The sequence below is a fragment of the Capra hircus genome, chromosome 14, assembly GCF_001704415.2.
Source record: "Capra hircus breed San Clemente chromosome 14, ASM170441v1, whole genome shotgun sequence".
NCBI classification, from domain to species: domain Eukaryota; kingdom Metazoa; phylum Chordata; class Mammalia; order Artiodactyla; family Bovidae; genus Capra; species Capra hircus.
This window is the reverse complement of record NC_030821.1, coordinates 60,012,191-60,152,737: the sequence shown is the minus strand read 5'-3', so window position 1 is coordinate 60,152,737 and position 140,547 is coordinate 60,012,191. Positions and strand designations below refer to the sequence as shown.

The window sequence follows — 140,547 nt, the reverse complement described above, 5'->3', positions numbered from 1 at the left end:
AGTACATATCAGTACTTCATTCCTTTTTACAGCTGAATAAATGTTCCATTGTGCGAGTATACCTTTGTCTATCTTTCACTAGTTGATGGGCATGTAGGTTGATTTACAGTACTGGACACTTGCATGCAAGTGTTTGGTAAACATGTTTCACTTCTCTGGCTTCAGCGGATATCTACAAGGGAACTGCTTGCTACATTGAATGAACCCTGTTTTCCAAAGGGAAGGTATCACTTTACATTCACCCCAGCAGTGTGTGAGGGTGCCAGTGCTTGACATCCTCACTAAAGTTTGTCATTGTCTGTCTTTTTGATTAAAGCCTATCTACTGGTATCTCCGTGGTGATTTTGACTTGGAAGTCAAAGATGCTGAGCATCTTTTCATATGCTTTTTGGCCATTTGCCTGTCTTCTTCTGAGAAACATCTGTTTACGTAATTCACCCATTTCTAGTTTTTTTTTTAAGAGCTCTTTATATATTCTGGATATAAGTCCCTTATTATGTATTTATGATTTGCCATATTTTACCCTATTTTGTGGGTGTCTTTTCACTCTTTTGATGATGTCCTTTGAAAAACAAAAGGTTTTCATTTTGATGAAATCCAGTTTGCCTGGTTTTTTTTTGTCACTTGTACTTTTTGGTATCATGTCTAAGAAGGCTTTGCCTCATCTGAGATCACAAATATTTTCTCCTAAGTTTCCTTTTAAAAGTTTTATAATCTTAACTCTTAAACTTGGGTCTATGATTGATTTCGAGTTAATTTTTTAACATGATGTGTGGTCCAACTTATGTTAGTTTTATATATCCATTTTGGGGGCCTGGGACTATGTTATGAAAGGAAGTTTCTTCAGTTCATAGTCCCCAGCAATGCATACCTGGGGTCCTTACCTCTGTACTCCTCCAGACCCAGCAGAAGCTAGCTGGGCCTTAGATACCTTTGACCAAGGATCAGACCCAGGCCCCCTGCAGTGGAAGCGCAGAGACTTAACCACTGGACCACCAGGAAAAGTCCAATAATCTGATATTTATTAAGCACTTTACAAAAAGGAAGTATGATGTAGAAGCCAAGTTTTGACTTCATGGTTAGATGACTATCGCACAAGGAAATTACTTCAATTAATTCTGTGCTGTGCTGTGCTTAGTCACTCAGTCATGTCCAACTCTTTGTGACCCCATGGACAGTGGCCCACTAGGTTCCTCTGTCCATGGGGATTCTCCAGAAAGAACACTGGAGTGGTTTTCCATGACCACCTCCAGGGGGTCTTCCCAACCTAGAAATCAAACCCAGGTCTCCTGCACTGCAGGTGGATTCTTTACCATCTGAGCCACCAAGGAAGTCCTCAATTAATCCTACAAGACATAAATAAAAAGTAATAATCCTTGAAGTGAAGTGTGGTTATGAGTTTAGCAAGCATTTCCAGCCACAAAGCTGACTGCTGCTAGAAGGACCTTTTAAGAGACTGAGATAAAAAGGCTCCTCTGCCTCTCGAGAGTATAGTCCAAATTTTTCGCATATCACACACTACAAATGCAGAATATTACCACATGATTTATTTCCTTTATCACGATATACTAAGCAATATATCACTTGAATCATTTCTTTCAGTTTTGATTTAGCATTAAATTTGAATTAGGAGTACATTGCTACCTGTAGAGCTGAGGAGCCTGGTAGGCTACAGTCCATGGAGTCACAGAGTCTGACACAACCAAGCAACTTCACTTTCACTTCACTTGCAACCTGTAGAGGGCAGTCAGAACACACCGAGACTCTCATCCTGGAATAGAGCCCACGGACTGTGGATAAACTGCTGACCCACAACACAGATAATCCTCTTGCTTCAAGGGATGCGACTTTTCAGGGAGGCCCCCAGCAGACGAAGCGATGGCCCAGCACCAGCCAAAGGAAGAGAAATAGAGTGGACCCTGGGCTGGTACCATTAAAATCAAGCTACAGGATTTGATTGAGGCTTTATTGTAAAAACATGCCCAGGCTTTCCCAAGACAACCAACAGGGCCACCAGAAACATTTCTCCAGACCATCGAGGCGGATACGATTTCTGCCTCTGCCGTGGGCTGAGGCATATAATGTGAATGTTCACCAAACCGTGGAAAATGAAGGATGTGCCACAGCCACGCACAATGTCAAGGTAAGACCATCTCCCCAGTCCGTGACCGTTCTTGGCAAGGAAAGGGTTTATCCAGAAAGAATACAAAACCATAGGAAAGCTTTAGTGTCCGCGCTCACTTTACCTTATTGAAGATTTATCAAAAAGGCTTCCAAACTAAACCCAAGAGAAAAACTAGAACTTGATTACTAATCAAGTTCTAATAACTAATAACCTGATTCTTCCAGTTTTCTCCAACCTAAACAGCTTCCCTTTACAACAGCAAATGACTTACCTTTTGTTTGTTTCAGGAAGTAATGTCTTAAAAAGCAGAAAACCTAGCCATAGATTTCTATGGCTACTATCAATGCTTAGATATTCTGACATAAAAGTTGTATCCCATATAGTAATGAAAAAAAAATGGGCTTCCCTTGTGGCTCAGTCAGTAAAGGATCCACCTGCAATGCAGGAGATATAAGATATCCGGGTTCAGTCCCTGGGTTGGGGAGATCCCCTGGAGAAAGAACCCGCAACCCACTCCAGTATTCTTGCCTGGAAAATCCCATCGACAGAGGAGCCTGGCAGGCTATAGTCCGTGGGGTTGCAAGAGTTGAACACAACTGAGTGACTAAAACACCACCAATGAAAAAGTATAGATTGCTTTCCACCAAAATTGCTTAAGGGAAAAAAAATGGTAAAACTAATACAGGCATGAAAGACCATTTAGGAACTAAGGGTGTTTTTCCTAAAGTCATAGTTTCCTAGCTGAATTTCTTAAACATGAATTTCTATCACTAGACAATGTGATTTCCCCGAAGAGTAACCATTTTCCTACTCAGCGTTGTATCTTTGCAGAAAGTACAGTTTAAGTCTGTCAATCCTCTTAACTATTAATAGAAACACCTCTTAAAAGGCTATTTAGTATGGAGGGGGAGGGACATGTGTTAATGCCTGTGACCAATAATGATCAGAGCTCAGAAGTAAATGCTGATAAATTCTACAACCGCAGACCTGTCCAGATTCTGCAGCACTAGAAACTGTGCCTGTGCCTTCGCTCATATCCTCATAATAATCACGTATTTGCAGATTCTAATTATCTAGATCTGTCCTTTCCCCATAGTTTTTTGTTTTATCTTTTGACTGCACCATACAGCATATGGGATCTAAGTTCCCAGACCAGGAATGGAACCTTGGTAGCATGGAGTTTTAACCATTGGACAACCAAGGAAGTTCCTCCCCAATCTTATTTTAACCAACTGGCACAAGGAGAAGTTGTTTGTTTGTTTGTTAAGTCATTGGGAAGCTTTTTCAATAGGAAGGTACTTGATTTCAGTGGTTCAATAGGAAGCTACACTTGATTTCAGTGGTTACACAAACCTTCTCATGTGTTAAAATTGCATAGAACTACACTCACCTGTCGGGCTTCCCAGGTGACTCAGTGGTAAAGAATTCACCTGCCAGCGCAGAAGATGTGGGTTCCATTCCTGGGTCAGGAAGATCCCCTGGAGAAGAAAATGGCAACCCCTCCGCCACACACACACATACACACATGGGTGCATAAAAACTTATGAAATATGAATGAGCTCTTAGAATTATACCAATGTGTCTCCTGGCTTGGATGTTGTACAATTTATGCAGTTTCCATTGGGTGGAACTGTGTGAAGAGTGTGTGGGACCACTGTGTGTACATTCTTTTGTGAAACTTCCAGTGAATCTATAATAATTTCAGAATTAAATGTGTAAAAAAAATCCTTCCAAAGGCAGGTTAGACTGAAAATAATAATTCATTTGTGTTGCATAAATGTGTTGTCTATTGTGGTTCTTCTTGCTATTCTTTTTTATTTGGATTCTTAACCAATTTCGTTAGGTCAGAAGTGCTGAGGTGGTCAAACCTTTTTTAGAGATGAGAAAGCATGTTTGTAAAAAACACTGTTACATGTGTGCAGTCAGCTAAGTGGTGATTCAAACCCATGTTTATTCTGACACTGACTTCGTTACTAAGTCAATAGATTCTGGCTGTGCTTTAGAAGCAGGCTATAATTTCCCAGGCTGGAATCCAGCCTGCTCAGTAGTGATTTATCTGTGCATTCTGCCCAAAGAACCCAACAAAACTCCTAATTTACTACAAAATAAATTAACATCTCTCCACCTACACAGGCACACAGACAGACACACACTTATGAACTTGACTTCATTGGGATTATTTTTTCTCCACCAGGATTTCTGCTTCCTTCCATTCAGAGCACAGAGACCGAGTGGGAGAGGGGGTGCTCCCTGGACCGGGTGCTCTTTTTAGTGATAAAAGTGAGAGAGAGGAAACTTTACAGCCACCCTGGTGAGCAGTTATCTACCCATCCATCTGTCAGTACAGATAGATGCATACACATGTATGCATTCTTTCCCAGTAATAAAAGTGATCAGAGCTTAGACCAGAAAATTTTCTACATAAAATTATTTTTCACGTCCTTTTAATTGCTGTCCCTCTGAGAGTGCAGACTTTTAGGTGCTCTCCTGGTCCAGGTGTATGACCCCTTGAGAAGCCCATCAAAGCCCTTGCTGTGAGACATTACACACTGAAAGGAGAGAGATAAACTCCAAGGCCCCCAAAGGTACCTACCAAGACAATGGAGTTTTTATGGCAAAAGCAGGGAGCAGAAAGAAGAAAGGAAAAATCTCTCAGCAAGAAAGAAATTAGGCTTCCAATATCCAGCACCATATACCTATATATCGATGTATTCAGAAGACAAAGTTATCCTGTCCTGCCTCCAGTTGTGAAAGAGCGAGTTCCCCAAGGACAGAGTTGGTTCTTCCCTTTGTGAAGGCCCTCTGAAAAGAATTCTGTCATAATTAACAACTGAGAGGCTCATAAACTTGCCTAAGGAAAGGCTCATCTGGAAGTCTGTCGTGGTTACATCCTCCATCCTTGGCGAGCAATCCTCGGGGCCCCCTGCAGGTGATTCCAGGTGAGCAGAAGGAGGAGGGTTCCCCAGGCTCCGGACCCAGGGACTCTGAGTTCTCAGTGATCATAGCTATATTGTGTTCCTTTTATGGGGACCATAACAAAGCGCGTGGTGTCGTCCTTGGAAAGGTATAAAGAGTTCTCCTGCCGCTCAGTTTTGGCTCACAGAAGCCAGGTCAGTGGTGTGGCATTAAGACCAAAACTATGGGGATCTTCCCTGGTGGCTCAGTGGTAAAGAATCCCCCTGCAATGCAGGAGATGCAGGTTCAATCCCTGGGTTGGGAAGATCCCCGAAAAAAGGGAATGGCTACCGACTCCAGTATTCATGCCTGGAGAATGCCACAGACAGAGAGCCCGGTGGCCTACAGTGCTGCTGCTGCTGCTGCTGCTAAGTCGCTTCAGTCGTGTCCGACTCTGTGCGACCCCAAAGAAGGCAGCCCACCAGGCTCCATGCCCCTGGGATTCTCCAGGCAAGAACACTGGAGTGGGTTGCCATTTCCTTCTCCAATGCATGAAAGTGAAAAGTGAAAGTGAAGTCGCTCAGTCATGTCCAACTCTTTGCGACCCCATGGACTGCAGCCTACCAGGCTCCTCCGTCCATGGGGTTTTCCAGGCAAGAGTACTGGAGTGGGTTGCCATTGCCTTCTCTGGGCCTACAGTGCATAGAGTCACAAAGAGTCGGGCACAACTGAGTGACTTTCACTGTCAAGAGCAAAACTGTTGGGTACTTCTCTGGCAGTCCAGTGGTTAAGACTCCTTGCTCCCAAAGCTGGGGGCTCAAGTTCAACCCCTGGTTAGGGAACTAAGATGCCACATGGTGCATGGTGCTACAAAAAAAAAAAAAGAGCAAAACTATTTTCAGCCTGTCAAAAAGAGTAGTGTTATCACCCTAGAGTTTTAGATAGTTAATCTGGACTCTATCTTAACTTGATGAAGCATCTAAGATACCAGTTAATGCCTTTCACTGTAATCAATGAAATAGTGATCAATTTTCAATTTCAAAGTGAATCGCTGGGAAGGGGTATAAATTAGGAGTCTTGGATTAACAAATACACACCTAGCACAGGGAACTCTATTCAATATCTTGTAATAACTTACAATGGAAAAGAATCTGAAAAGAATATATATACATATATACAGAACTGAATCACTTTGCTATACACCTGAAACTAACATTATATTGGAAATCAACTGTATTTCAATTTTAAAAGAATGCATACCTTTAAAATATACATATATATATATACACACACAATACAGGCATTAAAAAATGTACAATTATAATCTGTACTTTTCAATTGACCTGAAAAAGTCAGTCCTCTGAGGTTAAAGAGTTGGGTCATTAACTGTTTTCCATTAATTATCATCAGGGAGGCTGCTGGGAAAATGCAATTCTCTCCTCCGCTGGGAATATCACGGAAAAGCCAACTGTTTGCTTCCTAAAACCCAGTGTCAGCCTCTCCATTCTCCACAGTGGAAGTAAAGATTTTTCTACTCTGAAAATAATAGTGTACAAAAAAGACCCACGTCAGTCCTATTCTTCAACATTTTAGATAAAAACATTTAAATAAAGTTTTGGTCATGTTTACAATTTTTTTAATGCTTAAATAATTGTCTTTCAGAGTTTTACATTAAAGATTGGGTTTTCTTTGTTCTCCTCAAGGTTGAGAAGTATCAGAGAAAAGAGAGGAATTCTAACAGAACAGGACACTCCCTCCTCCCAACCCCCAACTGTGGGGCTTTGGGAAACAGGGACAGGCCTTCAGTCCTTCCCTCTGCTGTAGCTTCTCCCTGCGTACAGCACATTTCCTGAGTTGTTTTACAGACGTAAAAACCCTCCATCAAATGGAAGATGTTGACTACTTGAGGACCGTGAGCACACAGCCCCAGGCCTCCTGGAGCCTAAGGACTGATCTTGTGAGCCCTGAGCCCAGGACACCTCCTGTGACATTATCATCAGCCCCATCAGAGAATTGCACACCAGCTCATCTCACACCCTGTCACCCAACACCTGCTCCCAGCAACCTGGCTTTTAAAAATGCTTTGCTGAAACCCTCCTGGGGGCTCAGGTCATGAGCTTTTCAGGGCATAAGCAACACGTCTCCTTGCAGGACCCTGTAGCAAATCTTGCTCTGCTCCAAAAATAAAAATTGGGTTTTCCCACTGGGCTATATTTTTAGAGGCAAACGTCTCTACCGGTGCCACCAGGTGGCTTGTTTTAGCAAAGGTAGAGAGCATTTTAACAGGTTTCTTCGCTCCTCTGAAGTTTTTTCTGAATGAGAATCAAGAGTGTATTGTATTATGTAGTTTTCTAACTTAGCCTGAGTTTGCTTTTGTTCTTGAGAATGTAAACCTAGAGTTTCTGAACACATGAACAAATGACAGTAATTCTAAAATCAATGGCTTTGTAGGGCTTCCTGTCTTTACCCGTCACACCAGACTCAGGGCACAAGATAAGAAGCCTCTTATTCCATGGTATCTCAGGATTCTCAAACATGTCTTCACTTCCTGGGTGCTGTGATAGAAGCCACATAGGGCTTCTCTGCAGCCTGGGAGGCATTGTAGCCTGGAGTTAGAAACTTTACAGAATGGCTTTATAATTATTGCACTTAAAATGACTGAAGAAAGTAATTTTAAAATGTAGCAACTCTTTTGAAAGATAATAGTTTAAACCTTGGAACATATTCAGATATTCAAGAGTAAAACCCAAACTGCAGACTATGTAATTTAACTTGACATTAGTGATGTAATCAAATATGTTTTTCCAAAGGAACATATTTTGCTTATGTGAAGCTGAATTTTCAACATTAATAATCACCAGGATTTATTCTCAAGGAGGGCTTCCTAGTGGCTCAGCAGTAAAGAATACGCCTGCCAATGCAGGAGATGCAGGTTCAATACCTGAGTCGGGAAGGTCCCCTGGAGAAGGAAATAGCAACGCACTCCAGTATTCTTGCCTGGAGAATCCCACAGACAGAGGAACCTGGCAGGCTACAATCCATAGGGTCACAAAGAATCAGACATGACTGAGCATAGCAACACAGCAATTCTCAAATAAGAGACAATTCCAAGAACTATTATTCAAAAACTGACTGAGGAATGATTTAAATATCATACGTCTAGTCTCAACATTTGTTTGCAGCTGCCTGTTCAGATTTCACCTGACTGGAGGATAAAAGGAAATGGCAGGAGCCTGGCAGCTCAGGAACCTGACCCCAGGGGTCTGTGGAAGAGTCTGCTCTCCAAGTTCTCACTGCCAGTTCCCAGGAGAGTCGAGTCCAGTGGGGTCTGGTACCCACCCCTGGGTCAAGCCGGTCCTGGCAGTCCTGTCGCCTGTGAGACAAACTTAAACGGTTGTCCAGCACACATTTTGAACGACTGTAAGTTTGAACCAGCGTGTGGCCCTCCCAGAACACCCAGGTACTCGAAGGAGACGGACTTGTTTTTAGAGTTTGAGTTCTAGCATCTTTCTATCCATTGTGTGTGCTCAGTCGTGTCCTACTCTTTGTGACTCCATCAGCTGTCACCTGTCAGGCTCCTCTGCCCATGGAATATCCCAGGCAAGAGTACCGGAGTGGATGCTGAAGGCTTCATGTGACCCTCTCTGCTGTCTTGAGTCAGACCAGATGGATCCAGTGTGGGTCACCTAACCACCCAGATACATGGAGACATGACTGTTTTTACTTCTAAGTTATCAGGAAAGGTTGCTGGAGGTTATGTTAAAAAAAAAAAAAAGTTGAGCAAAATAGGACCACATGGAATGAATGAAACATTGCTAGAAAGAAATGATCCAAGCATCTGATATTAGCAATTTCACACCACCTTTCCCCATTCTACACTAAGTATACTCTCTCTGCTTCTGCAAGCTGTGTTTAAGTCTTTTGTCTGTGACCGTTTGCCTGGAAAGCCGCGTGTTGTGAAGGAGATATTTTTTTGAAGTTTTCAGTGGAAAGCTCAGAGTGTTGCCACCCACGCCATCATAGGAGGATATGTACTTAATTACATGGACGCTTTCAATGCAGAACAAGTTTGCTGGATTATAAGCATATTAATCAGGAACTAAGAGCCACATCCTAACATTGCCTTTTTTCTGTTCTTGTCTTTTCCTAAAAATAGCTGCAAACTGTTTTTAACAACTCACTAGTGTCATCAAGGTCTCCCCTTTCCCAGGGTTCCAGCCCCAGACCTGTCCACCATGTTTTGGCCCCTGAAGAAGCCCAGGCTTTGGGGGCCCCTCTTCACCCCTCATGCACCCTGATAACACAGAGGGAAGCAGGTGAGGAGGGGAGGGCGTGAGGGAAGGAAGCTAAGAAGGTTTCCCAGGCACCACGGCCATTAGCCTGCGCCCACCCCTCACCTCAAACCTTCCCCAACACTCCCAGTCACACCTGGGACACCTCATCCTCTCACTCTGTTCTGACTTCTCCCATTAGGAAGAAAATAAAGTTCAAGTTCATTTGGTGCTTAGATGTGTTGTTGTTGTTCAGTTGCTAAGTCGTGTCCAACTCTTTGTGACCCCATGGCCTACAGCATGCCAGGTTCTCCGTCCTTCACTATCTCCTGGAGTTTGCTCATCTAAGTTTACTTAGATATGAATGAACTAATATATTGTTCCCATCACAAAATGTGCATGGACTGCTAATATTAGGTCCACAAGTGTGAAGTCCCAATAGCATAATCTGGGGCAAATAAAACCTGAGCATGAGAGAGACCTGGTGTGTGCGGCTGTTTCTGGCGCCTCTCCCGAAGCCATGCTGAGGCCTGGTCCAGCCCCAGACCCATCAGGCACCAGATTCTACCTCTGGTTACAAAGAAGCCGGCCGCCCTGCATCACCCCTTCACTCCAGAACCTCCTGTGTTCTGTGCAGTCTTGACCAAAGGCCAGGAGAACTCTGCTGCGCTCATCTGTCAGAAACAGGCCCTCTTTTTCCATAAATGACATCAAAAAAGGGAAAAAATACAGTGCCTTTGGTAATCATGGAAGCAGAAAGCTGACTGCATTTTCAAATGCCTTCTTGCTGAGTCAGGATTCAGCACTCAGCTGCTCTCTTGGCACCCAGCCCTCCATCGCAGGCGCAGATGCAGTGACCACGCTGAGGATCCCAAGAGCAAGATGGCTCTGCTCTGTTTTGTAAAAGACTGAAGGGAGTGATGAACGGTGAATGGCGGAAATTCAAGCAGTGCAGGATCTCAAGCTAGTGAAACTTGAGGCTCCAGTGTATTAATAACTAACTGGAGTCTGATAAATTGAAGACCTCTTTATCCCAGCCACAGGTGTCCTGTTCTGTGCATCCTGGCCAGGGCCAAGCTGCCACCAGAGTGAGGACCTAAAGCAGTGTCTTTGGAATGGCAAGAATGAGGTTTGAATTCAGGTCCAAGTTAGCTTTAATTCTCTTGAGTTTTACCATCTATAAAATCAAGACAGTAATACCCGCCAGATAGAATTTCATTTGATTAGTTCTTTTTTTATCAGATACTTTGAATTAAAAAAAAAAAACAACCTGTACCCAAGGATCCAGGTTTCCTATTAGCCCTGCCATCCTGGTAAACTCCCCAGACCCACGTGTTTGATTTGTAGCCCATTTGATGGACAGAGAAGCCTGGCAGACTGCAGTCTATGGGGTCGCGAAGAGTTGGACACAGCTGAGCACCGTCTCCAATAATCAGTTGTTAACCTGGTTATTTCCCTCTACAAAATGGGCCTCCACCTGCTGGGCACATTGTAAGAGCCTAGTCAATACTAATTGGCTGACGGATTAGTAAATAGAATTGCATTATTGCTCTGCTTCCTGAGACCCCAATCAGAGATGTTTTCTCCTGACCTCTTTAACTTGTTGTTCAGCCACTGTCCTGTCCGACTCTGTAACCCCATGGACTGCAGCACACCAGACTTCCCTGTCCTTCACTGTCTCTTGGGGTTTGCTCAAACTCATGTCCTTTGATTCAGTGATGCCATCCAACCATCTCACCCTCTGTCGCCTCTATCTCCTCTTGTCTTCAATCTTTCCCAGCATCCAAGTCTTTTCCAATGAATGGGCTCTTCACATCAGGTGAGGTCACTGTTAAAATCTTTCCTCAGCCAATGTCTCATGTCCTGAGGGAAATTAATGATAGTTACAAATCCTGAATGGCCCTAAGATGTGTCATTTCAAGTAGGTGCCAACTTCCAGCTTCCTCAAGAAAAACAGTCTTTTTAAAATGCCGGGTAAAGCCATCCAGTGAGTCCAGCTGAAAGAAATCAGGGCCAGCTGACAAGTTCTCAGGCAGCCGGGCAGCCAGGCGGAGAGGGAGGGAGCTCGTGCAGCCTGAGTGAGGCTCACACAAAACCCGGTTCACAAGGAACCAGTGGGGAAGCACAAGCGCAAGCAGTCTTCCCGGCCGTCACAGACTGTCCACTTTGGATGGAACAATGGCTGCTCTTGTTCTTGCCGTCCTGTTTGTTGGCTTTCGTGTCCTCCACTGTGACACTGGTGGATCCGGCCTGATCGATGGGGACAAATGAAGTGCAGGCTCTGGTTTGTGTTCCCTTCTGCATCAGGCCTTCTCCAAACACTCATTTCATAAAATCATATCCTTGAGGTGTGTGCAGGGAATTGGGACTGCTTCTATAACATTGTTTCTGGTCTTGTGCAATTTAAGAAGACGTGAGACACACCCTTGATAAGTTAAACACCATGCCTTTTGTAAGATCTTCTTGTTACAAAAAAAGGTCAAATATACCTAAAAGCAGAGAAAAATAGCATGATAAAACCCTAAGTGTCCGTTCCCCATGGGCTTCCCAGGTGGCTCAGTGGTATAGAATTTGCCAGCAGTACAAGGGGCATGGGTTAGATCCCTGGGTCGGGAAGATCCCCTGGAGGAGAAAATGGCAACCCACTCCAGTATACTTGCCAGGAGATTCCCATGGACAGAGAAGCCTGGCGGGCTACAGTCCATAGGGTCTCAAAGAGTCAGACACGACTATAGCAACTTAGCGACTCAACAGCAACCCATTACCCAGCCTCCATAATCATCAAACCCAGGTCATTGTCATTCCCAAGTTCATTCATTTAGGAAAAAATGATCGGATACACATTCCATCCCAGGATGGCTTTAGGTTTTGGAGACACAGGTCTGAGTAAGGCATAGTTCTGACACACACTGGGCTTGAAGACTCAGGGGAAATGAACAGTCAGTGTTACAACACAGGGCAGGAAGTACTGTGGTTAGAGAAAGCAGACAGACTGCTGACCCATCCTGGGCGAGATCCCAGGGAAATGGCATCTAAGGTGAGTGGGAGATGGCCCTTGGAGAAAAAAAGAGGCCTCTATGGGGAAAGGGGAGGGACTGCAGTAGAGGTGACAGTCTATACAAAGAGCAGGAATGTGAACAAACAAGGGGATTTTAGGAACTGAAGGAATCTTAAAATGATTGGAACTTCGAGTATAAAAGAGCAGTGAGAAACTTGGGTGAGTCAGCAGAGTGTCAACAAACCAGGAAAGGTCTTCTATGTCCCACTGAGTCCTGCAGAGATACCACGAGCCACTGAATGGTTAGATGGAAAGAGTGAAAACATGATCACATTTGCCAGCAGAGAGATCACCCCTCATGCAAGGTGGGAGTGGATTAGACTGGACAGAAGCTCAGTGTACACGCCAAGGCGGGACCTGTGAAGGAGGCAGCTGTAATTTAATTAGCGCACTGGGCAGTCCCATGGGGAATGCTGAAGTGCACACTTGGGAGGCCCGCAGGCTGTAGGGCTTCCTCTGTGGATTCTGCTCTGCATTTCCACTTAAAAGGGAAAAAATTGATGTGCACCATTTTTTAAATAATTACTGAATTTGTTACAATATTTCTTCTGCTTTATGTTTTGGTTTTTTGGCTTGAAGCCATGTGGGATCTTTTCTCCCAGACTAGGGACCAAATTCTCACCCCCTGCATTGTGAGGGGAACTCTTAATCCCTGCACCACCAGAGAAGTCCCTGTGTCTCCACTATAAGGCAGGGCCAAGGTTTGGGTCTGGGGTTAGTATTATGTGTGTTTAGGATTCAAATGACAATGGCATTGGAAACTTCATATACACATACACACCGGTCTGATATTTTGGCCACCTGATGCGAAGAGCCAACTCATTAGAAAAGACCCTGATGCTGGGAAAGACCCTGATTGAGAGCAGGAGGAGGAGGGGACGACAGAGGATGAGAAGTTGGATGGCATCACGGATTCGATGGACATGAGTTTGAGAAAACTTCAGAAAATAGTGAAAGACAGGAAGCCTGGGGTGCTGCAGTCCATGGGCTCACAAAGAGCTGGACATGAGTTGCAGACTAAAAGAACAACAACAACACAGTGAAGAAAGAGAATACTGATGATCGTGAGCATCTCTGTCACCTGTACCAGTCAAGCCTCCACTGGTCTCCACCAGCTCTTAGGGTTTTAACAAAAGAGCTTTTCATTTCTTGAAGTTACTGACATCAAATCTTGAAAAGTCTTGGGATGAAATATCACAATATAAATCCTTTTTTAATTTATTTTTTTATTGAAGGGTAATTGCTTTACAGAATTTTATATAAATCCTTCTTGACCTGCTCCTTTGTCTTCTTAAGAGAAACTGTATATGAAGTGAAAAAGAAATGCATGATTTACAATTACATTAGACTATGGCTGTCAATCATTTTGGAAGTCTTGCTGCTTCTAAATTTTCTAAGACTGAAAGCTTTCTTGCAAAAAAATAAATAAATAGAAACTTTGGACATCATACAGAGTCAACTATACTGAATTCATTTCAGAATAACAATATTCTGCATTCCATGGATTTAACTTACCAAAGGTGTCTGACTTTTATGAGGCCGACTCTCCTAAAGCTTCGGTGTAAATCCCTCACTAAATTATCAGAGGCTTCTCTGTTAGGCCCTAAAGTACTATTCCTTGCGCCATGCTCAATCACATCTGACTCTGCGACCCCATGGACTGTAATCCACCAGGCTCCTCTCTCCATGGGATTTCCCAGCCAAGGATACTGGAGCGGGTTGCCATTTTCTCCTCCAGGGGATCTTCCCCGACCCAGGGATTGAATTTGCATCTCTTGCTTTCCCTGCCTCTTTACTACTGAGCCACCTGGGAAGCCCCCAAATACTATTCCTTAAGTTCAGGTAAATCAGGCTATTATAGAGCCTTTATTATTCTTTTAGGACCTCAGAGAACTAAACAATTTAGTAGGGAAATAGAGAATTAACAGCCATGTGATGAATTGACTTAGTACCTATAGAGTTGAACTCAGTCATTCAATCTCATCTGCAGGTTTGGAAGCATAACTAGTCTTGGAATCCTCACTACTGAGTATGAGAAGAATGAGACATTGGAATTTTGATCATAGAGAATCAGTGTGGTCAGATGTACATAATTACAACGGGAAACTATCATATTCATTTGGAGACTAGGAGTTAACACCATCGCTGTCACAGATTACTGTCACTGGTGTCAGTAAATAATAAGCACATGTCTGTGGATGTGGGGCCACAGAGCATTATGCCCAGGAGTTGTAGGATGGGGCCCAGCTCTGCTTTTTCTTTGCAGGGGGTGGGGGTGGGGTGGGATATAGTTGCTTTACATTGCCATGTTGGTTTCCGCTGTACGATGAAGTAAATCAACCATATATGTATATATATCCCCTCCCTCTTGGACCACCCTCCTCCCCACCTTCCCTACATCACCCTTCTAGGTCATCACAGAACACTGAGCTGAATGCCCTGTGCTATATAGCAGCTTCCTACCAGCCATCTATTTTACACATGGTAGTGTATAAGAGGGAGAAGGTAGTGGCACCCCACTCCAGTACTCCTGCCTGGAAAATCCCATGGACGGAGGAGCCTGGTAGCTGCAGGCCATGGGGTCATTGGGTTGGACACAACTGAGCGACTTCACTTTCACTATTCACTTTCATGCCTTGGAGAAGGAAATGGAAACCCACTGCAGTCTTCTTGTCTGGAGAATCCCAAGGACGGGGGAGCCTGGTGAGCTGCCGTCTATGGGGTTGCACAGAGTTGGACACGACTGAAGCGAAGAGACTTAGCAGCAGTAGCAGCAGTGTATAAGAGAGCTCACTGGTCATAGCAAACACCCTCTTCCAACAACACAAGAGAAGACTCTACACATGAACATCACCAGATGGTCAATACCAAAATCAGATTGATTATATTCTTGGCAGCCAAAGATGGAGAAGCTCTATACAGTCAACAAAAATAAGACCAAGAGCTGACTGTGGCTCAGATCATGAACACCTTATTGCCAAATTCAGACTTAAATTGAAGAAAGTAAGGAAAACCACTAGACCATTCAGGTATGACCTAAATCAAATCCCTTATGACTACACAATGGAAGTGAGAAATAGATTTTAGGGACTAGATCTGATAGACAGAGTGCCTGATGAACTATGGACGGAGGTTCATGACATTGTACAGGAGATAAGGATCAAGACCATTCCCAAGAAAAAGAAATGCAAAAAAGCAAAATGGCTGTCTGAGGAGGCCTTACAAATAGCTGTGAAAAGAAGAGAAATGAAAAGCAAAGGAGAAAAGGAAACATATAAGCATCTGAATGCAGAGTTCCAAAGAATAGCAAGGAGAGATAAGAAAGCCTTCCTCAACGATCAATGCATAGAAATAGAGCAAAACAACACAATGGGAAAGACTAGAGATCCCTTCAAGAAAATTAGAGATACCAAGGGAACATTTCATGCAAAGATAGGATCAATAAAGGACAGAAATGGTATGGACCTAACAGAAGCAGAAGATATTAAGAAGAGGTGGCAAGAATACACAGAAGGACTGTACAAAAAAGATCTTCACGACCCCAGTAATCACAATGGTGTAATCACTCACCTAGAGCCAGACATCCTGGAATGTGAAGTCAAGTGGGCCTTAGAAAGCATCACTATGAACAAAGCTAGTGGAGGTGATGGAATTCCAGTAGAGCTATTTCAAGTCCTGAAAGATGATGCTGTGAAAGTGCTGCACTCAATATGTCAGCAAGTTTGGAAAACTCAGCAGTGGCCACAGGACTGGAAAAGGTCAGTTTTCATTCCAATCCCAAAGAAAGGCAATGCCAAAGAATGCTCAAACTACCACACAATTGCACTCATCTTACACACTAGTAAAGTAATGCTTAAAATTCTCCAAGCCAGGCTTCAGCAATATCTGAACCGTGAAATTCCAGATGTTCAAGCTGGTTTTCAAAAAGGCAGAGGAACCAGAGATCAAATTGCCAACATCCTCTGGATCATGAAAAAAGCAAGAGAGTTCCAGAAAAACATCTATTTCTGCTTTATTGACTATGCCAAAGCCTTTGACTGTGTGGATCACAACAAACTGTGGAAAATTCTTCAAGAGATGGGAATATCAGAACACCTGACCTGCCTCTTGAGAAACCTATATGCAGGTCAGGAAGCAACAGTTAGAACTGGACAGGGAACAACAGACTGGTTCCAAATAGGAAAAAAGAGTATGTCAAGGCTGCATATTGTCACCCTGCTTATTTAACTTCTATGCAGAGTACATCATGAGAAACACTGGGCTGGAAGAAGCACAAGCTGGAATCAAGATTGCCAGGAGAAATATCAATAACCTCAGATACGCAGATGACCCTTATGGCAGAAAGTGAAGAGGAACTAAAACACCTCTTGTTGAAAGTGAAAGAGGAGAGTGAAAAAGTTGGCTTAAAGCTCAACATTCAGAAAACAAAGATCATGGCATCTCGTCCTATCACTTTATGGCAAATAGATGGGGAAATGGTGGAAACAGTGGCTGACTTTATTTTTCTGAGCTCCAAAATCACTGCAGATGGTGACTGCAGCCATGAAATTAAAAGACGCTTACTCCTTGCTAGGAAAGTTATGACCAACCTAGAGAGCATATTAAAAAGCAGAGACATCACTTTGCCAACAAAGGTCCGTCTAGTCAAGGCTATGGTTTTTCCAGTGGTCATGTATGGATGTGAGAGTTGGACTATATAGAAAGCTGAGCACAGAAGAATTAATGCTTTTGAACTGTGGTGTTGGAGAAGACTCTTGAGAGTCCCTTGGACTGCAAGGAGATCCAACCAGTCCATCATAAAGGCAATCAGTCCTGGGTGTCCATTGGTAGCACTGATGTTGAAGCTGAAATTCCAATACTTTGGCCACCTGATTTGAAGAGCTGACTCATTTGAAAAGACCCTGATGCTGGGAAAGATTGAGGGCAGGAGGAGAAGGGGAGGACAGAGGATGAGATGGCTGGATGGCATCACTGACTCAATGGACATGAGTTTGGGTGGACTCCGAGAGTTGGTGATGAACAGGGAGGCCTGGCGTGCTGCGACTGAACTGACTGAGTGTATATATGTTAATCCTAACCTCCCAGTTCATGTTCTCTATGTCTGCACCTCTATGGATGCCACACATATGTGTTTATATATGTTTTTGTTTTACTCTACCTGACTTACTTCACTCTGTTTGACAGACTCTTGGTCCACCCACATCTCTACAAATGACCCAATATCATTCCTTTCTATGGCCAAGTAATATTCCATTATATATGCATACTGCATCTTCCTATCTGTCAATGGCTATTCAAGTTGCTTCCATGTCCTGGCTATTGTAAACAGCACTGCAGGGCACACTGAGGAACATGTGTTTTTTTGAATTATGGTTTTACTTGTCCTAACAAACATCATCTAACCTCACTGCTCTGCAGTTTCCTCATTAAATAGAAGGGGGGTGGGGGCAGGGGAGTAGTGATTAGTCGAGTAACATACATGAGAACATTTTGAAAATGCTCATACATCAGGGTAAAAAGAAGTCAATATTTTTTATGATAAAAGTAAGTGTGCAAAATATAGTGGAAATTTTATTAGGGGACTGCCTATTCCTTCTTAGGAATAGCTTGTTTGGTGTGTATCTATTTATATATATTAAATTATATATTATAAAATATTATATAGCATTATATTATATATAATTATTCTATAATTATATATTACATAATATATATAATTTTTAAATTGTAACCATTCATAATTAAAAAAATTCTACTAGTGTAGACAAATGTAATTTTTATAGATTTAGAGACCCCCCCAAAAAATCACTAAAGCTTCAAAAATGAGTTTTGAATTTTTCTTTTTAATTTTCTGATATGTAATTTAAAAATTCCCTCCTGATCTCTGGATATATGGAATATTACAGAAGACAGTGCAGGCTTTAGTTTACTTTTATTTTCCTTTCCTTTCTTTTCTTTTTATCCTCTTAAATGAGCTAACAAGTAAGAAAGATGGGGGAGAAAGATTTTGAAGTCTTAGGACATTGGTACATGGATCCTTTTTTCTTATCATTTACAAATGCTTCAGTTCATTAACATTTTTAATTAAAATATTCAACATTATAACCATGCAACCCTGCCGTTGTGAACTAATATGATTGTTGTGGTCATGGAAAAACGACTTCTACCAATGACAGAAAATTAAAATATATAGTATGGCTAAACCACAGCAAAATAAAATTAAAAAAATAATAAAGTTCAGGAAAAATAGGTCAGCTCAAAAAATTAAATCTAACTTCAAATTCCATTCTGTGATTTTCATTTTAAAGGCTCTCATAAATTTTTGGTAAAGAAGTAGTTTAATTCCACCGTGGATGTTTCCTTTATGAAATGTACTATTTAGGGGTGAATGACATTTCTGAATTTTCCTTTTGAAGGGAGTGAGACTCTGTTCATATTGACTCTGCAGTTCAGTAAGCAACATGAACAGTTAGGAAAGTGGATTCCCCATCAGAATCAGGGATTCCCTAAGACTTCTGGAGTCCCTGGGAACAGTCCTTTTAGGAATACAGATTCCAAGATGATTCCATTTGGAACTGTTTCTTAAACTCTTGGACTGTCATACAGAACCTGGCCTAGAAGACCGGGCTTTTCAGCGTGATCGGCGCCGCCTGCGGCTGAAGGTCTCTGCTCGGATAACGTCTCTCGGATCGAATTTTGTGGCTGCTTTAATACTCCGTGCTCTGACCTTGCCAAAACGAGCAAAGGAAGCGGCTGGGTTTCAGCACCCGATGCCTCCAGCCTTCACATCCCCGTTAGTTGGAGAAGCCGGCGGTCCTTCGCAAGACAGGAGCCAGAACTGGGGGAGCGGACTGCTGCCCTAGGGAAAACACCACTCTAGAGAAGAGGAAGAGGTGAACTTCTCCAGAGGGCCAGAGGAGCCGGGCTTTTATATTCTGCCTGCACATGTCTGCGGTTTCCCTCACAAGCGTCTCTGTCTGGGCTCACAGGACCGCAGCGCAATGCCTAATGAAGCGTGCCGAGGAAGGGGCGTCCAGCAACTCCGGGAGAAGGGCTGGGGCGGGAGAAGAGTCAGGTTACAGGTTCCATGTTCTCGAAAAGCCACTTGAAAATCTGATCTAGAGACTCAAATTCCGGGACCCGCGAAAGGCCTGTGGAGCGACCTTCCGGGCCCCGGCAGCCGGGCGCGCTCGGCAGAGGTGCGCCTGCGGCTCCGGTACTGCGCTCTCCGCTCTGTTCCAGCGCTTGCCTGAAGCCGGTTGGGAAGGCCGCGGGGTGGGCTTGCCAATTCCGGGTCGCCGGGAACCAGGCCTGTTTTCTCTTGACTTGCTTAGCATAGTGGCATAGGCCTGCGGCCACGGGCACCGCTCTGGAGCTGCCGCGGCCGCTGGCCCGCGGTCCCCGCAGGTGCGCCCGGGGCTAGCGGCATCCCGCCCAGATCCAGGGGCGCAGCCGCAGCCGAGCTCTCCTCCCACCCCCCGCCCAGGGGCTGGTCGCCTGCGTCCCTCCCCGAGAGACAGACCCTGGGCCCCGAGGCCGGCTCTGGGCTCTTCGGCATCTCTCACTTCCCCCCTCGAGTGAGCCTTTGGCGCGCATCAAGAAGACTCGGGGATTTCCGGGTCCAACCACTAAAATAAACGCTGCGGAGGTCCAGAAAGCGGGGGAGGGGAGAGAAGCGTCCGCACGCGGAGAATGAAAACACTATGAGAACGACCCCGTTCTCTAGGAAAAGGTAATGAGAGAAGCTCAACAGTGAACTTGCTCGGAAATGCAAACCCAGCTCCACTCTCGCCGGGCGCATACCAACAAGCGAAGGACGAATCAGCCGGAGAGCCCGGCAGCTTCCCAGAAAGGGCCTCATGAATGAGAATGGGTTGCTAGGTTTCCTCGCTCCCTCCTGACACCCGCTTCCCACCAGAGGAAAGGAAGCAGGCCTGGCCCTGCCACTGCCGAGCGGGGACGCGCGGCCAAGCCCACGCGGCCGCTCCCGCCTTCAGGACCCTGGAGAGCGGTGGCCGCGCCCCGAGGACGCCCGCCACGCCCCCGGGTTGCCTGTATTCGCTGCTTCCCGCCTCCACCTTTATTTTTCTTGGCAACCACTAGCTCTTGCTTTTCACACACATTTAATTGTCTTTTCACTTTGCTAGCGGGGGCTGTTTGGATTGGCTGAGTTAGGTTCCGGTTTGTAGCTTCACTAAATGTTAGTGGATCAAGAAGCTCTGAGAGCTCCAAAAACCTGAACAAGGAGGGTGACCTCAAAAAGCCAAAGTTCAATCCCTTTACTGCTTAAATGAATCGGATGAACTCAAAGAATAAGAATTTCCGAAGGTTAGCCGTCGCGTTGGTAGCAAGGTAGAGTCCTGAGGCCCTGAGTTCTAAATTAACGTTTACCTATACATAGCAAGAAAAAAGTTTATCTTTACCTTAGCCTCTTAGATCTGCCACGCAACAAGTGGACGGTGAGAGGCCTGCCTCTCAGCTGGAGGCCTGCCTCCAGCGTTGGCTGGAAGAATAGATGAACACAGGGCGTGTGGAAAGGGGGCTGTAGATTGTGCTAAGTTCTGGTCTCTCCTGACCCCAGTACCCAGCACAACCGAAATCAAATCGCCAGTGCATTTTCCTCCAGCCTGAAGGCCCTTCAGTCTCCTGCCTGTAACCAGGCCTCCCCTGGACTCTTCTCACAGGCCCTGGTGACCTCATCCGTCTCTAGTAGAGCTCTGGGCACTTTGGACGGTGGAACAAGACAGAGGCAAAGAGGCAGGATGAGAGGATGAGGCAGAGTGAGAGTTGCAAAAGTGAAGTAGGAGATTTTCAACCATATTCAAAAGAACCAAGAGAGGTGAACACAGACACTGCTGTGCACTGCACCTTACAGGGAACAGGTCTCAGAATTCCCTGGAAATGTTAACATTCCCATTCTGATGCGGTGGGTCAGGATAGGGTCTGAGATTCTGGTTTTCCAACAAGCTCCTAAGTATTATCCAAGCTGCGGGTCCAAGGACCACACCTTAAGTAGCAGGCAGTTAGAGGAGGGTGGGAGGAGAAGGCGGTGAGGCGGAGAGGGAAGAGAGGGGAGGATTAGCAGCTGGGAGAAACTAAGCAGAGTCCTTTTCCTCTTGCTCTCACCGACCTCTCTTGCACCCCCAAAGTAACGCCTCAAAATGCCGCAGACTGGCACTCTGCACTTCCTCTTCGGTCTGCAGCAGGACCCCACAATGACCTTGTGTGGTTTTGTCTCTCTCCTCCCCCGCCTCTCGCCCTGCCCGCCGGCCCCGCACAGCTCCCAGGTTCGCCCGCTGCCCCGACGCTGCTCAGCCTCCTCTCCGGCACGCTCTCCGGCCTCGCGCGCTTCTTCGCTCTCCTCCTTCGGCGACCCCCTACTGAGGCTCCCCTGCGGCGCCGGGACTTCTCCGCCCTGATCCCGGCCCTGCCAGCCGCCGGGCTCTCGCCGGGGCAGGAGGAGCGGCCGGGCCGCCTCTCGCTCCTGCTCAGGGCAGCTCTGGCACTGCCTGGCCGACCCTCAGGGGGACGTCTGCCTCGGGAAGTGGACGCCAGCGCCGGGCAGAGCTCGCCCATACCCGTGAGTACTGTGGTCTCACAGTCCGCGACCTCACCGGGACGCCAGCATCCCGGGTTCCTCCCTAACTCGGACTGACGCACTCCATGTGGGGCCAGCAAGGGGAGAGCGGGAGGGCAAGCGGGAAGGTCAGACCCGGCAGCGCACGTTCAAGGAAAAGACGCCGGCTGCCCGCCTCACACCCCTCCCCCCAAGAGACCCTCGAGGCTACTTTTCCCGGACCGCTTCCTTCCAGAGTCTATGGAAGAGGGAGGGGGCCCCCGCCGTCTGCGAGGCGGCTTCTCAAACTCTCCGTCATTACGCGTCGCTCTCCTCCGGCTACTCCAAGCCAACCGGGGACAAGCTTCCGCCCCCTCCTCGCGCTCCCACTCCCCAGCCCTCGGCTACTGCGGGCTTGGGTGGCCAGGGAGGAAATGACGTGATGTTATTTTAGGGTCAGGTCGGCTTCCAGCTTCAGTTCAGCTCTCCGCGCTCGGGCGCACGGCCCCGGCAGTCAGACTGCGTCTCGATCCCGAGGGAGCGCCGCGGTCTTAAGGCCTCCGCGGCCGCAGAGCTGGGCGGCGGGTTCCCCCCACCCTTCAGGTCTCCTCCTTCCTCGGATTCCAGTCAGGAGTTAGTTATCCCCCGCTCGCTCCCACCCCCACCCCGCAATCCAGCCAGGTGGGGCCTTCGACTCACTCGGGCGGGTAGGGAGGGGTGAGGAACCCCTTTCAGTATCGGGCCGTTGGCGGCTGAGGCTGCAGCCTGAGGGGGTGGGGGGCGAGCTGGGAGAAGCACTCGGGGGAAAGGAGACGGTGGGGACTGCCCTCCCGAGGCGGACAGTCGGCGACCGAACTCTCCAGGTAGCAGCACCTGGGCGCGCGGCCCACCCCTGCGCGCGAACTGGCTCCTCCTTCCCACCGCTCCATTCATAAGGTCCCACGCTCTTTCTCCCGCACGCCTGAGTCCCATCCAGTCCCCGCGAACCCCAGCGTAAGGAATAGCCGAGGGGGTTCTTCGGCGCCCACTCTCCGTACTTCCTAATCAGGGGCTGGAGAAGGGGACCAAGGTCCGGGCGTGGATGGGGACCCCCAGCTCTCGCCGCAGAGGAGCGCGCCGCCGGAGGCGAGCCCTGGGATCGCGGAGCCAGGGAGGGGGAGAGAGGGGCGGGGAGAGGCAGAGCCGAGGGAGGGAAAGAGCGAGAGAAGAGGGCGACTGGAAAGGCCGAGAGCCAAAGGCAGAGGAGAGCCAGGGAGGGCGATCGCGGGCTTAACAAGGGCTGCACTTGGAATTATAATAAAAATCAGGCACTCGCGGGACGCATGCGCACAGAGGACGGAGGCGAGCTGGCCCCAGCCACCCCTCCGGCTCTCCGGGTGGACTGAGGAACCGTGAGTACCCGCTAGCTCAGCTGCTCCTTCTCCCTTCCGGACTCGCGCTCAGACCTCGGATACCCGGGCGGCGGGGGCCGGGCAGGGAGCGAGCGGGGGGCAGGACGGCGGTGGCGGGAGCAGGCCTGAGTCAGTGCGCAGCGGGTGTTGGGCTTGGACGGTGATCGCGTTTCCAGGGTCTCCGCCGGGGAGTCCGCAGGATTCGACCCCGGTGGCCTGGCGTCAGTGAGTGGGTGGGCTACTGACACCCGAAGCGGATTTGAGAAACTTTGGGCGCCGGAGGCCGGCAGTGCGCCCAGGTGGAGAGGAAGTGGAGACTTCTACTCCGGCTGGCGCCCTCCAAGGAGCCCCGGGGGTCTGACTCTGTGTCGGCCCTGAAGCTCTTGAAAACCCAGTGGACAGAACTGTCTGCACCCTCTGCCCGCGCGGAGGAGGTGCAGGCGGCGCGGCGGGTGTTTTACTTGTAGTAACCGCGCTGTTAGTCGCCCGCGCTCTCCCGGCTGCGCTCGGAAGTTGGAACGAGTCTGGCGCCCCGATTGTGGAGATCTGAGCGGGCCCGGGGCTGGAGTGGACCTCTGGGGCAGCGGCGCGAAGCAGGGAGTGGGCTTTGGGGGGTCGGTGGGCGCCGCTACTCCCCTCCTTGGATTGTGGAGGAGTGGGCAAGGGAGCGGTCGCGGAGGAGGCGGGGCGCCGGCGGGACTGGATTGTGCGCCCGGGGCCCTACAGCGGTGGGGGCAGCGGGCTGGAAGGAGTGGGCAGCGGGTGTGGGGGGTGGTCTCGATGCTGCGGGAGCCGACTAGGGTAGGGCCTGAGGGCCCGAGTGGCTTGCGAGCCCCCGGGACTGGCCAGCGATGGGCAAAAGCTTGGGCACCGGGCAGGGGGCGAGGCCGGGAGTGCAGCTCTGTCCCCGCGACCCCCGCGGTTGACCGGCTGCAGGAGTGGGCTCCGAGGCCCAGCTTCAGTCTGTGAGGAGGATGGAGCTCCGGGGGAACTCACCCCGACTTCCCTTCCTCCGGAGAATCCAGCCGAGGCCGAGCGCTCTTTGTCTGACCCCGCCGAGCCGATTGGCCAGAGGGCGCCGGGTGTCCCGACCGCAGCGGATGCCTGCGGCGCCGGCGGAACGCCCCTCGGCCACCAGCGGGCCGAAGCCGTCATTCGCCCGTGGGGCTCGCGCTGTCCCCGGAGGCGGGGGCTTCTTCTCGTCACCCTCCGGCGTCAGCTCCCCTCTTCTGGAGCGCAGGGCCCCTGCGTGGCTGGGCTTCAGTTCCCTTCTGGTGGTTCCAGATCACGAAGTTGACCAAACGAAGGTCCGAGTTGACGAAATGGATGTGAGTTCTTCCCCAGACTTGGCAAAGGAAATTGTAATGAAGAGGATCTGCCTGTAAAGTCTTAGCTTTTTTTTCCTTTTGCTCACGACCTGATTTTCTCCTGGGCCTCGTCCTGTACATTTAGTGGCATCTTTAGTATCACGTGTCAGTATTGCGTAGGAGGCACAATATTTCGTAATAGGTAGAAGGCCTGGACTCAGGAACTATCTAGATTCAGATCTCCGTTTAGCTGCGTGACCTCAGGCAAGTTACTCAACCTCCCTGTGCCATAGTTTTCATCGTCTGTAAAATAGAGATAAAAAAAGTAGGTATGCCTCCGGCGCCCAAAGTTTCTCAAATCCGCTTCCAGTGTCAGTAGCCCACCCACTCACTGGGTTGACTGCCAGCATTCAGTAAATTCCCTGGAGAAGCAAATGGCAACCCACTCCAGTATTATTGCCTAGAAAACGCCATGGACAGAAGAGACTGGCGGGCCAGAGTCTATGGGGTCGCAAAGAGTCCCACATGACTGAAGCCTCAGCACACATTCAGTAAATTAATGCAGTAGAGCCCTGTTCAGTTCATTTCAGTTCAGTCACTCAGCTCAGTCGTGTCCGACTCTTTGTGACTCCATAAATCGCAGCACACCAGGCCTCCCTGTCCATCACTAACTCCCGGAGTTCCCCAGAACTCATGTGCATCAAGTAGGTGATGCCATCCAGCCATCTCATCCTCTGTCCTCCCCCTCTCTTCCTGCCCCCAATCCCTCCCAGCATCAGGGTCTTTTCCGATGAGTTAGCTCTCCGCATGAGGTGGCCAAAGTATTGGAGTTTCAGCCTCAGCATCAGTCCTTTCAATGAAATAGAAGATGTCCATCAAAATTAGGAAAATATAAAATGTTTTCTGTCAGTATCTAAATTTAAAAACAATACATTTCTACATTATAAGGACCCTTTTATTTCAAATAATTATTTTATTTATTTATAAACTTCAAATAGCATTTTAAGAATATTATCTCAGGACCTCCCTGGTGGTCCAGTGTCTAAGACTCTGTGCTCTCAGTGCAGGGCGCCCAGGTTCAACTCCTAGTCAGGGAACTAAATCCCGCATACTACAGCTAAGAGTTCCAATGGCTCAACTAAGACCCAGTGCAGCCAAATAAATAAATAAAATTATTTTAAAAAAAGAAGAAAAGAAGGTTATTTCTAAACTTCAAAATATTTTCACTTTGTAAAACAAATATGCATTACAACTATGTTTTAGGTCATGCTATATTTGGAAAATCCAAAGTCTGCATTAAAATACTACACTGAGTCCATTTTAATTAAGAGAATGTGGAAACTTGGGAGCTAGAAATGCTAACTTTCCTAAAATCCAATCAAAGTCGCTCAGTCATGTCTGACTCTTTTCAACCCTATGAACTATACAGTCCATGGAATTCTCCAGGCCAGAATACTGGAGAGAGTAGCCTTTCCCTTCTCCGGGGGATCTTCCCAACCCAGGGACTGAATCCAGGTCTCCTACATTGCAGGAGCTGACTCCCAATTAGGCATTATTTACCAGCTGAGCTACCAAGGAAGCCCGATATCAAAAGTATAGAATGATAAAAGTCAGATTACTCACTTCACTTTACAGAAGTGGAAACATTCAGAGAGGTTAACGGCCTTGTTAGACATCTCCAGCTAAACAGAAGCCAAAATGAGATTAGAATTAGATCGGACTCGATGCCCAGGGCTCTTACACATCAAACAGATGATTTTCTGTTGACTGCAGATTGATGCATGTGTGTGCTCAGTCCCTCTTGCAGACCCCAGGACTGCCAGGCTCCTCTGTTCATGGGATTTCCCAGGAAAGTACTGGAGTGGGTTGCCATTTCCTTCTCCAAGGGATCTTCCCAACTCAGGGTTCAAATCTGAGTCTCCTGTATTGGCAGGCAGATTCTTTACCACTGAGCCATGTGGGAAACCCTTGCAGATTCATGAACCTCTAACAAATAGGAAACCAGAAGGAAAAAATATACAAGCATGCATTATCTTCACCGTAAGAAAGGCCAGGCAGTAATGTTGTTACTACTGTCAGACCCCTTAATCATGGTCCCTCACAGCAGAAGATATGACCACGTGACTTGCTCGAGGTATGGAGAGGTGTCAGATAAAAGCAGAGACAGCATTAGAATTTCATATCCCACATTTTGCTGAGGCAGTCTGAGCATGGGTTGGAAAAGAATTTCCAGACACAGCATTTCAGAAGGGAGAAGTTTATTAAGAACAAAGAGCAGAGATAAAGTGGGCACTGTGAGCACAGAGGTCTGACCACCTAATAGACCAGGGAAAGCCGACAGTGTTCGTGGGTTAATAGTAAATTTTTACAGCCTCAGACAAAATTCCTTCTGGAAGGTTGGCATTAGGTGATTGGTTGGGGTACTATAGGGTGTTTACTGGAGTGGGCACCTTTACCTAATTGAGAGTCAGGAAGCTTGTCAGTGATGATCAGGGGGCTTTTGGCAAGGTTACACGGTGGCTCAGTCAGCTTCAGAGGTGACCTTGATTCTGGGCTTCGCTTCTGTGGCTTTGGTGCGAGGCCTTGCCCCTGTGGCCTTCGGGGCAGGACTCAACACATTTGATTGATTAATCCCTTGTAGCAGTTTTACATTAGAAAACATTTTTGACCTTTTCTTAGATTTTTAATCCCCTTTCTTCTGGCTTTTGAAAGTCTTTAGCCTGTAAAGTCTTCCAAGATTGAGCTGCCCAGGTGGCTCAGTGGTAAAGAACCCGCCTGCCAGTGCAGGAGACATGGGTTCGATCCCTGGATTGGGAAGATCCTCTGGAGAAGGAAGTGGCAACCCACTCTAGTATTCTTGCCTGGGCAGTCTCATGGATCCAGAGGAGTTTGGCTGGCTACAGTCCATGGGGTTGCATAGAGTCATACACAACTTAGATTACATACAAGGAGATTTTATTATTCCAGATTATGTAGACAAACAAGAGTGAGAGAGGTAAAGAAGTTTTCTTATTTTAGTACAGTGGCCCAGATGGCTGGTTTCATTTCAGACACTTGAACATCAGTTCCCAAAGTCCTGGTGTTCTTTCATTTCTGCATGGAGCCAGCTCATGACATTCACCTTTCACTAACAGATGCAGCTTAAAGGTCCAGACTTCACATAAGTGGTTTAGAAATGACATGACGTGTGTGCATGCTAAGTCACTTCAGTCATGTCTGACTCTTTGTGACTCCTTGAACTGTAGCCTGCCAGGCTCCTCTGTCCATGGCATTCTCCAGGCAAGAATACTAGAGTGGGTTGCTGTGCCCTCCTCCAGGGGATCTTCTTGACCCAGGGATCGAACCTTCGTCTCTTAAATCTACCTGCATTGGTAGGTGGCTTCTTTACCACTAGTGCCACCTGAGAATCCCCCAGACTTCACATAAGTGGTTTAAAATGACATGGCAGAGCCTTTCAAGTGAGTGGTCTTGCAAAGTTATTCACAGGAATGATGAATCTACCACGGAAAGTACTTCTAGGAACTGCATCTGCATCCTTGAAGGAGACCATGGTTCTCTCCAGTTGTGAACTGGATATCTTACCCTCAGTTTTGCATTTCTGTACACTTGTTCATAGATGGAAATCCATGGCATTAAGCAAGGAGTGACTTTCTAGCAGGCTCCTAAGTCAGTTTAGCAGAGCTGAGTTTTGAAATCGCATGTATCAAGTCTGCCCCTTATGATTATCATGTGAATCATGGTCCAGCTGGGAATACAGCAGATTGGTTTGCTACAACACCAGGTGACTCACAGGGTGTGCTTCTATTCAGATTCGTATAGCGTCAGCAGCAGCTAATAGGGGTCAGTCGAATCAGAGCCTAGCATTCAGTACATAACACGTGAGTCACTGACTCCCCAGCACTTCTGAGATGGTCCCTGAATGTTACCTTGAGCAGCCACTTTAAGGGACAGCACTGCCCGGCGTGAGTTAGTTCCCAGTACGACTGAATGGGCTTCTGCAGCAGCTGTTCACAGGCAAGTCTGATGTGACTGAGTGCTCAAGGTGGTGTTCTGCAATTACAAATTCATAGAACCCAGCTGATTTCATTCTAGCTATTTGTGTGGGGAGTCATTTGTGAAAAGTGAGCAATATGCTCCATTACCCGGCAGTGATATTTCGCTGGAGTTATTTCAATGATTATTACAGCTGATTGACCTTACTGATTTGGGAATTCTCAGTTTCCAGTTATTAATAAACTTTACACTATAAAATCCTTCTCAAGTACGTGTCAGTGTTTGGGTTTTAGACAATGGTATCTCATGCAAAGTCATCTTGCAGTTGAACTTCCTAATGTCCTGGGTTGACTGTGTGCACCTCAGTCCCACTGTGAAGTGGAGGAAAACACCTTGTTTTCTTGGTTTTTCTCTATTTGTGTGCCTGTCACATCTGATGCTAACTGGATACTGTTTGCTCCAGAGAGCCAGAACACGAGTTTGCAGCGATACATGCAGCGCTCCCAAGCCTTCTGGGGTTGTTTGACTAGGTCCATGCAAGCTTGTATTGCTATTCTGATGCAAGTTGGTGGAAAGAATTGTTCAACCCACACCCTAACCAACCCTTGTAGATGACTTTCATGTCTGGTGGGAGGAGGTTGATAATGAGATTTAAGGTTTTGTATTTATTTGGCTGTGTCCCGTCTTAGTTGTGGCACATGGAATATTCATTGCATCATGTGGGAACCTTCCTTTCCACCTACAGGTTCTTTAGCTGTGGCACCTAGGCTCAGTAGTTGCAGCCCTTGGGCTTAGTTGCTGTGCGGCATGTGGGATCTTAGTTCCCAGACCAGGAATCAAACCCACATCCCCTGCATGGCAAGGCAGATTCTTAACCACTGGACCACCAGGGAAGTCCCAAAATACAAATCATTTTTACATTAAGTTTCCTGTTAGGGCTTCCCAGGTGACTCAGTGGTAAAAAATCTGCTTGCTGATGCAGGAGACACAGGAGATATGGGTTCAATCCCTGGGTCAGAAAAATCCCCTGGAGGAGGAAATGGCAACCCACTCCAGTGTTCTTTCCTGGAGAATCCCATGGACAGAGGAGCCTGGTGAGCTACAGTTCATGGGGTTGAAAAGAATCAGGCATGACTGAGTGACTGAGCTTAAGATGGAAATAGTAGTCCTGGGGGGCGGTTGGGCGGTTCCAGAGTTGCCTGCCTCTTCAGCCCCTGGCCAGGGGGACAGCGCTGTGGTCCTACATTCCTGAGGCCAAAGGCCCTGCTCAGAGTTTGGTTGCTCAGCGTGATGGGGGCCACTGGAGCTGGTTTTGCTGCTTTAGCCTCCAGACTCCGAGAGGTCTGCCCTCGTCACAGCAGTGAAGGCTTGAGAACTGTGGGGTCTCAGGACTTCCCTGGTGGTCCAGGGTCCTTTGCCTTCCACTGCAGAGGGCACAGTTTTGATTGCTGGTCGGAAAACCAAGATCCAAATGCTGTGCAGTGCAGCCAAAAAAAAAAAAAAAAAAGAATTATGGGATCTAGTTTTACAACAACCTAGAATTTATCAAATTCTCGTTAGAGCTAACTCTCTGCTACAGAAAATAAGGCATTTCTAGACCTTTAAATGACCTGGAAGTTCTGTACTGTACTTCTGGCAAAATGAAGTACTTGCTTATGAACAAAAATATCTGAACAGCATACCAGACCAGGTGGAATAAATGTGGGTTAAACAAGGGTGAAGAAAATGGTACAAGAATTATGAAAAACGTTTGCAAAATCTAATAACATGAACAACTTGCCTGTTCAGGTTAAACGCATCATAAACTAACCTCCAAAAGATACCTCTTCTGTTATCTTCTAGTGATGTATTCAAAATCCTGAGGTTATTAAGCTATAAGTTCTAATTTTGATAGAGCATTTATTTGTTAAAATATATCAAATGTAGTCTGAGAATGCAGAGACTGCATAGAGATTATTTTTTAATGGAAATTGTTCCTTTATGAGCCTTTTATGCATCCTTTAGGATGGGGTTTTATTCCTAGTTCCCTGTGTCTGACTTCTTTATGTGGTCACACAAAAAGAGCTGAATGGCTATGGTTCTCTACAGTCTAAAATGCATAAGCATTAAACATTCCAACTCACTGAGAATTTTTGCAATTTTGGATCTGCTTGTTCAGCATATCTAGCCATCTAATACTTCATGCCGACAGGGCATGGGGTGGCGGGGAACCGAAAATTCAGGAGATATTTTGGTGCAAATCGTAGAAAACCAAAACAGAGATTTTGTCACACATGTCCTAGGAACAGCAGACAAAAACATCCCAACAGCTCAGCCCCTGGAGAACTGTCGGGAACAGAAAGACAGTGTGGAACCGACGTGAAGGTGTCCTGGTGTGTCTGTTAGCCCATTCTCATCAGCAGCAGACCTGCTGGAAAAGGACTCCAGAGGCATCCACTGATGGGCATCAAAAAGTAATCCCAGTCTGTCTAAAGGTGGCCCGTGTACAGCTGTGGGGTGAAGAGCGAGTCTCTGTGGGTGGATGGTGTAGATCTGAGTCAGTGTGGAGACTGCCCCACGGAGTAAACAGAAGTAATGTGTGCTTACTACTCCATCTGCTCATTCAGACAAAAGGGAAACTGCACATAGGTTGGAAATGATTGAGAGAAAGCAGACCCTGATAAGGAGTTAAGATTTTATTCTGGTGTCAAGGATTACCATTAATGGCCACGGGAGGGGGACTAACCACGACTGGATTCTAGATAAAAAGAGTAAATATTTTGGGCTTTGAGAGCCACGTGGTCTCCATTGCAACTACTCAACTCTGTCACTGCCCCTAAAATCTGTGGGGGAGAGAACTGGAGATGGACTGCCCACGGCCACCGGACTTACTCTCTAGTCCTTTACAGACAAAGTGTCACTTCTGACCCATAATCTAAATGTCAGTGTGGAGTACCACTACCAGGATCTTGTAGGAAACGGCCTCTAAAAGAGTAAGTTCAGCCAATAACAATGACATTTCCTAGAGTGATAAGGCACTCTCAAGAAAAAAAAAAAAAATTCAGAAGGACAGACCACGAATCCGGTGAAAGACAATCTCCTATAGGAGATAAAATCAAAGGATCTAATTTAAGTTTCCTTCTGGTATCCACCATTTCAACATTCAGCATTTTCATATGAATGGGAAAACTTAATGACAGTTAGCAAGTCCCAAAAGTACTAACGCAGCGACCTAAATGGGAAGGAAATCCAAAAAAAGAGTGTGGATTTATGAATACGTACAGCTGAGTCACTTTGTTGTACAGCAGAAACTGACACCACATTGTAAACTATTCGCCCTAAATAAATAAATAATTTTTAAAATTGATGCAGAAAAAAATGACACTGGAGGCAGGAAATAATTAAGTACAGATATTTTATTAAATTTGGTATAAAATATTTTTTAAAAGTCGTAATAAAGAAAGGAGAGGGAAATGATCCACACAAAGATTTTGTGGATGGGCACTCAGACTGTGAAGGCTCTTAGGGATTCAGATTACAGCCTAAAAGCTTTAACAGGATGGGAGCGAATATTTCATATCATTTATAATAGGATTATCATCACAGATGAAAATTCTAACTGATAATGTACAAGAGGCCAAGTCTGACTAGCCAACCCTACCATCCAGTCACAGATGGTGGAGAATTTCCTATGGCGACAAGCAGAATTTGTAGGGGGGAAAAAAAGAGATAAAAAGTTTGCCTAGACAGACCTGAAGGTAGAAAAGCCTAGTTTAGTGACGTACGAACACACCTTTCTGTAACTTTTATTATCCTTGGTTTGCATGTGCATTAATACATTTCATAACCCACCTGCTGTAACTGGTGGAAAAGAAGTTCTTCAACCAGCAAATATTCCTCCAGGCCTGATGTGTATGAGGTTTGTGCTCAGTAAACACAGAATGGGTCAGGAGAGCCCGCAGACTGGACCAGACTACAAGACTGCAAGGGAGCTTCCGGAGGACCCTCTGGGTTTCCCTGGTAACCACCATTTGTCTCTGTTTGTACAGATTGAACTTTTTTTAGATTCCACATGTAAGCGATACAATCTAGTACTTTTCTTTCTGTCTGACTTACCTCACTTAACACGATGTTCTCAAGGTCCATCCATGTTTTTCCCAAATGGAAGAATATCTTCCTTTCTTGTGGTTGAATAATATTCAGTCCTGTACATATACCACCTCTTTTTTATCCACTCATCCTCAACGGGCACTTGGTTTGTTTCAACATCTTGGCTACTGTGAATAAAGCTGCAGCAAACATGGGTGTGCTGATAAGATATCTAAATCTTGTCTTCATGTCCTTTGGGTATCTACCGGAGTCAAGTCAAATTGCTGGATCATCTGGTAGTTCTATTTTTAGTTTTTGGAGGAACTTACATATCCTTCTCCATAGTGGCCACACCACTTACATTCCCACTAACGACGCTTCAAGTTTCCTTTTTCACCGCCTTGGCAACGTCTATTGTCTCTTGTCTTCTTGATGAAACTGGTTTCTCTCTTAATGCTCTTCTGCTTTCATCAGCATTTCAGGCACTTTCATAGAAGTGTGGACGTGTAGAGGCTTTACATTCATGTGAAGTTTCTATTCACATTCTCAGGGTTTCACTGAAGCACATGTAATCCATGATACCCTCCAGGCTCTAGTTTTATTTAGATTTTAAAGCCAGAGGTAGAGATGAAATACGTATGAGACTGAACAGAATCAGGACTTATATGGCATTCATTGCACTTACCCACTGTCTTCCCTATTAAGTAAAATCTGAATTGTAGTTAGTTACATTCTGTTCATTTTGTTTCTCAGGGTGCACTTTGGGAACCCACTTCTTCCCTGTTGATTGTAGGAAAAGCTATAAATATCAAAATTCTCTGGGCCAAAGAGCACTCAAATGCTTTTAACCAAGAAAGAGCTTGCATTCCTGACCTTGGTGCTAACCTGTGTGGATAAAGGAGAGCACAGGGATGCTGTCTCACTGGCCCAGCGTCTTCATCTGGACTCCCCACTGTAACATGACATGCAGGGAAAGGATTTCCATGGCACTTTCCCCCAAAACACACACTTAAAGATTTGTGGTAAACACCATGGTTCTGGACTGGGCTGTAGCATTTCCCTCTGGAGCCAGGCTCTGGGCCCCATAGGGACCGTGCTCCAGTGCCGGGGGGTGCCCCATTCCTGTCTCTCCAGCGTCACCTTTGTTCTTGGCATCACCACTACCCCCCACTGCAGCAGCACAGCGCAGGCAGTAGTCCCCACCATCTTCTCTCTCCCTTCGTCCTTGGATATTTTTCTTTCCTTTTCTGATGTGTCTCAACTTTCAGTCATGGGCTGGCTTTATCATTTCCAACCAAATGACCACTGTCCGGTTAGTTATCGTTGTTGCTGTTGTTTAGTCGCTAAGTCGTGTCTGACTCTTTGCAACCCCATGGTCTATAGCCCTCCAGGCTCCTTTGTCCATGGGATTTCCCAGGCAAGAATACTGGTGTGGGTTGCCACTTCCTCCTCCACGGGATCTTCCCAGACTAGGGATCGAACCTGCATCTCCACTGGCAGGTAGATTCTTTACCACTGAGCCACCAGGGAACCCCAGTTAGTTGCTATACCTGAGTCGAGTGAACTTGATGAAACAGGAAGCGGGAATGACAGCCACCAGAAGCACAGTGCAGGCAAGTGACTTATGTCAGAGGACACCCATTAGACATGTGGACTAAGGACTGTTAGTAGATTCAGAGTGAGTAACTATCACCATTATCTGCTTGAGAACATTTTCACATTTGCATCATTTCAAGAAGGAAGCCACCTCTGTCAGCTGTCACCCACCAAGTCCCTTTCTTTTGCAACCCCGTTCGATTTTAGACATTCACTTGTCTGTGTTGAAAATATTTATTCCTGTTTTTTCTGTAATTTGCAATGATTGCTCAGAAATTCTTAGAGAGCCAGGTGGCTCAGTGGTAAAGAATCCACCCGCCAATGTAGGAGACGCACAAGATTCAGGTTTGATCCCTGGGTCAGGAAGATCCCCTAGAGGAGGAACTGGCAACCCACTACAGTATTCTTGCCTAGGAAATCCCATGGACAGAGAAGTCTGGCGGGCTACAGTCCACAGGGCCACAAAGAGTTGGATGCAACCAAGCACGTGTTCCTTGCTTTGAAAGGAAGTGGTAAAAGTTGGCAGAAATTCTTACCCAAACCTGGCACATTCTTTACCAGTTTGAAGATTGCCTGAAACAGCCCTAGAGACAAAGATTTAGTAAATGCTGAATTCTTTCAGAGGTGCCCTGGGCTAAGCAGTCATCTATAGTCTCCTTGAGAAATCCCATGGCCTCATGGGGTAAGGAATGCCCATGGTCAACATTTCAATCAGTACTTGCAAAATACACTGTAACTGTTGATTGGTATTAAGAAAGAACAAGTAAAAGCATGTATAATTCATTTACTTCCTTCTGATCATACTTTAATTTCCCAAAGGCAGTTGCAAAAGTTGAGTTATACAATATGTTCATTTAATAATGACAGAAGAAAAGCGCATCACTATCCTAGTCTTAAAAACCTTCAGTGTGGTTCAAGTTACAAACCTGGTGACAACCAGTTAAACAAAAGAGTAAAGATTTCCATTCAAAGTTACTGAAAAACAGATGGTCACTTAAGTAGTTCTTTTAGAAGGTAAGGACAGATGTGATCATCCATCTGGAAGTAATTATAATTCTAAAAAGTCTATTATTATTAAACTCTCAGTTGATTTCCCCTACTAAAATAATGAACCAGCTTTTCCTTAAAATAGACCCGAAATTATTCAGGCAATAAAACCAAAAGGCAGAAAAATTTGAAAACTAGAGGGCACATCAAGATCTCTCGCTAAAATTGGTAGGTTACTAAACATTGATAGCTTTCTGTGTCCTGTGAAGTGGAAGACAGATTTGATTTGACTTTTGGTCTCTTAACTGTGCTGAAGTCAGTGCAAGTAATTCTAGCTCTTCATTAATATTTCATGAGCCAGAGTGAGTTGGATTTTTTCCTGGTGATGACTAGACCACAGGATTCGCACACTTAAAATCAGCTGACTTCAAGATCCCACGAAACAGTAGAAACACCGTTGTTGACAGGATTCATGTTATTTCTCAGCCGCTAATAATAACAACAGGTGGGAGCCCTGGGCAGGCTGAGGGCCTGTTTGTGACTTAATTGGCACCAGCTGATTGGTGTTTATGCCTGGAGTATGTCATTCAGAGAAAGCCACCTTCACCTGTTGCTATTTTCAGAGTAGGCAGCTAACTCCAGGGAGAGTTCTGCACTGTGTGATCCATCCACCCTCTACTTTGAGTTGGTCTGGTTTTCAAACCCCACTGTGTAAATTCCCTTTTTCAGTTGATTTACTGTGTTGTGTTACTTTGCACTGTACAGCAAAGTGATTCATTTGTATGTTCTTTTCCATTATGGTTTATCCCAGGATATTGAAGGTAGTTCCTTGTGCTCTGCAGCAGGACCTTTGCTATCCGCTGTGTATATTCTTTCTTCCTCCTTCCCTCTCTCTCCTTTCTTCCTCCCTTCCCTCCCTGAGTCTCCCTTGCTATGCGAGGGTTTTCTCTAGTTACAGTGAGCAGGGGCTACCCTCTACATGTGGTGCACAGACTTCTCTTTTCAGGGGCTTCTCTTGTTGTGGAGCTCTCGGATGTATAGGCTCAGCAGCTGGGGCACACTGGGCTTCGTTACTCCAGGGCATGTGGAAACTTCCTGCACCAGGGGACAAACCTGTGTCCCCTGCACTGATAGGCGGATTCTTAACCACTGAGCTACGAGGAAAGTCCCATTGTGTAGATTCTTCAGTGAAAGACAACAAGAAGCCAAAAAAGACTTCTTGTCGGATTCATCAGCCTCAGAGCCACTCATCCTTAGAAACAGCTCCTCTGGGTTCTGGAAGCCTGCGTGCCTGGCATACCAGACTGCTCTCTCCTCCCTCACGAGTAAGGACGTCTAACAGTTCCTTTCCTCAGCCTGTGCCCTAGATTTCTTCCAGTTCTACCAGGAGTGAGGGGCTCTGGCTGAGAGGGTCCTGGATCACAGCTTCCTCCACCCCACCCCGGGGTGAGTGCCGGACCCCAGGGAGAACCTGTGGCAGCCCTACCCCACCCTCCACCAGGTACCACCACTGAGCACTCCCTGGATGCACTTGCCCTGCAGGCGGGGTCGGAGCAGAACCTAGAACTGACACACATCTGCGAAAAATCATCCTGCATCTGGGGGAAGGGTGTTATTAATAGAAAGAGTTTTCCCAGGCTGGGAAGACTTAGAAGGCAGAAAGACCAAAAGGAGGCTAAAATTAGGAGCAAATGGGGCTAAGTCCTCAGAAACGTTACTGCAGAGAACAAGGGAAAGAGTCTCGGGAGGATGCAGAGAATGTTCCTGGAAGACTGTTCTCTTGATGATGTTGGTACCCCTTGAGGGGAGCTCAGGAAGGAGCCAAAGGGAAACGAACAGGTGTGGCCATGGAGGAGAGGAGCTCTATTCTGAATTCAGAGAAGCAACAAAAACCTGATCCTTTGAACCGGCTCCAAGAAATATTAGGAGAGACTTCCCTGGTGGTCCAGTGCTTAAGACTTCCTCTTGCAGTGCAGGGAGTGTGGTCGGGGAGCTAAGATCTCACACCCTACCTCGGGGCCAAAAAACCCAAAACAAAAACAGAAGCAGTGCTGTAACAAATGCAATGAAGACTTTCAAAAATTATCCACTTAAAAAAAAAAATCTTTAAAATAGTATTTGTTGCTCAGTCGCTCAGTCATGTCTGACTCTTTGAGATCCCATAATTCCAGCATACCAGGCTTCCCTGTCCTTCACAATCTCCCAGAGTTTGATCAAACTCATGTCCATTGAATCGGTGGTGCCATCCAACCATCTCATCCTCTGTCACCCCCTGCTCCTCCTGCCTTCAATCTTTCCCAGCATCACATAAAATATTAGGAGAGGAAATCCAGTCAATTAATGTGCTAGCATAATGTGCCGCCTCTGCTCAGTCGCTCAGTCATGCCCGACTCTTTGGCGACCCCATGTACTGTAGCCCATCAGGCTCCTCTGTCCATGGGATTTCCCAGGCAAGAATACTGGAGTGGGTTGCCATGCCCTCCTCAAAGAGATCTTCCCTACCCAGGGATCAAACCCATGTCTCTTATGTATCCTGCATTGGGAGGCAGATTCTTTACCATTTAGCTACCAGCGAAGCCCCATAACGTGTATGAGAGGTGGTCAGATACTATGGTCTAGGCGGGAGCATCTCCATTTATTAGCTAGTGAACTTTTGTAAGGGACTTCCTTGGTGGCTCAGTGGTAAAGACTCTGCCTGCTAATGCAGGAGACTCAGGTTCTATTCCTGGGTCAGGAAGACCTCCTGGAGAAGGAAATGGCAGCTCACTCCAGTATTCTTGCCTGGGAAATCTCATGGACAGAGGAACCTGGCAGGCTACAGTCCACGGGGTCGCAAAGATTTGGACACGACTGAGCAACTAAACAACAACAAGCAAACTTTTATAAAGAGAAATTTCTCCTGATCAACTCTTAGGTTACCCTGGAGTCATGTTTGTGTTGGAAAAGATAGGATAAAACCTTGATTCTCTGTCAGTATTTACCAGTTTTCAAAATCAGTTTGTTCCCTAACATTTTCTAAAAGTAACAGTGAGTGTTTTTGCATCACTGTGAAATCACAGATTCACACACATCTGATGTTTTTTTCATTGCAGTTAATATTTTCTTTCTGATACTTAAACTTTCCCACACTTGGCAGGGGCAGCCTTGTTTATATTAGCTCATGGCTCCCAAGTTTAGAATTTTTATATAGTCAAATCCGCCAATCTTTTATGGTCTCTAGGGGGAAGAGTAATTGTGTCATGATATGTCGAAGCATCTAAAGTATGAGAGCCTAGTCACCTATTAAATGAAGGAGTCAGAGCTACGTGTCCTATTTAGTAAGATTTCTGATATATTTTTAAAGCAAAAAACATAAGGCACAGAGTCATACATAGCATCCGAGGCTGTTTAGATAAGCATTACTAAGACTGTGTTTTAAACTAAAGTTAATTATGTGTTCTTATAATCATAGGAATGGTTCTGGAGGGACTTCCCTGGCAGTCCAGTGGTTAAGATTCCTCACTTCCAGCTGAGGGTTCGATCCCCGGTTGGGAAACTAAGATCCCAGATGCTTCGTGGCACAACCAAAAAAAGAGATAAAGAAATGGTTTTGGAAAGAATCACATCAAAATCTTAATAATGGTTATTTCTGGGGCTGGGAGAAGGATTAGAGAGTTCAGCAGAGCTGTGATTTCTCTGTGTTCAGCATGGAAGCCTGGTTGAGGATTCATCAGCATGTATTCCTTTTTTTCATTGGGGATTTTCATTTTTTAAAAAAATTAGTTTTATTGGAACTTCCCTGGTGGTCCAGTGGTTGAGACTCCACGTGTCCACCGCAGGGGGTGTGGGCTGGATCCCCTGGTTGCAGAACTAAGATCCCACATACCGCTCAGCAAGGCAAAAAAAAAGTTTTGTTTTCAAATTCGGTTTTAAAGTTTTGCCTTTGATGAAATCTTATATCTGCAATTACATTTGCAACTGGTTTCTGCATTTGGGGCCAAAAGAAATGAAAAACTGATTGGAATATCTAAATACCGAAAGTGAAAGTGAAAGTGAGGTCGCTCAGTCGTGTCCAACTCTTTGCGACCCCGTGGACTGTAGCCCACCAGGCTCCGCTGTCCCTGAGGCTCCGCTGTCCATGGGATTCTCCAGGCAAGAATACTGGAGTGGGTTGCCATTTCCTTCTCCAGGGGATCTTCCCGACCCAGGGATCGAACCCAGGTCTCCTGCATTGCAGGCAGATGCTTTAACCTCTGAGATATTAATGTTTATAAAAATGTCATATTAAGTCAGACAGAGAAAGACAAATATCATATGATATCACTTACATGTGGAATCTTAAAAAATGATACAAATGAACTTTTTTACAAACAGAAATAGAGTCACAGATGTAGGAAATAAACTTACGGTAACCAGAGGGATCGGGGAGAGGGATAAATTACTAGTTTGGGATGAACACATACACAGTACTGTATATAAAATGGGCTCCCCTGGTGGCTCAGATGGTAAAGAATCTGCATATAAAATAGGAAAAAAGGACCTACTGTATAGCACAGAGAACAATATTCAATATCTTATAGTAACCTACAATGGAAAAGAATCTGGAAAAGATTATTCAAAGTAACCGAATCACTGTTGGGCATCTGAAACCAACACAACATTGTAAATCAACTATACTTCAATTTTAAAAATGGTTACAGTTTTTTAAAAAAATGTAAAATACGTAGTCTCAAGGGAAGAAGCATAATGTATTGGAAATAACATGAGTCACGTGTGTGTGCATGTGTGTGAGCTGTTTGTAGATTCTAGTCGCTTATACACTGTCAACTAGCCCAGGGGCCATGGAAAAGTCGCTTAGCTCCCTTGGCCTAAAAATTAAGTAGATTAGATCACGTACAGGTCAAAGTAAACATCATAACTAGAAATATTGGCACATTAGTGTGTTATAAAATGCAGGCATCTGAAAAAAAGAAAAATGCGTGTGTTTGTGCTGAGCTGTCAGATTTCTGAAGAAGGCCCTTGGATTGGCAGACTGGCATGAAGAAAGACAATGGGCTTGGCCACCTGGGCTACAGGTCCATCCAAGGCACCTCAGGGATGAGGTAAGCCTCTTTAAGCCTTGGTCTCTTCACCTGAGAAGAGGAGCTAATAACTGTCGTTCTTGGCTCACGGAAATGTGGGGAAAAATACAAATGAGGTAATACATATGAAAGTCTCCTGTAATCTGTGAAGCCCCATAAAAATATGAAGCATTGTTCTCTTAATTAGCCTTGAATCTTGTTTACACTCGTAAATGTGGCCTTATTTGGAAAAGGGCCTTTGCAGATGTAATCAGGTGCAGATGAGGCCACACTGGACCAGAGTCTCCTTATAAAGACCAGGGTGTCCTTGTAAAGGTTGTCCTTATAAAGGGTGTCCTTATAAAGAGAGAGCACTCCCGGCTTGAAGGGGAGTTTGTCTCTCAAATTTCCTTATGTTCTGGCTTAACTCTTTCAGGGCCCATCACTTCTTACTGATGGTAAGATCATCCTTCTAAAGATGGCTGGGGATGGTTTTAATGTTATGTCCTTGAAGGTTCTTGGTTCTCCTTTATCAGGCCCTTGTCTATGATTCTACAGCTTAGAATCAGGCCCTTTCAAGAGAAAAGATTTTTTATTTTTTTTTTCCCATGCAATGCTTGTTCTTTCATCATATTCCCTATGTGTAATTGAATAATGTCTATTTTCAGAATTTGGAAACCATAATGAAAATAAATAGCTATTCATGGAATCCAACTGCCAAGTTTAAGTTTACAAGAAAATAACTTTTCTGAGAAAGTCACTGTTAGGCTAAATTTTTTTATAACTAGTTTCTCCTTTCAATCCCAAATTACCAAATATTTTGATCAAGATTAAGAATTTACTTTTTTTTTTTCTTTACTTAATCTTGAAAAGAGTTCTCTTAAATGTTGGGTTCCTGGGAATGGAAAAGCCATGTTTGAGTAGGATGATCTCTTAGTTGAGATCTAAATATTTAATAGGGCCTCCCAGGTGGCTCAGTGGTAAAGAATCTCCCTGCCAAGCAGGAGACGTGGGCTCGGTCACTAGGTTGGGAAGATCCCCTGGAGAAGGAAATGGCAACCCACTCCAGTATTCTCGCCTGGAGAATCCCATGAACAGTGAAGCCCAGTGGACTACAGAACATTTAATAAACTGCCAACCTGTTTTCTACCATTTCCTCAGGCTGCCATAAATTATAGAAACAGTTTCTGAGGTCACTGACATTGGCTTCACATTCATCTAACTTCTAAGCCTCTGGACCCTCAAACAAAAGGCTAGTTGCTGGGGCCTCATGCTTGGATCATGCCAACAGACACCGAAATTATGGCCAGTAGTCTGCGCCACACAGAGCCCACAGGAGGAATAGAACGGCAGTGTCAAAGGAGTACTGATTCTGTGTTGCTTAGAGCAGATGGAAATGAAATGTATTCAGAGTTCTCCCACACATATGATGGAGGCCGCAAAAAAGATGCACAAAGCTCGTTTGGCAAATCAGACCACACATCAGTGTCTGAAAGGATGAGCTGAACTAACACATATGACAAAGGCATATTTTTAAAATCTTGTATATAGGTAGGTATTTAATATATGTTATTAGTCTTCATATTAATTAACTATGACACTTGAAAAATTTATTCTCTACAAATATTTAGTGACACTTATGCAACTCTCCCATAAGTTACTACATGTTTGCATTTTGAACAGGCCTGCAATAATTGAAAGCGTCTCGATCAAATAATTAAGGTAACCTATAATGACAAGTTCCAGTAAATTTGAAAATGCAATGAAAGGGATGGCTTATTTTTCAGGAAATGAAAAATACCCATACTGACTCAAAGAGAGGAAGAAAGTATGAAGAGAACAGAAATCAAACTTTAAGACCCAGTCTTGCAAAGATGTTAAAACAGGAGTCTCTTGAAGCCTGCTGACATGACCACATCACAATCCTTCTTTTTTTTTTTTTTTTTTTTTGAGAAACAAGTGGGATTTTAAAAAATATAAAATTCCTTATTTACTTTTGGCGGTGCAGGGTCTTTGTTGCTGTTCAGGGTTTTTCTAGTTGCAGTGCTCACGTTTCTCATTTTGGTGGCTTCTCTTGTTGCATAGCACAGGCTCTAGAGCACCTGGGCTCAGAATTGCAGGTCCTGGGCTCTGGAGCACAGGCTCAGTAGTTGCGGTGCGCTGGCTTAGTTGCTCCGCGGCATGTGGGATCTTCCCAGACCAGGGACTGAACCTGTCTCCTGCGTTGGCAGGTGGATTCTTGACCAGTGAGCCACCAGGGAAGCCCTGGGATTTTTTTTTTCTAATGAGGCAAGTTGCATCAGTATCTTTGAGAAAATAACAGTTACCCAGAGCATCTGTGGTTCAAAGCTGATTAGTCTGGAGACTGTGCTGGCTTGTCCTTGCCCCTCCACGTCCTAAATGAAGTGAAAGCATCGTCTGTCTCTGGCTCCACTGAAATGCCACTGATGCGGTGAGAATTGGGTCCACCTGGGAGGATGGACTGCCCAGGCTGGTGCTCTGGACAGGTGTTGTGAGCATTGTTCTGCCTGTGGATGAGGGACAGTACAACCCTCTGATGAGTCTCTTGTTCCGTCCTGGAACGTACATCCCCGTGTAATGAAAAGACGAGGGCTAATCCAAAGCTGTTGTTAATGAGTTTTAATTCATAAAGAGAATTTAGCCTACTCAATATGAAAATACATAATAAAACTATGATAATTAAAACAAAGTCCAATAACGTAAAAAGATAAGTTATAGTAAGAATAAATCAATCTAATGTTGGAATGGAATAGCAAATACAGAATTTAATTCCAAAGACCTATTTAAGGTTCTTTAACGACTTAAAATTTTTTTTTCCTTTTACTCTGCCAACAATTTTTTAACCACTGTATCAAAAGTTAAAAATGGATTCAGCAATTTCTCTTTCTTATGCTGCTTTTATAGTTCTCTCCTCTAGACATTCCTGTAGTTCTCAGAAAAGGGGAAGGTTGAAGGGGTTTCCGGTGGCACCGTGTCCGGGGAGGAAGGCCAGGGCATCGTTTCTGCAGGTGGCAGCACGTTTGTGGAGGGGGCGTCACTGTCTCCTGGGTGTGCCCAGAGCATCATTGAGCAGGACACAGGCGCGGCTCCAAGAGCTTTGCCACTGTGATCCAGTCAGTGCAGTTGCCCCCACGTGCCCCACGATGTTGGTCCAGCAGGGGTGGGGTTGAGGGGCGCACTCAGACTGGGAAACGCACCTGTGGGAGGTCCTCACTGTGATGTCAAGGGATGTCCTGTCAGCATCCACCTCCTTGACGAAACTGTGAGCAATTTAGTGCAGGGACCTCCATTCGTTGTTTCGCTACTAGAATTTATCACAGCACATGGCAGATTCTAGACAGTGAATAAATGGTAAATGAATGGATTCTAAGGGTTTCCCAGGTGGCGCTAGTGGTAAAGAACCCACCTGCCAATGCAGGAGGCATAGGAGACACGATTCAATCCCTGGGTTGGGAAGTTCCCCTGGAGGAGGGCACCGCAACCCACTCCAGTACTCTTGCCTGGAGAATATGGACAGAGGAGTCTGGCGGGCTAAGTCCATGGGTCGCAAAGAGTTGGACATGACTGAAGTGACTTAACACACACGCATGAATAGGTTCAAAGGACCAACTTTTACCAGAATTAGCAGAGATGACAGGATAGAGTCACACTGCATCTTCTCAGTGAGGCAAACAGTGGAATCTCCAGCTTACCTGATACTAACTCTGCCCCTCCACTCCACTTCTCCTGTTGCAGCCAATGGGGTCAGAATGGATGGAGATGCGGAAGCGGCCGGTGTGCGCAGCCCAGGAGCCCGCAGCCTGCACCCCTGGCCAGCCCGGAGTAGAGAACCAGGGGTCCAACGCTTGCTGCTTCTGCTGGTGCTGCTGCTGCAGCTGTTCTTGGTAAGCTGGTGGCTTTGTTATGACCATGCTTATGATAAGAAAATGATGCCTTGAACAGTGCCAGCTTATGATGATTCAGTAAGTGCTTTGTAAGCAACTGCTGTATGGCTGACACTGATGTGGGTTTTGTAAAGGACCACAAAAACAACAAAACAAACAAAAAACCAAGACAAGGGCTTCCCTGGGGGTCCGGTGGCTGGGGCTCTGTGCTCCCAGTTCGGGGGCCGGGGTTCAATCCCTGGTCTGGGAACTAGATCCCATATACCTCAGCTGAAAGATCCCGCCTCCTACAGCTAAGCCTGGGGTCAGCCAAGTGATTAAAAACACAAGGTCTTCCCTGGTGGTCCAGTGGTTACGAATCTGCCTGCCAGTGCTGGGGACACGGGTTTGTTTCCTGGTCTGGGAAGATCCCACGTGCCATGGGGCAGCTGAGCCTGAGAACCACAATGACTGAATCCCACGGACTCTAGGGTCCCCAGTAAGGCAACTACCGAGCTTGTGTGCCTCAGCTACTGAAGCCCGTGCACCTAGAGTCCGTGCTCCACAAGAGAAGCCACCACAGTGAGAAGCCCACACCCGCTGCAACTTGAGAAAAAGCCAGCCTAGCAACGAAGACCCAGCATTGCTGAACTTTAAAAAATAAATAAATATTAAAAAAAAAGACAAGGCTGCATCCTAGCTCTGAACGGACAAAATCCAGTCCCTGAAATCAGGCTAACTAATATATATCAAATGTCTGAAGAACAATCTAAGCTAGCTGATAGTTGAATGTTAATATCTGGGCAAAAATGGTGCCTATATTGTCAAAAAGGAGTGAACTCAAGGCCCTCTACTTGGAGATAAAGAGTTTTTGGAGGAGTTACAATTTAATCTGGGTCTTAAAGATTAGGGTTATGACAGAGCATGAGCCTGCATTTTATATTCTGCTGCTTCTGTTCTATTAATACTGTTTTTAATAAAGAAAATTATTAAAATTTATGCTGGACAGAGAGAGGAAAAGCTAAAAATATAGGCTAACTTACTCGAAGAGGAAGATACACATTCATTGCTTAAAAAAAGAGAAACGACTGTTTGAGTCACTGCTGAAGATCTGGAGGAAGGAGTATGATTTACACTCAGAAATCACATGGGCATTAAATTGCATCTCTGATATCTTGTATATGAAACATACCTCATGCCAACCAAATGTGCGTGTAGCTTTAGTCAATGAAACCATTGTAATGTACTTGGGCTTGACTGCAAGTTCGACCCAGACCGTGCAGAAGAAACCCTGGGATAGATCAGTGACAGAATCACACGAAGTGATGAGGGGACTGGAAGGTTGAAATGGGAAGTCCAGGACAGTTTGTTTGGTCCGCTCCTGCTTGCCTTGGGCTGGCATTAATTTCCAAGAAGCTCCACTCCAGTGGGTAGGCCTAGAAGTGCGACCCTCCGAGAACAGATGGAGAACAGATGGAGGTCTGTCTATTCGGAATAGAACCCCAGACTCTGGTGGGAATACAGGGCTGAGTGGCCTGGCATTCGAGGCAAGCCTACAGCCCTGAGTAGAAGTCTAGAGGACCCAGCAGGGGACCGGAGGAAAGGGTGTGTTGGCAGCCCCTGCACCACGTGTGTCCAGGACCCCCTAGTGGGAAGAAGACCACATTTAAGCCCCTTTTTCTGCGCTTTTCACTCTGCTCATCAGGCTCAGTGAGATGGTACCTGAAAGATGCTCGGAGATGTCCCCATGAATGTGGAATGACGCTAGCATTTATCCTATCTATCCAGTCCGCGATCTGCTGCCTTGGGAGGCATAGGAGGCAGGACTGTGGCCTGAATAAAGTCTGGGACTGATGTTGTGGCGGGGGGCGGGGGGACAGGTGGTGTCGGGCCTCAAAGCAGGCTCCTCCTACTAGTAACAACTATGACGAATAAAATATAAATCTATGCCTGGACATCATCATTACAGCCAGAAACCAAGTATCATGTGGTATGTGTGCCTGTGAAAGATGAGAGCAATGTCTTCAAAGTATGGGAGCAAAGTAACAGAAAATTTAGTCAAATTATAACTCAAGAAGATGTCTCCAAAGAAGATGGACAAATAGCTGGTTAATACTTGAAAAGATGCTCAATGTCATGGGTCATTAGCAAAATGCAAATCAGACACACAGCATGATACCTTTCATACCCACTTACATGGCTAGAATTAGAAAGACAGACAATCGTAAGGGCTGATCTGGGTGTGGAGGAACTGGAGCCCGCCAGCATTGCTGGTGGGAACGTGACACGGTGCAGCTGCTTTGGAGGAGAACAGTGTGGGACTTCCTCAAAATGTTAAAAATAGAGTCATCATGTGACAATATTTCCACTCCTGAGTGTCTACTCAGGAGAAATAAAAACAGACATCCACACAAAATGACTACAAATAGCCCCAAAGTGCATACAACCTAACTGTTCATTTGTTTTACGAAAAGCATTATTATTCTAAATGTCAACTGTCCCACATTCATGTAGACCAGAGTATTATATATAGAATTTATTTTGCTGATACTTGCTTGTCATACTTTTGGTTTTCTTAAGAAAACAAAGCAGAGTCATTTGTGTCAAGAAAACAAGGAACTTGTTACTTGATACAGAATGATCTCAACCCTCATCTCCTTTCGTGCAGTCTCACTGTAAGAAACCAGGAGGAACAAAGACTTAGAAGGACTTCTTATGAAGTCAGAACAGAAGACCTTCCCACCTGTGAAGAAAGGTAAAATCTCATAGTGTTTAGCTTGCTGAATAGACAGAAATGCCAGCCTTACTATTTTTAATTCCTTATTTTTTCTTCTTCCAATTTTTTTTTTTGAGATATAGTTGACATCCAGCACTGTATAATCCTACGGTATACGACATAAATATTTAACTTGCATACCTCATGAAATGATGATCACAGTAAGTTTAGTGAACATCCATCATCCTATGGATGCCCAGCTGGAATTTTTTGATGTTTTGCATTATATGTGTCACTAGAATAGTTTATCTAACTGCAGTTTAATATCAAATCATAATGTTGCATCACATTTTCACTCTGCACAATTCTTTTTAATTATTATATTTTAATTAAAAAAAATGTTTTGACTGCATTGCATGTGGGATCTTAGTCCCCTGACCAGGGATTGAACCCATACCTGTGCTCCTTGCATTGGGAGTTTGGAGTCTTAACCACTGGACCACCAGGGAAATCCCAGCAGCTTCCTTTCAATTTATTGTGTGACAGGGAGAAAAGTCAATGCCATTTATTAATCTAATGCCTGTTAACCACAAATATAAATTGATGCTTCTTGGCAAAACATGTGATATATTTTATTTTTATGTGATTCACCTTTTTAAATAAAAGAACATAATGAAATACACATCATGTTGAGGTTCAGGAAAATTTTAAAGGTCCATTTTTTTCTTAACTCTTCTTTTATGCTTTAGCTAATATATTATTTTTTGAAGCGTTTTTTTTTAAAGTTGGAAAAAACATATAAATTACTTTCCATAATGCCAAATTTAAAAGTGTCTTTTTTCTTCCTGTATTATCAATAGACTTATTTTCACTTATCGACTCATACCTTTTCTGCATGTGTCTGTCTGTATCCAAATCCCCCTTTTTATAAGAATACCAGTTATACTGAATGAGGACCCTCCCTAATGACCGCATCTTAACTTGGTTAAATCTGCAGAGATCCTACTTCTAACACAAGGTCCAGGGTCAGGACTTCAGCATCTCTTTTTCAGGAGACACAGTTCAATCCATGCTCGTATTTTTGCTGAAGGCTTTAGGAATGCGGACAAGTCTTTCTCAGCCTGAAAAGGCCTATGTGCACATTTTCATCCTCAGAGGGAAAAAGATATCTGTCCAGGGCTGGATTCCCATCAGCTCCCTATCCCGCAGCTCCCCACACCCCTTTCTCCCACCCCCAGCCCGGGTCCCACCCTGGAGGAGGCCAGCGCCTGGGCTCAGTCCTTCGACAAGCTCATGCTCACGCCCGCGGGCAGGAACGCCTTCCGGGAGTTTCTGCGGACCGAGTTCAGCGAGGAGAACATGCTCTTCTGGATGGCGTGCGAGGAGCTGAAGAAAGAAGCGAATAAAGCCATGATTGAAGAGAAAGCGAGGGTCATATACGAAGACTACATTTCCATTCTCTCTCCTAAGGAGGTAGGTGCCCACCAGAGGTCAAGGCCATGGGCACAAAGGACCCCTTCAGTGTCTGGTCGCCTGGCCCGCTTACCGCTGCTCCAGAATAAGGAACCCCCCGGCCCCCTACTCATCATAGACTTGGGCAGTGGTCCCACCAATGGGTGCCAAGTGCCCTTGCTGCTGCTGCTGCTAAGTTGCTTTAGTCGTGTCCAACTCTATGCGACCCCATAGACGGCAGCCCACCGGGCTCCCCCATCCCTGGGATTCTCCAGGCAAGAACACTGGAGTGGGTTGCTATTTCCTTCTCAAGTGCGTGAAAGTGAAAAGTGAAAGGGAAGTCGCTCAGTCGTGTCCGACTCTTAGCGACCTCATGGACTGCAGCCTACCAGGCTCCTCCATCCATGGATTTTCCAGGCAAGAGTACTGGAGTGGGGTGCCAGTGCCTTCTCCAGGGGGATGGAGAGGGTGGAACAAGCCGAGAGAGTAGCATGGGAACATATATATATTAGCATGTGTAATAGACAGCCAGTGGGAATTTGCTGTGTGACACAGGGAGCTCAACCCAGTGCTCTGTGACCACCTAGAGAGGTGGGATGGGGAGGGAGATGGGGAGGAGGTTCAGGAGGAAGGGGACATAGGTATACCTGTGGCTGATTCATGTTGATGTTTGGCAGAAACCAACACAATACCACAAAGCAATTATCCTTCAATTAAAAATAAATAAATTTTTTTAAAAAAGAAACACAACCCCCATAAGCATCACTTTACCAGCATCGCCGAGAACTCATGGGAGATGTAGATTCTCACCTGCACCCAGACCCACTGAGCCAGAAGCTCTGCAGGGGCTCCACCCAGTTTAACCAACCCACCAGGGGCTTCCAACACCTCTGAAATTTGGGACCCCTGTTCTCTGTTCAGTTCCTCCTTTGGTAGCTTAGCACTGGGGACGATCTTGCTTCATTGGGATTTTTAAAAAGTCAAACAAGCTGTGGGAGTCGGGGGTGGATGTCCAGAGAGGACCATGTCTGACGAGCCCGGTGTTTCCCCTGTCTCCACCAGGTCAGCCTGGACTCACGTGTGAGGGAGACCATCAACAGGAGCATGGCCGAGCCCTCCCGGAACATCTTCGATGATGCCCAGCTGCAGATCTACACGCTGATGCACAGGGACTCATACCCCCGCTTCACAAACTCCGCTCTCTACAAAGACCTGCTCCGCTCCTTATCCGAGAAAGCAGTGGAAGCCTAGGATGTCAAAGATATTTATTATTAATAAAATAACCCAAGAACTCGTGGGCTCCGTCTAGGACAGGGACTTTAGAGGCGGTAGTGTCTTCTGCTGGTCGTGCTCGGGCTGTTTTAATAACAGATGCTTTCTTCTGCAGAAAACTGATACATGCACCAAGAAAACTGCAGCCACCTTTCCTGATCCTTTTGGAAAGACTGGGGTATGGCTGTGTAGAGAGGTTGTGTAGTTACATTTACGGTGACAGTAGTGTGTTGTCAAGTGACAAAGGATACACAAGAAGATGCCACATTGCCTTCAAAGAGTACATCATGGGAACAAACAGGACCCAGATTCCCATTTTATAAAAATGTGACTGGTACTTGTAAAATTGGTACCCTGCTGTATCTTAGGATACATGTATGTATTGCTAAATGCGTATATATGTTTATGTGTATCTTACATGGTTGATGTAAAGCGCTGTGCTCTTAACTGGATCAGCCTCAAAAGTTTGGTAAGAGAAGCAGTGTTTAGAAAATCCTTTTGATGACAAGTTACCTTTATTTTTTATTACCAGAGCCTGCCAACCTAAAGAATGAATTTTCAACTTAGTGACATTCATCACAAACATTCAAATAAGCATATTTCCTTTTTTAGTACTGAAAGAAACATGGGCATTTTCACTCTAAAAAAATAAAGCACAAGAGTTTTATCTCAGCCTTCCTTTTGTACATGTAACTATTTGAGAAATAGATGGGGAAACAGTGTCAGACTTTATTTTTTGGGGCTCCAAAATCATGGCAGATGGTGATTGCAGCCGTGAAATTAAAAGAGGCTTACTCCTTGGAAGGAGGGTTATGACTGACCTAGATAGCATATTAAAAAGCAGAGACATTACTTTGCCAACAAAGGTGCATCTAGTCAAGGCTATGGTTTTTCCAGTGGTCATGTATGGATGTGAGAGTTGGACTGTGAAGAAAGCTGAGCGCCAAAGAATTGATGCTTTTGAACTGTGGTGTTGCAGTGTCCTTGGACTGCAAGGAGATCCAACCAGTCCATTCTAAAGGAGATCAGTCCTGGGTGTTCTTTGGAAGGAATGATGCTAAAGCTGAAACTCCAGTACTTTGGCCACCTCATACGAAAAGTTGACTCATTGGAAAAGACTCTGATGCTGGGAGGGATTGGGGGCAGGAGGAGAAGGGGACGACCGAGGAAGAGATGGCTGGACGGCATCACTGACTTGATGGACGTGAGTCTGAGTGAACTCTGGGAGTTGGTGATGAACAGGGAGGCCTGGCGTGCTGCGATTCATGGGGTCGCAAAGAGTCGGACACGACTGAGCGACTGAACTGAAGATTAACTAAGTACAGACACACTCAAGATTCTCTCTTAGTTCCCAGACCAGGATTTCATCTTTAGAGCCCACTGTTTTTTATCACAGGTGAACAGAATAAATTCATAGTTCACAGGTGAAAATACAGGCTTACAGATCTAAGCCATCACTATAATGAGTGGGGAAGAAATGCATCCAGAATGTGATTTGCATGAAGCTCAGTCAGTAAAGAACCCGTATGCAATGCAGCAGACCCAGCTTCAACCCCTGGGTCAGGAAGATTCCCTGGGAAGGAAATGGCAACCCCCTTCAGTATACTTCTTGCCTGGAATCTGACGGACAGAGAAGCCTGAGGTCACAAAGCGTCGGACACAACTTAGCGACTGAACCACACTTGTGCCTCAGCCTTCACAGGATGGCCTTCCTCTTGGTCACCCCCTCCCTGGCCCTTCAGTCTGAAGATTTCTTCATTACACTCTTCAAGCCCCTGGTCCTCATTCTCAGCAAATACCTCCTCTCCTCCTTTACTGTGACCATGGCACCCCCCAAGCCTCCATCGCCCTGACGACCTATACATCCGCGTGGACCAGCATCCATGCCCTCTCCTGAGCCCAGCCCCACTGAAGGTGCTCTTTCCCCCTTTCCAAGAAGTTAAACTCTCTCGTGTCCTTTTTTGTTGTTGTTACAGTTGATTTACAGTGTTAATTGATTGCTGCTGCACAGCAAAGTGATTCAGTTGTACCTATGTATATTCTTTTTCACTATGGTTTATCCGGATGTGAGAGTTGGACCATAGAGAAGGTTGAGCACCAAAGAATTGATGCTTTCAAACTGTGGTGCTGGAGAAGACTCTTGAGAGTCCCTTGGATAGCAAGGAGGTCAAACCAGTTAATCCTAAAGGAAATCAACCCCAAATATTCATTGGAAACACTGATGCTATACTGAAGCCTCAGCTTCAGTACTTTGGCCACCTGATGTGAAGAGCTGACTCACTGGAAAAGACCCTGATACTGGGAAGGACTGAGGGCAGGAGAAGGGGGTGGCAGAGGATGAGATGGTTGGATGGCATCACTGACTCAGCGGACATGAGTTTGAGCAAGCTCTGGGAGATGGTGAAGGACAGGGAAGCCTGGCATATGCGAGGTCACAAAGAGTTGGACAGGACTTAGCGACTGAACAACAAATGGTTTATCCCAGCATGTTGAATATAGAGTTCCCTGTGCTCTACAATGGGATCTCATTGCTTATCCTTCCTATATGTATGATAGTTTGCATCTTGATTCTGACTCCATCTCCTAGGGTCTCATGTTTCTCCTTAGACAGAGAGGATGTCTTAGGGACTGAGGCATCAACACTGCCCTGCAGCCGCTTACACCCGAGTAAGGATGATAGATGTGTGGGGCAGAGACAGCAGCCGCCGTGAGTACTGGTCCAGAGAGGAGCTGAGCTCTGGAAGCCTTCTAGGCGACAGGGAGCTTGTGAAGATGACCGGAGCTCCCGCCAGGCTCTGGTCCACCCCTTCTCACCTGGGAACCTGGTACTGGCTGACAGCGCCCGAGAATCCCCAGGGGAGCATCCTCACGTCCAAGTGCTACCTTCCTGCTCTGAGCCCACCCACCTAGCCCTCATGATCCATGTGCCGCCCACCCTAAGCTCTTCCCTGGGTTCACTTGAATGCCCCTTCAATTTGTCCCAGAAGTGTCAGTTGTGTCTGACTCTGCAACCCCATGGACTGTAGCCCACCAGGCTCCCTTGTCCATGGGGTTCTCCAGACAAGAATACTGGAGTGGGTTGCCATGCCCTCCTCCAGGGGATCTTGCTGACCCAGGGACTGAATGCCTATTTCCTGCATTGCAAGCAGATTCTTTACCGTCTGCATCAACAGGGAAGCCCACCATGAACAAATCCAGTGTGTGAATCTGTAGGGTCATCTGTGTACATGCAACAATCTTGAGATAAATCAGCCTGCTATTAACCTGGGACTTCAATGCTTCTTCTGGATCAAAAACACTTCTGTAGTTTAACTGGAAATCTTAGCAGGTTCCCACAGGTTTTGATGTTGTATTATCTCACTTTTACTTAGAATCATGCATTTACTCTGAACTCAAGTATTCATCCTAAACCATTTAGTATGAAAACATCTTTCTTTTTTCAGTTGCTTGTTATAGAAGTCTATCTTAAACTAGCATAAAGTAAATGGACCAGCTTCCATTGACAGAAGTCCAGGGTAGTTGCAATGCCTGCAACTACCTGACCTCCCTTCCCCATCTCAACTTCCCTTGGCTCATCACACACAGAGGGTCTCTGCACACAGCGGGTAGAAAGTACAGGGAGCCCAGGGGCAGCTCCTCCTGGCTCAGCTTGTCCAGTGGAAGCACTTGTCTATCATCCCACCTTTCATACAGTAACCCCAGGGAGGAGCACAGGTGAGGAGGGGCGTAACACTGACAGACCCAGCAAGGTCACATGGGGATGAAGTATCCCTTAAATGAATCCGATGTTTGGGAACTAGCGCCAGAGAGACAAGAGATACAGCAATGCTCTCCCTTCCCAGGGCTCTCACAGTTCTGCTTTTTTATCAGCTACCCTTTCTAACAGCATTATTACAAAGGTAACTTGGATACACACTGTCAGCTGCATATAAGAGTGGAAAAGCCCTTTCATGTCAAAGCAACTGTCTTCCAATTATGGAAACACCTGGGCTAATTTAATCAGACTCTATGGCACATCATATATGAAATATTGTTTCTCTCTGCAGTTGGGGCCATTAAGGAAAAAAAAAATTAGCTGTCTATAGCACTGGGGAGAGGAATCAGAACAGTCATTGGAGGAAGTCATCTGTGCTCTCACCTTTCAACCACCACTTAGATAAACAAGCACCAGAGCACACAGGTTGATTTGAATAAAAATTTTAATTAATAATAAACCTGTTGAATCACTTTGCAGAACCAGAGTGCCAGAAGAGACCTCCCAAGGCTGGAGCTTGTTACTTCTTCCTGGAACTGAGTCCACAACACTGCCAGCACTGGTTAGCTGCCCTCCCCCAGGTCCACAGTCGTGGGACTGCCTTCATGGCTCAGCTTCCCCAGTCGAGATATAACACAAACAGAAGCAAGAAAACTATTCCATGAGCCTCCACTGGGTGCACCCATTCTCCGAGGTGCTGAACACAGCAGTGAACAAGAAATGCATGGGCTCCACCTTCCCCAACTGTTTGTGCTGGACTGGTTTGTGCTGGACTGGTTTCACCTGTGTCATTCAACCTAGGAACTACGTAGAGGGTGAGGGGAGCCCCTACAACCAGTTTGACCTAGGAACTCGTCAGGCAGTACCTCTGTCCTACTCACTATGAAGTAGCATCTTCAACGTTGGCACTTTGCTTATTTCTGAAACACGTGGATTTTTTACATCAGTGACTATTCACCTTACATTTCCTGGTGGGACATTCTTTTTCACTTTTCGGCTGTATCCTATGGCATACAGGATCTTAATTTTCTTACCAGGGACCAAACCTATATCTCCTGCAGTGGAAGGTAAGTCTTGACCACTGGACCGCCAGGGAAGTCCCTCAATTCTTCTTGAATGGCTAATTTTCTACATACAGCTAAATGGGGTGAAGGTGGAGGGCTGCAGGGAGCAGGAAAGAGTAACTGTTGACTAAAACTCCTTAAATCTCATCACTTTGTTGTTTTTGACACCTCAAATCCCCAAATTATACTTTGAACTAGAGGCAATCATTGTGGAAGTCTAATGCTAACACTTTAAACGTTGTTCATCTGTGAGGCATGTAGATTGTGACGCACGTGTGTCTGTGTGTCAGAACTCGTGCCGTGGCTCCCCAACACTTACATGAACACTCATCACTCTCAAGGGGAGCTGGAAAACCGAGGTGGTGATCTTCTGCCTTCCAGGGGTGGTTCTTCATTAACTGTCACTACATCTAACTTTATGATCCAACTCTCATATCTGTACATGGCTACTGGAAAAAAACATAGCTTTGACTATATGGGACTTCTGCCAGAAAAGTGATGTCTCAGCTTTCAATAATATGCTGTCTAGGTTTGTTATAGCTTTCCTGTGAGAGCTGGACCATGAAGAAGGCTGAGCTCCAAGGAATTGATGCTTTCGAATTGTGGTGCTGGAGAAGGAGCAAGGAGATCAAACCAGTCAATCTAAAGGAAATAAACCCTGAATATTCATTAGAAGAACTGACATTGAAGCGGCAATACTTTGGCCACCTGATACGAACAGCCAACTCATTGGAAAAGACCCTGATGCTGGAAAAGACTGAAGGCAGGAGAAGGGGGTGACAGAGGATGAAATGGTTGGATTGCATCACTGATTCAATGGACATAAATTTGTGCAAACTCTGGGAGATGGTGAAGGACAGGGAAATCTGGCGTGCTGCAGTCCATGGGGTCACAAAGAGTCGGACACAAAACTTAGCGACTGGGCAACATCTTACTTCCTCTATGTTAATTTAACACAGTTGCTTTGTCCTAGAAATAGACATTATAAGATATTACCCTTGAGAACTGTTTACTTCCAGTTACTTTATAACTGGCTGGCGTTTTCCAATCTAAGACTCCCTGTTTGGTTTTTCATATCACACTGAGTGCACACAGAGGATGCACGCATGTACTCTGCTCTGAGCCAGCCTGAATCCCTCTCCGGGGTCCAGGGAGGAGACAACAAACGTGCTCTGCACCACTGCTCGATACCTGTCCCTTCATACCTACAACCAGGCAACCATTAGTTAAAACTGCACTTTAAAAACACCTTAATAGTTGGGAAAGCAGAACTTTTTAAACAAAAAATAAAGCAAGTATAGATATCCAAATAAAATGACAAAATGTGATACATGTTTAATAACAAGAAACTTTATTGAATTACAAATTTAAAAATGGCTCACTTAAAAGTGGGACTATTTTAATCTTCTTACACTCATTCTTTCAAAAATTCATGTTATTTTCCAAGTGATAAAAGGTTACTCTGTGACCTGACAAAGTAGAGGTGGGATGGCACCAGTGGCCAATTCTTACATGTGGTGTCTTCATGTGGACTTCTGGATGTTTTCTCTACTGCATCAAACTGACCTGCGGTGAGCAGTGGGGAAAGGGAGGGAGGAGGGGCATGCAAGCTGGTGCTGAAGTCTTTCCATAGGGGTTGGAGAGCGGAGATGGAGCAGGATGAGACGTGGTCCTCGTAACTGGAGATTCAAGATGTGCTACAGCCAGTGAGATCATTCTTCCTTATTCCCAACCAAGCAGATGGCACACACTTAACTGCAAGGTCCATACCATAAACGTGGGCCATGTTATAGCCCACACACTCGTCTGTCCCTCAGCCTTACTCCTGTGTAACAGAGGCAGCAAGTCAGTCAGGACAGAAATGTGCTCCATCAGTCTCCATATGGAAAGACCACAGCTTAATGATCTATATAAGCCTTAAAGTCCTCAGTCAGGACAGATTTCCAAATCAAAGTCAAGTCAGGAACTGTTCACAGGAACCACACTATTTTAAAATGCTAACATCTTCCTCCCAGTGTGTCTTCCTACAAAAGGTAAAAATGGTCCAAACTTTCCACTCTTTGCCTGTCTGGGATTTATGAAAAGCATACCAAATTATGACGGTGTTCTGCAAAACTAAAATACACTACAAAGTCAAACAGGTAAATAAACAACAAACCAAACTGATTTCAACAAAGTCAAGTCATATTTCCAAAAGCTAAAATCTATTAAGAACAAGTAATACACATGTACAAGAAATTACAAGAAATGAGGATCACAGTTAGTTACAAATGCAAAATAATATCTAATTATCCCAGACTTGTGAACAGAATAATTAAAATCAATTTCATATGCTAGTTCAAATATTATATACAATTTAGATAAGCTGGTCAAGTATTACTTGAATACACACCATGTCTGATAAACTTATAATTACACTGCCTCTTATCCTTTTTTAATATTTGCAGGTACATGCCAATATAGGAAAAAAAAATGTAATTTCCACTTGTGTGTTAACTGAGAAGAGTAACATTCTACTGCGTATGTTTTATATTGTATAAAAGTTGTTACATTTTCTTTTAAGAAGAAAAAAAAGGTAAAAATTAACTGCCAAAAGTTTATAAAAATGAAAAAAAAAAAAAGTTTTGAAACAGATACCATTATGTGGTCTCCCTACTGACCTGAAACTACAGAAGGCGTTTAAGGAAGGGACACTATGTCAAAACCAGAGACTAACCCAAGGGAGGCAAGTTACTTTAAAAATCTGATTTGCAGGAAAACTAGCTAGTTGACCTAGTCTTTAAAGCTAATTACAAAATCCATCTTCTTAATGGTCCAGATGTTTTGCCAATGCTTCCAACTCAACAGAACTGTCAAAAAAGAAGAAATATTTTATGAGACCTTTAAATACAGACAATGGGGTGAACCTCCTTCCCTGTTCAACACAGCATACACATGACACTGCTAAACAAACAGGCATTTTTAAAAAATATGCTGTATTTTCCAGACATGAACAGTCACCTATATTGTGTTTGACTCTTCCAATTTAGAATTGCTAAGCATACATAAAGAAATAGTATAAAATATTTTCTTATTAAGCACTTCTCTCCTTAATTCTTAGGTTAAAAAAATTAATTCCAAATTTGAACTTCCAGAGTAAGCCACCATAGGCATCAGCTTTCTACATTACATTGAATTTTCTTAAATCCAACAGGAACTGTGTCAGCACTTTGCAGCAAACTGCCTGTATTCAATACAAACTGTGATATACCCAGTCTTCCTCCTCCTCCTGATGCTAAACAAATCCAGCAGAGCGCTGGAAAAACCGGGTTTGCCCAACAGGATTGAACAGCATGAACATCTCTTCCGTAGACCAGTTAAAGAAACTGCCAGCTCCAGACAGGAGACACTGCTTCAAGCCATGAAGACACTGTCAGCACCATAACCTCCAGGCCCAAGAACAGAATCTCTGTGTGTAATGTAACAGGCACTGGCCTCACCCCTGGAACCCTGCTGGAGCCCTCCGCCCACTGTCTTTTTTGTTCACTTCTGATTTCAGGAAATGCTTTAACCTCTGTGATTGTTTTAAAGTAAGGAAAAGTCTAAGGTAAGAATAACTTGAAAAGAAGCTTGTAGAATTTTCATACACACACACAAAACTAATCACAGATAGAAAGCATTTTTGGAGTATCAACAATGACCAGGCACTTTTAAATCTATCATTTCTACTACTCAGCATGACCTGTAATGTGGGTCTTATTTATATTTGTCTGTGAGAATATCACAGTTCAGCAACAGTAAGGGGCAAAGGAGCCGAAAGCGTGTCTGGCTCCAAAGCCCACCTTCCTCCTGTGGGAGCCCCCAGTCACACACTCCTCGTGTCTCTACCTCTGTTTTAGGTGATGTTTCTGTGGCTCACAGAAATCACTGAAGAATGGATCATTCATGTAACATTATTTGCCTGTGTGGGGCTAATTTAGGAGAACACAGGCAACACAAAAGGCTTCATGAGAAGCCTACCAGATCATGGCAGTGCTCATCTGGATTTCCTAGAATAAACACTGAAACCAGTGGGCTGGACTTCAATGAGGCACAGCAGTTTTTCCAGGATAAACATTTATGCAACCATACACACATGTATGTGTTCCAGAAGAACAAGCATGGGAGCGCCTGAAAGGACAGCGTGCGCACAGGATGGCGACACAGTAGCTATACCTCTAAGATCCAACCTTGACTCCTGCACCAAGACCACGCAGAGGGCAGTGTCCGGAGTCACTGCCTAGTTCTAGCAGAGTACCAAATAGTGTGATCCACAATAGACGCCAGCCCTAGCCTCCCCAGCATGGGGCAATGTGAGCATGGGACACACGGGACAGCCCCCAGAGAAGAGCCAGTGTAACCACCCCAGGGAGAAACCATCCCACAGAGCCGGGTGAAACAGGAAACCCCCGGGCACCCTACCTTCCACCGGTTTCCACACTCGTTGCAGACGACAAACGTTGTCATGGGTTCATCAGCACTCCGCGTTTGTACCTATGGCAAAGTTGGGTGAACAACACTGCTTTTCACAATACTACAGAAAATCCAACTTAAATTAGGATATCCTACATCAACTACAACGGTAGCACAATAGAATGTGTAACAGTCTAAAACAAGCTATTAACAAATTAGCGAAATAATAAGGGAAGAACACACATTTCTAGACAAAAGTCCTTGTCTTCTCATCTTTATCCCAGATAAGCGGGAAAATCATCTAAACTCGCACATTATACTACTGATAAATGGCTAACAAATATGAAAAATTTTAATCATAAGCAGCACAGAAATACTAATTAAAAGACCTCTCAGTTTTCTTACAAATTTGCAAAAATGTAAAAATTACAAATACTTCATTCTGACAAAAACTGCCAAAACCTTTCTAAAAGTCAGACAGTAACAAGAGCCTTCAATACCCATCCTCTGTGACTGAGGAACTTGACATCTGCTCTAATATAAGACTGTACCTAGAAACACAAAGTTATTTTGATATGTTTTGAGAGAGATCTCAAGTAGAAGGATACCTTCTTAATACTAACAACAAATCCAGCTAACGGAAAATACGTTGGTATTTGTCTTGAAACGGGAGTTGTAAGCCTCTTAGTATGAGAGTCCATCTATTAACAGTCACAAACCTGGGTGTAAGTGCAGTTCTTCTTTTTACATTTGCCGCACGTGAACAAGTCTGTCTGGGTCCCGCCCGTCTTGGCCATCTGGTGCTCTCTGATGGCTTCTTTGGTCAAGTTTTTCCGCATCTCTTTGAGCTCATCACTAGCCATCTCCTATCACAAGGACAGCAATACCACCCAGTTACAGGCACCTTCTACACACATGCAGAATGCTGTTTATGCTCTAATAGTTAAACAACAACAGGATCAAAATCAACTTTTAAAATTTTGAAAGTGAAATATCATATTTTTCCTCAAAGGACTCATCAGTTTGTTTACTCTTACATTTTTCCCAAACACTCAGAAGTCTGTATGTGAAAGCTGCATTTAATGCAATCCTATAGTGATGAGCGTATCCAGACCATGGACTCTAGTACCGCACCCACCTCCTTCACTGGAAAAGGAACCAGGGGCCTCAGAGGAATGTCTGGTTCCAGTTTTGAGTCAAGAAATGCACAAGAAAGGCAGAGTATCGTCCTGTGCCAGGAAGCGAAATAATAAGGCAAGAACACACATTTCTGAGCTGCCTGACCACTGCGAGTGCATCACTAGACAGAGGGGCTATGTGACAGAGCTCCATTGACCAGACAGAGGATAATTTCTTCAGCCACCATGATAAATCACTGAAAAGATCAACCCCACTGGATAAATAAAGTCACAAGTCTGTAACGACACTTAAAAAAGTAGAGCACAAACACATGCAAAAATGGCAATAAAAGCCCCCGTTGGGGGTTAGTGGGGCGCCAACCACTCCTTCTGACAACTGTTAACCAAAGGGAAGAATTACACATTCACCTGCCTTTCCTATCCTAACCAATGGCCTTAAACTCAGAGCAAGTGCTCCTTTATCAAAGAAGTCTAGCTAAGAAAGGTGAAAGGACTTTCAGAATTCTAGAAATCTGTTTTGCAGTTCCTAATGACATCACCAGTTCAGGCAAGGATCATCAGTGGGTAAACAAGCAGATGAAAGGCCAGTGGAGAACCTCACAGAGAAGGGATGAGACTGTCTGTACACAAATCCCTGATAAATTTCCACACCCGAAGAGAGCAAGATACATGTCTCCTGAAGTGATGCAGTATGAAGTAAGAAGGACCACTGATGAAGCATTTGTGCAGGGAAAGTTAAACCTGTATATAATCTAAGCTACAAAACTAGCTTCCAGTTCACAGAAAAGAATGGAGACAGAAAAATTAGTGTAATGAGGAAGAAATGGGCAATTCAGTGTGAGATACACAAGAGATAAACCAGTTTCTTCAATAGGTCAATGTCATAGAAGAAAAGGGGGCTAGAAAAGGAGACTTAACTGTGTTCATACACAGCCTTAAGAGACCAAGCTTAAGGTGACATCTAGACTTCAGATCCTGATACAAAGTCAATGTACAACCAGGAACATACAATGACTATAAACCAGGTATCAGATACACCAAGGAATCATCACTAGACTTGCTGGATGCAGTGATGCTATGAGTGTAGTTACATAAAAATGTCAGATTTTTACAGATTTCTCTGAAGGATAGAGAAGTGGAAAGATACAATGTCTGGAATTTGCTTGAAAATAATTCAGGGAAAAAGAAAGAAAACAAAGAAGAGACAGATGATAAACAAGTGACAAATTACTTAATATATTTGAAGATTAGGTGATGGGTAGATAATAGGACTTCATTACACTATGCTCTGTACTTTGGGAAAGTTTAAAATTATTCAAATGAGGTTTTAAAAAATGAATCTTATAAATATAGTTTTCATTAGTTATACAGAAAGACAAATTCACTTGGATGCTCAGTAAGAGTGAAACTGTAGACACACTTCAGCTTATATCTATGAACTGCTACATCTAAAAAAGCAAACAATGAATTTCATTTTCTGCATCACTTTCTAAATAAATATAAGGATAGTCAGTAAGATGTAGCCAATCTTATAGTATTTAACCAAGAAAAGAGCTTAGAGGTTACAAAGTCTGTTTGCAATTAGAAATTTAATTCTGATTCTACATGAATCTACAATAAATAACATTTTTATTTTTTGACAATAATTTAATAAGGCAACCACTCAAAGATCACGGTACAGTTATGAAAGGGACAAAGTACTAATGCTAACAGATTCAATCACCTAAGTTCTTATCTAGTATACTGTATATACTGTGTATAAAAGTGTACTAGGATAGCTATTACAGATGTAGTATTTATTCAGTACTTCATGATTTAAACAGACTTTACACTTGACATCATGGAATACCGCCACAGAAATGTTCTATTCAAATACTCACCTCTGCTGTCATTCTAGCAAACAAGTCAGGAGGAATGTTCCCACACAGCACGTTTTTCCTTAAATTTGGATTTTTGGCATCCTTAAGATTTGATATCCTACTTCGTACTCTATTTTTGTATTTCATGTCTGTATTCCTTATTTCTTGATAGATAGGTACTAGGCCGTTAAGGAAAAAGGTTAAATTATAAAGGTCCTAAGATCATTTTTTTCAAATTCTGCCACGATAAGAATTCCTGAAATTTCTAAGCAGTATTTCCAATTCAGATTAAAATAATAAGGCACTGTTTTCCTAATAAGGCCTGATTTCCTGATCAGTACCTGGCAAAAAATAGTGATTTTATGCTATGAATGCTATTAAACTTTCTCAATGTTTAATGCCAAGTGACACAGATTAAAAGGGTTTAAAAATGTAACTCAGGTATTCAATCTGAGTAAGAAAACTTTAGAAAAAGAGCTTGAACTTATACATGCTTTCCCTGGCCCAAATCTGCATTCCACCAAGGATCCTAAAAGCCTCAAAAAGACCACACAGCCAGTTCATAGTGGCCTGGAGGTTCATCTCCTTCCGGCTCAGCAAGAAGCCAGGTTAGCAGGAGGTTTTTCTCAACGGGACAGGCTCCAGCAGAGGCCCAGCCCTAGAGCAGCCACCCCTCAGCCAGGACAGGCCTGCGGTACACTGTCACCTGTCACCAGATGGTCCCTGCTGCCGGACCCATGTGCAAGACTCCCTCTCCCCAACCAGAGTTCTTTCTGAAGCAACCAGCGTGAACGCACAGGATGATGAGCTCAGGGGATTTCTATGCTTTGCTGAGGGCCCCCCTCTCCACAAGGTGAGACCCCACTTTACACTCGCTAGCACGTGTCCATGAGACATTACAGTCTCAATTTGCAAGGCAGAAAAATAAAAGCACTATCACCATTACGTGTCTTACTTTTGCATAAGAGGAAAACAAGAGTAACATGTCACAGACAGCCTTTCCCTTTCCCACCAAAACAATCAAGACAAAAACTGTAGAATAAGATTTTCTCTTCTTTACAGGAAGAAAAAATCTAGTGAATTCTTGACACCATTGTGAATATACACGCAAAGGATATCTTCCTCAATCTGAGATCCCAATTCTTCCTCGTCAGCTCCAATGGCGATGTAGTCATCTAAACACAGACACAGCAGTGTCATGAATGAATGATTACCACACATTAAAAGAAAATTTCAGTACAGAGCCAATTAAACCGTATTCCTATTTCTTCAGCCCCACTTGCCCTGTACAAAGAATCCTTTCAGTATAGTTTCCTTAGAATCTGGTCTTCTTCGTGACTCCCTCGGCTCCTCCTCTGGATTCAGCTACTGTCCACAGGGCTCCTGCATGGATGATGCCTTATCCCTCAGGAGTCGGGGAGTCATGCATCCAGCAGGCAACCCCTCATTTCACAACTCCAGAAATTCTGGCTGTTCCCACAGAGAGTAGAGAAACTTATGCAAAGTACTGTCTTGTCTCCTTCCCGCCTCAGACGTCCATGCAAAGAAACCATTCATTTCATCGGCCAATCACATATATGGACACACTCAAAAGACTTCTAGGCAAACATTCAAAGCGACAGAAGGAACAAAAAGAAACTAGAAAGAAACAAGAAAATATACATAAAGAAATAATAAAGGAATCAGAGTAAAGAAAAGGCAGAGTAAGAAGAAAAATAGGTCATACTAACTAGGGCTCAGGATAACAGAAAAGGATGCATTTTTAGAAGACAATAAATATATATTCCTATATATGAAACTTTAAAGCCAAATTTTACATAGGAATGAATACCTCCAGATTAAATTAGAGCTCCCATATATAAACCAAAATCTCTTTCCCACTTAAAAAAGTAGGAAATGAAATTATGAATATAAAACTTATTATGTGTCATAGTAACATTTAACAACAGGACAATAATATGTATCATTAACTCTCAATCTGAGGGGGGCGGATACTGAGTTTGCAGATTAAATGTGAGGAGAAAAAGGATTGTGAAAAAGAGTTTAATTAACGACGACTCAGGGGAACATTCGCCAGAAGGAAGGAACCTACTGTTTCTGAGAATCACCCGTAATAAGCAGAGGCCTGGATGCCTGCACCTCACTGCTCTCAGTAACGTCCGGCACAACAGCCGCTCCCTAGGCTGGGCGGTGAGGGGCAGCGACCATCGGGGTCCCACCCAGAGGATGAAACGAGATGGACAGGGCAGTGGCGGCCTTGGTCAAGGGACTGAGCAACAACATTTACCTCCTGTTCGGAGAGCAGCAGCGAGCATCTCCCTGCACTTTAACCGCACAGAATCAGAAGTGCTCGGCGCCCGAGGGAAAGATGAGACGTACGTGTCCCGGGCATTGGTCTCGTCCTTTCTGCTGCTCATGTTGCCACTGGAGCTGCTAGAATATACACACAGACACAAAAAAACCAAAAAGAGAGTCAGGAAAACTCTCTTAAAGTGAGTATCATTACCATTACTCTCTAAAAACAGTAATTCTGGGCCTAAATAAATGAAATAATATTCCAGTGATTCTTAAACGGAAAAAGAAAAAACCTGCCTGTATATAGATTAAAAAGAAGTTAAAACTTTTAGTAAAGATGAGACAAGTCTTTTATTTTTTTAACTTTGATCCTCCTTTTAAATGTTAAACAATATTTTTAATACAGAAAATACATGTTATGCCTCAATACAGCACATGAAAAGACGGGATCTCAGTTATGAGCAGAGGTGGGAGGGGAGGGCACAAAGACTATGATTGCTCTCGACCAAAGCCATAGAGAAACGCTGGCAAACCCTGCTCCAATCAGACAATCAGTGAGGCTTATACATGAGACACCGCTTCAGGATAAAAACCACATGGAGTGAGGAGTTGTGAAAATACAAACATCTCTTAATATCTCCCTAAAAACATCAATACCATTCCAACAATTAATAACTCTTCCAGTCAACCTAATCACTTCAAACACTCCTGGTTTAACTTGCTATGTTAGATTCTTACTGAAATATTTTCGGACTAGTTTCAGTTAACTTTTACCACAGTAAAGATTTCCGCCAATTAGTTCTGCCAAACTAATCCTGCCTTTCACTCCATGGACGTCACCTGGTGCTGCCTACCGGCAGGCAGCCCCTTGCCCTTGCCGGTAACCCAACCGGCCTCCACACACAGCCTGCATGGACCTGGCGGCAACTCCACAGGCCTTCTAAGGTCAGTCCTGTGTTTTCTGAAGCCTCCATGACCCCTGTCTCCCAAAACACATGAGCTTCCATGAAGTGAAATACCTTTCCTCTCTTGCTTCAGGGCTATTCTGTGATGTAACTGCAGCATCTTTTTTCTTTTCTTCAGAGTCTTTATCTGTTGATGGTCCATCTGAAAATTTATGAAATTCCTAAGTTTCAGCACTTGTTAAAACAAAACAAAAAACAGGACTACTACATGTTATCAAGCTATTTATGCAAGCAAAAAAAGAAAACAAAAACCCAATAAAATCCTAAGCTTTTAACAAGTAAATGAAGTTTACGCAAGCTACTCTATTAGCCAATGCACATGGAAAAAACACTGCACATTAAAAAAGATTAAAGTGCAAAGTATATATAACAATGTTGTTTTGATAATTTTTCATGAAGTAAAAAAGTTTGAGGTGGTACTCAAAATACAAATAAATATTTCAGAGATAGTAAACAAAGAAGATTTTCATAGAATATACTTCAGGATTATGAGTTAGGCCTACTTAGCATCTCCTCTATCTTAAATAATCTGAAAACTAATACAGGTTATTAATACTAATAAAGCATAAGCTTTAAGACTTAAAGAAGTGAGTCATCAGACACGGGAAAATAAAGTACATAAAATAGGTTGGGTGAAGGCAACACTGGAAAGAAACATTCACGTTTATATCAACCAAAATAGCTGTGAAGCTGGGTTCAGAAATATTTGGCCCCTGAACTACCTCAGTTTGGTCTACTTTTTGATCCGTACATGAGTCCTAGAGCTGCATGAATAACTCAGTTCTCCACTGCCCTCTGTACAGAACATGGAAGAACATTCACCCTTGAGGCAGGACTGCCCAGGCAGCTCTAAGCTCCCACCCCAACACTCCATCCAGCTCCCAGAGGAGAAGGGGGCTTGAGCGTCCCCAGACGACGCTAACATGCCTCTCTGGACAGGACTGACTGACGGAAGACAGTCCCAAGCACAACTCCAGAACTATCATGGGAATCAGTCCTCATGACACATGTCAGTTCTCAGAGACCAACTGTATTGTCCCCTTTACTCTATAATTCCCTGGAAGGCCTGAAGATGCTACGGTATCGTGAGGAAAGCACGGATCAGCGATGACATTTCAGAACAGAGCAAGGACCAAGACATGTTTCCAAGACGTGTAGAAGGCTTCAGAAAGGTCACATGATGCATTGTGTCCGACTCTCTGCAACCCCATGGACTGTACAGCCTACCAGGCTCCTCTGTCCATAGGATCCTCCAGGCAAGAATACTGGAGTGGGTTGCCATTTCCTCCCGCAGGATCTTCCTGACCCTGAGATCAAGCCCAGGTCTCCCACACTGCAGGTGGATTCTTCACCATCTGAGCCACCAGGGACAGGTAATACAATCAGGCAGTACCGTCTAACAAGGTCTAGTGCTGGTGGGGGAGCTGTAACGCTGCCATGGTGCAGTGTGCACTAGGATGGCCCTCTGAAAAGGCAGGGCAGTAAGAGGCAGGAACGGTCATAAAAACACTCCAACCTCTGAGCAGAGGGTGGTGAGCCACGCAGCAAAGCCCGGCTCACGGGGCTCAGACCACTCCCTAGCTTAGCCAGTCAACACACCTCCTACTGCGTACAACCAAGGCACCTGATCTCTCAGTCCCTCGACTGTCTCAGCACAAAGTGGGGTTACAGCAGCCCCTCGACTGTCTCAGCACGAATTTGGGTTACAGCAGCCCCGAGCACGCGGGACAGCTGGGAGGACTAAGTGCACTAATACAGGCCCACACACAGTGTGTCTTAAGTATTCAGAACTGTGGTAACCAGAAGCAGTAGGAAATCTCCCAGAAATCTAGCTAACAACCTAAACGGCAATGCTTTCTGGTTTGGAATCTAATACAGGATCGTCTATTTAGCTAGTTTTCTTAAGGCTGAACTTTCTAAATTTCATAGGCTTTACAATTCTTGGTTACTAGTTTCCAAGCTCTTATATGTTATAGGTCTTTTATTATTACTGCTGCTATCTATGAAGTTTTAAAAGCTTCACTTCTTTTATTTTCTCCTCCACATGAGAATGGTAACTGCTCAGGAGATGGCTGGTTCCAGGGCTGGGACAGATGAGCCCAGCATGTTGCGTGGTGTCAGAATGAAGGAAAGAGGTTAAAAAACAACAAAAAAGAGCAAGGAGCTTGTCAAAGAGACACAGAAGCCAGTTTGCAGGGGTGCCCACTGGTCAAACCTAGGACAATGTAACTATCAAAATAAATATGAGCAGGAATGGATTATAATCCATTATATAGAACAGGAACCTATGCGTCCACATTCACAACAGAAAAAGAACTGGGAGGCAAGAAGAGGGTTCTTCTTGCAGAATGAGGATGTGTGAAAACAGAAAAAGTAGAAAAACTAGAAAATCATAATTTTGCAACTGTCACTGGAAAGAATGGTTTGGGCAGTAATCGGGGGATACCAAATGGGGGTGGGGGAAGGTCTGACAGGGAGCACCATAGTTTCAGGGTCTTAAAGTGATTCCCACAGAACTCCTATTAGACATGAGGGAAAATCATCAGTGATGCATTGTACACCTTGGCTGAGTCTCAGAAACAACACCGTCCCATCTCTGTACGCCACACACCCCAGAAGGACATGACACACATGCGCAGCACCCCAACTACAGACACACAACCGGATCTAGTCAGGAGAAAATGACAGATAAAGCCCGAACAGGGAACGTGGCGGTCCTGGTTAGGCCTCAGCGCGTTCACTGCAGCGGGCCCAGATCCAGGCTCTGGTTGGGGAACTAAGAGCCTGCAACATGCACTGCACAGGCCAAAACCAGACAAGCCCCTACACACAGCAACAGAGGGAGGGGAGGAGGGGGCATGTGTTTTCAAAAGTCAATGTCCTAAAAGACACAAAAAAGCTCAAGGATGAGGAAAAAGCTGGAAAAGTAATTACTGGGATAACTGACAAAACTGGAACGACAGCGCACTGCAGATTAAGGTAACTGTACCAATGCTAAATTGCCCGAATTTTCTGTATTAGGATTACGTAAGAAAATAAACTTGTTCCAAGAAAACACGCACTTAAGTTTTAAAGAGTCAATAAAGAAGAGAGATCCACCTATTCTCAAGTAGTTTGGAAAAAATAAAGTTAAGCATAAAGAGAAAAAGAGAAGAGAGACTATGACAAAAGAAACATGGCAAATATTAAAGATGAATACCCTAGAAAAATGACACGTGAATTATTTTTATTATTTTTGAAAACTGTCTCTAAGTTAGAAATAGTTTTTTTCAAAAAGTGGGACACCTTCCCCTCGGGGAAAAATTTTCTTCTTAAAGAGGCAATCCAGGGGAGGAGGGAGGTGCGAAGTATGGAGAGTAATGTGGAAGCTTACAACACCATATGTAAAATAGATAGCCAATGGGAATTTGCTGTATGACTTGGGGAACTCAAACGGGGGCTCTGTGACAATCTAGAAGGGTGGGATGGGGAGGGAGGGCACATGGGTCTACAGATGGCTGATTCTTATTGATGTATGACAGAAATAAAAAAAAATTCTGTAAAGCAATTATCCTTCAATTAAAAAATAAAGTGGCAAAAAAAAAAAAGAAAAAAAGGCCATCCAATTATAAGTATTAAAAAAAACCAAGAAAGTTAAATCTGACTAGCTTAAAAGCAGAACCCTCAAGGTCAGACTAAAGCCCCCTCCCAGATTATAAAGTACAGATTTCAACATATCTATATTCACTAAAAGAAAAAAAAAAATTCAACAACTCAATGTTTGAATAAACCAGATCATAAATATATATAAGGGAAGATACCTAATAACTTTTTCCAGGATTTGATGAGGGACTTTGCTAAAGATGTAACTTCTTCATCTGTGCTCTGCTTGCGAATAGCATTCACTGACATTCCAATTCTTGTGGACTGTAAGGCAATGACAAAAAAAATGTACACAAGCAATTTTATTTCAGGCAATTCGTTGTTTGATTTTCTTGTTTTCCAGATGCCTCTTCATTTTAGAACAGAAAAAACATCAACTGTATCAATTCTTTTAGCAGTAGACTGTCGACGTAAGACACACACATCAAGGGTCTCACCACCGAGATCTGCAGGCATGTTAACTCACTACTGAAGTGAGGCTGGTCAACGAGTAAGATGAAGTCAGTCTCTCTCACAAGAGAACAGAACAGAGTGTCTGTGTGTGTAGGCAAGGCAGGCGGATGCAACCATGGCTCACACACACCCACTTTGCCTCTTCACATTCTTCTGTACAGATGACTATGTGCATCACGCGCTGCACCTTATAAGGAGGACACCTAAACAAATACTACCGTCCACACGAGGTTAAACACCAGCACACGATCACAGATACTAAAAATGGACTTCACAGAATACAGAAAACTTAACTTGCGGTGACATACGTGCTCAGGGGCATGCTGGGAACGCCCATATTCATCAGTCATCCCAAGATCCTTTAAAATCGAGATCATCATCCCTATTTTTAAAGATGAAGAGACTGGAAGTGTCAATAAATAACCTGGCCAGCAGCACACCATTACTAAATGGCAAAACTGGGATTTTAATCCAGGTCTGTTGCCTCCAAAATCCATGCTCTTTTCCCACACATCAACTGTCTTCAAACTGTGCTGAGAGAACATAAAGGCTCTGATGGCCAATTATGGATGACAGATAAAAAATGGTGACTTAAAGTAGTAAATTCAGGTTGTCAGTAGACAATCTTTCAAAATATGGTTATAGAAAGAAATAAAATAACAAAAGGAATTGTTAGTGAGATACAAAAGGGAGCCCCTGCTATAAACTTTACAGCTGAGAAATAAATGGATCCTTAAGGTTTCCTTTTAAATTATTCAATGCACTCAACAAAGAGATGTAGGGCAGCTGTTGAAGAATCTAGAATATGTATCTGACTGGACTGTCCTGTGTTCTCTCTCGGAGAATGGAGCACAGCGGGGGGAGTTTCCACAGCAGACACAGACAGGGGATTCACCACTCTAAAACCCCAAGGTGGTTTGAGATCAGCATTTGGGGGACATTTTCCCCACAGAAAGTGATTCCTTTCTTGTAGAAGATAGTATGTTCTAAGAACTTTTCTCAGTGAAGAAAAACTGTTAGAACTTTAGAATGCTTTACAACTTGTCTAAAGCACTGCCTTCTCAGCCAGTGGGGCATGCACTTGAATGCAGAAAACCTTTCAAAAAAGCAGGCAACATTTTCCTACGATGGTAACTCAGTAGATTACTAATTTATGTTACCACCTTTAAAAAAAACAAAAACAAGTTAATAATGTTTTACACTATAAGAGGAAAATACAAAAAACTTATGTTGGTATTGAAGACGTTTCAGTTATTTTATGACAATTACCTACTCAAAAATTATGACATATGTTAGCACATACCTGTAATAGTTCCAGGGTCATGGGAATATTCTTAAGCTCCTTCAGTAAATCCAATGCTCCAGCCTATAAAATAAAATGATTTCAAACTAAGTTCTCCAGAGAGTAAAGTAAAGAGTAACCAGAGATTTAAATGTGTATTTTCCTATCCACAATTCACTGAGAGTCATTTATTCATGTGAGGAGAATGGTATATAGAGATACAGATACATAGATGAAAGAGGAAAAGAAGAGAGAGGAAAGAGTTTTCCAAATAGGCTGCAACTCACTAGAGGATCATAAAATCCATTTACTGGGTTACAACCAGCACCTACGTGTTGTCGTGTGAAAGTTTACTTTCAGTAGTATTTGTTTATATGTCCCAACTAGAAATATGCAATGTTTCTCACTGTGGTGGTACAATACCCCCAGACTTCCATGCAGGGCAATTAGCTATGGAAGCAGGAGTGGGAGAATGGTGGTGGGGGCACCGCTTCTCTACAATTCTCACCATGCCTCTGCACCTCACAGCTCAGACTCAAGGACACTGCTGTCTACCTGGTTCTTGCAGGGTAAGAAGCAAATTCTGAAAGGAAATCCAGAAGTGAGGTCTCTGTTAAGCTCGCAGGCCCATCTTCTGCCAGGGCTCTGATTCCCATCTAGAATCAAAGGCTCCCATGCAGCTGATGACATGCGACTTAGCACTGCAGCCAAGGGGGCTGGAATTTCATGAGAGGCAACAGTGCCACCTACAGCTTGTGGCCAACGTTCCAACGTGATACTCATTCAATCAACCACATTTCAGTTCAGTTCCGTTCAGTTCATCTAATACATTTAACTTAATCAATCATATTCCATTTAGTCTAATAGTGCCTTAATGTGCTATATTTGGACAGATCATTATTCTACATACCACTAATAAAAAAACTACTAAACTATCATAAACTTTTCTTATCACTTCTTTTTACTTTTGCAGTTCCTTTAGACTTGGAATTTTTGTCATATTACCTTTTACATATAGAAAAATATAATCAAAACTAGCTAAGGTGGTGGTTCTAAAACTATTTTGCAGAGTTTAACACTTATGAATTGCCTATTGACTCAGATTCCATAATATCGGATTTTAGCCCACAAAAAGCTGTGTCAAAACACTAGTAACACAACATTTCACAAAAGAATCCATAAAAGAGCTCCCAGCTCTGAACCATCAGCTCTCTGCAGGCACCAGGGTGGGCTCTGGGTGTGTGAGCCTGCTGCCTTTACCAAACTGCTCTTCTGCCACTGGCTTCTCGGGGGGCCAAGAGCACCCCGCTACTCTGAGATTTCCTTCCAAGTCACTGACACCTGCTCCACGATGTCGATGCTGGGCTGGATGTTCTGTCTGTGAAAGCACATCTCAACATCCATCTGGCCAGCAACACGTGTAACTCATTCTGCTTTCTGAAATGTTAAAATATGAAAACTAGGCACTCCATGAACCAGTGAAACACACCACACCCTGGGAAAACAGAAAGCCCAGAGCACGGAGCAAGCATGGAACCTCATGGTATCATCCTATTTCTTAAGTTTAAAATCAAGCAAAGGTTTCTAGCCAAATAATTCCTCCACTTAAAGTTAACAGATATGGCCCTGGAGAATAAAACAGTATTAAATTTTCTTCTGGCAACAGATACATCCTTTTAATTTAACCCAGAACCTCCTAGCTAAAAACAAGTTCAATAGAAATTATGAAACAGGTCATTATAAAGGATTTTAAGGATCCACCTCTTAGAGATTCCTCCTAACCGTAAATTCTATAATTTCTTTTTATTTAGAGACAACTAAAAATTGTAAAACATTAGAGTTGTTAAAAAAATAAAACACTGACTTTAAATTTACTGTTAATCAAGAATTTTTATATGCATGCCATTTTTGTGAGCAAGTGTCTTTAATCCTGTATCTGCAAATCCCCAAACCAAAATCCTTTAAAAACCAAAAGATTTCCCATAGATTTTCAATAAACTCATTTGGCAGTAACATCTAATCTCAACAGATGTACAGAGCTATTTAGTTCTATTTATCCTACTTAATCTGTGAATGTTACATTTCACTATAGAAATGCCAATGTCTGATTACCAGGAACTGCCCAGCTCCCACTGACGATACTATGAAATATGTGATGTTTGTACTATACCAATACCTTTATAAACCTGGAAAATTTGGAATTCTGAAATACGTCAAAGACTCTGAAGGTTCTGATTACGAGACTGTTTGCCTGCACCCTTATCTACTGTAGATATCTTTCTTCTACTCAAGTCTCTGTGGTCTTTTTGAAAAACTTCTGACCTAAGATCAATTAAAAGTGAAGAGAATCACAATTATAAGAGTCCCTTAAAAAGCAGGGTCTCCTTAGGTTTACATAAAGCTGGGTTGCATATAAAGTTGACTCTTCTAACACATCAGCAATGTGGCTTAAGGTCTAAGCTGTTTTTCAAACAGAAGGAAGCAACAGATTTGCATTAATTTCATCACACTCTCCTTTTTCACTCGGATCTCTTTGGTGAGACTGGGGTTAGAGATATAGGCTATGGAAGGAAGGAAAAGTTAAATAACACTTATGGGATAAAAGTATGACCTTTCTCAGAATTACAGTGTGTTCTAACCAAATAAGATGTGTATTTCAATCAAGGTTCTTTAGGAAATAAACAACTATTAATATGATGATCTGGATGGGTGACAAGGGCAAAAAAGAGACAATCATATGTTAATTCAGTGACAAAAACTTTTTTGAGGGTTACCATGTGCCAAGCACTGTATACAGTATCTCATTTCATCTTTAAAAGGAACCCTATGGAAGCAGGAATCCTATTATTCCCATTTTACAGATGAGGAAATTAAACTTTTTTGAGAGTTATTATGTGGCAAGCACTGCACAGAGTATCTCATTTCATCTTTACAATGAATCCTATGGAAGCAGGAATCCTATTATCCTCATTTTACAGATGAGAAATTAAAAGCCCAGAAAAGTTAAGAAACTTGCACAAGGTCACATGATTTACTAACCAGAAAAAGTGAGATTTACCCCATTCTGTCAAATGACACACTCCCCCTTAACAAACACCCATTTACACCACATGCCAAGCTCTCTGCTGTGCTGAGGACACAGCAATGGGCAAAACAGAAACCCTTTCTGACCTCAGGAAATCTAAAAATAAGCAGAAATCTTTGAGCCTCCACTTCAAACCCTCAATTAAACAAGAAAAAAAAACCAAAACTCTGAATTCAGAGAAGGTAAGTAATTTGCCCGAGGCGATACTGATGGGTACTGCAAAGGGACAAGGGCTCAGTTTCCTGGCCTTACCTCACTGCTCTGTCCATTCTACAGCCCCACCCTTGGGGCAGTTCTGCTCCGTGTGAGCTCCAGCAAACAGCACTACTAAACAGTCCCTAATCATCACCTGCTTCTAAAAGTCAAGTCTATTCGATTGCAGCATCTCCTACAGACAATGATGCAAGAGAAAGAAAGAGTCTGCCTCAACTTCCAGAGTCAAATTTAGTTCACAGTACTGGCTAAAAGATAAACAGCTACAGACTACTTTATTACACCCTTGGTACTACTACCTGTCATCAGAGAGATGTGCTTTATAAAATATGGTATGATGAGAACCCAGTATATACAAGACTGTACAGGATCCAAACAGCCTTCTGTTCAAGGAGGAGGGAAGGAGCAACACAGAACACAAAGAGCACACATGTACATGGTAGGTCTAGATTAAAATCCAGGCTCTGTCAATTCCCAACTGTCAGATCTTGGGCATGTTACTTTGCTTTTTCAAGCTTCAGCTTCTTCATGTGTAGATGAGCATATTACACTAAACTTTAGTTAAGATGATCAAATGAGGTAATGTAACACCTAAGAAGTATCAAATTAGAGTGCCTGACATATAAGAGATGGTTGGTAAGATACAAAATTTATACATAAATTCAACTTTATAAAAATTAAAAGCTTTGGGGGATTCCCTGGTGGTTCAGCAGTTAAGATTCAGTGCTTTCATGGAGTGGCCTGGGTTCAGTCCATGGTTGGGTAAGTAAGATACTGCAAGTCACACAGTGCAGCCAGAAAAACAAAAGTTTTTATCTTTCAGAAGACACTATTAAGAGAGTGAAACAGCAGCCCACAAAATGAGAGATAATATATGCAAACCCTATCTCTGATAAGGGTCTAGTATTCAGAATATAACGGAGAAGGCAATGGCACCCCACTCCAGTACTCTTGCCTGGAAAATCTCATGAACGGAGGGGCCTGGTGGGTTGCAGTCCATGGGGTCGCTAAGAGTTGGACATGACTGAGTGACTTCACTTTCACTTTTCACTTTCATGCATTGGAGAAGGAAGTGGCAACCCACTCCAGAGTTCTTGCCTGGAGAATCCCAGGGACGGTGGAGCCTGGTGGGCTGCCGTCTATGGGGTCGCACAGAGTCGCACACAACTGAAGCAACTTAGCAGCAGCAGCAGCATTCAGAATATAAAGAATTCTCACAATTTAGTAATACAAGTATTCAATTTAAAAAATGGGTAAAGGATCTGAACAGACATTTCTCCAATATGCAAGGGCACCAAGTACTGAAAAATGTTCATCATTAGTCATCAGAAAAATGCAAATCACCACAATGAGATACCACTTTATACTCAATACGAAGGCTATAATCAAAAAGCCGTAATAACAAGTACTGATGAAGATGTGGTGAAATTTGAACCCTCATGCTACTGGTGATAATGTAGAATAATAGTTCAACTTTGGAAAATCGTCTGGAAGTTCCTCCAAAGGCTACATAGACACAGTTATCAGATGACTTGGCAGTTCTACTCCTACAGAAATGCATACACCCGACAGAAATTAAAATATATGTCCACACCAACACTTGATCAAGAATGTGCTTAGATTATTCATAATTGTAAAAAAGTGGAAAGTGCCCAAATGTCTATCATACGATGAGTAAATAAACAAAATGTGATATATCCATCAGAAAAAAGGGATGCTATTCAACAACACAAAGGAACACAGTATTGACATGCTGTTAACACAGATGAACTTGGAAAACAGCAAGCGAAAAAAAATAAAAGGCCACTTACTGTATGATTCCATTTACACGAAAAGTTCAGAATAAGCAAATCAAGAGAGAAAGAACGTAGATTAGTGGTTGGGGGCAGATATGGTGACTATGTAAGAGGCTATTTTACAGATAAGTTTCCATCCGGAGTGATGAAAATGTTCTAAAATTAGATAGTGGTGATAGCTGCACAATTCTGAGAATATATTAAAAACCATTGAATTGTATACTTTAAAGGGTGAACTGTATTGTACAGCTATATAAAGCTGTTATAAAAGATTGTGTTCATATCAGTTCAGTCGCTCAGTCATGTCCAACTCTTTGCAATCCCATGAATAGCAGCACAAAGACTGGGTAGTCATTCTAAATTCTGATTTATGCTAATTAATCTAACCCTGATATGGAAACCACAGTTTGTTTTTTCCCCAACCCAGGTAAGATTAAGACTTAGAAATGTACATATTTCAGGTATCCCTGCACCTAGATTCTCTCTTTGCAATTTAATTCTACTCAGCCCTGAGCCTTCAGTGAAGAAAAAAATAAACAAATCTCAACATCACTCATTAAATGTGTCCCTGAACTTGAAAATTCTAAGTTCTCACTTGATTCCTCTAAGTCTAGTGATACAAATCCTTTACAAAGACAAACCAGAAGATGTTTTTCAGTTCAGTTCAGTTGCTCAGTCATGTCCGACTCTTTGAGATCCCATGGACTGCAGCATGCCGGGCCTCCCTGTCCATCACCAACTCCCAGAGTCTACTCAAACCCATGTCCATTGAGTCAGTGATACCATCCAACCATCTCATCCTCTGTTGTCCCCTTCTCCCATCTTCAATTTTTCCCAGCATCAGGGTCTTTTCCAATGAGTCAGCTCTTCGCATCAGGTGGCCAAAGTACTGCAGTTTCAGCTTCAACATCAGTCGTTCATATCCTAGGTACTGCCAAGAGTTTTATATTCATCTAATCTTTACTAAATTGTATCCAATTTACTACCAAAAAAACATTTTAGACCCTAACAGCTAAAGTTCAGAAGAGTCAGAATTTGAACCAAGATTAGGAGACAGACTTGCTTACTGACATTAAGTCAAAATGGCAAGAAAAAGAAAATCTATGTAAAAAATTGCTAATATCTGAAAATTTAGAACTAATTCACATGATTCATCATGGCCTCAAAGTGCACCCTATTTAAGATCAAGTGCACAGACGGGGCAACCTTCTGGGCAGCACCAGGGTCAAGATATTACGGGGATATTTAGAGAAACCTGTCTGCCCCACAACAGCAAACACCCTGGTTGCCCAATGTACCCAGACAAGGTTCAAGACCCAGATTCTAGAGAGATGCTTGGAGTGGTAGATGCTTGAACAGAGTGGTACTGGCTTTGACACAAAACAGATTCAGATTTATATCATTTGGCCACTCTGTAGCTATTAGACTTGAGAATTCACTCAAGCACCTAAATACTTCACTTCCTCATTTTTATTTTGTTAAAAATATATTTTTATTTATTTATTTTTTGGCTGCACTGCATGGCATGTAGGATCTTAGATTCCCCAAAAGGGATCAAACTCATGGAGTCTCGGCCACTGAACTGACAGGGAAGCCCAATTTCCTCATTTTTAGAATAGAGATTAAGACTTAGCTCAATAAACTGTCTGAGGAATAAATCAGATAAGGTAGGTACTGAGAAGAATTCCTAGCTCAGAGTAATAGCTCAATAAATGGAAGCTGTTTTTACTATTACTTAAAAGCGACACCTATGTTTTTACTATGATAGTAAAGCACTATCTAACAACAGCACTTAAACTTCAATTCAGAGGAAAACTATTATTTTTTTAGCAAAGTTCATTTTTTCATAGTATAAAAACAGTATAAAAAATAGCTTGTAGAGAAAATCTGGGAGCCACACACACGAAAAAGAAACAAATCTATCATAATCCTACAATTCCCCAGAACAGCTTCTGTTAAATTACTGAACAACTTAAAAAGCTTTCATGGGCTGCTGGTGGGCCGGGAGGGAGAGTCATTTAGACTGTTTCCCTTTCTTTATTTCATCTGCCTATTTGAATTTCTGTAACACAGACAGGAAAAGAGAGAGGAAAAAAGTAAAAGAGCCAGTCAACTTTACCTTTCTTTGAGGGCGGGGCGGGGGGGGGGGGAGTTTTTATATTGGTAAAGTTTTGTACTACTAGAAAAATAGAAGATTTGAGAAGAAAAATGAGACTTGAGGCTTATTTGTGATACTTCTCATTCTTCTGTTGACGCATTATGTCCTTATAATTTGAGAACTGCAGATAAGGATAAACTGGTCTTCTCAACTTGCTCACTAGGAAATTCCTCATTTTTGGGAAATATCTATTACAAGGAAAGGAAACAAACACAAGCATCACTAGATGATTAAAGGATAGATTATATAGCCCAAGTCAGAGAAAACAATTATCCAACTAACAGCCTTTTCCCCTAGGCTACGCTTCTATTGTCGGAGAAGGCGATGGCACCCCACTCCAGTACTCTTGCCTGGAAAATCCCACGGACGGAGGAGCCTGGTGGGCTGCAGTCCATGGAGTCGCACAGAGTCGGACACGACTGAGCGACTTCACTTTTCACTTTCATGCACTGGAGAAGGAAATGGCAACCCACTCCAGTGTTCTTGCCTGGAGAATCCCAGGGACGGGGGAGCCTGGTGGGCTGCCGTCTATGGGGTTGCACAGAGTTGGACACGACTGAAGCGACTTAACAGCAACAGCATTCCCTATCGGAAGGACTAATGCTGAAGCTGAAACTCCTCATGCAAAGAGTTGACTCACTGGAAAAGACTCTGATGCTGGGAGGGATTGGGGGCAGGAGGAGAAGGGGACGACAGAGGATAAGATGGCTGGATGGCATCACCGACTCGATGGACATGAGTCTGAGTAAACTCTGGCAGTTGGTGATGGGCAGGGAGGCCTGGCGTGCTGCGATTCATGGGGTTGCAAAGAGTCGGACACGACTGAGCGACTGAACTGAACTGAGGCGTTCCCCAGACAAAGAAAAAAACTTGCCAATTTAAGCAAAATAACAGAAATGTTCAGCCAATGAAATACCCAGAATTCATCACTTGCATCAGGCAATGAATGGCCTGTGAAAAAACAAATAGCAAAGGCAACTGTCTAGAACAGAAAACAAACAGGAAATACTTTAAAAGTCCAAAATTGCAAATGCAGATTAACAGGCTATGAAATCACATGCTAGGCAATGCACCTGTGAAAGGAAAAGAGGAAGAGACTAAGCTTGAAGCCTGAAGAATTCGGTGTTTAAGGTTGCTTCCTGCTTTGGCATGCAGTCCAGCAGAACACTCAGCTCCTGGCTTAATCCACAGTGTACCCTTCATGGAAGCTGGGGAACTACTTGGCCTGACTTAGTTTCTTACTCTGTAAAATGGATGCAGCACAGCTGTGTCTGGAGTCCCAAAATGCCGCTGCACAGAAAGCTGCACTGTAAAGTGCTTTCTCTAAAGTGCTATACAAACCAGAGCACCCCTTTCCTCTCTCCAGTTAGTTTGAGAATTCAGTTTAGCTGAAAAAAGACGGCTTTGCAGTGAAGGACAGGGAAGCCTGGAGTGCTGAAGTCTATGGGATCACAAAGAGCGGACACGACTGAGCGACACAACAGACAGCTCTGAAGCAAGGGACTGAAAGTGGCACAGGCAGGTGGACAGAAATGCAGAAACTGGGACATCTCATACAAACCACAAGAGAACACATCCACATAAACACGTTATCAGTGACAGAAAACGCTGCTGGCATCAACAGTAAAGCGCCCAGAGAGGCCCAGCCAGGACACTTGTGCAAACCCACCCAGCAGCACACTCTCGTCAGGGTGTGTGCCTTAGACACAGCCCTTCTGCACTCTACTGCCTAAGGAGATCCACTTAAAAAGAAGTTTAGCAGCTTGCCAAACACACTGGCATCGTTTACCTTTTTAATTGCTAAACAAACATGGAAGACAGTTGAGATAATCCATGGCATGTTTAGCCCTTTCCAAAAAAAAAAAAAAAAGATCCGGGAATTTCACGTTTTGCTTTATCAGCTTCGTGTCTGAAACAGATCACAAACCGCTGTTCGAAGTTTTCTCGTTTTTAGCCAACGAGCCCGGAAAATGAGAACGGATTCTTTCAAACGGCGAGGGCTGTCTGTACTCTTGGGCTAAGCCAAGAGGCTCGGCCACCGTCAAGTTTATAGTGAGAACGCCTCGATGAAGTTCACCCGGCTGCACCAGCCCCAGGGGCCTCAGCGCTCAGAGCGGGCCCTCGGCCGCGGGATGGAGTTCCCCACCCCCGAAACCCTGTGCCCGGGATGTGGGACAAAGCACCCCCCGCTACCAGAACCCTCTCCCAAGAACACGGGATAGGACTCCTGCCCCGGGACCCCCTCCCCAGGACGTGGGACAGGACACCCCCCAGGACTCCACCCAGGGCCCCTTCCCCGCGATGCAGGACAGGACACCCCTCCCAAGACCCCTCTCAAGGACGCAGAGTAGGACTCCCGTCCCGTGACCCCCTCCCCAAGATGTAGGATAGGACAACCCCACTCCACCAGAACCCTCTCCCAAGAAGGCAGGATAGGACTCCCGCCCCGGGACCCCTCCCCAGGATGCGGGACAAGACACCTCCCCAGGACCTCCCTCTCCAGGGACCCCTCCCCGCGATGCGGGACAGGACACCGCTCCCAAGACACCCTCCCAAGGACGCGGGTTAGGACTCCCACGCCGGGACCCCCTCCCCGCGACGTGGGACAGAACTCGCTCCCCAGGCCTCCCCTACCAAGGACGCGGGACAGGACCCCTACCCCGGGACTTTCTCCCCAGGACGCGGGTCAGGACTCCCTCGAGGGCCCCCGCCCCAGGACGAGGCCTCGCCGGTGTCAAGCAGGGAGGGCGGGCGGCGCGGGCCGCAAACCCCGTCAGGCCGCCAGGCTCCCGCGTCCGGTCCCCGCCCGCCACCCGGCCTCGCTCCGGCCCGCGCCGCCCGCCGCGCTCACCGCGTTCTTCTTCTGCACCATCTTGTCCATCTTCTTGGCAATGCGGATCACCTCGTCCTCCATGGCTCCGGCGGGCCTGCCCCGCGCCCGGCCGTGTGGGACGGGAAGTACGCGAAGCTGGCGGGCGGCGGGCGAGTCCAGGCGTCTGCGAGGCGCCTCAGCAGGCCGTGCCCAGGCGCTTCCTCACCTACCGAGCCCGCGGCGGCGGCAGCGGCGGCGGCAGCAGAGGCGGCGGCGCTCCTCCCCCGCAGGCAGAGCCAATCGAACGGCGCGCGCGCCAAGCAGGCGTCACCAATCGACAGAGACCAGCTGGGCTACAGGCCCGACGGGCCGCAGGTCTTCGCCGGCTGTCGTGAAAGTGGGCGGGCTGCGCCGCGGAGATTCGCTCGCGCGCCCTGCGGCCCCGCCCCCCCCCCACCGCGGTTCCCTGGTGCTCCGGTCCCCTTAGTCTGCTGGTCTCCCGTCCACGAGCCGTGGCGCCCGCAGAGACCATCCCACGGGGTCCCCCCGGCGGCTTTGGAGGATGGAACTTGGTGAGAACCCCAGCTTTTTTCCCGCCGTCGACCGCTGCCTGGAAATTGGATTCTCCATCCCCCTCAATAGATTGTTGTAAGGATGTGGCCGTTGTAAGAGTTTACTCTTTAATCGTTTGTTAACGCCGTGAGGACGGGGACTCAATCTTGTTTGTTTCCTGACTCAGAATATTGGTCGCTGTACCTTGAATATAGTAGAATAGTCGTTGACAGTAACGTTCTCATCAAGGAAATGATGAAGGCGTCTCACCTGCTCTGAAGATAAGTGAGGAAGTTGAAATGTAAAAAGTTATGACTAACAACCCAAAACCGAGGTAGAAAATCGAAATAATCAATTCTGGAGAGTGTAGGCTCCTTCCGTAGATCTTTGCCCAGTTAATACCCTGGACTACTGTCTCTTGCTGACATATTGAGTGCAGCACTTTCACAGCATCATCTTTCAGGACTTGAAATAGCTCTACTGGAATTCCATCACCTCCACTAGCTTTGTTCGTAGTGATGCTTTCTAAGGCCCACTTGACTTCACATTGCAGGATGTCTGGCTCTAGATGAGTGATCACACCATCGTGATTATCTGGGTCGTGAAGATCTTTTTTGTACAGTTCTTCTGTGTATTCTTGCTACCTCTTCTTAATATCTTCTGCTTCTGTTAGGTCCATACCATTTCTGTCCTTTATCGAGCCCATCTTTGCATGAAATGTTCCCTTGGTATCTCTAATTTTCTTGAAGAGATTTCTAGTCTTTCCCATTATGTTTTTTCCTCTATTTCTTTGCATTGATCGCATTGATTATCTCTTCTTGCTGTTCTTTGGAACTCTGCATTCAGATGCTTGTATCTTTCCTTTTCTCCTTTGCTTTTCTCCTCTCTTCTTTTCACAGCTATTTGTAAGGCCTCCCCAGACAGCCATTTTGCTTTTTTGCATTTCTTTTCCATGGGGATGGTCTAGATCCCTGTCTCCTGTACAATGTCACGAACCTCATTCCATAGTTCATCAGGCACTTTATCAGATCTAGGCCCTTAAATCTATTTCTCACTTCCACTGTATAATCATAAGGAATTTGATTTAGGTCATACCTGAATGGTCTAGCAGTTTTCCCTACTTTCTTCAATTTAAGTCTGAATTTGGTAATAAGGAGTTCATGATCTGAGCCACAGTCAGCTCCTGGTCTTGTTTTGCTGCAGAGAATATAATCAGTCTGATTTCGGTGTTGACCATCTGGTGATGTCCATGTGTAGAGTCTTCTCTTGTGTTGTTGGAAGAGGGTGTTTGCTATGACCAGGGCATTTTCTTGGCAAAACTCTATTAGTCTTTGCCCTGCTTCATTCCGCATTCCAAGGCCAAATTTGCCTGTTAACTCCAGGTGTTTCTTGACTTCCTACTTTTGCATTCCAGTCCCCTATAATGAAAAGGACATCTTTTTTGGGTGTTAGTTCTAAAAGGTCAATATGCCAGCAAATTTGGAAAACTCAGCAGTGGCCACAGGACTGGAAAGGGTCAGTTTTCATTCCAGTCCCAAAGAAAGGCAATGCCAAAGAATGCTCGAACTACTGCACAATTGCACTCATCTCACACGCTAGTAAAGGAATGCTCAAAATTCTCCAAGCCAGGCTTCAGCAATACGTGAACCGTGAACTTCCTGATGTTCAAGCTGGTTTTAGAAAAGGCAGAAGAAAGAGATCAAATTGCCAACATCCTCTGGATCATGGAAAAAGCAAGAGAGTTCCAGAAAAACATCTATTTCTGCTTTATTGACTATGCCAAAGCCTTTGACTGTGTGGATCACAATAAACTGTGGAAAATTCTTCAAGAGATGGGAATACCAGACCACCTGACCTGCCTCTTGAGAAATCTGTATGCAGGCCAGGAAGCAACAGCTAGAACTGGACATGGAACAACAGACTGGTTCCAAATAGGAAAAGGAGTACGTCAAGGCTGTATATTGTCACCCTGCTTATTTAACTTATATGCAGAGTACATCATGAGAAACACTGGACTGGAAGAAACCCAAGCTGGAATCAAGATTGCCGGGAGAAATATCAATAACCTCAGATATGCAGATGATACCACCCTTATGGCAGAAAGTGAAGAGGAACTCAAAAGCCTCTTGATGAAAGTGAAAGAGGAGAGTGAAAAAGTTGGCTTAAAGCTCAACATTCAGAAAACAAAGATCATGGCGTCTGGTCCCATCACTTCATGGGAAATAGATGGGGTAACAGTGAAAACAATGTCAGACTTTCTTTTTTTGGGCTCCAAAATCATTGCAGATGGTGACTGCAGCCATGAAATTAAAAGACGCTTACTCCTTGAAAGAAAAGTTATGACCAACCTAGATAGCATATTCAAAAGCAGAGACATTACTTTGCCAACAAAGGTCCGTCTAGTCAAGGCTATGGTTTTTGCGGTAGTCATGTATGGATGTGAGAGTTGGCCTGTGAAGAAGGCTGAGCGGTGAATTGATGCTTTTGAAATGTGGTGTTGGAGAAGACTCTTGAGAGTCCCTTGGACTGCAGGGAGATCCAACCAGTCCATTCTGAAGGAGATCAACCCTGGGATTTCTTTGGAAGGAATGATGCTAAAGCTGAAGCTCCAGTATTTTGGCCACCTCATGGGAAGAGTTGACTCATTGGAAAAGACTTTGATGCTGGGAGGGATTGGGGGCAGGAGAAGGGGACGACAGAGGATGAGATGGCTGGATGGCATCACTGACTCGATGGACATGAATCTGAGTGAACTCTGGGAGTTGGTGATGGACAGGGAGGCCTGGCGTGCTGCAATTCATGCGGTCGCAAAGAGTCGGACACGACTGAGCCACTGAACTGAACTGAACCATCTCGTGCAGTTTGCAGACATACCCCACACCCAATCTAACCATCACTAATCAAAACTCACCACCTAATAATGTTTCCTCTATACTAGGATGTCAGATATTGTTCTAGCTAAGTTATTTGGGTGAAAGAGTAATTTGAACCATGCCCTTTTCTCTTTATTTCGTTTTAGATTTAAAATTATCTTTTCATCATTGATTTCTACTTAGGTATACACCTAGGTATTCTTTCTTCTTTTGGGCAATGGTAAATAGTATTGTATTTTTAATTTTGGATTTCACATGTTCCTTGCTAGTTCCTTGACTTTTAGGTCATTTTTAACTGTGTTTCAGCTCCCAAGTTAGTTAGATTCATGCAGCCATTGCTTGTTGAGTTACCCAGATGTTTATCACTCTGCCCATTCTTTGCATCTCTACTTTCCTCTAATTCATTTTTTTCTTTTTTCTCATAAACTTTCTATATCAAAGTGGTTTTCTTTTGCCCTCACTGTAAAATGAATTCACCTCTTAAGTTTATCAGTTATCCTTTCTCTTCCACTTTTATGTTATTCCTTTATCTTCTGACCTCTGGTGGTGGTGTTTTGTTAAAGTGTGATGCGACTCTTCAAGTAGGCTCTCTCTGGTTGCTGTTAAGATCTTTTTCTAAAAAAAATAAAAGAATCTTTTTCTATGGTATTCAGTTTTGCTTCTCACCATGAAATGTCTCTTTAGAAACTTTTTATTTTTATTTTCTTTTTTGGCTCCACTGGGTCTTGGTTCTGGCACACAGGCAGGCCGTGTGTCATGTGGGATCTCAGCTCCCTGCCCAGGCATGGAACCCACATCCCCGGCGTTGAAAGGCGGATTCTTAACCACTGGACCACAAGGGAAGCCCCTAGAGCCTTAGTTTTGTTTCTTCTGTTAGTAACTCATGTTGCTTCCTGAATCTAAGATTTCTTACCTTTCCTGAAGTCTGGAAAAATGTCAAGTCATTTTATCTTCAAGTATTGCTTCTCTGCCGTTCTGTGCTCTGCAGCTTCCATGAAACTTTAGGTTGGACCTCTTCATTTTGCTTTTCCAGTCTCTCACCCTTCCTTTTGCTCCCTCGGATTTCTTCTAATGAGTTTCTTTCATACACAGTTTCATGCATACAAGTCTGTGTTTAATATGCAGTTTAACTCATCTATTTGAGTATTTTTTGTAGGTCCTATATTACAATTTAAACTCAAGGAGTGTGGGGTTTCAGTTTGGGAAGCTGATTAAAGTTCTGGAGGTGTACGGTGGTGATGGTTGCACACGCTACTGAACTGTATACTTTGAAAGTGGTTTAAATGGTAAATTTTGTTATATTTAACCACAATTTTTAAAAAAATCTGAAGAATAAAAAAAAGCATATCCAAGCCTGGCCTGCTCCCTTCCTGTCCTTACCGGCTGCATCCCTGCCCCAGTCATGCGTGTAACCTGCTTTATCAGATCCTTCACATCCTTCTCACATATGGGTTTCTTTTTTTTTCATGCAAATCCTAGCCAAGTGAAATATATCGGTGTTATTTTCTCCACCCCTTTGTGTTTCACACTTCTTTATCAGTAATGTATTCTGAATCTTTCCCAAATTAATTTTAACAGCTGTGTAACAAACCATTGTACAAGTGAAGAGTAATTTATTTAGCTGGGCGACTTTTATTCCACATAGGGTTGTTTCAAGTATTTTACCCCATCATAAATACCATCATAAATAATCCTTTTCCATGAAGATTTCTCACTGGAGTGTTTATGTTGTGCATCTACAAGTTTGCTTTTTCTAATACTGTGTGCTTTCACCTGTCTGTCCTTTCCTCTGGTTGGTTGAACTCTCTCATACCATTAGTCTCTCCACGTTCCTGAGAACCCAGTGATCCCTCTGCCTTTTGTGTCACCTGGTACTCACCTGTGCAGGTAGTTTTCTCATCAGGTTTGTCCTTTAGGGGTGCTGAGCTCAGTTGGCAGTGCTAACTAACCAACCTGGGCTGAGAATACATCACTGTCTATGGGAGAATCTGTTTGCCTCTTCCAGGTACCAGAGGGGCAGACACAGTCCCAGGAAAATTTTTTTTTGGCTGTACCCTGAGGCTTGTGGGATCTTAGTTCCCTGACCAGGATTTGAATGAACCCTGGCCCCTGGCAGTGAAAGCAGAGTCCTAGCCACTGAACCACCATGGACCTTTCCAGGGAAATTCTTGTTCATTAGAAGCTTACGTGTTTCCAGGCCACATTAACAGTACAAATTCAGAATCCAAGTATCTGTGAGGAAAGCTTGTGTTTTCAAGGAAAGGGCTCCCCTCTTTTTCTATCAGAGCCCAAGCCAAGACAGACAAATTCCTCCTATCCCTTCCCAGGAGTCAGATTTTTCTCCGGTTCACCCGGTGACAGAGTGGAGCCCCTGAAAGGATGCCTGCTTCATCATGGTGAGTTATTTCTGAGCCCCCAAATTAGGTGTGGCCTGTGGGGTTTAGGTTCCTTTTCTGTTCTCTCTGCGCTTTGGAGGATGCAATTTATTTAGGACAAGCTGAATTTTACCCCAGTCTATTTGGCATTACTTGGTGTTTTGAATGATATGAAACAAGTTTTTTTTTGTTTTTTTTTTTGTTTGTTTTGTTTTTTTAATGTTTAGAAGCATTTAAATTACCTCCTGGGGGCACAGAGCATGGCAGGGGACTACAGGGTAAGGAAAACACATCATTTTGAATCCTGGCTTCTACACATAACAGCTCTGGGACCAGGGGCAAACACTTCATCTCTCCAAGTATATTTCCTCTTCTGGAAAATGAAGATAAGGTTGATGTGAGGACTATATGAGTAAAGGATATAAAATGCCTAGTACAGTGCCTGCCTGGAACGGACTAAGCACTTAAGTTTTAGTAAGACACTGTTGTTATCTGTAGATAGATTTAAAATCATGCTTGGACCACACCTATTTTTGAACCAAGAGTTTCAAAAGGATGGTGAAATAAAAGGTTATCACATGAAATAAGCCACTGCTGTGAAGGATAAATCTAAGAAAGAGCTAAAGCTGGAGACAAGATTTCAGCACAGAACTCTCTTAAGCAGGAAGGCCACCCTCAAATGGAACAAGCAGCCTCACAAAAAGGTGAGCTGGTCACTTGATTCAAAATCAAAAGCCAAAGGACTGTTTAAAAGGCAGACAGGATTCCTTTACAGGGAAAAGAAAGAAATAGCAGTGAAATAAAAGGAGAAAAAACCACCCGGATAACTGATTTATGACACTAATTTTAAAATCCCGTGAAACTATTTGAAAGGAGAAGACAGAAGGACACACCACAGAAAACTTCAATAGTCCAGGAACCCTTAAGATCAAACTGGAGATTTTTTTAGCTCATTAACACTGGCTCCCACTTGACTCCATTCCACCATCGATCTGCTCTCTCCACCTGTATTCCTGTAACTGCATCATTGTCTTCCTCCTTTTCCGTACAGCCGTTCCAAGGCAAATTCAAAAGTCAAAGATATTCCAAAGAGCCAGTCACAGCAAAGTCAGAATTCAATTTTATTTCACATTGATAGAAACCGTGAAAAAGATTTACGTTTTCCCGCGTTACAGCACAGTATTTCAATGGACTATTTCTTGCCATAAGTTAGATCTTGCTGATTTGTGTCAGTGAAACAACAGTTTATATTCTTCAAGGTAAAGCAGAATGACTTAGTAAATGATTGTTTAAAAACTGTGAATCCAGACATAAACATATGGCTTCATTATTCACATGCTCTATGTAGTCCATACCAAGTCACTTCCATCATCAAATAGCACCCATTTACGAAGATGCCATCCTAACACTGTCCTAGTCAGCTGGAATACAGCAGAAAAATGACCAGCTCAGAACTATCAAGTGTACATTTTTGGTATGTATTAAACTGTGTGGTAACTACACCACATGTATTGAGTTCTGACTAACTTTTGTTACCCATAAATTTATTTTCAAGTAATTTTAACCGATAGTTTGAAAAATCTGATTATTTAAAATCAGATAATTGCTATTTTTACATTTGCACAAAAGCTAACTTAAAAATATCATTTGACTACAGTGAAAATTTTAAATGAGTCTGTTGGCAGAGAAGAATAAAGCAAAATTTTTGAAATGATTGCTCATTTCCTACAGCAGTCGGTTTCAAACATATGTGCAGAATAAGTAAATTCTATGCTATGAGGAGAATCACCTTAGAGCAAATCATCTTAGAGATTACAGTTTTTAAGATCAGTTTTAAATATTCCAGAACATACTAGAATATGAACTAACTATTCTTTCAGTTAATTACAGGAAAATACAACCACAGAATTATTTTCATTTCCTGCACTGAAGATTCTAGTAACTCTGAAGGTCCAAAATGTGGACTAAACTCCAGTTTAGGAAGTAGTGTACAAACTCTGAAGGGATGTCAGGTTTCTTTCTATAAGTATCAATACATTTTTACTCCACCTCTTCTGTGATTCAGAATGTCAAATTACAGCATATATTGACCGCAAGTGTCTATGGCAAGGAGGCAATATTTGGTCTGTTATGAAGGATAAAAAGAAGAAAGAACATATTTCTAGAGAGGAAAAAAGAATATTAAATAGAACAGAAATCATATTCAGCAAAGAAAAACCTGGTCCCCAAAATAAAAGGGCCATTAATTCTAGAGAGCAATATTACTCTTTATGGACACTTAGAAGCATTATCCCTCTTATAAGGAATAATGTAATAACACCTCATTCTTAATATTATAATCATTAAGTATATAAGAACACATATATAAAAATATGGATACTGCATGGTGACTATGTAATTTGGGGATATGACCATAGTCCTAAGTCACAGCACGTATAAACCCTTTATGTCTTAAATCCTCAATTACACCTGAACAAGTTTTCATTAAGCATACTAGTAATTTTCAAGTGATCTAGTAAAAAAAAGTCCGGTTGCAGTATTTTATGATTTTGCTGAATTACATTTGGGAGAAAGAAGCTGGCTGCTTCATCTATTTTAATACTAGTGTATCCTGGATCATATCATACAAATACATATAGAGAAATGTCAAAGATCATACATTTCCCACGAGGAGATTTATTTAGTCTGTGTCATTGGTGTATATTTGCAAAACGTTTTAACACTGCAAACATTAGAGGTTTCAAGGTCGGGCACAGGAAGAAGTGTGTGCTCCACTGGACGATGCTGGTGTGCACTTCTACACAAGGCCTCTTGGCGGTGTCAGTCAATGGGAGGTAGGAGCTTATCAATGAACTGCTTGATGTCCATCATTTCCTGTTTGGAATAAAGAGGTCTGATAAGCAGTTACACAAATCAGAAATGAAATCCCTACTAAATTCCGCTAACTAAATCCATGGTGTGCACAGATAAGGTGAAACCACAGTTTTACTACAGTTACATAAAAAGTGGTGACAGAGAAATGAAGCACCAACAGAAATCTGGGAATACTTTCTACGATGATAGTGATGATTGTATTAATACATTTAATGACTGCTCTAGTGTTATGAAGTCCCAGGAAAATGGTATGTACTTTGTTCTGCTGGGGGTCAGGAGGAAAGGGGGGTTGAGAAGTGACAATAACCACCTGGAGAAGACATGATACACACACACAACTATTGTCAACTAAGCATCAGTGCCCAGCTTCTAACACACCCCCACTAAAACGATGATACTATACCAGTAGCACCAAACACTCTGTGCCTTCATGAGGAATCACACACAACCAGCCACCTGAAGGAGGGAGGGCAGGTGCCCAAGACAGGCCTAGAGAGCGGTGGAAGAGAGCCCATCCCCGAGGACATGGCTCCATGCCTCCTACCTGCGGCTCTACCTTATCACTGCCCCAGAACAGGCTCCCTGCTGTTACCCCTGGTGTCTGACCTCACAGATCCAAACCCCAGCACACAGAGACCCTTCACCAGTATCACCTCCAGCCTACTGTACATCCTCTGTGGTCCCAAAGGTCCCTGCAATGCCACCTCCTCCAGCCCCACCGCCTCTCACTTTCTGCCCCAAGCTGTCCATCCACTGACCTCCCATTTAGTGCATAGGTCCCCTCCACACAAACACAGGTGCCCAGGTGCACCCCCGAGTCCTCAGTGTGCTGACCCAGAGGCACTGAGTTTGGGGTCCTGGCTTGGGTGTGTGTGTGCTAAGCTCGGGGCACCTGTGACAGGATGCCTGCTGTGAAGACCACTGGTTTCGACCTGCAGCCCCTCCCTCCTGGTATCTGGCTGCCAGCCTTGCCAAATCTGATACGTCATCAGGGGTTCAACTGCCTTCTCAGTCACACCTAGAGTCCTAGGTCCCCCGTCCTTCTGGATAAATCTTACTACTTGCCTTCTCTGCCCTTAAAAGTAGATGATTTAGCCAGGCTGACAGGTGCAAAAAATGTTAACTTGGACTGCCTTGGTGCTGAGCAGTCAGTTTTTAGTCTCGGCCTTTTAGAGCCTCTGAACCTATCCTGACGTCCTTCATTCTTAACAAGCGATCATCTTTCTCAGCTTTTCAGAGAACTTTTAAAAAACTTCTAACATAACATACATCACAGTCTGCTCGCTATACAGTCACTTGGATATATACTCTTCTCCCCTATTAAAAATTCTCATTTGAGGGATGTTGTGGGGAGGGAGGTGGGAGGGGCGTTCATGTTTGGGATCGCATGTACACCCGTGGTAGATTCATGTCAATGTATGGCAAAACCAATACAGTATTGTAAAGTAAAATAAAGTAAAAATTTAAAAAAAAAAATTCTCATTTGAGTTAATCTACTTTAGATTTTAATAAAGGAATGTTTTTTGTCCTTGAATTACGTACAATGTTTGCAAGTGGGAAGGTGATGAATGAATGTTGAATTAAACGAAATAAACTTTGATCTAAGTCCTACTAACCTATGGTTCAATGTGAATTCATTCATTAACTTCTTTTAAACCCCTAAGCCATCAAATGTTATTTATCCTAAAAATATCACATGCAAAAAGTTGCAGAGGTATGCCTGTCATCACTGCTTCCTGTCGTTTACCTGTTGACATGAACTGTGCATCATGCCTGCGTAGGTTCTGAAGGTCACATTGGCTGGATTCACCAATGTCTTCAGCTTCTCAGCAGTGAGAGAACCAAACATCAGGGGGACTAGAGGATCCAGGTCCCCGTGGCACTGAAGAATAGAAATGTCTCTGTTCACGCCACCAATAGGGCCCTGCAGACAACACGACAGAGCTGTGTTATTCACTCAAAGGGGTGGTGCGCTGTGTCAGGCGCGTACAACCAGAGACAGGCACGTATCATACGGCATGTTCTTACATCACAGGTGACATCTGGCCACAGAAATGAAACTCCCTCCATCCCTGTGCCCCCCACCTCTTCATTTAAAGGACATAGGATCACCCTGCTTATATTAAATGTTCTAATGAATCAATTCCTCAAAGCACACTGTATCCTAGTCATATGTCCAGAGTCTGGACTCAGTATGTTTTAGCTGAATCATGTTCTTCTCAGCTCTTACTTGATTTAAATAAGAAGGTTAATAAACAACACTATGTGCAAGACACCAAAGAGTTACTATATAGTGACAAGGAAAAAAGAAAACGCTAGATTTAAAGATGAATTTGAAAATGTCCTTATCCTTTGTGTGTATTATGTACTGCTTTACATATTGAGTATTTAAAAACTACATTCTCTGGCAAAATTCTGCTGTTAAGCAGTGAGCATACTGAGCATTCCAAAAACATTATTTCTATGTATTAAAAACAGCCCTAATTTTTGATATAAATCTTACAGTGTACCAAAGACATCAAATATAGAATTCATGACAGCTGGGACTTCTTTCTTGTTTTAAGGACTCACTCATTTCTTACACTTTCTGCAGTCCACAGTAAAAGCAGTGTAGTGTGCAGATAAAGTCTAAATAAACAGATCACAAAGTAAACAGATACTTTCTGTACTTCCAGTTCAATTTGTTATAAACCTAAAACCGCCCTAAAAATTTAAGTATATTACTACTACTAATATGGGGCTATTCTCAACAATATCTGCCATCTCAGAGCTCAGCGATGCCCCGCTGCACGCATGCGTCAGGCACCTGTGGAAACGAAGCCCGCAGTGGCAGCCAGCAGCTGAGAGCGGTGACCCCGGCCAGCTTCTGCTGTGTGGTCAGAGCCGTGTACAGAGATAAAGCTCCTCCCTGGAGAGACAACAGGCAGAGTCAGTGGGGCGGATCTGCTGCCAAGAGCGGTGGGAGTGATTCTTGTTATCAATACCATCTGTTAGGAAAAAAGTCACACTGGATGGCTGACATCTAATGAAACAGGCAACCTGGTAGAAACACACGCACCCCCGAGCAGCACGTCCTCCAGGACCTGACTCTCCACCTTGAAGACAGTCATGAGACCCCAGTGACGCCCCAACCAGCCAAGATGCAGTTTGAACAGCAGAGTTCATGGCTTCCCTGACAATGCTTGAGGGGTAGTCCAAATTTATAGTCACTATCCTCTCTGCAAAGTCTTGGGTAGAAAATCAAATCTGGTCTTAAACTGGTATTACTTTCCAAAAGAAGAATTCAGGATGATAAGGACTGTCTGGAGGGACACCTCGGGAGCACTGGCTGGGAGCTCACAACCCCCCCCCACCCCCACCCCCCACCCGCTGCCCGAAGCCTGTATTCACTCTGGCCCACAGCTTCCAGGGCCACACAAGGATGTGAGAGCCTTTCTCATCTGAGAAATTCAGTGACTGTCACGGTCTATGTGGCTGTAACATGTAACATGTAAGCTCAAGAATGGGAAAAGCGAGAGGAAGCAGAGGCCAACCACAGATGGCGAAGGGGAGAGCTACCTGAGTCTGAGCTGCCTCTGAAAGCCTAGCTTCATTCTCATCGCTGGCTTCTGGGATGTGACCCCAGACTCGTAACTTACTCTTTCTTGCCTAAGATGTTAGGATTTAGTTTCTGTCTGCTCTAATCTACGAATCTCCTTGACAGACTCCTGTCTGAACCAAGTGTTCATTCCTATAACCACATTTATGTCACAATGTGGGCACTACAATGTACATTACCCGTGACTTCCAACAAATACCACATCAACAGCACGTCTTTTTACTGTATCATATCAACAACCTATGTTTCCACTGAATTCTAACTTCTAAATGATTCCATAATTCCAACACTGCCCTAATTCAGGTCGTCTGGACACTAAACTGTTGCCTTGGAGGATTTACAGATTGGCAGTGAGGGCAGTTTGAGGGGGTGGGGGGGTGACATGGCAAACAGGTGATGAGCTGAAATTAAGATGTAAATGTCAGTATGTCGTAACTAGAAAAAGTACCACAGGTGGGAGAAAAAGTACAGGAAGAGAAGAAAGATGCCAAAAGTAAACATCATAACTTTCATCTAAAACCTGTTCTGCATGACAAGAAAAAAGAGGACAGAATGACATCATCAAGACTGACTTGGCTCCCCTCACCAGAACCATCTACTCCAGAATGGGAACCACAGAGGGATTCTCGAACACAGGGTGTGGCTGGAGCAGCCCCGACCTTGGGACCAGCACAGACGCAGGGGTGGTCAAGTGACTGGCTCAGCCCCCAACTGGGGTCCCCTTTGTCGGGGCCCCTACTCTGATCCCACCCGACTGGGATTCCAGGGGGTCCGTGGGGCTCGACCCCTGGGAATTTGTGAGAAAAAGAAGGAAGGGATTTTTCTCTTCTTTGACCTTATTTCCCATCAGTCATCTCCTGGGACAGGGCCTCGTACCTGTGTTTCAGCAGTTTTATCTAGAGCTGTTATCATGTAGCTGTTAACAGATACAGCTACGTGTGTGCTGTGGTTACTCAAGAAAAACACATTCCAGGCGCCAATTGATTTCCTTAAATAAACTGACTTTCAAGTCGTAATCTTTAGAGTAAAGCCTATCACTGACAGAGAAAACTAAAAAAGAACTTTCCAGTCCAATCAAACTTAATTCAGCATTAAAGGTAAGGAGTACATTATATTCTGTAACATCTTCTAAAAACAGGACTCCCATAAAAATAGGATCGAGACTTCTAGACAAATACACCAATGACACACCACGCAAACTTTTATCTTACCTGAGAAAATCCTCCCAAAATAATTCTGTTAGAAGGAATGCCGTTCTTCACCTCTTGATCTATCAAAGCTTTTACTAAAAACAACATAAAATATAAAATCACCAAAAATTAAATCACCAATACTTTCAAAGATAAGTCCACTGATGTGCTTTTCCATTATTAATTTTTTCCTGTTTAAATTGTATCAGTGTATTAAAGGTCAAAACAAGTGAACAACTTGAAGCACTCTCTTAAAATACAAAATTAGAATGTATTTTCAAGAACTCAATTTCGTAGGCACTGCTTAAACTGTTCAATTATTTGTTATGTGATTTGCAAAGGAGTTTTTTCTCTCATCAGTGTAGAGGGATATGAATACTCCTTTATCCACGGTCCATTCTGCTCATATACATTCTATAGTTCTTTCTCTCCAATGAACCCCAGGCTGCTGCTGCTGCTGCTGCTGCTGCTGCTGCTGCTAAATCGCTTCAGTCGTGTCCGACTCTGTGTGACCCCACAGACGGCACCCCACCAGGCTCCTCGGTCCCTGGGATTCTCCAGGCAAGAACACTGGAGTGGGTCGCCCTTTCCTTCTCCAATGCAGGAAAGTGAAAAGTGAAAGTGAAGTTGCTCAGTTGTGGCCGACTCTTAGTGACCCCATGGACTGCAGCCCACCAGGCTCCTCTGTCCATGGGCATTTGTACCTAAAAGCTGTTATTTTAAAATCATAGATAGTTAAGTACTTTACGCGGGTCGTGATTTACAGTGCTTGAATAATTTGCCTTATTATTTAAAACCCCCAAACACAGTATTAATTTTCCCTATAGCCAGTAAATAATGGGGGGGGGGCGGGGAAACAGATGAATTCTTTTGTTTCTGCAAAATGTTTCAACACATATCACTAACTATATTACTCAGTAACTCCCTATAATTCCATTTTTCTTTATAATACTATGAGAATAACTGCACCTTTTACAAATTTACCTCCTTTCACTTTTGATATGTATGTAAGAGTTTCACCTTTTTAAGATGAAAATTTCCAAATTTAACTGGCCACAAGTATGAAATATTCTGTGACTTTCTGTTTGCCTACATCAATGAAAGCAAAATGATGCATCTGACAGCATTCAAGTTTGATAAAACGCCATTCCTCCCCATCCACCTCATCTTCATGGACCATAATTAACAGTCCAACAAGGTAAGAGTGATCAGAAAAGAGTGGCATAGTGCCACCACCTGAGTTTAGACAGCTGCATAGTTTTCATCAACAGCAATACAACAACCGAATCTACTATAAAACTTTCCTTACTTACCATTTTCTGCTGCCTGTTTAATTCCAGTTTCATCCTCCAGTGAATCTGGCGAAAGCCCAATAATGTCAAACCTGGAAAACAAAGCAAAGTCCTAAAAGAATTGTTTGATTCTAAGAATATCTACCTTTGATGGTAACTTCAGAGAAAAAACGCTAACCAGAAATATTCTCTAGAATGTTAAATTCAAAACTAAACTGTTTCTGGGCTTCCCAGATAGCTCAGATGGTAAAGAATCCACTTGCCAATGCAGGAGACACAGGAGACATGGGTTTGATCCCTGGATCAGGAAGATCCCCTGAAGAAGGGCATGGCACCCCATTCCAGCGTTCTTGCCTGGAGAATTCCAAGGACAGGGGAGCCTGGTGGGCTGCAGTCCATGGAGTCACAAAGAGTCAGATACAACTTAATGACTAAATAACAACTGTCTCTGCAGGCCAAAGAGTCAACTTAAATGTGTGAATCTGATATCCTGTGAGTTCCTTTTGCACTAAGTAGATGCAGATACTATTAGAAAGTCACTGTCACATAATTTAAAGTTAGAAACACCTGCAGAATGACCCAGGCTAACCTGACACCTGGGGAGGAATCTTCAGCCCTTGGGACACCTGAATAGATGCCATCTCCTCACTTCCCTCCTAGTCACACTGGCTGGAGAGCCCTGCACCAGTGCGGCACCTCGCGTGCAAGGCCTGCACCTGCTGCACAAGGCCCTCGGGCCGCCTTGACCACAGTCTGGAGAGCCTATCACCACTTGACCCTGAATCTGGGTCTGCCCCGCCATCCACTACATGCTCAGACTACGGTCAGGAGCAATGTGAGGTGGAAGTCTTGGTGCCAGACAGGGATTCTGTCAGAGAGGGAAGACAGAAGAATCAGAGGCCACCGTGGGCAGGAACCTGTGAGAGTCGCCAAGGAATCTCCCATAGACACAGATGAACGTTCAGCTGGGTTAGAGGGGGTGGGGACAAGCAGAGGATAAGGTGGCAACACACCAGAGTCCCCACGATGTCTTGACAGGAGTGTGGAGACAGGGGAGCAAGTATGCCTGCGGTTAGGTCTGGGCTAAGTGCCTTCAGAGATGGGGCAGCTCCAGATGGCAGAGCCCAGGGGAGATGTGGGTGCCTGAGGCTGAGAGAGGAAAAGGTTAGCGGGAAAAGAAGAGTCCTGGAGGCAACAGCCACTCAAGGCTGTGAACGGGCCATGGACATTGGATCCCCCAGTCACCAGAAAGGTAAGACGTCGGCAGGAGCTGGAGGAAAAAGGAAAACAGGACCCGGGGGTCGGAGTCGTCATTTCTGAGCAGAACTGAGGGCAGGGCTCTCAGAGCAGCAGCAAGAACACGTGGCCTGGACGCGGCTCAGAGAACAAAGGAGTGACTGTGAAGCACACGGAACGCCTGGCACCCTGAAGACCCCCAGAGGGCTCATCAGGAAGTGGTCTCCCTGCACACCCGCCAGCTTGCCAAGAAGCCGAGGCGGGAGGTGGAGGCCCCGTCTGGTCACGGCAGTGAGCAAAGGTGTGTCAAGTGGTGAGAGAGACTCTGTGGCATTTCTATCCACCCACTCCCTCCTCTTCCTCTACCTGCTGTCGGAGCTCCTTAAGTTTACCCGTGAATCTAAATCATGAGAACCCAGACAGTGAAATAAAGGTTACATTTCACTTCAGAACTTTGCAACTTAAAGACAGTTCATTAAAAACTGATGTATGCAAAAGCAATTCTGATTAAAACAAAAAAAAAATTTACACACACAAAGAAAACCCTAAGTAAAAAGTTCTTAGTAAATTAGTGGAGTCTTACTTACCATGATGGCATGGCCATGTTCATATTTAATGTTACAGGCATAACCGGCCTACATGGGGAAGAAAAAGAAAAACAAGAATAATACACCATAGCACAGAACCTAGTCAACACCATCTTTTGCAGATAATTACTTGAGGCTCACACAACATCGAGTGTGCAATTTTAAACAGATGATCTGCTTAGCTGCACGCACACCTGTACAACTCTGTGCTCCACACTCTCCAAATGGTTCTTGAGACAAGAGCGGCCACTGGGATGGACTAAAGTTGGCAAACAAATATCCTTTTTTATCTACACCTTTACTTGATACTTTCAGACCAGACGTGAGAAAGAAAACAGTGGCCAACATGGCTGGAAATGTCAGACTGGCTAACGGCAGGGGGGAAGGGATGCAAGCAATGTACTGCACAGAAAAGGTGACATCGATTCCCGTAGGCTCAAAAGACATGTGTGCTGATTTTCTAGTTCTTACCTGCTTACAAGACCTCTAAATAAATAAGGAAAACATAAGCTTTGCCTGAGTGTCCACTATACCCAACTCAGTTCTGTGCTGACAGTGTTGGACCACCCGCCTGCAGCCAGGTACCAAAGGAGAAAACAGACACACTCTAACTACACCTCACCACCATCCTTCTTACTTGAGAAACAAGTCCACCTTAGATGTCATAAAATCTTAGCAAAATTTCCTTGAGGACATAAACTTGCTTCCCTAGGTTCAAAGATAGGTTTACACCAAATTCAATCTGGGGGCCAATAAAAATAGAGCAGAAATTCCAACAGCATCAAGAATCCTGTCTCTGGCCTGAGTCATTAAGAAGCACATGGCAACTCTGGCCACATTATGCAGCTGTTGCTGACAATGGTTAAGATGAAGGCTGTACTACAGGATAAGAAGAGGAGGAACCTTTTCTCACCTAGTCTCAGATATTCTTCCTCTTTCGTATTTATCCACTCTGCTGCTATGACCACTTCCGAGGCTGAACTACTGACCTGTCAACACTCGTCTCATCCCACTGGCTTCTCCATGGCTACCACTCCTCAGCACCCTCTGATCTAAGACCTGCTCATCTCAGGGACTTTCTGAATTTGCTCAAAACTTACTAGTATCTTTTGGACACCTAAAAATATTTTCAGGATTCAAAGCCAAATCTTACAGACTCCAAAGTATGTGTTCTCTCTGTGCTGCATCATACTGTCTCTAGTTGATGGAATTTCAAAGGGTTTTCAAGGTAGTCACAAACCTGACAGGTAAATCCCCTTCCGAGAGAGCTCATGGATATCCTCAGAACTTAACAAGTATCTGTGTATCTACAGGAATTTTCCTGGCTGGGAGTTCAATCAATCTCCAAGAGGACATTATTTTAAATTTCTCAATTAAAAAAAAAAAAGGGAAGAAAAAAATCAAGGTAACCAGGTCACATTTATGTTTTAAAGAACTTACTAATCTTTAGTTTGAAGCTAAACATATACAAATGCTTTTCTGGAAAAGTAAAGCTATTATGATGCTTCTTCTCTGGACTCCAAATCGCAAGCCTGAAAACTGGAAACACTTACGCATGCGGGCAGATGTATTTGATGTGGGAGCTTCTGATCCCGGCAAAGGCTTCGGCCCATCCATGCCTGGTGAAGAAGTAACGCCATTAGATACTGTTTTACAGTCCCGTTAGTAACAGAATAAATAGCTACTTACATTTGTAAGGACAAATTTTCACCCCTTAAAAAATCATTGCCAACCTAGAAATAACCCAAAGCATGTGATTTCAGCTTTACCATGAGAAGCTCTCCAATGTTTCCTAGAGAGCAGTGTTTTCTCTTTCATATACTTCACTGGGCTTTCAAATCTACAAAGTGTATTTTTTTAAACTCTATAATCTCCCAACCATGTGCCTAACAAAATAGCCAAGATAGATGATATAATTCATTTTATACGAAGAAAAAACCCTCAGAGGGATAAAGCAACTGTCTGCTATCTCTCTTTTGCTACTACACCATCAAAAGTAAAACAAGTTTAACATTCACACCTTGTGCAAATGTGGACATATGTATGTTCAAAATGGAGTAACAGAAAAACTAGAAAAATATAAACATCATCAAAATCCTTCCAGCCAGAAATAAACAGTTAATCTTTTAACATATTTTTTTCCAAGTTCTGCATGCTATCTCTGGAGAGGTAAACAGAGATTTAACAAGAATGGGATCGCACTACAAACACACAGCTCCCTACTTGCTTACACTTGACATTACACCTGGTACTTTCTACATGTTACCTCTGTGTGCACAGTTGCTTAGGTTGTGTTCAGCTCTTTGTGACACTATGGACTGTGGCCCGCCAGGCTCCTCTGTCCATGGGATTCTCCAGGCAAGAATACTGGAATGGGTTGCCACGCCCTCCTCCAGGGGATCTTCCCGACCCAGGGATTGAACCCACATCTCCTGTGGCTCCTGCACTGCAGGCGGATTCTTTACCACTGAGCCACCAGGGAAGCCCCATTACCTCTACTAAAGGGTAAAATAAAAGTAACTTAAGCCTTTTTTGGATAAAATGGTTTTGAAATAAACATTACCTGCTTTTCTGTTAACTACTTCTCTATTTTAATCCACCTTCCCCAAAAGGGTTAAGGACACAGAAACCTCACTGAAAAGGCAAACACAGAGAGGGCTGAAACGATATTGCAGACCGCCAGTGAATACACACAGAACGAAGGAATGTTTTAGAAGAACACTATTTGGCAACCATCACAGTAACAGATGCAGACAGCAATCATTAATGGATGCTAAATCCAAAGGTGAAAAATGGATGAGAAACAGACATTTTTATGAAATCAAAGCATCTCCCCACCAAATACTTTTAAAGTGCAATTATACTTACTAATTTTATTCTGGAGACACTTGGTAGATACTATCTTAACCAGGTAGTGAAACATAAAATCATCATCAGAGGCACAAAAATCAACCCAGTGTGGGCCCGGGACCCGCATGGCACCCTCTGTGGTGTCCCTACCAAAAGCAAGAAGTCACATAAACCCGACTGAGATCGTCGGGGAGAAGGGTCCAGGTCACCAAAGCTAAGAAGATGGACCGATTCAGACTGAAGGAGCCTTAGGAGATTTGACAGCTCAACCTGACCAGCTCACTTGTGATCTGGACCCACAAAGGACACTGCTGGTCAGAGCAGAGGGATGTGACTGTGGACAGTGGGTTTGATGGGAGTTTCAGGTCAACACGAATGGCCTGACTGATGGGTATGCTGTGGCCACATGGCCGTGCCTTCTGCTTACAAAACACACTGCGGCTCTGTGGAGTAATGAGGCAACAGGCCTGCAACTTTATTCTTGAATGTGTGAGAAATGTTAACAACTAGGTAATCTGAGTGAAAGGCAAAATGAAGTCGCTCAGTCATGTCTGAGTCTTTGCGACCCCGTGGACTGTAACCTACCAGGCTCCACTGTCCATGGGATTCTCCAGGCAAGAATACTGGAGTGGGTTGCCATGGACCTCTAAATACTACTTCTGTAACTTTCATGTAACTGTAAAGTTATTTTAATAGAAGCAACTAAAATTTTACACAATGATGGAACATAACCTGTTAAGTGATTCTATGAGTCCACATGACAGAAGTGAGGCGGGTCAAGCCAAAAACACCAGGGGAGTGGCAGTTAGAGAACCACGACACACTAACACCTGCCTCCAGTGAGACTCACCCACACAAAAAGCCCTGGGTGAAAGTCCGTTGTACGATTTGCATCATCTAAAAGCACCTCCTCACGACTTGCGCTTACCACACAGGGAAAATACGGCGGCAGAGAAGCCCGAAACGAACAGACCGCCTTCACCGAGTGACCCGGGGCGGCATCAGTAATGGGACAGAGGACCCCATCTGGCTCCCAGCGTGAGGCAATGAATGGGGCTGAACCTCCATGTGAGGAAGTGCCACACAAACCTCAACGAGGGACCAGTCCCATCTGTGCAGAAAGGTAGACATCCTGAGCACCAGAGAGGAGCAGAGGGACTGCCCCAGATTAAAAGAGACTCAAACGCTGCAGCTGCTCAGGGCAGCGTGGCAGGGACTGAAGGGCAAGCGGAGAGGATTACTACAAAGGACACTACTGGGGCAGCTGCCAAGGTCTGTTAGGTAACAGGGTAGACCGATAAGAACATTAAAGAAGTGCTACACTTCCTGAAGCAGACACTGTTCTGTGGTTATACAGGAGACTGTGCTTGTGCTTAGCAGGTAAGTGCTAAAGTTGGGAGGTAAAGAGTCATGGTACTGGCAACTTTTCCAAGTTTAGGCAAACACAGTAACATGTTAGATAGAGCTCAGTGAATCTGAGTAGAAGGAATCGAGGAATCTGTTTTATTCTAGCATATGCTCAGTCACTCAGTCGTGTCCAACTCTTTGCGACCCTATGGACTGGAGTCCACAAGGCTCCTCTGTCCGTGGGATTATCCCAGCAAGCATACTAGAGTGGATAGCCATTTCTTCTGCAGAGGATCTTTCCGACTAGGGATCGAACCAGTCTCCTCTCCTGGCAGGTGGAGTCAGGAATCACTGACTCCTGACTGAGTCACAACTGAGTCACTCAGTTACCACTGAGTCACCTGGGAAGCCCCTTTATTCTTGCAACTCTTCTATACCTTTGAACGTATTAAAAAAAAAAAACAAACACAGTTTAAAAATACTCTCAAAAGTATTTATCTTTTGGGTTGTAGGATTTCAACTGATTTCATTCTCTTCTCAAATATATCTGAACCTGAATTTTTTTTTACAAGACAAATGTAACATTTCCATAATCATAACAAAAGCTATCTTTATTTTGGAAGGAAAACTGATCTCAAGCAATATAGTGTGGACTAACACATTTTATTACACAGGTTATGCAGAGGAACATGTGGTCAGATGTGTTTCCTGCAGAACTTTTCAGAGCTCTAAACATGCTAGTGCCCACACAGTAACGCTTCAAAGGGAGAATAAGCCATATCATATTCCCTTGACACTAAGACATAATCTAAGTGGCACCACTGAAAAAAATCTTTTTATTAAAAAAAAAATCACCATCACAATAAACACATATAAGATGAATACCAATCTCAGAAACATAAAAATGTGGGGAAAATGACATATGGGAATTGAGAAACTGTGGAATTACACAAGGTCTCCCAATCTCATTTGGCCACCAAACACTTTTCATGAGGAATCTACAGGACACAGACTGCTAGATCCAAGTTAAGACAGCACACCTTGCCTGGCCCTGCAAAAAAGAACCTTAACCAAAAAAAAAAAAGCTGCCCATTTTTATAGCAACAAACTGAATCACTTAACCCTCTTCACCCTGCAAGTCAACCTGACAAAAGAACTTCAGTTCTCCAAAAACTATCTTAAACACTGAATTACCATTTGTCAGACAGGCTGGTGCTGAATTTTCTCACGTGTTAATGGAACCAGTTAAATGTCAGCTTTCTTTGGTGCCACCCCACCAAGCACTGTCAGAACCGAGACCTCTAATTTTTGTCCTTCAGACTTCTAATTTTTTATATAAACTTCACTCTTAGTCAAGATGTCACAGCTGCTCTCAGCCTTTATAATGTCACGGTGGTCATTTTCGTCACCATCTCACTCTTAACTTCTGTCTGGCTAAAGTATCTGGCTACACTGGGGTCCACACAGAACCTTCCTCCAAATGAAGCTTTTTTATCTTGGCCTGATTCTTCCAGCCTCAAAGCTCTTTATTGGGAAAGTTGCAGGGGACCAAGATGCTCTCTGTCTGTCAGGTAATGAAACAGGGCTTCTCTAAAAACCTCTGGATTAGATAGATGGATAAATAAAGAGGAAAACAAGTCTGTCTTTTTTATAGGACTACCTGTTGCCCATAAAGTCCTATAACCCTTCCCATAACTCCATGTAAGGCATGGACCTCCAGTTGGGAGGCCTAAAAGGATACTAGGAATCAATCGCTTTTAAGACTTAATCTAAATCTAGCCCAGTGCCTCCTTGTAAAGACTCAATAGTGTCTTGGCTCCTTTATCAAAATTTATTTGTTTCACTTTCCCTCCAATTCTGTAATTTTGTAACAATTTTATAACAACAACTTGACTGACATTTCAAACAGATAATCCAGGATTTAAATTTTAAAAAGCCCTCAGGACTTCTCTGGTGGTCCAGGGGTTAAGACTTGGAGCTCTTAATGCAGAGGGCCTGGGTTTGAGCCCTGTTCAGGGAATTAGGTCCTCATGCAGCAAGGAAGATCTTGCGCACTGCAACAAAGATCCTGAGTCCACGCAACTAAGACCTGGCATAGCTCCCCGGCTTCCCCCCCAAAAAAGCTCTCAATACAGAGAAAAGCTGAGTGACAGATAAACCACAGGGCTAAAGCCATGTGTCTGATAAGCCTCCGAACAAATCTTTACACTGCATCCTCTGCCCTTCAACTGATTTTTGAACAGAACATCTAAGATTTCACTCAGAATACTCACATTGATAGTATCTCACTACACAAAATCCACCAGTTCTTCTCAAACTGCCTTGAAATTTCACCTCCAGAAAGTTCTCAAGTGCAAGCCCTACAAACATACCTCCCAACTCTGGCATCCAGTACCCATGGCAACTCAAGGAGGAGTTTGCAGTTTTAATATGTTCCAGAAACAGGAGTTGATGCATGACAAATTAAGAGGATGGGGGAAACTGCAGGGGGTGGGGCTGGGAATCAAAAAAGAAAGGATTCTATCTCATGACCCAAGTGTAAGAAATATGACTAGCAGTCTTTTTTATACAGTCCTAGAGTTCTTCAACAGTGAATTCTTGCTCGTGTAGGGGTGCATGACCTCGTTCATCAGGGTACTAAGGATGGTACCTACCCTGTGTCTCCCAATCCATGAAGGAAGATCACCTAGAAGAGAAAAGAGCAACGACTGATTAACACCCCAAGAAACCACCAGAATGTCACAGCCCGGGGCTCTGGTTAAGCTGGATACCAGGAGTCACAGAACACTGCCTTCAGCAAGTTAATTATCTCCACAGACCTCGCTGAAGCCGCAAAAATACTTAACTTCTCTCTTTAAAGCTCCTCAGATAACTTACGTGGGGTTTTAGCACTTCTTGAGGTTCCAGTTAGACATGCTTCTGGGCAAACGATCACATTCTACAGAACACAGTTGTCTCTTTCAGGTCAGACCGTGAGAGTCTCACCTACACGGTAGAATTTTTCCATCACAAAAAAGGAGCTTCCCGGGGTAAAAGTTTGAGATGCTCACGCACAAGTTTCCTAAGCAGTGGCACCCCTGATCGGAAACGACACTAAGCCTTCAAACTCTGAGATAAGGGGTGTGAGGTGCGAAAATAAAGTCCTGTTCCTGGGGGCTTAAGGCCTTTCCCATCCACAGACAGGCAGAAACCTGCTCCAGAGCTGCCTGGGGCTGGGGCGCCGTCCGCTCACATGGGGGCCTGGGAGTGGGGTGCCGGGCGGGGTAGGGGAGGTCCCGGGGCCGGGGCGCGGGTGGGGGACTCTGGATGTGGGCGGGGGGCTCAGGATGGGATGGGGGTTCGCGCTGGAGGTTCAGGATGGGGACAAGTGGATCGGGACTGGGGACTCAGGATTGGGGACAAGTGGATCGGGGCACGGGCTCAGGATGGGGACACGGGGATCTGGGCTAGGAGCTCAGGATGGGTACACGGGGCCGGGGGCTCAGGATGGGGATGGGAGCTCAAGGGTGGGAAAACAGCCTCCCGCTAGCCGTGACCCCGCGCTCTCCGCGCACACCCGGGCCAGGTGGCGTCTATCACGCCCGCCCGACCGCACCCGACCCACCGGCCAGGCGTCCCACCCCCTCCCCCCGGCCCGCGGGCTCCCCGGCGCGCGCCCGCGACCGCACTCACCGCGGCGGTGGCCTTCCGGGCGGCAGGCACGATGGCGGGCAGCGGAGCCGACATGTTATTGCCGCACATACACCGGCTCCAGCGGCCGCGCGTCGGAAGCGGAAGGCGGAGCGGGCGCCCGGCCGGGCCCAAGAGCGTGCGAGCGGCGAGTCGGGCCCGCCCACGGGCGCGCGCTCCGGCGCGTGCGCGCCCCCCGGCCCCGCGCCGCGCTCCGGCCCCGCGCCGCCCTTCGGCCCCGTGCGTCCCTGCCGCCCTTCGCGCCGCTGCCTGCGCGTCACAATGTCCCGCCGAGTGGCGCCCGGTTGGCTGCGGCCGAGGGCTGCCCGAGTTGACCTCCGCGCGCGGGCCGCGCATGCTCCATGCGGGCGGAGGGCCTGGCGGGCCGGGGCGCGCGGTCACTGCCGACCCCGAGCATCGGGTCTCCGCCCTGCGAAGGTGGGGACTTGGGGCAGCTTTCGCGGCGTTTCTTTTAGGGGCCGCTCCACTGTTTACTTCGGGGGTCCGCTCCCCTCCTCCTCTAAACTGCAGCTGGAGAGGGAAACGGTTGTCACCGGGTTTCCACCGTTCACCAGTGGGCGGATGTGGAGTTAATACTGATTTAAGCACCCGACCACGGGAGGGGGCCCAGTGCCTCTTTACTACCTGGTGAGGTCTGGGAGGAGCAGAGATGGGCACACTTAAAAGTCAGAATGCCCTGACCTTCGGAAGGTTATGACTGACCACTGGTGAAAAGCCACAACTTGTGAGCTCTGGTCCCGTTTTGTTTGGGAGCTCACTAAGGACTGTACCCTGGGACACAGCCTCTGAGCGCTGAGGAGCATCCGTGGAAGGGGGGCGTGGGCGAGGTCAACTTCTATACGATTTTGGTCCAAGTGTTGAGATGGTCAAGCAGCATTTCTGTAGGTTGCTGGTAGTCAGGAGAAAATACGGTTTTGGTGCTTTTCTGAAGGTGGGAAGATTCCAGTTTGGGTTCATAAAAATTTTCCCCTGGAAGTTATCTACTATCTGAAGGCCTGTTCTTCGAGTTTTCTCCTGAAACACAGATGCCTCCTTCTTTACTGTCTGAGCCACCAGTTAAGTCCCTGGATGCCTCATTCTTGATCTCCACCCTGAACTCCTTTCAGGGGGTATTGAAGATCAGGACTGTTGACTTCATTCTTGTAGAACCAGATGGCAAATGACATTGTCTTAATCTAGTGGTGAAATTTAAAGCTATATTGTTGTTGTCTAGATGCTCAGTCGGCCCCATGGACTGAGGCCTGCCAGGAACCTCTGTCCATGGGATTCTCCAGGCAAGAATACTGGAGTGGGTTGCCCGTTTCCTCCTCTAAGGAGGAGGTCTGGGTCTTCCTGACCCAGAGAGTGAAGTTGTGTGTCCTGCATTGCAGGCAGATTCTTTAACCGAGCCATCAGGGAAGCCCTAAAAGATATATGCAATCTGTCAAAAGAGTAACAACCAGCCCCAAATGGAACCAAGCCCTTTCTGCCAGGCCCGCATCATCACCAAACTGAAACTCACTACCTGAACTTGTCTGTTTCAGTCTCTGGCAAGAAGATGTCAGAATCAGTCTGGAGTTTCCTGGTGGGCATGAGGGTGTTAGAGAGCTTGGTAGGATCCCTTCCATCTCCCCCCAAAAATGAGTTAATCTGCTCCCTCTTGATGAAAGAGGAGGGTGAAAAGGCTGGCTTAAAACTCAACATTCAAAATACTAATATGGCATCCGGTCCCATCACTCCATGGCAAATAGATGGGGAAACAACGGAAACAGTGGCAGACTATTTTGGGGGGCTCCAAAAATCACAGCAGATGGTAACTGCAGCCATGAAATTAAGACACTTGCTCCTTGGAAGAAAGCTATGACCAACCTAGATAGCATATTAAAAAGCAGAGACATTACTTTGCCGACAAAGGTCCGTCTAGTCAAAGCTATGGTTTTTCCAATAGTCATGTATGGATGTGAAAGCTGAGCGCTGAAGAACTGATGCTTTTGAACTGTGGTGTTGGAGAAGACTCTTGAGAGTCCCTTGGACTGCAAGGAGATCCAACCAGTCAATGCTAAAGGAAATCAATCTTGAATATTCATTGGAAGGACTGATGGTGAAGCTGAAACTCCAATACTTTGGCCATCTGATGCGAAGGGCCAACTCATTGGAAAAGACCCTGATGCTGGGCAAGACTGAAGGCAGAAGGGGATGACAGAGGATGAGTTGGTTGGGTGAAGCACTGACTGGATGGACATGATTTTGAGCAACCTCTGGGAGTTGGTGATGGACAGAGAAGCCTGGCATGCTGCAGTCTATGGGGTCACAAAGAGTCGGACACGACTGAGTGACTGATCTGAACTCTTGTTCCCACCTTCTTTCTACCTCTAAAAGTCCTCTGTCTGTGCAGCTCTTCAGACCTCCTTTTTATTTGCCATATGGGATGCTGCCCAATTTATGAATGGTTGCATAAAGCCATTAGTTTTTAATTTACTCAGTTGAAGTTATGTGTTTTTCTTTTAAACTGAAGGACAATTGCTTTACAGTGTTGCATTGGTTTCTACCAAACATCAACATGAATCAACCGTAGGTTTACCCATGTCCCCTCCCACTTGAACATCCCTCCCACCTTCCCCCCCACATCCCAGGCTTCTAGGTTGTTACGGAGCCCCAGTTTGTTTTAACAGTCCTTAGGGAGTCCAGGGTAAGGAAGATAGTGAGCAAAGATTTTTAAAAAAACCAAAAAACTTCACATTACTCACATGATGGCCAGAATGCTGAGCTGAAGGTCTTATACATGTTTGTTTGTTTTTTTCAATCATTCTTGTCCTGAATCTGAGTGCTTAAAATTTTGTGGGCTCTCAAAACTCTTAAATTGACGCTGATTAAAAAAAAAAAGGGGGTGTGGCTTTGGGGATTTTCATTGAGAGGTTCATAAGTCTACAGACCAATTTGAGGAAATCTGACAACTGAAACTTTCGATCTAAGAACTGATAGATATTAATTTTGGTAATGTTGGATTTCTGTCAGTAATGTTTTATACTTTTTATCATATAGACCTGAATAGCATGAAAGTTGCTCAGTCATGTCCAGCTCTTTGCAACCCCATGGACTGTATAGTCCATGGAATTCTCCAGGCCAGAATACTGGAGTAGGCAGCCATTCCCTTCTCTAGGGGATCTTCCCAACCCAAGGATCGAACCCAGGTCTCCCGCATTGCAGGCAGATTCTTTACCAGCTGAGCCACAATGAAAGCACAAGAATACTGGAGTGTGTAGCCTATCCCTTCTCCAGGAAATCTTCCTGACCCAGGAATCGAACTGGGGTCTCCTGCATTGCAGACAGATTCTTTACCAACTGAGCTACCAGGGAAGCCCCATTGGCCTAATATTTTGTCAAATTTATCCCCTCAAAATCCATATTTAATGCTGTTTTAATTTTTAATGATCATCATGTAAGATCTTATTTCTCCCACCATGAATCAAACCCTTGCTGCCTGAAGTGGGAGCATGGAGTCTTAACCACCAGACTGCCAGGGAAGTCCCACTTCATTCTTTTACATGACTCAATGGTCACTATTAACCAGGGCTGGAGTCAGGATGAACTTAAATAGTTGCTGAGACGTTTTCTTATTACAAGGTCTCCTTAATGTGATTTAAACAGGGGTAGCACAACACCCCAAGCATGTGGGTGGTTCATAAACATTATCTTGCAATGATAATGATGATGAAAAACTTCTATAGGCATAAAGATCAATGACTCATGACTTATTCACCACACACCCTTAATTTTACATTCTTAAAACATAGGTGAGACTCATCAAATTATTTTCATTTTTATATGCTTGGTCAACATGTTGCTATGGGATAAATTGGAGTCTACAGCTAAACACAAATAATTATTACTTATACTATTATTAACCGATGTCCACCAATAACATTACATAACCTATACAACAGAAAGCATCTACTTCCCAGAAGTGCAGCACACTGTTTTATGTTTCCTGTATCTCATTTATTCAATAGAAATTTTTTTGATGATAAACAATATTGGAAATGAACAATCACCCAGAAGCTCATTACTTAGTGAAAACTATGATTTTTCTAGATAAGTGGGGAAATTGTGCTTCTTTCTGGAGATTAGGACACATTTTGCAACATATTTTGCAATTTTCTTCCCAGAAGTATGAAATTTCTAACAGAAAGATGATGAAATATATTGCACTGAGAAGCCTTAAGGTCAGGAACTAGCTTTTATTTTTTCACTGTATTTCTTTCTATATTTCTAAATAGAGTCCTGTCTTGTATCTTCACACTGTTTTACGGAACTCACATATTTGTATTTCTTTTTTTTTTTTAATTTATTTTTCAATTGAAGGATAATTGCTTTACAGAATTTTGGTTTTTTTCTGCCACATATCAACATGAATCAGCTACAGGTATACATATGTCCGCTCCCTCTTGAAAGCATTTGTGCTATTAGCTTTATAAAAGGCTTTTTTTAACTTTTCAAAAGTACTCATTTTTGGAAGATCTCCCTTACCTTCAAATAATCTGGAAACAAAACTTTTGACTTCCTCCATGTATATTTTTGTAACAAGTTCAGTAGCTTGCTCAAATATTGCTCAAATGAATGAATGAAACTTTTTCTGTAGTTTTTTTTTTTGCCCTGACACATGCAACTTGTGGGATCTGAATTCCCTGATCAAAGCTGGAACCCCAGGCTCAACAGTTGAAAACTCAGAATCTTAACCACTGAACTACCGGGGAATCCTCTTTTATTTTTTACACTTGATTTAAAATAACTTCAAAAAGGTTTAGCTAAACATAGAAATAGCTGCCCTCCAAAATTTTATTTCCACCTTCACTATTTGTGATCACCAGTAGGAACAAACCCCCAGCAAGAGGGTGAAACAAACAAACAAACAAAAAGTACAGGAACAGGGCATGGTCTGTACCACACTCACTTAAGACAAAAATAAGGAAGCTGATATTTCTGAGTGAAAATAATGTACTTTTGGCTGCAGATATTCAACTTTATACTATTAAAAAAAAAATACTAGTTACGTGGTAAGAGGCAGTGTATGAATCCTGGCTGCTTACTATTAGAATTTGGTTAAGCTACCATCACTTCATGGGAAATAGATGGGGGAACAGTAGAAACAGTGTCAGACTTTATTTTTTTGGGCTCCAAAATCATTGCAGATGCTGACTGCAGCCATGAAATTAAAAGACGTTTACTCCTTGGAAGAAAAGTTATGACCAACCTAGATAGTATATTCAAAAGCAGAGACATTACTTTGCCGACTAAGGTCCATCTAGTCAAGGCTATGGTTTTTCCTGTGGTCATGTATGGATGTGAGAGTTGGACTGTGAAGAAAGTTGAGCGCCGAAGAATTGATGCGTTTGAACTGTGGTGTTGGAGAAGACTTTTGAGGGTCCCTTGGACTGCAAGGAGATCCAACCAGTCCATTCTGAAGGAGATCAACCCTGGGATTTCTTTGGAAGGAATGATGCTAAAGCTGAAGCTCCAGTACTTTGGCCACCTCATGCAAAGAGTTGACTCATTGGAAAAGACTCTGATGCTGGGAGAGATTGGGGGCAGGAGGAGAAGGGGACGACCCAGGATGAGATGGCTGGATGGCATTACGGACTCGATGGACGTGAGTCTGAGTGAACTCTGGGAGATGGTGATGGACAGGGAGGGCTGGCATGCTGCGATTCATGGGGTCGCAAAGAGTCAGACACGACTGAGCGACTGGACTGAACTGAACCAGCCTTGCCAAGTCTGTCAAAGGTAATAACATCTACCCAACAAGGGGTTGTTTAGTTAATGAATCAAGCCAGGGTGGCTCCTTCATTAACAGCAAGTGAAGTCAGCATCTCTGACTTGGTCAGAGCACCACAAGTGCACCTGGGTGGGGTGCAGAGTTTGAGTCTTAAGCACAGGTTGGTACCAGCCAGCCAGTGGTAATAGCTCAACTCTGGGTACTATTATATCTCAGGGTTGCCAACTGAAAGGCACTCACTATCTGCCTCTACAGGGATGAAGTCAGGAGCCACTGCAGCCCCTGTCTTTCAACAAACCCCTCAGCTCAGAATTCAGGTCTGAGATCAGGAGCGAGGCATCTGTGTTCCGGGAAAAACTGACAGAACAGGCCTTCATATATTCAGATATTTTCAATTTTACAAGCCCAAATTCTTGACTTTCCTTGTGTCTAGAAAAGCAGTGAAATCATTAATGGGGACATCTGCTCCTCCTTACTAGCAGGAACCTCTGCAAAATGTGCTTGACTCCATTCATTTCAATTGCTCAGACGTGTCCAACTGCACGCCAGGCTTCCCTGTCCATCACCAACTCCTGGAGCTTGCTCAAACTCATGTCCATCCAGTCGGTGATGCCATCCATCCATCTCATCTCTGTCGTCCCCTTCTCCCTGCCTTCAACCTTTCTCAGCATCAGGGTCTTTTCCAATGACTCCTGACTCCACTAAAATAACATATAAGCCGACGACCTCCCCCTCCCCCCCATCCCCCCACCCCCGCTTCGGAACTGTTTCTCAGAGCTGAGTGGTTGTCTTCTAGGCTATAGCTCTCATTTTGCCCCAAATAACTCACAGCTCTGTGTTGTACAATTTTTCAGTTGACAGGGCGTATAATCAGCCCAGCTCCCAGCTCCAAACCGGAACTTCAGCTCCGAGTATATTATTCTGGGCTCCACGTGGCGCTCGGAGACCTTGCCTCTCTAAGCACCAGACTGTGAGACAGCTCAGCAGTGACACCAAGTCCTACAACGCGCAGCGTTTCAACAGGTGTTTGTGCGGCGAAAGAAAACGCAGCACATTCCAAGCCAAGAACAAGGCACGATCCCTCAAAATACGGTCTCAGCCCCAGTGAACTAAACACAAAGCCAGCTCAGCTCGGAGGAGATAGCCTAGCGTACCCGCCGCCGCCTGGATGGAGACCAGCTCCCGGCGTGCCCCGAGGCCGGCGGCGCTGCGCTCCTGCTGCACGACGGGGGCGGGGCCGCAGCCGTAAAGCAGCGCCCGAGATCACGTGGGTTTGGGTGCCAGGCGCCCTTGCGGCGTCTCATGCAAGCGGGTCATGGCCGGCCCGGTGCGGGGCGCAGCAGGGCCCTGGGCCCTGGACCTGCTTCGGGCCCTGCCTCGTGTGAGCCTGGCTAACCTGAGGCCGAACCCGGGCTCCAGGAAACCGGTAAGGCTGGGGATGGCGCGGGAGTCCGAGGCGCTACGGGAACGAGGGGCCTGTGAGCCCCTGCTCTTGAGTGATGCGAGAAGCCTGCCCCGGTAGTCCCAGCTCTCAGGTCGGGTTTAGAGGAGTAATCGCGTTAACCTGGGCGGGGAGCGAGGTCGCAGGAAGTGCAGATGATTGTCTCATTCAGTGTTAGGTTAGCATGAAGTGCTTTTCCATTATACCTTTATCTTAAGGGAAAAGATATTTTACGTTCTGCAAGTCACTGAACACAGCTAGCAAAGCTGTTATGGGCATACTGTCACCTTAAAAATCAACTCGTTGCTTTCGCCAAGTAAGAAAAAAGTTTTCTTTATAATTTGGTGTCTTGACCTCAGAGCAGTTCTAATAGTGCCTGGCACGTAGGGGGTTTGGCTCGTTGCTGGCTGGAAGGATGAATGAGGGCCTTACCACCTGACAGCGCAGAGGTGAAATATACTTTAAAAAGTGCATCTGCAGCTCGTAAAACATTCTTCTCTCCTTCCAGGAAAGACGGCGAAGAGGTCAGAGAAGAGGTAGGAAGTGTGGCAGGGGCCACAAAGGAGAACGGCAGAGAGGAACCCGGCCCCGGCTGGGCTTTGAAGGAGGCCAGACTCCATTTTACCTTCGAATCCCCAAATACGGGTTTAATGAAGGACACAGGTAAGTTTGCTTTGTTTGTGGTTAAATTTTTTTGCTTTGCTTCTTAGTGTAAAAATTTGTGATTCTGAGAATCACCAAATGATAGCTTGGTAGAAATTTAAATCCACTTCTTTAAAGCAAACTTTTGCTACCCTTCCTTTGAAGCATTTTTGGTAAGTTTAGCCTGACTTAGTAGAGGAAAAAAGCCAGAGGTTACACCCAGACTTGCAGAATGGAGGTAATGGTGCATGCTCCGGAGGTTTAGAATGATTTTATGTTTAAAACTCTGGCCCACTGTCGTCACCCAGTAAATGGTAACTGCTCTTACTTTGAGATCCATTAATGCATAATTCAGATAGTATGTTAAATTTTTCACATATTTATTTGTATAAATGAGTGAAGTAAATGTAGGAGTTTTATTTTAAACCAACTAAATTGAAGCAGGAAAGCACGGGACAGAACTCTGCGTTTATCTGGAGGTCTTACAGGAAGATAAGTCTGGCTGAGTTTTCCATCTGTTGCTGCTTTTTTTCGTAGCTTCAGACGCCAGTATCAGCCTTTGAGTCTCAATAGGCTGCAGTACCTGATTGACCTGGGCCGCGTCGATCCCACACAACCTATTGACTTAACCCAGCTGGTCAACGGGCGAGGTGTTACCATCCAGCCATCTAAAAGGGACTGTGGAGTCCAGCTGGTAGAGGAGGTAAGTCTGAATTAAATTTTCTTGGTAAGTTTCATGGATGACTGTTTCTGATTTCCGTATAATCAACACTGTGCCTCCTTCATTTTTATCTCTTTCGAGTTGTAACCATTATGTAGTGGTTGGTTGTGTTATATTGAGTTGTGGTTTTAGAAAGCCACTGTTCCCTTGTCCTGGGTGTTCTTCCTGTGTATCCATTCAGCTTGCTCCCTCACTCTCTTTGGTTCTCTGTTCAGATGTCATCCTAGTAGGAGGATCTTTTTAACTTTTTTTTTTTTCCTTCCAAATTATTTGAGGCTTAAATTATTTTTATTATGGAGATGTTCTTTATAAAGGAACACTCTCGTATCTGACGGTCTGCCTTATTGTGCCCCAAAGGGTTTTTCTTTGAATATATGAACACGTGATATTTATTACCAGGCAGTGCAGGCATTTTTCATTGTCTTCCTCACTGTAATGTCAGTTCTTTTGAGTGCAGGTGCTTTGACTCATTGCTGTATTTTCAACATTGGAAATACTGGCTTGTGATAGTCACTCAGTATTTATGGAAGAAAGGGATGAATGAAATCCAGTTATGATTGTAGGGAAGAGGTTTTCTATTTAGAGAAGTTGGCCAGGAGTTTTATAGGCAAATGAACCTGTACATTGCTAATCAACTAATGCCCCCCCCACCCCCTTTTTCTTCTGTGTCAATAATACAGTTGATTGCTGTGTAAGTGACTTAGCGTCCACTAGAGGGAAGCATAGTTTATGGGAAAACCTTTCAGATCTTTGAAAAAGTAAACTTGTCGATAAGTTTTCCAAATTAATGATTTGAAGAGAGCATACCAAATACAGGATTAAGCCTCAGTATTCTACTTTAGGCATATCAAGGAACATGGTTATAACGTAACATACAGAAAAACCCATGACCTCATGAGACCTTAAACTGCACATCCCAACAGCTTGGGACATATGTCTATTAAACTAGCAAAAATCATTCTGAAATCTGTTGGTTGAGTATGTTCAGTTATTCATCATTTACAGCTTTGTAAACCAGTTGCCCTTTTCTGGATTTCAGATTTGCAGTCAGTATTGGGTAATAAGATGGTTTTGATCTTTTCAGCATAAAATCACCAATTTAGGAACATGTGTCCTAAGGTAAAACAAGATAAAAGAAACTTAATTGATATAAAGAAATACTAAATAGGCTTCTTACAGCACTGAAAATGCTGGCACTAACACTAGTGCCCAGAGACAGGGAAATGGTTAAGCAGTCTATGGATAGTAATGAGAAATGTCACGTAATGTGGCAAGACGTTGTTTTATTTAGTCAAAGGTCCCATTGATTGTAAAAATCCCTACCAGTATCAGAGAAGGGAGAATTGATGGAATTCTTACAATTCTTACAATTGATGGAATATTTGGAAACTGGGAACCACCTTGTTTAAACCACACGAAAATAGCAGAAAACTTTTTACCACTGCAAAAAGAATGGTAGTGCCACCATCTTTTTATTTTTGTCAGACTCTGTTTTGAAATTAGGCCTAATGAAATTGACCAAAGACAGCACTTTAAAAAAGTTCAGAACTATTTTTACTTCTCTTGTCTCTGCCTCTTTCGCTCAAGAGGGCTGGCCCTCCAGAGCTCAGCTATTTTGTTCTTCCATTGGCTCCAGCGTGCTTGTCCCCCTGTTTAAACCGTCTCTTGGCCTCTTGCTTACTTGTAGGTCAGGAATTTCCGGTAACTTTCTGTCTGTATCACATGACATAATGTTGTGGTTAGGAACACAGCCACTGGGACTAGGCTCCCTTGCTTGATGTTCTTGGGCAGGTTGCCCAGGCTCTCTGTGCCACCATCTATGTCATTGGAGTCGCAGTAATTCTGTTGGTTTGGAGTTGTTTTGAGGGCTAAACAATCTGCTGTTAAAGAGGTGTTGGGAATTGGTGCTTACGATGGTGCCTGCTGAATATGTAAAATGGAAGTCTTATCATCCCTGCTCGTAGGGAATGAAAACTAGGAAAATAGGGTGGCCTAAAGAAATGAGGAAGGATTTGGTGGTGTTTAATAGGACCTCAAAGCAGAGATGTTAAAGTAGGAGTAGCTGCTGGGCTGGAGACACTCCGGAGGAGAAAACAGGGCAGGGCGGAGGCCCTAATGATTAGTTTGCTGGCAGCCCAGCCATCGCCTCACACACTTTGTTTTGACGGATGACAGGGCGCTGACACCTTTAAGGCAAAAGTTAACATAGAAGTTCAGCTGGCTTCTGAGCTGGCCATCGCTGCCATTGAGAAGAACGGGGGTGTCGTCACGACCGCCTTCTACGACCCACGAAGCCTGGGTAAGCTTGTCCTCTCGGGGCCTTGTGTCGACTGCCTCACCAGGGTTTGACTTGTTCAGACACCTCGGTTCCTGTTTTGGGAATTTCTGCTAGTGGTGTGGTTGGTGGGTCTCTGTCTTCTGATACACCTCAGCTAGTATGTCCTAAAATTTTTTAGAAAAAAAAAACCTGGAGCTCAAATACCCTATGTTTAGAAATTCACTAATTGTTGGTAACCCAGGAGTGACTTTGACCTTCAGGATGCAAACTTTTGAAGATCAAGTGTTTCCATTTGTTTACTTAAGTCTACTAAGTTAAAAAAGTTTTTGGAATTAAGCTCTCATCTTGGAAATACTTTAATAATTAAAAGAATATCATTAAGAGAAAACCAGTGTATATATCACCAGTATTTGCATCTCTCTCTTTATTAAAAATGTTTTTTAGAAATTCTATGCAGACCCATCCCATTCTTTCTCCGTGGACAGCCCATTCCCAAGCGGATGCTCCCCCCCGAGGCGTTAGTCCCCTACTACACTGACGCGAGGAATCGAGGCTACCTGGCAGATCCCGCCAGGTTTCCCGAAGCGAGACTGGAGCTTGCCAAGAAGTATGGCTATATTTTACCTGACATCACTAAAGACGAACTCTTCAAAATGCTCAGTACTCGAAAGGATCCACGGCAGATTTTCTTTGGTCTGGCTCCCGGATGGGTGGTGAACATGGCAGACAAGAAGATTCTGAAACCTACGGATGAGAAGCTGCTTGAGTACTACAGCTCCTGAGCTCCGTCCAGGGGAGCCAGTGGTAGGAGGGCACTGGAAGGGGTGGTGACGCGTGTCTCCCACTGCATCGGCTCAGTTTGTGTTTCTGAGGAGGATGATGTTTTCTGTGTAATCACATCTTTTTTTTTTTTTTTTTAATCAAAATTAAAAATACAGTAAGCAAGAACTACATGGAAGATGTGGATCTGTGTGTGTCTCAGCAACCTGAGCTCGCTGGCACACTGCCCGAGGGAGTGGGCAGCTCTTAGACCATTTCCCCTTGAGTTTTCCATCATCTTCCCATTCAGGTCTTGTCTTATTGTTGCAAATCAGAATGAATGCAGATGGGCTGGGCTTGCTTTGTTGTCCTCTCGGTCGGTCGGGGTCCGAGGGCTGCTGATGAGCTGCTGTGCCTCTTGGTTAGCCCTGAGGAACCTCTTACCCAGAGTTGAGACAGTAAACCTTCAACCCAGACTGATGAAGTTGCTGGATGTGAGTGTAAGGCTGGTGAATAGTTTCTAAGTATTGCAGTATTTGCTGGCAAGATTGAAATGAAAATTCCAAGTGAATTCATTTTTCTCAGCTCTGGCAAAGCTGTCAAAAATGATCAAGCCATTAACATTTTTTCTTTGAAGAAGGTAGATGTTCCAATTGATACAATTTTACTTATTTCCTAGACTTTGGAAACCTTTGTTTTGCAGTCATTTTAAATGATTTTGAAGAAAACGGTCAGTGGTTATATAAGAAATAAGAACAGTTGGTAACGTGAAAATTAAACTGTTAATGTAAAAGGTTTAGCAGTCAGTGAGCTTTTTTAGCTTTGCAAATATCTGTTGTATCTAAACCACGTGGAGGCTTAATTTATCCTGATGCAATTAAATCTTGAATAATTCCTGGTAATTCTAAAGTAGAATTAAAATGATTCCTGTTTATTTTATTAAAAATTTTTTTTAGAAACCTAAACAGTGCATTATTTTGTCAATTTATCTACCTCAGATACTGCTGGTATAATATTTAGTCGATGAAGTAATTTATATACCAAGAGCATATTTCAGTTTATGTAGGATTATTTAGTTTGGCTTGTTATTAAGCCATTTCATAGTATCCAGAACTCATAAGAATCAGTACTAGGATTACCTTCTCTGATAGTCACCTGTGAGTTTCAGAGGATAGGCAACAATTGTAAAACACGCTTTTATTTCCAGGAGACCCAGTGACAAGAGCTGGCAGTGTTGGGATTAGATTTGGCTCCACTGATTGGAGCCCCAGGTCTCAGTGGCTTGAAGGAGATCAGGTTTCTTGTTCTCTGAAGTGAAGTGTGGCAATCGCTGTAGGGTCGACTGGTCTCTCAGTTGCTGGCTTCCCCCAGTCCTAGAGAGAGATGCATCTTTAGAACCCAAATAGAATCCCCACAGAGCTGCTTTCCCCAAGACGAGTCTGGAAGCTGCCACACAAAACCTGCACTACACCCATACCCCTGGCCAAAGCTTGGCTACAGCCCTTTTCTAACACAAGGGGCTGAAGTCTTTTCTTTGGCAGCTTGTGTTCTCAGCTGAAAAACCCTGTTGTGATGGGTGAATCACAAGTGGAAATGTTGACAACCAGCAGTGGGGGTTGACGCCTCCTGGTATTGACCAAACTTCAACCCTGAGGTTAATTGACTTAAATTAGACAAACATCAAAAAAAGTGCAGAATTCATTATTTCTGTGCTTAATAGTAGGGGTTTCTGAGGTGGCTCAGTGGTAAAGAACCTGCCTGCTAACACAGGAAGGTGCAGGATGCGTGGGTTTGAGTCCTGGGTCAGGAAGATCCTTCGGAGGGAGAAAGGGCAACCCATTCCAGTAGTCTATCCTGGAGAATTCCATGGACACAGGACCCTGGTTGGCTGCAGTCCGTGAAGTCACAAGAGAGTTTGCATGACTGAGCATACAAAAGCATGTGCTTAATGGTATATTCACTGTTCTGTTCAGTAAGTTATAAAACTAAGTGATCAATTTATCAATCTGGGTAAGAACGATGTTTTGGAAGGAGAGTGATAATAAAGAACCAGACACCATCTACTTTTTTCCGTGCCTCCTTTTTCTAAACATTTTGACCGTCAAGCCGTCTTAGGCTTCCTGTGTTAGATTCTAAAAAGTTATATTGGAATACTGTATGTGGAAGAAGAGAGGTGATTGCAAAGCAAAACAGCAAGGTACACAGAAAACGTTTTTGATGATTACAGTGATTGATTAAGAGAATACATTTTCATTTTTTAAAGTCACTGGGAAAGGTCCTCAAAAACTTTCTATCATGAAAATAGCCAATGCCTGTTTTGAAATTATGTAATACTGAAGTCTGAAAAGTGAAAGTCCGTATTGTCTGTTACTGGTTCTTGACCTACTTCCCAGAGGTGAGAGAACCATTGGTTTGTTTGGAGTCTTTTTTTTTTTTTTTTTTTAATCAAAACGGCATAGACCGAAAATAAAGGCAGTTACCTTGTTACATCTAATACTGTTTCAAAAACACTTTCCATTAGGGTAAACGGCACCTTTTTTCTTAAATTTTTTTTTAAAATTATGAAAGTATAATAACATTTATAGGAGACTTGGAAAATACAGACCAAAGTTACTTTAATTCCACTGCATAATTACGATTTTTTTTAGTAGATTTTTAGTTTTGATGTCAAACTCTCAAAAATTAATAGAATATACAGAAAAGTGGGTATAGTAGACCTGAAAAGCACTATAAACCAATTCAACATAATTAAGATTTGTACAGTTTTCATACAACAATCAGTTCAGTTCAGTCGCTCAGTCGTGTCCGACTCTTTGCGACCCCATGAATCACAGCACGCCAGGCCTCCCTGTCCACCAGCTCCTGGAGTTTACTCAGATTCACGTCCATCGAGTCAGTGATGCCATGCAGCCATCTCATCCTCTGTCGTCCCCTTCTCCTCCTGCCCCCAATCCCTCCCAGCATCAGAGTCTTTTCCAGTGAGTCAACTCTTCACATGAGATGGCCAAAGTACTGGAGTTTCAGCTTTAGCATCATTCCTTCCAAAGAAATCCCAGGGTTGATCTTGCAGTCCAAGGGACTCTCTCAAGAGTCTTCTCCAACACCACAGTTCAAAAGCATCAATTCTTTGGTGCTCAGCCTTCTTCACAGTCCAACTCTCACATCCATACATGACCACTGGAAAAACCATAGCCTGGCCTAGACGGACCTTAGTCGGCAAAGTAATGTCTCTGCTTTTGAATATGCTGTCTAGGTTGGTCGTAACTTTTCTTCCAAGGAGTAAGCGTCTTTTAATATGGCTGCAGTCACCATCTGCAGTGATTTTGGAGCCCAAAAAAAAGAAAGTCTGACACTCTTTCCCCATGTATTTCCCATGAAGTGGTGAGATTGGATGCCATGATCTTTGTTTACTGAATGATGAGCTTTAAGCCAACTTTTTCACTCTCCTCTTTCACTTTCATCAAGAGGCTTTTTAGTTCCTCTTCACTTTCTGCCATAAGGGTGGTGTCATCTGCATATCTGAGGTTATTGATATTTCTCCCGGCAATCTTGATTCCAGCTTGTGTTTCTTCCAGTCTAGCGTTTCTCATGATGTACTCTGCATATAAGTTAAACAGCGTGACAATATACAGCCTTGATGTACTCCTTTTCCTATTTGGAACCAGTCTGTTTTAAAGATTTGTACAGTTTTCATACAATAGGATACAAATTTGAAGTTTCCATAGACTATAAGCTAGGAGACACTGGAACATATCCAGGGACATAAACAAAGGTGCATTAAGTGTCGTAGTCTAAAAGTATTGAAACATTACAGACTGTTCTGTCATTGTGGAATTGTTTTAGAAATCAATATCAAAAGTAACCCACACATTTTCAAGTGCAATGTGGCCTTTACTGAGAGAGATACTTGACTCAGCCGTTGAAAGCCTCAGTGAAGTTAGACTGAAAAAAACACAGGGTGATTGCAGAGAAGAAAGCATTTAAATGAGAAATTAATATCAAACGTATAAAACCCCATGTATTTGGAAATTAAATGTTCACTTCTAAATGATGTCTACTCTTATTCTTCACTAAGCTATTCATATAGGCCTCCCTGGTGGCTCAGATGGTGAAGAGTTCACCTGTAATGAGGAGACCTGGGTTCAATCCCTGGGTCAGGAAGATCTGGAGAAGGAAATGGCACCCTGCTCCAGTGCTCTTGCCTGTAGAATCCCATGGACAGAGGAGCCTGGCCGGATACTGGTATTGACCAAACTTGGGGTCATGGGATCGCAGAGTCGGACAGGACTGAGTGACTAACAAGCCGTTCACACAGGGTGCATTAGATAAGTCCCTTCGCCTGCCTGGCTGAAGTGTAGTGATACCTACTGTTTGTAGCACAGGCTCAAATACCATGATGACTGAGTTGTCTTGGGCTGAGGAAGGCTTCTATGACCTCAACCTTTTGTGCAGAAATGAACTTCCTTACATTTAAGCACATCCTGTCCTGTGTCCATCTGGAGTGGACCACTTGTCTCTGCAGAGTGGACCTCGCTGTAGGTGGGCTACTACCACCACCCACCCCCACCCCCTGGCTGTGCTGCCGGAGCTTGGCTTGTGATTCAGTTCACAGCCGTGTTGGAGGGGCCCCAACAGGCAGTTCTTCAGGAGACGTGAAGGGAGGAGGTAATCACGGGCAAGTGGACGATGGGATCTCAGCTTCCAGCCCCAGGAAGTACTCAAGAGGCCCTTAGAGTGTCCCCTGCACCCAGTAAATGACTCAGCTACCCGGAGCCACAGTGAGAGTGGAGGAGGAGGCGGGCAGACACCAGACTTGCTGAAGCTGGTGGTCGCGGGCCCTCCAGGTGGAGGGAAGTCAGGAGAGAACGATAAAGGGAAGAATGAAAACAGGAAACAGGTGCCCGGTGATGCGTCATGCTGCGGAGCACTTGCTCGGGGCGAGGGGCTTAGTCACAAACAGCTGTATCCTGGCCTTAATCTCGTAGTCCTGCAGCTCATTCTCAGCCAGCGCAGGCACGTTCCACAGAGTCTGTCCACTCTGCTCTCATCCGGGTCAGCACAGAGACTGGAGCCGCGTTATGTAACAGTGCCCTGTGCCAGGTCATTTCCAAGGCAGCAGATCTAAGTAGGAAAGCCACATGCCCTCCGTCTACATCCCAGTCCTGCCTGGTGTGACTTAAGCCTGTTCTCACCGGACGTGGCCTGTGCGTGTCTGCAGAGAAGTCTTCAGTTATATGGGTTAGAGAAGATCTTTTAGTGCCTGAAAGTAATTACTGTGGATTGCTTTGGCTTATTTTCCTTTTCTTTGGCCATGCCTCTTGGCATGGGGGTTCTTAGTTCCCCGACCAGAGGTCGAACCCACACCCCTTGGCAGTGAGAGCGTGGAGTCCTAACCACTGGCGCGTCAGGGCTTTCCCCTTTTCCTCTTTTAATGCCCCTTTGTCCTTCGGGTTGCGGGTAGACTGCAGTGGCAGAGCAAGCGTCCGACTGCAGCCCCTGAGTATGTGTCAGAGCAAAGCGCACTCCCTGGCGTCAGTGAGCGTAGACCCTGTGCTGTGTCGGGGGATTGGCTATGGCGTGCATGGCGCAGCCTTACGTCTGTGAGCCTCGGTGCTGATCTAGGCTTTCATGGAAGCCAGCTGACCCGGGGCGCATCCTCTAACTGCAGCACCCCCTCCTTCTGTCCCCTTCTGTGGCCAGGGACTCACTGGGTTACCTGGGCAGGAGACTCACCCGGTCACCTGGGCAGAGGCTCCAGGCGTGGAGGCCAGTGTGCAAACTGGTCAGGAGAATTTTCCTGGGCTCAGAATCTAGTGCTAGTTATGTGACCGCTGCTTAATCTCTCTGAGCCTCCACTTCACCATCTGAAAAATGCGGGATAATGACAGAGCCTAACATATCCGGTGATGATGGGAACTGAGAGAAATCAGCGTGTGAAGCACTTCCCACTGCGCCTGGCACAGAAGTGCCTCTTAAGTGTTCATGAATTAAGCATCTAACGTGGCCCACCTCTTATGTGATTGTTTATTGTTCAGTCACTCAGTCAGGTCCAACTCTTGCAATGCCTTGGACTGTAGCCCACGAGGCTCCTCTGTCCATGGGATTTTCCAAGCAAGAATACTGGAGTGGGTTGCCATCTCCTTCTCCAGGGTATCTTCCTGACCCAGGGATCGAACCTTCATCTCCTGAATTGCAGACAGATTCTTTACCTCTGAGGTTCTGGGGAAGCCCTGTGTATATCTTTTGGTTTTATAAGCATCAAAGTGATTTTAATTTCTTTTATATAAATATGTTACTTAGTCATTCACTTCACCAGGGGATCTTCCTGACCTGCTCACTTGGCCAAAGGGCAGAGATCAGACTGCACTTGACCTTCTAACCCATGCTGCTCCGTGCTGGTCACCACAGAGGATGTATTGACACTTGAGTTTCCCCAGACGCGAAATGGGAAACACATTTACTGTGCAGAGCAGTTGTCAGCATTTCTGGCTCAGGATTTAAGTTCCTTGTGAAGTACAAAATAACCTGGGTACTGTTGGAAGACATCAAGAAATACTAGGTTTTGCCTTCTGATCTCTTATCTCGTAAATAAATTTGAATGCTACTAGTCTAGGTTTTATGAGGTTGCATTTTTTAAATAATTACTTTCACATTGAAAGCATTTTAAAAGGTTTTTAAAGAGGAAGTTTTTCTGTTTGTTTTAGTGAGCTCTAGACGCTTGCATCTTTCAAAGAATAAATCTTTTTGAGACCAAAAGGCAAAACCTGGTGGGTTAAGTGGGTTGGGATAAGACGTCTGTCATCCACTAAGCCTAAGCCCCAGTGCACGCTTTCGTCAGAGAGCCTGGCAGCGCTCACTGCTCTGAATCAATCACAGAAGTAGCCATGATCTTGCTAATCCTTGTAAACCCAGGCTCAAAGCATTGTACAGTCCCTCTGCAGGAAAGGAATTCTCGTCCCCGACAGGAGAGGCCAGTCAGGGGCTGTGTGTGTGTTGTGTCAGTGTCTTCAGGCCTCTCCTTTGGTGTCCTCACAACTTTGTGTGTACCATCTGCCTTCTTCCCACTGCTGTGGTTGTTCAGTCACCCAGGCGTGTCCAACTCCTTGTGGCCCCATGGACTGCAGCACGCCAGGCTTCCCTGTCCTTCACCGTCTCCCGGAGCTTGCTCAAACTCATGTCCATTGAGTTGGTGATGCCATCCAACCATCTCGTCCTCTGTCATCCCCTTCTCCTCCTGCCTTCAATCTTTCCCAGCATCAGGGTCTTTTCTAATGAGTTGGCTCTTCGCATCAGGTGGCCAAAGTCCACAGCTGTGGACTTGCTGGCAAAACTTTCCACAGGGCCCTTTCCACTGTAGAGTCGACTCTGTCCTCATCCTCTGTGGCCTAGCTGACGCCTGTGTCTCTCCAATAAATACTGCCAATGTCTCTTCCTAAGAACTCTGGCTTATCGAGACATGAGTGTTGTCCAGGAAAGGTGTTCAGGTGTCCAGCTGAGTTGTGACACATTTGTACACTCAACTACCCTCTCCATGATTACCTCTTGTCCATTTCTAGTCAGTTCCTTCCCTCATATCCTAACACCTGGCAACCAGTGATCTGGCTTCTGTCCCCATGATTTTGCCTCTTCCAGAATTTCCCTCCCGGGCTTTGTAGCATCCTGAGTGTGGCTTTCTTCACTTGGCACAAGGCCTGTGGAGGGCTTAGCCACACCAGTGTTTCTGCAGACGGTTCTGCCCTTTGGTTGCTGAGTGCCTCTCCATCTCGTGGCTGTGCCATGGCCTGCCACCATCATGATAAGCTTCAGACCTCTGCACGCTGACGTGTGTACAAGTAGTGGTTCTTTCCCCCTGTAGCACACGTGTTCCATTACACAATCTGCTTACTCATCCACCTGGAGAAGGGTAATTGCCTCGTTTGTAGTTTTTGTCTGTCACAGATCAAGCTGCCATGAATATTTGTGTACCAGTCTCTGGGTGTGTGCTTCCTTTGCTCATGGGTAAACGCCTACCTCACATACCAGGCTGTTGTCTAAAGTCTTTTAACCATTTTTCATCCCCCTCCCACCCCTGAGCAAGATCCCATGTACTCCTCGTTCTCACCACTTGCAGGGCCAGCTTGTTCAGTTCTGACTCTTGTAATAGGTCTTATGGCATTAGTTAAAGAAACCTCAGCTGTTTTCTTGAGTGTTTTCATCATCAGTTGATGTTGAATTTTGTCCATTTCTTTTTCTGTGTCTTCGAAATGATCATGTGGTTTTTGTATTTTATTCTATTTGGGGGTGTTACATTGATTTTCAGATATATTGAACAAGCCTTGCAGATCATTGATAAACCCTACTTGCTTTTTTGTTCTTAGATTTGGTTTGCTAGTATTTTGTTCATGATTTTTGTGATGTCTTGGTCTGGCTTGGTATCAGTATAATACTGGGCAAATAGAATGATTTGACAGTATTTCCTCCTTGTCTTTTTTTTTTTTTTTAAGAATCTATGAAGAATTAGGCCCCAGCCCAACCCCCTGGGGATGCTGGTCCTGAGCCCAGTCCCCCTGTGGAGTCACATTGACTGGAACTAAACTCATCCCCTGCTATTGGAAAGGGAGCCATCCTAACGCATTCGAAATGTTCACATCTCCAGGAATAGAGGGAAGATTTCCAGAGAAAGCCCAGGCACTGCCGGCTATTGTTTGAAGTTGGAGAAGCTGTTGTCAGAGCCCCTGTCTCGCTCCCACGTGGGCCCCTGGTGTATACCTGTGGCTGCGGTCTCCGAGACAGGGTATGTGTCCAGACCTGGGAGAGGTTGCTGCAGACCTCACACACACACCACACATACCACACATGTCCCACACATATATACACCCCCCACATATACACACACACCACACATGTACCACATACATATACACCCGCACATATACAACCCCCCACATATACACCCACACATACACACCACACATATACACATACATACCACACATGTACCACACACTACACACACACACACCATACATACATACACACACACACCACACATATACACACCACACATGTACCACATACATATACACCCGCACATATACAACCCCCCACATATACACCCACACATACACACCACACATATACACATACATACCACACATGTACCACACACTACACACACACACACACACCATACATACATACATACACACACCACACATATATACACATACACACCACACATGTACCACACACACCACACATATACACACCACACATGTACCACACACATATATACCCCCCACATATACACACAACACACAACACACACACAAAACAACAACAAACACACAACACAACACAAAACACACACACCACACATATACACACCACACATGTACCACACACATATATACCCCCCACATATACACACACATGCCACACACACACACCACACACATACACACACCACACACATACACACACCACACAGACACAAACACCACACACACCACACATATACACATACACACCACACATGTCCCACACACACCATACATATACACACACACCACCCACATACACATACCACACATAACACACACCCCCCCACCTATATACACACATACACCCCACACATACACACACCACATATATACACACACACCACACATACACAAACCACACATATACACCCCCCACATCCTTAGCCTTCAGAAATGAAGCAAGGCTGCCACCTAGTGACCACATGTGAGACTGCAGGCATTTCCCGGTGTGACCTTGGTCCTTCTTGCTGCTGCTGCTGCTAAGTCGCTTCAGTCGTGCCAGACTCTGTGCGACCTCATAGATGGAAGCCCACCAGGCTCCCCCGTCCCTGGGATTCTCCAGGCAAGAACACTGGAGTGGGTTGCCATTTCCTTCTCCAATGCATGAAAGTGAAAAGTGAAAGTGAAGTCGCTCAGTCGTGTCTGACTCTTCACGACCCCATGGACTGCAGCCCACCAGGCTCCTCTGTCCATGGGATTCTCCAGGCAAGAGTCCTGGAGTGGGGTGTGGTCCTCCTTAGTTAGGATGTATTCATGCTCTGTGCATTCAGCACACCCGAAGCATTCACACAGCAGGCACAGCGCTAGGCCTGGGGCTGCGACAGTGAGAAAGGTGGAGTGATTGGCCTACACAGACCAGTAGAAGGGAACGGGGAGCTAAGGGAAGGGGCAATGAAATCACAGAGCCCAAAGTGCCACACGTAGCCTGCTCCCAACACTCTGGTTCTTCCTCAGTTTTAAAGGAATTGAGACCTGCATGTGGGCACAGCAAACCCAAGCTCTTCTTGGCTGCAGTTGGTGATGGAGGAGGAGGAGGAGGAGGAGGGAGGAGGGAAGGGGGAACCAAACGCAAAGTGGCAGCAAAGGATGCACTCTGATTCTCACTCAGCTCTCCCTAAGGTCCTGTAAAGCTTGAGGTGTCCACTTGCCTGTTTCCAACACCGACATTCACAGCACCTCCTAACATCTTAAGGGTACGGAATAGACAAACTCTTAATTTCTAGGACTGTGTATCCTCACACACATTTGAAAGCTGGCTGCAGACTACCTAAAAGAGATGTCCCAGGAAGTGTGTGCTCACGAGCTGGGGTTACACGTGGTGGCAAAGTGGTTTAAAGCCACAGGTTTTGGATGAGGTGGTCCCGTGGGGGCTGCTTCCCCAGGGGGCTTCAAAACTCAAACCTCAGCAGCCTCCCCTGCAAGACAGCAAGAGCATGATCCCCTCCTCAGATGGCTGTGGTGCTGGTGAGAGAGAGGATGTGCATCCTTGGCAGGTGGTGGGCAGAGGAGAGGTCCAGGAAGCAGGGGAGCTCGTTATCCTTGTGAAGACATCGGGTGGATGGCTTCAGGGAGGATGGACCCAGTGACACAGCAGAACCTCGAGGTGCACACTCGCTGGGTCCATGCCTGCCAGAAGGGGTTCATTGTGTGCCCACCAGCTTTAGTTCCTTCATCTGGAAAATTCATCTCCCAAGATCAGTGGGCTGGGCACCTGCTATAAGTCCGCCGATGACGCCTGCCAGGGAGGTGAAATAGAACACAGAAAGATTGCTCTCAGAGCTGCTCATAGTAAGGCAGTGGGCGCAGGAACAATGAACACATTCTAAATGTTGTACAGTAAGTCCCCTGCACACGAACCTTCAAGTTTGAACTTTCAAAGATGCATACATGCCCCTGTATGCCAGCTGTTGTACTGTACTACTGTACTTTTTAAGGGCCTTGTACTGTAAAGGGACTTGAAATGTTTTCTTTATTTTTTATGTTTGTTTTTGAGTATTATTTGCGTGGGAAATCTTATAAACCTGTTACAGTACAGTACTATATGACCAATTGTGCTGGTTATACTGGGTTAACATTGTTGGACTTAAGAATATCCTCTCAGAATGGAACTTGTTCGTATGTAGGGGACATATGGTATTAACAAAATAAGGGTTGAGCATTAATGGGAATTCACTTAGGGCAATAAGCTTTTCTGCAATTAGTAATCAATATCACCAGTTCAACTATACAGTGCCTTTTGTAGAAAATGGAGGAAATGAGTCTGACTTTAGAATTTTTACCAGGAAAAGGTCTTTGTGAAATGTTAGTCTCTTGGTCATGTCTGACTCTTTGTGACCCCATGGACTGTTGCCCACTAGGCTTATCTGTCCATGGAATTCTCCAGGCAAGAATACTGGAGTGGGTTGCCATTCCCTTCTACAGGGGATCTTCCCTACCCAGGGATTGAACCCGTGTCTCCCACATGGCAGGCAAATTCTTTACTGTCTGAGCCACCAGGGAAGTCCTTACATATAATTATAATGTTCTAATTCTTTTTAGACGACTCAGTTCAGTTCAGTTCAGTTACTGAGTTGTGTTCGACTCTTTGCAACCCCATGAACTGCAGCACGCCAGGCCTCCCTGTCCATCACCAACTCCTGGAGTTTACTCAAACTCATGTCCATCAAGTCGGTGATGCCATCCAGCCATCTCATCCTCTGTCGTCCCCTTCTCTTCCTGCCTCCAATCTCTCTTAGCATCAGAGTCTTTTCCAATGAGTCAGCTCTTCGCATGAGGTGGCCAAAGTATTGGAGTTTCAGCTTTAGCATCAGTCCTTCCAATGAACACCCAGGACTGGTTTCCTGTAGAATAGACTGACTGGATGGCCTCGAAGTCCAAGGGACTCTCAAGAGTCTTCTCCAACACCACAGTTCAAAAGCATCAATTCTTCAGTGCTCAGCTTTCTTCACAGTCCAACTCTCACATCCATACATGACCCCTGGAAAAACCATAGCCTTGACTAGACAGACCTTTGTTGGCAAAGTAATGTCTCTGCTTTTGAATATGCTGTCTAGGTTGGTCATAACTTTCCTTCCAAGGAGTAAGTGTCTTTTAATTTCATGGCTGCAGTCACCATCTGCAGTGATTTTGGAGCCACCAAAAAGAAAGTCTGACACTGTTTCCATTGTTTCCCCATCTATTTCCCATGAAGTGATGGGACCAGATGCCATGATCTTCGTTTTCTGAATGTTGAGCTTTAAGCCAACTTTTTCACTCTCCTCTTTCACTTTCATCAAGAGGCTTTTGAGTTCCTCTTCACTTTCTGCCATAAGGGTGGTGTCATCTACATATCTGAAGTTATTGATACTTCTCCTGGCAATCTTGATTCCAGCTTGTGCTTCATCCAGCCCAGCATTTCTCATGATACTCTGCATATAAGTTAAATAAGCAGGGTGACAATATACAGCCTTGACGTACTCCTTTTCCTGTTTGGAACCAGTCTGTTGTTCCATGTCCAATTCTAACTGTTGCTTCCTGACCTGCATATAGATTTCTCAAGAGGCAGGTCAGGTGGTCTGGTATTCCCATCTCTTGAAGAATTTTCCACAGTTTATTGTGATCCACACAGTCAAAGGCTTTGGCATAGTCAATAAAGCAGAAATAGATGTTTTTCTGAAACACTCTTGCTTTTTGATGATCCAGTGGATGTTGGCAATTTGATCTCTGGTTCCTCAGCCTTTTCTAAAACCAGCTGGAACATCTGGAAGTTCACGGTTCATGTATTGCTGAAGCCTGGCTTGGAGAATTTTGAGCATCACTTTACTAGCGACTAGACATCGTCAAAATCATGGAAGTTCCATGAACCAGCAGCATTGGAATCTCCAGTGAGCTCGTTAGCAGTTTAGAATCTCCAGTCCTCCAGTCCTTTCAGCTGAGTAAGAGCCTTCCTTTTAACAAGATCCCAGATGATTTCCGTACACCTTCAAGTTTGAGACGCTCTGGTACGAGATACGGAGCTTGCATGTTGCAGTATCTCATCAAGACCACTAGGAGGAGCCATTTCCTCAAGATTTTTATACTTAAGGGTGACTTTAGACCCATAGCTGTAAGTCTTTTTTTAGTGGGTTTTTTTTTTTTTTTTTGTAATAATGTTATTTTCCTCTACTGAAATAACGTTTTGCTCTTTAAATGAAGAGAAAACAAATATAGTAGCAAAAACTGTTATGTACAACATATAAAGTTGTATTTGAGGAATAATTGTGGAGAAGGAATATTTTAAAGTCTAAAACATCTTAGAAAGACTGGCACAGTGTTTGCTCTAAAAGTCCAGGCAAATATCGGAAATGACATGACATTGTTTGTAAGATAGTTTGGGATGGTGCTACAATAAAAATAGTTATAGTAAATTGAAGAATTTTGGCTTTTAACTACAGGTGTCCTGTGTGAGTGTGTGTGTGTGTGTGTGTGTGTGTGTGTGTGTAGTTTATTTCAAGAAGTACATCCATCAGAGAAATGCGGAAAAAAATGTAAGAAGAAGGATGGCGTCATTTTATCAAGACATAAATAAACCATGATGAACCTTTAACCCATGAAACCTCCTCATCAAAGACTTCTAGTCAAGGTCACCGGTAAAAATGAACTTCCCGCTTCTTTCCTTCAGAATAAACAAAGAAATTTATAAATTGAGATTCCAGGCTTACCAGCTCCCGGGACTCTGTGGCTGGGCTAAGTGACAGAGAGGAAGCGTGGAGCAGCCGCTTGCCCTGCACTCCTGGGCCACCCTGTGATGGGAGCCCAGCCCTCTGGGCAGAGTTAGGCTCCCTGGGAGCTCCTTGGAGCACTTTTCTTCTCCACCTCAAGGTTTCAGGAGCAGGTTCCTTGGAGAGAGGTTCCCAGCTCTCTGAGCCCAACTGCCCTGGAGAGTTGAGAGGCTCTCTTCTACCAACATCACTGACTCAACGGGCATGAACCTGAGTGCAGGCCTGGCATGCTGCACTCCATGGGGTCACAAAGAGTTGGACACAATCAGTGACTGAACAACAGTTTCAATCAGCGACTGGTCCTCCTTCAGTCTGAGCGGATATTCACCTCTTTGCTGCTGGGGTAAGATACAAATGAAGCCTTATCCCCTAACCTGAGAGAGAAACGAGAAGTTCAGTTGTTCATGACTGCATGACGCCTGCAGCACTCACCAACGATGCAATAAAAACCAAAGAACCTGGGGGCTGTGGGGCAAATGTGGAGCTGGCTCTCTCTGACTGGGACTGCATCTGGGCACAGCTGGGTGGTATTTACTGAAACGCCAAATACTCATGTTTTGGGCTCAAAGCCACATCCTAAGCCGTCAATGGCGTTGGAACACTTGAAACCTGACATCTGATGCTGGCCTCTGGATGCTTTGTTGTGCACTCAGTCGTGTCCAGCTCCTTGCAGCCCCAGGGACTGCAGCACGCCAGACTCCTCTGTCCTCCACTCTCTCCTGGAGTTTGCTCAGATTCATGTCCATTGAATCCGTGATGCCATCTAACCATCTCATCTTGTCACCCCCTTCTCCTCCTGCTTTCAATATTTCCCAGCATCAGGATCTTTTCTAATGAGTCAGCTCTTCACATCAGGTGGCCAAATTATTGGAGCTTCAGCTTCAGCATCAGTCCTTCCAATGAAATTCAGGGTTGATTTCCTTTAGGATTGACTGGTTCTATCTCCTTGCAGTCCAAGGGACTCTCAAGAGTCTTCTCCAGCACCACAATTAGAAAGCAACAATTCTTTGGCCCTCAGGCTTCTTTATGGTCCAACTCTCACATTCCATACATGATCACTGGAAAAACCATAGCTTTGACTAGACCGACCTTTGTTGGCAAAGTAATATCTCTGCTTTTTAATATGCTATCTATGTTTGTCATAGCTTTCATTTCAAGGGAAGGCAAGTGCCTCTCTTCCCCTTCCTCTTCCTGGGTGCCTGCCGCCCAGGCCTGTGCTGTTGATTCTCATTTTACAGACAAAACAAAGAGTTTTGGTCCCTGTAGCTAATGACTCGTCAAATCAAGATTTCAAAGTATTTCCCTTAGAAACACCAAATTGCACCAGAGGCAAATGCAAGGGGAAGGACTGATGGTTGTAAAGGGTCAAAGGTCTTCTATTTTTCACAAAGGATTGTGAAATGATGGCTTTTCCAGTGGGGCATCAGCTGCCTCCTCATGGCCCCCGGTCACTCATGCAGTAGGCACCGGACACTGGAAGAGGGTGTCCTGGCCCTTGTTCCACAGGCTCCTCCGAGGACCCCACCCAGGGGAGGGCCTTTCCCATCTCCCACTCTGCTTGTATATGGGGGAGGGTGTGTGACCCGTCATGGTCAGAATAGGATTCAGTGTTCCGAGTCCGTTATCACACAAAAGAAAACCATCAAGGCTGTTCTGGGCTCCCAAGAACATATGCAATCACAGAGCTAAGCTGAAATAATTAGAGATGGAAAAAACTGTACGTATGCACTTGTGCCGACCCGTAAAGAATGTGCCTCCCTTGCTGGGATGCCTCTGAGCCGACCTGAGTCCTGGCTGCTGGATACACATCTTTGAACTTCATCCCAAGGAGAGCAGACCTCAGGCTACTTGGCAGAGCTGAAGAAATATGTATATGTGTATATTTCAGAGTTTTCCGTTAGAGGTTATTATAAAATATTGAGTATCATTCCCTGTTGCTGCGAGTGTTTCTTAAAAGCAGAAAAGAACTGGGCTTCCCTGGTGGCTCAGTGGTAAAGAGTCCACCTGCCAAGGCAAGAGACACAGGTTCAATCCCTGGTCCAGGAAGATCCCACGTGCCGCGGAGCAACTAAGCCCACGTGCCACAACTACTGAACCTGTGTTTTAGAGCCCGGAGCTGCAACAGGAAAAACCACTGCACTGAGAAGCCGGAGCACCAGCTAGAGAGTGGCTCCCAGTTGCCACAACTAGAGGAAGCAGCAACGAAGACCCAGCACAGCTGAAAATTTAAAACTAAATTATTAAAAAAATTTTCAAGCAGAAAAGAACTGATGTCTACTGAGTGCTGATGGTGTACTAGGACTGGGCTCCGTAAAGAAGTGAGCTCAAGGTCACGACCCTCAGTTGGGGCCCAGCAGGAATGTGACTCCTTGCTGGGACCCGAGGCACCGCCTGCCCAGCATTTAGCATCCGGCTGTGGTCGCCCCCGGCTGGTCTTGCTATGCATGCTCACGAGTTCCTGGTGGCCTGGAGGATACAGAAACCCTCGCTGTCTCAGAGGGGCGGACGGATTGGGGGTCACTTGGACTTGGAAAGGCCCGTGGCCGTGCTCTGGAAGCTGGACACTTCTCGGAGATCAAGAAAGGCAGTAAGAAAGCGACGCTTGGAGGAGTGGTGTCTGAGGCTTGTCACAAGTCCAGGAGGAGATGGTGCAGAAGCGCTCTGCTGAAATGCTGCTGAGGCTGCAGTGCCCGGGGTGCCAACGGCCAGGCCAGCAGGCCGTGGGGAAGGTGGAGAGCTGCGCTCTGAACTGAGAACGGGCTAGACATCTCCCGCTTCATCAGCTCAATGCACATGAGTTTGAGCAAACTCCAGGAGATGGTGAAGGACGGAAGAGACTGGCGTGCTGCGGTCCATGGGATCACAGAGTCGGACAGGACTGAGTGACTGAACAACAGCAGAAGTTTCCTAATTAATTTATTTTTCCTTTTAATGCCTGTGTAAGAGTGGCATAGTAAAAACCTGCATCTTAAAAGATATAAGATGGATTCTTCACAAAATATAAAATCAAAAATTGGAACAATAAGAAAGCACTAGGTCATAGTGGTTTTTTTTCTTCCTGCTTAGTGGCTCATAAAATAGCACATCTTCCAACTGGCAACATTTTAGGCTTATTGCCATGTATTTTTAAGGTTATTTTACATAGGAAGGTTTGAGGCACAGAGAAGTTAAGCAACAAGCTCAAGGCTGCACAGCTAGTTGGTGTTCATCGCTTAGTCAGGTCCATCTCCTGTGACCCCATGGACTGCAGCCTACCAGGCTCTTCTGTCCATGGGACCAGGCAAGAATACTGGAGTGGTTTGCCATTTCCTCTTCCATCGGGTCTTCCCAACAAAACAACCTGCCTCCAGGCTGGTCCACTGTGTGGGGTGGTGTGTGTGCTACGGTCCTGCTGAGATTTTGGCTGGCCTCCCGCTGTCCGGCTTGTCTTTGTTCCTACCAGTCTTCTGAATCCGGGTCTCCAGGTAGGTTGAGCCTGAATCTGCCAGGATCAGCTTCTCCTGCTGATGGAGACGCCTTGACGGCTGGTGTGGATTCACTTGGACTGATCAGGCCCTGTGGGCATGGGGAGTAAGAACTGTGCTAGAGCACCCTTGGCTTTTGTTTTCCCTTCAAGTTCCGTGTCTTGGGGATGCCATCAGGCCTTCCATATTTCCCACTGAGATGCACCCCAGCTTTTTCTGTAGATTTCCTCTTCATGTTCCTTAAGTCTGCAAAAAAGCCACGCCGTCATGGTGCCCAGACTGCATGTTGACCTGGAGAGCGCACAGTGTTCCTCTCTTTATAATTGTTCGTTGGGTGTCTCCCTGCCCCATTAGGTCAAAGTCAAAGGGATAGAGTCTGGGCTGTCTTAGGCCTGCTACCAGATGAGTGCTCAGAAACTATATCCATGACCTGAACTTTTAGAGCCTGAGGGCCTCAGAGGCCCTCGATCAAGCATTGCTGATGCACAGACGTGGGGCGGGCTGGGGTCTGGGGCGATGACGCACCTGGTCCTCTGTCACCGCGGGGGAGGGACTGTCCTCCCCGGGACCCAGATGACATCACCCCCAGCTCCTAGTTCCATCCGCCAGGCCTGGGTCTCTGTCTGGGCCCCATTGTATACATCCTTCCTGAATATTCTATAGAGAAGAAGTCAGTGCCAATTTATTAGAGCCAAACAGACGTGTTTGTAAACGTCACTTTGCCGTGGTTCAGCCGTGGGTTAGGAGGCTGACGGAGGAAACTGAACAATGGGTGAGTTGAGGGTGAACCCGGGCACCCTGGGCAGGAGTAGGGTGAGCAAGAAGAAAACCTGGTGGCTGCTCGGCAGTGGGGCAGGGATGGTCCCCGCTCAGAAAGCTAGTGTCTCAGCTCTCAGGAGCTGCTCAGAAGCGGGAGACATGCGCCTCTTTGCCCCGTTTGTTCCCCAAACCTATGAATATGCGTTGTGTTGCTTCAGCAGAGGCAGTGCCTGCTGTCTGGGGCTGCTGGGTGGAGAGTCCTGGCTCTGAGGTATCTCTGATGTAGCTGCTGTTTGCATCAGGCTGGAGCTTGAAATCCCTCCTCCTCCTGTATGGACCTGCCAGCTCCTTTTCCTAGACCAGAGCCTTGGAACCACTGTCCTTGGGCGAGTGTACCCCTCAACCTTGCCCCTGGGACAACGGCAGCTTGACTAGAGTCCCTGGACTAGGGGCACGGGTCACCCACACTGTGGTCTTGAAAGGAGCCTCTGTCCAATCCTCAGACAGACACAGTGGCAGTAGCATCAAAGGCAAATTGTGTGGGATGTGGGCTCAGGAAAGGTGTAAGAGGGGCCAACACTTTGCTCCAACGTCCTGCCTATAATTCTGGTTCACATGGAACGAGGAGGAGAAAAAGACCAGGGCTCAGGGCTCTTCTCGGACACAGGGGATCCTAGAGGAGAATTAGGGTGAATCTGACTGCGCAAAGATAAGGCTTCCCAGGTGGCTTAGTGGTAAAGAACCCGCCTGCTTATGTAGGAGACACAGGAGATGGGAGTTTGATCCCTGGGTCAGGAAGATCCCTGGAGGAGGGCATGGCAACTCACTCCAGTGTTCTTGCTTAGAGAATCCCACGGACAGAAGAGCCTGGCGGGCTGCTGTCCATGGGGTCACACAGAGTCAGACACAACTGAGCACACGACCTAAAGATTTGTGCAGGGTGTGCCGCTGGTCTCACGTGCTTCCTACTTGACCTCAGGGACGTGGGCCCGGGGATGCTTAGGAGTGGAGCTCAGGACATGGGTGAGAACAGCTGACCATCCCGCCTCCAGCCAAACCCAGCTGTGGTCACCTTCTTGTAGAAAGATGGGAAGAACTCTAGACATGTGTGTCTCTGTGTGAGAGAAAGAGAGAGAGAGAGAGGCTAGGAGCCACAGAGCCTAGGAGAACACAAGCCTAGTCAAACCGTTGCCTCCTGTTTTACAAGAAGGATGGAAGCTACTGAGGGGTCTGGTCATATGAGTGGGAAGCATCACTCAGTGGAAGCAGGTGAAAGTCAGGGTCCACGCTCCAAGCTGGAGAGAGGTGGGTGTGTTCACAGGGGTTCTCACTAAGGACGTGGCTCCTCACAAGACCCTCGGAAGGGTTGAAGTTAACCTTCAGCTCTGACAGGTCCATCTGCTCTCGAGCTGGCACACCGGTCCGTCCACAACAATGCTCCTTATTTACAAGTGGGGACACATGCAGCCCCTAAGTGGGAGATGTTGCAGGCGAGGACCCGGGACTCTGTTCACACACACAGGCAGAGTCAGGCACAGAGAGAGGTCTTTGAAAGAGAGGAGAGAATGTCACCCTCTGGCCTGTGGTGCTGTCTCCACTGGTGGCAGCTGTGCAGGTCCGAGGAGGAGGCTGGGGCAAGCGTGCCAGCTCCCCTTCCCTGGACTGCCATCCCCCGGGGCATGTCTTCTCTGGACACCAAGTTTGACGACGCATCGTCTCACGGCCCTGACTTCTTTCTTCAGTGACTCCCTTCTGCATGGCGGCTGCTGGGGACATAAAGCTTTGGGGTCAATGGCCTTGGTTACCCCCCACAATGCTCCCAGGCTCTCCGTGGGGCACAGCGAACACCCCTTATCCTCTCCCCTCAAGATGCTAAAGGGCGTTAGGGTCATAGGTTTTCAGGCCTCTATCCCTCGCCTATGAACCACTGACTGTTTGCTTTGTAGAACCCCTAAGTTCTCTTATAACAATGTTGTGACAGTTTCAGATGAACAGCTAAGGGGCTCAGGCATACATATACATGCGTACCCATTCTCCCCCGAAGCCCCCTCCCGTCCAGGCTGCCATATAACATTGAGCAGAGTTCCCTGTGCTGTGTGGTATGTCCTTTTTGGTTATCCATTTTAAATACAGCAGTGTGGACATGTCCATCCCAAACACCCTAACTACCCCTTCCCCCCGGCAACTGTGAGTTCATTCTCTACATTTGTTGAGTCTCTTTCTGTTTTGTAAGTTCACCGGTTTTCAGGATGATGCTCATGTACTCAGAACCCAGAGGCCAGTTCCCTTTCCAGAAAGAGAATCTTCTGGAAACAGTTGCGTTTCTTTCTCCAGCTCTATCAGTGTCACGATGACAAGTGGCTCATAGGTGTGGGGTCTGTGTAGGAAGTCTCTGACATGGCCACGCTGAGAATGTTTATTGTAGAAAGGGAACTTTTGCCCTGTGAGGTCACCTCCTCCCAGCCACCGCTGGCGTTCTGATATTCTATCACAGGAAATGCCTGGTGGTCCACAAAGCACTCTTCCGATTGCAGCTGCAGAGAGAGAGCATAATTGCTGCAGTGGACAGTGAGGTCTGGGGACCCACGTCCAGGGGTGGCCAGCACCTGGGCCCTGCGAGACACAGACTGGGAGGCTCTTTGTACAATCTCAACATAATCCCAGGAACCCAGGTCAGCTGACCTCTCATTGTCACACATCTCACGTGGAGAAAAATGTACCAGAGGAGGCCCTTTCTGTTCAGCCGTGCTGTGGGGAATCAGATTTAGATTTGGTTTGTTGAGGCTGCAGTGACTGCCCATCCCCCTCCTCCATCTTTTACCCAATTAATTTGACACTGATTATCCAAATCTCACCTTCATCATTTTGGTGGGACAGTGGCACGCTGGAAGCATCAGCTTTGACTGGAAAACTGTCTCGGATCAGTGATTTTTGACCCAGAACATTAACATGCACCAAAAGTTTACAATCCTTCTCTAAAACCTCAGTTCCCTGTGTGACACAGGCCAGCCCCTGGGTTCTCTGGGCCTCAGCTTCTGAGCACCAAAGAATTGATGCTTTAGAGCTACGGTGCTGGAGAAGACTCTTCAGAGTTTCTTGGGAGGCAAGATCAATCAGTCAATCCTGAAGAAAATCAACCCTGAATATACACTGGAAAGACTAATGCTAAAGCTCCAATACTTTGGCCAGCTGAAGCGAAGAGCCAACTCACTGGAAAAGACCCTGATGCTGGGAAAGATGGAGGGCAGGAGGAGAGGGGGATGACAGAGGATGAGATGGTTGGATGGGATCAGCAACTCAGTAGACATGAGTTTGAGCAAACTCCGGGAGATGCTAAAGGACAAGGAAGCCAGGCGTGCTGCATTCCACAGGGTCGCATAAAATCAGACACGACTGAGCCACTAAGCACACAGAGCTGGCCAAGTAGCTTGAGTTGGTCCACTTTGAAGGCTGAGGTTTCATTTGATGTTTTTGAGGAGCTATCAGAGGACTGGCCTGGAGAACTTGAATGTGCCCAAGATTCTCTGCAGTCAGATGGAAGACCAAGGTCAGGCAAGAACTGGACGTGAACCAGAGGGACTAAGACCATGGTGGGTGGAGAAGGAGCAAGTCCGCTGTCTATGTGGCCTTCAGCTGGCCGCCTGGGATTTTGGGCCCCCACTGGTGGCTGCTCTACACCTCCCAGCAGCCACAACAATTCATGGAAATTAATAAATGCATTTATTGGGAGGGGTCATGGGTAAAACAGGAAAATCAGTCCCCCTGCTTCTCAGACAAATACTCCAGGATCGAGTTTCAATAGAAACACGGCTCCTCCACAGTGCTGAGTATTTATAGCAAACAGAAGTGGTTCAAGCTCTCAGGTAGTTCAGCAAGGTTAAGTACGCTTCTTGTGTTTGTTTAGTTAACAAATGCATTTGGCTGAGGTTTGTGTCACAACTTACCCAGTACTGGAAATTCAGGAATGTGAATGGTCTCATTGCCCTCTGCTCAGGCTGTGGTCAGAGCAAAACAGAATTATTGTTGCTTAAAACTGACAAAAGAGTTCCATAGAGTGAGAAGGGTCTTTTCCCACACATGGTGCCTGGAGAAGGGCTATCCGCATGTAGAAGAGTGAACGCTAACCCCTTTCTTAACGTCACATACAAAATGAAGTCACAATACATCATAAACCTAAGTGTCAAGACTAAAGCTATTACATTTTTAGGAGAAAACATGAGAGCAAATTTCTGTGACCTTGGGTTAGCTAATGTCCATTTAGATGTGACCCCAAATGCACAAGCAATCAAAGGAAAAAATAGGTAAATTGGACTAGATCACCATTCAAACTTTTTGTGCTACAGATAATGTAACAAGAAAGTGAAAAGACAACCCACAAAATGGGAGAAAACATTTAGAAATCATATATCTGATAAGAAACCAGTACTCAGAATATAAAAATAGCTCTTCACATCAACAAAGAGACAAGTTACATAGTTTTTAAGGTGGCAAAAGATATGAACAGCTGTTTCTCTAGAGATGATATACAAGTGGCCAATAAACACATGAAAATATGCTCAACATCTTTAGCATTTTATTCAGTTCAGTTCAGTAGCTCAGTCATATCCGACTCTTTACGACCCCATGGACTGCAGCATGCCAGGCTTCCCTGTCCATCACCAACTCCTGGAACTTGCCCAAATTCATGTCCATCGAGTCAATGATGCCATCCAACCATCTCATCCTCTGTCGTCCCCTTCTCCTCCTGCCTTCAATCTTTCCCAGAATCAGGGTCTTCCAATGAGTCAATTCTTCGTATTAGGTAGCCAAAATATCGGAGTTTCAGCTCCAGCATCAGTCCTTCCAATGAATATTCAGAACTGATATCCTTTAGGATGGACTGGTTGGATCTCCTTGCAGTCCAAGGGACTCTCAGGAGTTTTCTCCAACACCACAGTTCAAAAGTATCAATTCTTCAGTGCTCAGCTTTCTTTATCGTCCAACTCTCATATCCATATACGACTACTAAAAAAACCATAGCTTTGACTAGACAGACATTTTTTTAAAAAATTTTTAATTGAAGGATAATTGCTTTACAGAATTTTGTGGTTTTCTGTCATACATCAACAAGCATCAGCCATAGGTACACCCATGTCCCCTCCCTCCCAGAACTCCCTCCCAACTCCCTCCCCACCCCACCCTTCGGCCTGTCGCAGAGCCCCTGTTTGAGTTCCCTGAGTCATACAGCAAATTCCCATTGGCTTTCTGTTTTAACACATGGTATTGTTGATTTCTATGTTCCTCTCTCTATACATCTCCCCTTCTTCCCCCTCTCCTCCCACCTTGTCCATAGGTCTATTCTCTATGTCTGTTTCTCCACTATCACCCTGAAAATTAGTTCATCAGTGCCGTCTCTTCGGATTCCATATATATATGCCAGTATACGATATTTATATTGTTCTTTCTGACTTACTTCATTCTGTATAATGGGCTCTAGTTTCACCCACCTCATTAGAACAGATTCAAGTGCATTCCTTGTTATGGCTGAGTCATATTCCATTGCATATATGCACCACAGCTTCTTTATCCATTCATCTCTCAGTGGACATCTTGGTTGCTTCCATGTTCTAGCTATAGTAAACGGAGCTGCAGCAAACACTGGGGTACATGTGTCTTTTCAGTTTTGATT

General features: G+C 44.9%; 4 protein-coding genes across 5 annotated transcripts; 2 read left to right on the top strand and 2 right to left on the bottom strand.

Moving 5' to 3' along the window:
* On the top strand, nucleotides 23,014-50,282 carry RGS20 (regulator of G-protein signaling 20). Its single transcript, XM_005688976.3, has 5 exons — nucleotides 23,014-23,296; nucleotides 44,043-44,191; nucleotides 46,839-46,925; nucleotides 48,125-48,359; nucleotides 49,401-50,282. Exons 2-5 carry the CDS (start codon nucleotides 44,046-44,048, stop codon nucleotides 49,587-49,589), a joined length of 657 nt encoding a protein of 218 aa, XP_005689033.1. The 5' UTR covers nucleotides 23,014-23,296; nucleotides 44,043-44,045; the 3' UTR covers nucleotides 49,590-50,282.
* Nucleotides 55,757-80,957, bottom strand: TCEA1 (transcription elongation factor A1). Of its 2 annotated transcripts, none has more exons than XM_018058509.1 (10): nucleotides 80,598-80,957; nucleotides 70,516-70,578; nucleotides 68,918-69,023; nucleotides 65,172-65,259; nucleotides 64,145-64,290; nucleotides 62,976-63,032; nucleotides 61,879-62,033; nucleotides 59,579-59,725; nucleotides 58,869-58,940; nucleotides 55,757-57,277 (listed from the first exon to the last, which is right to left on the bottom strand). In XM_018058509.1, the coding sequence occupies exons 1-10, from the start codon at nucleotides 80,658-80,660 to the stop codon at nucleotides 57,269-57,271; spliced, it is 906 nt and encodes a 301-aa protein (XP_017913998.1). In that variant the 5' UTR covers nucleotides 80,661-80,957; the 3' UTR covers nucleotides 55,757-57,268. The 2 variants fall into 2 exon arrangements, with proteins under 2 accessions (XP_017913998.1, XP_017913999.1); XM_018058510.1 differs by having other exon boundaries at nucleotides 64,145-64,287; nucleotides 80,598-80,847.
* Nucleotides 87,461-105,197, bottom strand: LYPLA1 (lysophospholipase I). Its single transcript, XM_018058508.1, has 9 exons — nucleotides 105,005-105,197; nucleotides 103,987-104,018; nucleotides 98,689-98,754; nucleotides 97,136-97,183; nucleotides 95,334-95,404; nucleotides 94,042-94,115; nucleotides 92,039-92,140; nucleotides 90,980-91,156; nucleotides 87,461-89,232 (listed from the first exon to the last, which is right to left on the bottom strand). Exons 1-9 carry the CDS (start codon nucleotides 105,071-105,073, stop codon nucleotides 89,179-89,181), a joined length of 693 nt encoding a protein of 230 aa, XP_017913997.1. The 5' UTR covers nucleotides 105,074-105,197; the 3' UTR covers nucleotides 87,461-89,178.
* On the top strand, nucleotides 112,015-118,676 carry MRPL15 (mitochondrial ribosomal protein L15). Its single transcript, XM_018058507.1, has 5 exons — nucleotides 112,015-112,200; nucleotides 112,724-112,878; nucleotides 113,395-113,560; nucleotides 115,754-115,877; nucleotides 116,301-118,676. Exons 1-5 carry the CDS (start codon nucleotides 112,090-112,092, stop codon nucleotides 116,636-116,638), a joined length of 894 nt encoding a protein of 297 aa, XP_017913996.1. The 5' UTR covers nucleotides 112,015-112,089; the 3' UTR covers nucleotides 116,639-118,676.

Coding starts and splice junctions, on each gene's coding strand:
- LYPLA1 (XM_018058508.1), bottom strand. CDS start 105,073: ATGTGCGGCAATAACATGTCGGCTCCGCTGCCCGCCATCGTGCCTGCC. Junction 98,755..103,986: donor CATGGATTGGGAGACACAGG/GTAGGTACCATC, acceptor CTTCTTCACCAG/GCATGGATGGGCCGAAGCCT. Junction 89,233..90,979: donor TGCACAGTTCATGTCAACAG/GTAAACGACAGG, acceptor TATTCCAAACAG/GAAATGATGGACATCAAGCA.
- RGS20 (XM_005688976.3), top strand. CDS start 44,046: ATGGGGTCAGAATGGATGGAGATGCGGAAGCGGCCGGTGTGCGCAGCC. Junction 44,192..46,838: donor TGCTGCTGCAGCTGTTCTTG/GTAAGCTGGTGG, acceptor CCTTTCGTGCAG/TCTCACTGTAAGAAACCAGG. Junction 48,360..49,400: donor CCATTCTCTCTCCTAAGGAG/GTAGGTGCCCAC, acceptor TGTCTCCACCAG/GTCAGCCTGGACTCACGTGT.
- TCEA1 (XM_018058509.1), bottom strand. CDS start 80,660: ATGGAGGACGAGGTGATCCGCATTGCCAAGAAGATGGACAAGATGGTG. Junction 63,033..64,144: donor TGCTGCTCTCCGAACAGGAG/GTAAATGTTGTT, acceptor GTCTGTGTTTAG/ATGACTACATCGCCATTGGA. Junction 59,726..61,878: donor TTGCTAGAATGACAGCAGAG/GTGAGTATTTGA, acceptor TCCTTGTGATAG/GAGATGGCTAGTGATGAGCT.
- MRPL15 (XM_018058507.1), top strand. CDS start 112,090: ATGGCCGGCCCGGTGCGGGGCGCAGCAGGGCCCTGGGCCCTGGACCTG. Junction 112,201..112,723: donor ACCCGGGCTCCAGGAAACCG/GTAAGGCTGGGG, acceptor CTCTCCTTCCAG/GAAAGACGGCGAAGAGGTCA. Junction 112,879..113,394: donor GGGTTTAATGAAGGACACAG/GTAAGTTTGCTT, acceptor TTTTTTTCGTAG/CTTCAGACGCCAGTATCAGC.